Source organism: Pseudochaenichthys georgianus, chromosome 17, assembly GCF_902827115.2.
Source record: "Pseudochaenichthys georgianus chromosome 17, fPseGeo1.2, whole genome shotgun sequence".
Classification (NCBI taxonomy): Eukaryota; Metazoa; Chordata; class Actinopteri; order Perciformes; family Channichthyidae; genus Pseudochaenichthys; species Pseudochaenichthys georgianus.
In genome coordinates this window covers 13953523-14094648 of record NC_047519.1, presented here as the reverse complement: position 1 = coordinate 14094648, position 141126 = coordinate 13953523, and the positions used below count along the sequence as shown (strand labels likewise).

The 141126-nt window shown below is 42.8% G+C and overlaps 9 protein-coding genes across 10 annotated transcripts; 3 read left to right on the top strand and 6 right to left on the bottom strand.

Moving 5' to 3' along the window:
- The first annotated feature begins 10148 nt into the window (after nucleotides 1–10148).
- LOC117462277 (UDP-glucuronosyltransferase 1A1-like) lies at nucleotides 10149–17483 on the top strand. Of its 2 annotated transcripts, XM_034104433.2 has the most exons (10): nucleotides 10512–10591; nucleotides 10692–10834; nucleotides 13730–13793; nucleotides 13865–14013; nucleotides 14965–15092; nucleotides 15765–15858; nucleotides 16190–16318; nucleotides 16402–16489; nucleotides 16593–16812; nucleotides 17195–17483. In XM_034104433.2, exons 2-10 carry the CDS (start codon nucleotides 10697–10699, stop codon nucleotides 17463–17465), a joined length of 1281 nt encoding a protein of 426 aa, XP_033960324.1. In that variant the 5' UTR covers nucleotides 10512–10591; nucleotides 10692–10696; the 3' UTR covers nucleotides 17466–17483. The 2 variants fall into 2 exon arrangements, with proteins under 2 accessions (XP_033960323.1, XP_033960324.1); XM_034104432.2 differs by having other exon boundaries at nucleotides 10149–10834.
- Nucleotides 17484–17566: 83 nt separating this feature from the next.
- Nucleotides 17567–19142, bottom strand: ndufb3 (NADH:ubiquinone oxidoreductase subunit B3). Its single transcript, XM_034104436.2, has 3 exons — nucleotides 19033–19142; nucleotides 17865–17993; nucleotides 17567–17777 (listed from the first exon to the last, which is right to left on the bottom strand). The coding sequence occupies exons 2-3, from the start codon at nucleotides 17990–17992 to the stop codon at nucleotides 17627–17629; spliced, it is 279 nt and encodes a 92-aa protein (XP_033960327.1). The 5' UTR covers nucleotide 17993; nucleotides 19033–19142; the 3' UTR covers nucleotides 17567–17626.
- Nucleotides 19143–19587: 445 nt separating this feature from the next.
- On the bottom strand, nucleotides 19588–24951 carry pecr (peroxisomal trans-2-enoyl-CoA reductase). The gene is made up of 8 exons (XM_034104434.2): nucleotides 24771–24951; nucleotides 23832–23965; nucleotides 23578–23743; nucleotides 23391–23472; nucleotides 21347–21443; nucleotides 21149–21259; nucleotides 20149–20260; nucleotides 19588–20058 (listed from the first exon to the last, which is right to left on the bottom strand). The coding sequence occupies exons 1-8, from the start codon at nucleotides 24949–24951 to the stop codon at nucleotides 19976–19978; spliced, it is 966 nt and encodes a 321-aa protein (XP_033960325.2). The 3' UTR covers nucleotides 19588–19975.
- A 2067-nt stretch (nucleotides 24952–27018) lies between these two features.
- On the bottom strand, nucleotides 27019–29431 carry rpl37a (ribosomal protein L37a). The gene is made up of 4 exons (XM_034104579.2): nucleotides 29330–29431; nucleotides 28480–28608; nucleotides 28222–28304; nucleotides 27019–27160 (listed from the first exon to the last, which is right to left on the bottom strand). Exons 1-4 carry the CDS (start codon nucleotides 29330–29332, stop codon nucleotides 27097–27099), a joined length of 279 nt encoding a protein of 92 aa, XP_033960470.1. The 5' UTR covers nucleotides 29333–29431; the 3' UTR covers nucleotides 27019–27096.
- A 165-nt stretch (nucleotides 29432–29596) lies between these two features.
- Nucleotides 29597–31652, top strand: cfap410 (cilia and flagella associated protein 410). The gene is made up of 7 exons (XM_034104728.2): nucleotides 29597–29824; nucleotides 29971–29989; nucleotides 30141–30187; nucleotides 30334–30563; nucleotides 30717–30867; nucleotides 30963–31062; nucleotides 31145–31652. The coding sequence occupies exons 1-7, from the start codon at nucleotides 29748–29750 to the stop codon at nucleotides 31307–31309; spliced, it is 789 nt and encodes a 262-aa protein (XP_033960619.1). The 5' UTR covers nucleotides 29597–29747; the 3' UTR covers nucleotides 31310–31652.
- A 101-nt stretch (nucleotides 31653–31753) lies between these two features.
- On the bottom strand, nucleotides 31754–38686 carry orc2 (origin recognition complex, subunit 2). The gene is made up of 16 exons (XM_034104513.2): nucleotides 38587–38686; nucleotides 38307–38378; nucleotides 38021–38176; nucleotides 36979–37065; nucleotides 36762–36851; nucleotides 36638–36669; nucleotides 35926–35983; nucleotides 35563–35846; nucleotides 35360–35469; nucleotides 35145–35277; nucleotides 33721–33817; nucleotides 33493–33639; nucleotides 33249–33420; nucleotides 32597–32658; nucleotides 32382–32500; nucleotides 31754–32289 (listed from the first exon to the last, which is right to left on the bottom strand). The coding sequence occupies exons 2-16, from the start codon at nucleotides 38374–38376 to the stop codon at nucleotides 32206–32208; spliced, it is 1701 nt and encodes a 566-aa protein (XP_033960404.1). The 5' UTR covers nucleotides 38377–38378; nucleotides 38587–38686; the 3' UTR covers nucleotides 31754–32205.
- A 22760-nt stretch (nucleotides 38687–61446) lies between these two features.
- Nucleotides 61447–64208, top strand: LOC117462894 (uncharacterized). Its single transcript, XM_034105260.2, has 3 exons — nucleotides 61447–62106; nucleotides 62328–62358; nucleotides 62918–64208. Exon 3 carries the CDS (start codon nucleotides 63105–63107, stop codon nucleotides 64101–64103), a length of 999 nt encoding a protein of 332 aa, XP_033961151.1. The 5' UTR covers nucleotides 61447–62106; nucleotides 62328–62358; nucleotides 62918–63104; the 3' UTR covers nucleotides 64104–64208.
- LOC139435548 (uncharacterized) lies at nucleotides 64205–66747 on the bottom strand. The gene is made up of 2 exons (XM_071206255.1): nucleotides 66692–66747; nucleotides 64205–65810 (listed from the first exon to the last, which is right to left on the bottom strand). Exons 1-2 carry the CDS (start codon nucleotides 66716–66718, stop codon nucleotides 65217–65219), a joined length of 621 nt encoding a protein of 206 aa, XP_071062356.1. The 5' UTR covers nucleotides 66719–66747; the 3' UTR covers nucleotides 64205–65216.
- A 33026-nt stretch (nucleotides 66748–99773) lies between these two features.
- On the bottom strand, nucleotides 99774–116593 carry col6a2 (collagen, type VI, alpha 2). The gene is made up of 32 exons (XM_034104443.2): nucleotides 116383–116593; nucleotides 113505–113596; nucleotides 113254–113354; nucleotides 112999–113142; nucleotides 111834–112199; nucleotides 111733–111753; nucleotides 111298–111363; nucleotides 111112–111210; nucleotides 110973–110999; nucleotides 110387–110413; nucleotides 110230–110274; nucleotides 110032–110085; nucleotides 109878–109940; nucleotides 109728–109790; nucleotides 109551–109604; nucleotides 109396–109431; nucleotides 109253–109315; nucleotides 109061–109123; nucleotides 108897–108959; nucleotides 108001–108063; nucleotides 107738–107788; nucleotides 107552–107650; nucleotides 107413–107475; nucleotides 107165–107200; nucleotides 107037–107082; nucleotides 106793–106945; nucleotides 105086–105180; nucleotides 104214–104395; nucleotides 103950–104128; nucleotides 103499–103537; nucleotides 101608–101942; nucleotides 99774–100767 (listed from the first exon to the last, which is right to left on the bottom strand). Exons 2-32 carry the CDS (start codon nucleotides 113578–113580, stop codon nucleotides 100498–100500), a joined length of 3042 nt encoding a protein of 1013 aa, XP_033960334.1. The 5' UTR covers nucleotides 113581–113596; nucleotides 116383–116593; the 3' UTR covers nucleotides 99774–100497.
- Nucleotides 116594–141126: the final 24533 nt, after the last annotated feature.

Genomic DNA, 141126 nt, shown 5'->3' with positions numbered 1-141126 from the left:
TGTGGTGGAGACGCTGAGCAGTTATTTCATTGTTGCATGTAATTATTATTATACTGCGTGCTTCTTAGTTATTCCATCTTTTGCTGTAACATGGATCTGTATGTAACTCTATTTGTTATCTACCACACTTCCTTCTACATCATACACCATCATTATACATGATGGTGTATATAGGATATATATATTTGTATACATTACATATCTGTAAATTGTATAATTTAATTTTTCGTATTTGGGATTGTTGGAAACGTCTTTGATCTCTCTGTCTATAAACACAAACTGAGTAAGATTGACAATAAAGTTGACTTAAAATATATATATTCTTTATGAAAATAGTTGACTGTTGGAGAAATGAATCCAAATGAAACGTTGGACTGAACTACAACTACGCCTTTAAATCTCTACGGACTGTTTTTCAGTGGGATGGCAAGTTCCTATCTTTAAACATTTATTAGTTTTTTTCTCAGAACAGATTTGATTGAAGTTAATTTAACTTTGCCGACCATGTAAGGTCATTATTAAAAAAGGTACAATCAATTTGTTTAGGGTTGACTAAAATAATGATAAACATTTCATCTGGATAGCAGGGGGACAGAAAAGAAAACAAGGAGGGGAGCACTTAACACATGTCTACACAGACATCCACTCGAAGTCAACAATTTTCTGAAGAATGTGCTGACATGGGGGTTTAAATTGCCATGCCTCTTTTTGGCTTTCGAGCCCGTCTCAGGATTAATGCCAAGGAAGCACCTGAAAACAATAAGCCAAGACAACAATTTCAATTTTACATAGATTTATATGTTGCATAGTTTATTTTAAGGCACATGCAGCGGTGCCCCTTTCAATTTAAGTAAAACCTGCACCAAAGAAATAAATTAGTATTTAAAGCCAAGCAAGAGCGATACAAGCAAGAAAATCACTTAATTTGTTGTGTTATCACCGAGGATGGTCTGAATACAGTATTGTACTGTGAAATAATACAGTAACATGTTGGGAAATCCTGGTAATTATTTATCCAGTACATTCACAGTAATTAACTGAAATTCAAAATTACAGTATTATATTGTGAACATCACAGGTAAAGACTGTAAAGTGGTAAAACAGTAATTTATTGTAAAATATTAGAGCTAAATATTGTGAAATCATGGTAATATTTTAAAGTGTACATATTACAGATCTGCCGTAGTTCTTTATTTATAGAGCCCTGATGAAAAGACCTTTGGAAAAACTGAAGAAATGCCGCCGAAACTGAATACTTGACGTGGATCATAAATATATCAACAATTAAACAACATCTTCAATTTCTCTTCACACAATACGTCTCCTTGCAGTATCAACACTAATTCGGCTGACTTTTACATTTGATATAATTCATAGATAGGTTATATTTACACCATAACGGTGCACAGCTGATAGAAAATGAGATATTACTGATTTTCTTTGAATATAAGAATGTAAATACTGAGTCTGAAATAGAAAAGCAATATGCTGTAAAATTATGTGAAAACATGAATAAAACTACACATCTTCAGATGTTGTACATACATAAGTGTCCTACACTAATAATACAAAGTTATTATGGCTGTGTGTACCTTGTGTGCGCCGCCTAGTGGTTAAAACACGTTTTTTTTTTTAATTATTGTTTTTATGTGTTATATTTGATTAAAAAAATATTAAGAGTACATACTTTCATAGGGGGAAAGTAGAAGGTTTGTGATAGAAATATAGAATATAAAAAATCAAGAAGATACTGTAAGTGATCTCTACAATAAAACAGTTTAGTGCAGGATGTACAAAGATATTAATAGGAGGAGGTGCAAAACAGAAAAACGAATTAACCTTTATTTAAACATTAAATAACAGATTAAGGTCTTCTTTTAAATAAGAAAAAAACGTTGGGGGTATCTATCTACAGATAAATATTAAGCCTGACAAAGTACTTAACGTCTAATATATTGCTTTCCTGCAATGTTAACTATGTTGAAGCACTTATTTTAACTGATATTATGAATTATACTCTTATGTATGTAGATAGAATAAGAAATGTGCAGAATATGACAGTTTAATGGTGGAGGTACACACATATTGATAGATGTCTTGTAATGCACTGTTGAGGAACCTGACCCAAGTTGTTCATCCATTGCATAACTACACTGTAGTTGTGTATATGATATGTCAATAAACCTTTGAAAATCTTGAAATCTTGAAAGGGATGTGCAAAATAGCCATAATATACAGTCTTTAATTAACTATTAGTAGAGAATAACGAGTAATGAATATACTTTATTACTCTTTTCCATTCATGTCAATTGCAGATACATGTTTAGTCTTCTCAAGCACCAACTATCAAATATCTCTCCTGATTGTTGGCACTTGACAATCACCTTACCTGAATTTTACTCAGGTGTAACTAAAGTCTGATTTAAGGGTTGTTTATATTTCACATCATTAATCAGAATCTGCAAAGTAACTCAAATAAGTGTAGTGGAGTACAAACACCAGGTTAACCTTTGAATTGTAGTGGAGTAGAATTACAAAGTAACAATGAGCTGTCATGTGGGTATTAATGCTGCGCATTATGGACACAAGCGATTTTCACCCATTTATTAATTATATGTTTTACATTTGATAACACCAATGTGTTTAATACTGGCAACTTTTAATTGTGAGAAAAACGAAAACGTTCAGTAGAGACGTCCCATAGAACATTTTGCGAAACACAATAGCCAGCATGTAGTTCTGGGGGGGCGTTCGATTCCAGTTTTGGATAGTCTGGCGTGGTTTCGTTCCATTTCAAACAGCTGTTGCGTAACCTTGGCGCACTGCCACTCCAACATCCAATCCCAAAGTTTGAAGATTAATCACGGGGACTGTAGTCCTAAATTATAGCTGGGGATTATGGGTAGTGTAGTGTCTTCGGCCATCCTAAACTCAGAAATGTTGACAATCGCAATGATGCTCGAAATGTCCCTTATAGGCCTACGTCTGTTTCCGGTTATTTTATTTTGAAATTCAGTAAACCAATAAATAAAAGCAAGGATAATTGTGTGTTATTGGTGAGTAAATAACAGTGTGTTATTTTGAAAAGAATAACAAATTAGACCTGAGGTTACGTACTGTAACCCAGCTTCTATGAGTATAGGCGCAGCCCTCTAAGGCTATCGCTATTGGGTAATCCCACTGCACGTGTGCAGCACTGACAGATTTAATCCACGCCCACCTGGGCCCCACCTCCGGCCTCACTTCCGTATAAATAGGAAGATGGCCCGTCCAACTGCTCCCACACAAACAGCTTTTCTTCAGCTATTCGCGGAGCCAGTGGGGCCCGAACCTTAGAGGGCTGCGCCTATACTCATAGAAGCTGGGTTACAGTACGTAACCTCAGTACTATTTCGTATGAGGCTTCGCCCTCTAAGGCTATCGCTATTGGGTTAAGGGCGAAGCAGGATGTAGTCCACGCCTCACTGGTCCGTCCGTAACCAGAAGCACAAAAACCCATCTACTCAATTAATAACCCATGCGAAAAAGAAGGAGCATCACAGTCCCAGGAAATATAGCATTATTCCAAATGAATATTCTCTTTAAGGGAATGAAGGTGAATACCCGTCGTTTAAAAAAAGAGAGATAAACAAATCCCACTTGTTAAACCTATAAAAGAGGGGCAAAAGGGGCAGCTCTCTGAATGCCGATAGGCAGGAGAGAGGGCACACCGTTTAGTCCCTGACATTACTCAATCTGACAGAACAGCAGTACTGAATGTGTAAGAGAGGAATGGGAGACATCCCTCAAATAAAAACGAATAAAAGAACAGAGGGAAGACCAAGATGCAGCATTGCAAATGTCTCCCACTGTCATTCCTCCATGCAACGCCATAGAGGTTGAAATTCCTCTGGTGCTGTGCGCTTTGATGTTTTCTGGGGGATCCACCCCAGAGTAGACATACGCCTGTGATACAGCCTCACACAACCAGTGTGACAGCCGCTGTGCAGACAGAGGCTGCCCTATTGAGCGCTCTCTGTAATGCACAAACAGGCGCTGAGACTTGCGCAACGTCCCTGTGCGTGCAATATAACATGACAGCGCACGTACGGGACAGAGGAGATGAGATGTGGCTTCCTCCTCCGATGTGTGAAGAGGAGGGAAGAAGCCATCCAAAGTGATCCCTCTCGATCTAAAAGAGCTTGTGATCACCTTTGGCATAAAAGCCGGTTTAAGGCGCAAAACAGCTGAGCTGCCATCTCCTTGGATCCGGAGACATGACGGAGCCACAGAGAGAGCAGACATATCACTCACCCTTTAGCTGATGTGAGAGCCAAGAGCAGAGCTACTTTGGCTGACAAGAACTTCAGGGGGACCTGATCTAAAGGTTCAACTGGAGCTTTACTCAGTGCGCGTAACACTAAGCCAAAAACCCATTGAGGCGCTAAAGCGCGTGACACATGTCTGAGTCTCTGTGCTCCCCGTAGAAAACGTTTTTTGTCAGAGGGTGACTACACACCGTGCTGACCCCAAACCTACGTGGTAAGATGAAATGGCAGCAGCATGTTTTTACCGTGCTATAAGTAAATTCCTGTCCAGCAACAGCTGGAGGAACGACAGCACGAGGCAGGGGGGCCAACGGGGTCCAGGCTTCTCCCTGCACACCACACGGAACGCTGTCCATTTGGCTGTGTAGGATGTGTGTTCAGCAGCTGCGCTGATCGAACACCTCCCTGGTGATTTATGTAGGCCGCCGCTGCTTTGTTGTCTGTTTGAATCAACATATGTTGATTGTACAGCAACGGGACGAAGTGCTGGAGCACTTTCCATACGGAGAGTAATTCCAGCACGTTTATATGGAGAGACATGTGACCCGGCCACTGTCCCCCCACTGCCTGCGACATGCACGTTCCTCAGCCTGCGGGAGATCCGTCTGTGAACACTGCGGTGTGTGACGTCACTCTGCTCAGGGGCACCCCCACTGACGTGGAGATTTTTCCAGTGGGTCAAATCCAAAACCACGGAAGGAGGAATGTACACCATGCGTCTCCTCTGACGCACGGGGTCGATGCACAGGCGAATAAACCACCTGGAGTCTCCTCACTATGAAGGAGACCCAGGGGGATCACCACGTGACCAGCTGATATCATGTCTAACAGCTGCATCACGGAGAGGGCTGTCACCGCCCCGCGGGGTGTGACGTGTCCCGGAGGAGAGCTGTCACTTTCTCCCCTCTCCGCTGTGAGAGTCGCGCTCTCATGCGGGCTGAGTTCAATTCCACTCCCAGTTAAAAAGATAACCTGGGAGGGACGAGGACAGCTCTCCTTCCAGTTGATAATGAAACCCAGGTTGACAGATGAGATACTAGCTGTATCGTCTGTAAGCCGCTTCCTCCCTTCCTGGAGCGAGCCAGCCACAGCCGGTCGTCCAGGTAAAATAACACTCATCCCCATTCTGAGTAGCTGCTCCCACCGGCTCCACCCACTTTGAAAAAGTGCATGGAGCCAGGAATGAGAAACACAGGAAATTCTGTGTTTCGGGATGATGGTTACGTGGAGGACTGCATCCTTCAGGACTATGGATGTGCACCTCCCTGGTGCACTCCAGCACCTGTTTGATCATCAGCATGGGAAAAGGCCATTCCCTTGTTGGACACTGACAGATCGAGGATGGGACTCATTCCCCCCACCCCGTCTCCTTCGGGACCAGAAAATACCGGGAGTAAAAACCCTGATTTTCTTCCCCATGAGGAACCCTGGAAAAAAGCTTCCTTTTAACCAGAGTTCCTGCCGCTCTGCACGGAGCGCGAGACACTGTTCCCGGGATGACAGGACTTCCTGTATCCCGTAGAACTGCGGGGGGGAGAGGCGAACTGCAGAGACTACTCTCTGCCCCTCCGCCTGCTCATCCATCTGTCCATCAGACACACGCGCCGCCACCCTGAGTACCATCCAGTACTCTGATAGCGCCAGGTGTACATTCTCTGGATGTGCTGTGGTTGGTGGCAAACCACGCCAGAGCCCTCCACACGCTGCATTTCACACAGGCTCTCATTATGTCGCCGTTTAGGAGAAGACTCGTAAACTGCGCATTCACGCTCAACATCACTAAGGGATGAGCGGAGGTGTGTGCAGTGCTGTCCACCCGAGGTGTAATAATGGCCCTCCGTGGGCTTATTACGACCGTGGGTAGGAGGTACGTCTGAGACAGAGGAAAAATCCGTGCTGCCTAAACCCAAAAAGTTTAAAGGTAGACGGATTGAATAGTACGCCCTGCTGTTTTATTAACCGATAAGTTAAAAAACCCAGCCGGCTTAGGCAGCGAGCCATGCTGCCAAGTAACCAATAGGCTATTGGCAGCCGGCTTAACCGGGGAGCCTTGCTGCATATTATATTCCATCTGTCCATTGAACACACGCGCCGCCACTCAGCGCGCCAACCTGCTCTGGATGTGCTGTGGTTGTCATGGTGACGAGCCACGCCAGAGCCCTCCAGACGCTGCACCTCACACAGGCTGTCATTATGTCCACTGTAACACATTTTCCTGTCAAACAACAGTAAAGCGCCGGCAGTCTCTTCACAGACGCCTGCACTTCACTGCCATACCACAGTACTCATACTGTGAAAGGATTTTACAGCCTCTCATTAACAGTAAAATACCGGCAGCAGTCGCCAGCAATACACTGAAATTATACAGTATTCATACTGTTGAACAATTTCAGCTTATTACTGTAGACAATTTAATAATTCACAGAAACATTCTGGTTAGGGGGCTGCCAGTAGATTAGTGCCGAAAATCAGCTGAAAAATAACAGTAATTGCTTACAGTGTTAAACCGGACACCGAGGTGCGTTCACGCTCAACACCCCTAAGGGGTGAGCGGAGCTGTGTGCAGTGCTGTCCTCACTGTAATAATGGCACTCGTGGGCTCATTACCGTGTGTAGGAGGTAGGTTTGGGACAGAGGAGAAAAACTGAGCTGCCTAAAAACCAATAGGTTTTAAAGACAGCCTATTTATGCAGCGAGCCATGCTGCCTATAACCGACAGGTGAGGGGCAGCCGGCTTACCCGGTGGGCCTTGCTGCTTATTATTATTCATCTGTCCATCGAACACACACGTCGCCATTCTGAGTAATATTCTGAGAGCGCGCGACATGCTCTGGATGTGCTGTGGTTGTCATGTTGACGAGCCACGTCAGAGCCCTCGCCGCCGTTGCCCGTGAAGCAACCCAAGAGGGGGCCGGACCGAAAAGCTGAGAGGGGCCCTCCACACGCTGCATCTCACACCGGCTCTCATCCTGTCTCTGTTTAGGAGAAGGCTCGTAAACTGGACATTGAGGCGCGTTCACGCTCAAACCTGCTGAGGGAATGAGCGGAGGCGTGTGCAGTGCTATTCACACAGTGCGTAATAACAGCCCTGGGCTCATTACGACCGTGTGTAGTAGGCACATCTGGGACAGAGGAAAAAAACCGTGCTGCCTGCTAGCCGACAGGTTAGGAGCATCAGGTTTAAACGTCAAGCCTTGCTGTCTAATAACCGCCCGGTTAAATACAGCTGGCTTGCGCCACGAGCCCTGCTGCCTGCTGACTGACAGGTTACAGCCGGCTCTTGCACCTCCACACACTGTATTGCACAGCGGCTCTCATCATGTCGCCGTTTAGGAGAAGGCTCGTAGACCGGACATTCACGCTCAAACCCGCTTGAGGAATGAAAGGTGTGTGGAGGCATATCTGTGACATAGGAAACAAGTCCGTGCTGTCTAATTAACCGCCAGGTTTTAAAGACAGCCGGTTTGTGCCGCGAGCCCTGTTGCCTAATAACCGACAGGCTATGAGGCAACCGCTTATGTCATCCGGAGGAGAGCTCTCCTGAACCGGGGGAACGGGGAGATCTCCTTAGGCGGCTGCCTTTCCGATGATCTCCGGGAGTTCCTGGAGAATACCGCCTATACGGCAGAGCCTAGATGGCGGATAGTGCCAGCCCGGCAGCCGAACCCACAGGCTCGGCCGCCGGGCTGACACTGGACCCCGCCCGGCAGCCGAACCCACAGGCTCGGCTGCCGGGCTGACGCTGGGCTGACACCGGGCCCCGTCCTGTCTCCCCCGTCCGGAGGAGAGGGAGGATGGGGCCGGGGGAACCACATAGTGATCCGTGAAGGGAGGGGAAGGAGTCGCCTGACTGCTGCCCGCCACTCGGATCCAATAATCAAGGGCTTGGCCAACCATCCCTGGCCGCAGCCGCGAGAGCGTTCGCTCTCTGCTGTCTGTGGGCCAGAGGAAGACGGACACAATAAGTGCGCGACACCTGGGGATTGAGAGCCGCGTTTGCTTGCTCCAATCCCCGGCAGGACTCACCTGTATCGTCTGTGTAAAGCCGCTTCCTCCCTGGAGCGAGCCAGCCACAGCCGGTCGTAATTCATATGTCGGCTAACCCCGAGCCCCGCCCTCTCTCCCCTGTCCGGAGGAGAGGGAGAATGGGGCCAGGGGGAAATGTTTGCTTTCTAGTAAACAGCTCTGAAAAGAGCTTGTGCCTGTACAGTGCTTCTGCAACGGAGTGCTGAAGAAAAATGGGAGCAGTTGGACGGGCCATCTTCCTATTTATACGGAAGTGAGGCCGGAGGTGGGGCCCAGGTGGGCGTGGATTAAATCTGTCAGTGCTGCACACGTGCAGTGGGATTACCCAATAGCGATAGCTTTAGAGGGCGAAGCCTCATACGAAATAGAAGGAAAAAAGATTTAAAAATACAGATTTCAGTATTCTGAGGCTCTGAGCCCCATTTATTTTCCTCACACGGCAACAAAAGTCCGAAATTATACAATTTAAAATAAAAGCAATAATTGTGGCTTGATATTGAGTAAGAACATGTTTTTATGAACCACACAGCTTTCGGTCTTCCACGATCCGACCGGAGAAAAAGACGTGCCCTCAAACTGACAAAAGTTGAAGACTGCAATTGGCTCTCTTGTTAAAGGAATGGTCCACTCATTAGATAATTAATCAAAACTTCAGTATTTAGTGAAACGTTATGTTTAAACCATACCCTGAAGAAATCAGCGATATTCCCCGGTAAATAATGATTTTATAGCTCTTTTTTATCAAGACCTGTATATTCCGTCTGACATTTGCAACATAGGTAGTCCAAATGTTTGGAAATGCATGTGTGTATAATGGGAAGATGATATAAGATACTATATGTATGCATGTAGTACCACCCTTGCTAGCGATTCCCTCTCTAGTTTAGCATACTCAGCTTCGTTGTCCCTGGCCATAGAATCACGATTTTATGGAGCCGGAAAAACTGGGGGGAAATACACACTAGCCAAGCCGGTACTACACTATATGGAAAGGCCACCAAAAACTGTCCTGACCTGGACGCTAAAGGACGTTAAAACGGGGCTAGCCGCTGCAATGGAAATGCGCTATAACATACCTTATTCTTACTCCGAGCACTACTTCTGCTCCTCCGTCGCTTCACACTTGCAGAGGGCGATTTCTCAACTGGCCGAACTGGTGTCCTGGTCGGTGATGACACCAGAAAGACCGATGGTACTGCATCTCCATTAAGTAATGGTTGTTCCATAAATCCCATGTTATGTTTTATCATACTCTCAGAGTAGTCGTCCGGAAATTTGAAATGTTCGCTGCATACATGAGCCTGTGAATCTCTCGGTTCGGGCCGGCCACATTTCGCTAGCCACTGCCTCCGAATGTACTTCTTACGCTTACCTTTTGGCAACAGATGGAACCGAGCATTCCGTGGATTGTTCCTATCAGAATTGTGGCAATATTTCGCGATACAGTGAGGCATATTTGAAGAGAGAAACTACAGTAAATAACATGGAGATCAACGTGTCTTCGAAAACCAAACGCATGGTTTACGTCACGTCCGGAAAATGGCGGCGCCCACAGTATTGATGTTATTTCGGTATATAATCAGTTTAAAATCACTGATAATGTCATCGGATTAAAAAAAAAAAAAAAGAGACTGGCAGAGACTGGTCTGTTTTATCGGATGATAATTATTTAAAAATGAGTGTCATGAGCATACCATTCCTTTAAAGGGAGGACTTTGAACGCACACAACTCGGCTCAGTCACAGAGGAATTTCCACAGGAGCCTGAGGGCGGTGACTGCAATTGGCTCTCTTGTTAAAGGGAGGACTTTGAACGCACACAACTCGGCTCAGTCACAGAGGAATTTCCACAGGAGCCTGAGGGCGGTGAAGGCTTCAAAGAGAAAGTGTTGGGGGGGTTTATGTCCATTGTTTACTTACATTGCCTCACCTTTTCCTTCTTGTTGGATTCAGTGAGCTGCAGACACAGAAGAGAGAACAATGTGGAAATCTGCAGTGTTTTTGTTCCTGCTTCTAAACGTGGATATGCAAGTAAGTGGTGCTGTAGATAAGACCGTGCCAGAAAACTCCATACCAGAGAAGCTCAAGACAGAAAAGGCTGCAGCAACCAGCAACATTCCTGCAAGGGACAATGCTTCTTCCGGTTACTTGGGCAATTTGCTGGTGGTACCCATGGATGGGAGTCACTGGGTGGGTATAAAGGCCATTGCCCAAGAAATGGGTCGCCGTGGACACCGGGTCACCGTGGTGATACCAGAGGTCAGCATTCGGATGGGTCCAGGAAAACACTACGATACCTTGACCTATCCTGTTCCTTATGACCGGGCTCACATTGATTATGTCATGTCTTCACACATAGACGTGATGAAAAAATCAGCACAGCCTTTCACGGAGAAGGTGGCGACGCGATTTTCGCAAATCCAGAGAATTACGGGCTTCATCCACACCACAGCAGAGAGCCTACTGTTCAATGCAAGTGTCATCTCACATCTGGCACGGCAGGTGAGTGGAAGTACAGAGGTTGAAAACAAAAAAATGACAACCAGAATCTGTTTTTAGTGGCGTCATAGGCAAACAAAGTTCATGAACTTCTGGTTTAATGCATCAAATGGAAATATTTCAAAAGGGTTAGGCTTAGGGTTAGACAAATATGACATTTTCTGTAGAAATCATGCATGAGTGTAACAAGCAGGGGCGGACTGGGCCACTTCAGTACCGGCCCATCGGGATTCGTCCCGAACGTCCCGATGGGCCGGTACTGAAGTGGGCCGGTCGGACGATGTGGGCCGCCCGGTAACCGGCAGGGCTCGATATTAAATGGCCCGCTGGCCCGGAAGCACTATTTAGACGCCCCGGGCCAGCATAACGTACTTTCCACTTGCCCGCTCGGGCCACTAAAAATATTGCTTTAAAAATATTGTCCTGTGGTATTGGTATTTTGACTAGCAATTTAGTTAAATTGGTTTGTTTATCAACGCTACAACATAGCGTTCCGTGAGTCGGTTGTCGTTGTTGGGTGAAAAGCAAACTGCTGTTTGCTGCGGAGCGCAGCGCGAGCAGGCTCCCGTGAGCGGCAGCGCGCTCCTTTACTATTTCGCCAAAATGTTTTTAATACCAGCGGTAACCGGCCAAGCGCCGGGCAAAAAACAATCTTCAAATAAAAGAAAGTCACCGGAGGAGTTAAAGGAGAGTGACAGGGATCATGAGAAGAAGAGGGAGAGAAAGTTTCAGCTTGATCGATGGAGTTGGCTTCTAGTGGTGCAGTGACGCGTCCTAAAACCCTTTTATAATCTATCGATTAGATTTATGATTCGAAAATTATAAAAGTAGGGTAGACATGTGGAGATTATCCGGCTGAACAAAACGTGCATTTATCAAACAGGTTTGTTTTCCACAGACCTTATTTCCAGCTATTTTCCAAAACCCTTGTCGAGGGAACCAGCAGCTTACTTCCTGGTTTCAGGACGCGTCACTGCTGCACCTCTCCATATGATGCCCATATAAACAAGGTCTTCTGTCGGCTCTGTACATCAATGCCGACCTATGCTGACCAGTAAGTGAAGAGTAGACAATATAAAGGTATTGGCGAAATGTCCCAGCAGTTTAGGATAATGAAGGATCTAATCTATAGCCATTACATGTCTAACTCCTAATGACAGGAAGGCAGAAAGTGCATTACAAATAATAATCTCATAATAATAGCAGACATTTTTTAACAATGACCACAATATCATTATTTTAATAAACCAAATATGAACAATTGAGGAAAATGAGGAAGAACTGATGATTCAAATGTTGTAGTACAAGTAGTAATGTAGTTAGTGCATAAATTACTATTGCAACAAATGTGTTAATTTTCTTCATTATTAGTCGATTTGTTTTTGGACGAATGCTCCGGGCCAGTGGTTACAATGGTGGGGCCAGTGATAATACAAGTCAATGTTACCCTTAATGTCTACCTCTGCGGTAAGTCACTAGCACCCCCCCCCCCGTCGACAATTTACTAGCGGTATTTACTTGCGGCACCGCGTGGGCCGGCGGTACCGAAGTGGGCCGGTCGAGAGTCCCGGGCTGATTTGTAGTCCCAGTCCGCCCCTGGTAACAAGTATGTACTTTTAACATTTAAGTATGACATTTTGTATTATGTGTGTGAGTGTTTAATAGTGCATATACTGTAGAACAGGGGTGGGGAACCTTTTTCCTCTCAAGGGCCATTTAAATGTTTTCAACATCCTCCGAGGGCCGTACAAATTATTGACCTCTGCTTAAAAAAACTAAAATCACAGCCCATTTATTTCTTCTTTCTTTCATGCTGTGCAAAGAAAAAGCAACCTCTTAATCCAGATATTTTACCATGACTCACGTATGCATGCACGTGCACGGTTGTGGCATGACCACCAAAACAGAAAGATGTGCAAATGTATTTAGTTTCCTATCCATGTGGACATGATTTAAGTGTGGGGGGGGGGGGGGGGACCTAACCTCCTCCCGGGAAGATTTTTTTTTAAATTTTGAAGTTAAAAGCATCAATCTGATGCACTTTGAGAGCAACATTAAGAGATCTATGGATAATCTCTCAACACCCATATGAAACAGAAATGTAAGCATATTTACTTTTTCTTTATGGATATTTTACAAATCACTCCCCTTTCAAACTGTATTCTTGTTTATTAATAACAACTTTTTTTTACTGTCATATAGTATTTTATACCCGTTTACTTTATTCTCTTATTTTTTTATAACTATAATGATCATATAAAGATGTGCCTTTACCTCACTGGTTGTAGAAAAAGCTTCTTATATTCGTTAGCATAGCTAGCTAACCAGATGCTAATAACAACAAAGCTATTGACTGTATGATCAGTATGACAGATGAACAGATCGCCACTGGGCTTTCAACTAAAGACACAGCCACGCAAAAACTGCGGCATGTGAACGGCTCCTTATCTGAAGTGCCGAGCCACGTTCTGGTGCTCTCCGTCAGAACTGCACCCCTGTCAGACGAGACATATACCACGTGATGACACGTTAGGCTCGTGTTGTGTTCATGGACCCTGACCGTGGCCAGGAAAAACAGGCACTCGCTTGTTTAATTTTTTTGCGGTCTAGATTTCTAGATTGTTTTTCTTTTTTGCGTGTGTTTATAAATTACCTCGAGGGCCGTACCAAATTGTCTCGCGGGCCGTATACGGCCCGGGGGCCGGAGGTTCCCCACCCCTGCTGTAGAAGGTGGCCAAATTCCATTTCATTTCTTCTGTCTCAGGGTCCTGCAACGTGTTATTTTACAATCATAAGTCGAAACATCTGCTGAGAAAGCACTAAATAAACACAATTATTAAGGTTTTAGAGATTGCCTTTTACCCTGTAGTCTATTTTTCGGACCGTGTCTCTCTGCAGAACTTCGATGCCGTCCTAACAGACCCCATGGTGCCCACAGGCTCTCTTATAGCTCGGAAATTGGGTGAGTTCTGCAACCCCTATATTATTTGCTCTCAAATGTCTGCACAGTTTCTCACCAGTCATCACTTGCAGGTCTCCCCACAATAAACTTGCTGAGAGGAATTCCATGTTCCATGGATATGAAGTCTGCAGGCTGCCCATCCCCTCCCTCATATGTGCCACGCTTCTTTACAAAAAACACGGATAAAATGAACTTCAAGGAGAGGACTATCAACACCTTAGTGAGCAAATGAATACCTCTTTATAGCTCTCATTTCTTTCCCTTTCTCTATAATTCTACAGAAATATTCAGGTGTATTTGAGATGTTGCCATGGTATAACTTGCCTCTATTATCATGCCACTATACGTCTTCCTGTCTTCCTACCAAGTCATCATGACTTTGGTTTCAGCACTGTTAAAATGTAACTTTCACTACTGTAATTTAATTCTTATGCCAAGCACCTATGCCTTACTCTGTTAACTGGTGTATTAGTGTGAATGCTGTGCTACAGCATGTGCAGTCACCTCAAACACAAACAAAAAGACTGGAGTTTAAAGACTCAGCCTATTCTTTTCTGTTTGATGGAGACTTCATACTGACTTCAACATGTTCCACATATTTTATACATTATTGGTGACGTATGGTTTTAGTTCAAAAGTTTGCAGTTACAATATTCTGATGCTTTACAAAGCATTTTTACTTTCTTTTCTCTTCTTAATACACATTCATTCACTACTACTTACATTTAATATTTAACTCCTTCAGCCTACTTTCAGCTATAAACCATTCAACTATTACATTATTCAGCTATTTCAGGACATTGAGGCTATACATGTTGTTCTTTTTTAAACCTTTTCTTTTAAATATTAAGCTTCTTCACTGTTTTTCCTACTCTTCCAGTTTAACATATCACTTTCAAGTTTTCAACAAAGTCATTGCAATGCATTTGAGCTGTAACAATTTGATTCAAATCATTTCACTTTTCTGCATTTCTCCGCTAAGTTCAGCAACACACTTACTTGGTTTTTGTAGCTAAAAGCAGCTACAGAGACCATTCAACTAATAACATATTCATCTTTTTCTGCATTTTCAGCTAAATTCAGCCACACATTTTAACAGTTTACAGCATTCACACGCATTTTCAGCAGGAAATGCATTTTCTAGTTGCTGTTTGATGTCTCTGAACTACAGGTGGCTTTCCTGGAGCCGCTGCTTTGCAGACTGATGTACTGGCACTTTGACAGTTTAGCCTATCAGTTCCTGGGGGAGGAGGTGGGCGTGGCTGAAATACTGTCAGAATCGGCTATCTGGCTGCTGAGGTAACATGTACAAAGGTTATTTATTGACATTTTGGAAAATAATACTCATCAACTGCAGATGGACTTTACCAGTGGTGGAATGTAACAGAGTTTATTTACCAACATAGTGCCATACACAAGTACTGTTTCGACTAAATTGCACGTGAATGAGTATTTCTAATTTCTGCTTCTTTATACTTCTACTTTTCTACATTTAAAAGACAAATATTCCACATATTCCAAGTTCTTTTACATATAAATACACATTATATGCTGATATGATGGAGTACTGTATTACCAATCTACCCGGTATTTTAAGTAGCTGAAATTGGCTCCATATCAACAAACTACTGTTTTAAAATGCTCTTACATGTATTTGTTAGTAATAAAACTGGATGATATAATATTCTATAATAGGATAATACTGTAAAAAAAGAGCAATTCTGCATACTGAGTACTTTATTTATAGCCGATAGTACTTCTACCTAAATGACATTTCAATTCAGAACTTTTACATGTAATGGGGGATTTGAAGACCATAGTATTTCTACCTTTACTTAAGGAAAGGATCTAAGTAATTTGTTAAATGATTGTTTTAGTGTTTCTTTTGTCCCATGCTACTGAATCAAACTAAACTATAAAACATTTTAGATTTATTATTTACATAAATATGTAAATACTGTGTTTAAACAGGCTTGATTTCACGCTAGAGTTCCCACGGCCACTCATGCCTAATATGGTACTAGTTGGCGGAATTAACTGCCATGTGAGGAATCCTCTGCCTGAGGTAAGGCCTGTGTGTCTGATCCAATAATTAACTGTAGATTTTAAATTGTTTCATATTCTATTGAGACACCTTCTTGAAAATTGATTTGGACTTAAATAAACATTCTGAAAAGAATATAATATAGCAAAAAACTCTCACTGACCCTGGCATCTGTGTGTGTGTGTGTGTGTGTGTGTGTGTGTGTGTGTGTGTGTGTGTGTGTGTGTGTGTGTGTGTGTGTGTGTGTGTGTGTGTGTGTGTGTGTGTGTGTGTGTGTGTGTGTGTGTGTGTGTGTGTGTGTGTGTGTGTGTGTGTGTGTGTGTGTGTGTGTGTGTGTGTGTGTGTGTTGCAGGATTTGGAGTCCTGGTTATTAGACGGAGAACATGGGTTTGTAGTGTTCACTCTGGGCACCATGGTGTCAGATCTGCCTGAGGAGAGAACTTCCGTCTTCCTGGAAGCCTTCAGACAGATTCCACAGAAGGTACAGGAACATATATGTAAACATATACGTAAATGCAATTCAAACCAAACTATCTTCAAAGAGCAATGCATTATTTTTGATAGGTCGTATGGAGATACACTGGGCCGGTTCCTGATAATGTTCCAGAAAACGTGAAGTTCATGAAGTGGGCTCCTCAGAATGACCTGCTAGGTGGGTAAATCCACTGCAACACATCCTGAAATGTGAAGCCCGCAACTGAAAACTTCCCAATGATGTATAACATAACTTAAAAGATCCAACATCTGTGTGTTAGCGCATCCTGGAGTGCGGGCCTTCATCACACACGCAGGCTCACATGGTCTGTTCGAGGGACTGTGTCACGCTGTTCCCATGGTGATGGTGCCACTTGGGGGGGACCAGCCTGACAATGCGCAGAGGTTGGCGAGCAGAGGAGCCGGACTCGTGCTGGATATTTTTGACATAACTACAGAGATCCTTCTGCAAGGACTGAATGAGGTCATCAACGACACCAGGTGAGGGGACGCTTAAGCTCCTTAAAGAGGCCCTAGTATATTTTTCTGGGTTTTCCCTTTCCTGTAGTGTGCTAATAGGTTTGTGCATGTAACGTTTCCTCCAGAGGGAGTTTCTCTTCCAAACACTCCCCCCCTGCCTCAATTGTAGTCCATTATTTACTTCCCTAACAGTGAAATCATTCCGTCACACTCGTGCTTCTATTGGCTGGTGCCAATACAACACCTTTTAAACAATAAAGCATGTAAACATGTCACAATAGATATGACACATGAAACTGAGCCCAATAGGGTCGCTTTAAAAAAATTGGTTTGGAATGTGCTTTGATAACTTTGCCTCCATGTTGTATTCTTCAACTCCTGCCATGAATCTGTTTTTATCCAGGTATAAAGAGAACGTGCAGAAGCTGTCTGATCTCCATAAAGACCGGCTGGTCGACCCACTCGACCTCTCTGTGTACTGGACAGAATATGTGATGCGGAACAAAGGGGCAAAACATCTTAAAGCTGCCGTCCATGGCCTCAACTGGATCCAGTACTACTGCCTGGATGTCATAGCACTACTGGCTACTGTAGTGCTGGTTTTTGTAATCCTGACAGTAACTTTTTTTAAACTAATCTTTTGGAAGCTGAGCAGGAAGAGAAAGCAGGACTAGTCATTCTATATGTGCACGTTCAAATAAAAATGTACTGTATGTTAAATTGGTTTTGGTTTACAGATGGAACAGGGTGAATAGGAAGAATAAGGGAAGCCATGGGTGATCAGAAAACATTTAATGAACAGAAAATACAGATTATTAGACTCTGGGGTTGAGCGTTAGTGTCCGCCCTTCTTTGGTGGGAAGAAGGTGTACTCTACAGCCAGAGCAACAGCGAAGGCCGCAAAGCCCCACTTGAATCCTTTCAGAAGCACTTCAGGCAGAGTGACAGGACGAGCGAAGCCCCCAGTGTATCTCCAAGCCTCATTGCTACAGGGACAGTTAAAGAAAAGATAGTCAGTAATCAGATTCATTAAATGGGAGACAGCTATATTTACTTTTGGTAGAAACACTGACCGTGCCCATGGATCCTTGAGGCCCCTGGATGCCAGCCTCCTCTGTACGATCTCCAGTGGGGTCCCCTCTACCTTCCACTGCCGCCAGTCTGGCAGGACCAGCTTGTTGTGCCCGTGGTCACCTCCCATTCTGAAAACAGATACATGTTAATATGTAATCACCCATAGATAACTTGAACCTCTCATCATATTATTATTTACTTTTATTTTAGAAATGTGTTGTCAGAAACAAGCCTTACAGGACACACAATATGTCAATGATCCACAATATGTGTTTAAAACAGGCTCAAACATGTTTCCGCTCATGTAGAAGTGAAAACTGCTAACTCTTTGGTTTCCATGTCTGTTTACGTCTAGAAATGTAAATGTGGGACCAGGTTTCAACCATGTTTAAATAGCATTAAAATGTTTGTTTGTAAAGACGAACGATTTATGTTATGCTCATTGTATAAGCATATAACTGGTCTCAGGTTATACACTATTTAGTGCCATTCAATATGGAGGTTGATGTGATTGGCTGTTTTCTATTGTCTTATACTTGTCTACATTACACTGGCTCAATACCTGTTTAAGCTTTTCTAAGATTCTCAGGACGCAAATTGGCATATAAATCAAACTTTATAACACTCGGTTTAGGCAATCATTATCATTATGTAATGTTGATGTTTTAAACTTTGAAATAATGGATGTAAACTAGCTGTGGAGCAATCTCTGGCAGTGATTTAAATGTTGTTGAATGTTTACTGTTCGTAAATAATCAATAAACAATCTGGTCGCAGCACCTGCAAACACTGAACCAGTCAAAGCTCAATGATGTTAAGCGTTATTGAACATTTGAAACATGCCCTACTTTATTCATGACTAGCTTTCTTTATACAAAGTGTCATACAAGTTACGTGTCTTACTAAAGCAAAGATGTATACATAATGAATAGGGAAAAAAGCGTTGTTTAATGAAAGTACACAGCGTTTCACCAGCTAGCAATTCGTTAGCTAACGTGCTAACGTCAGCTAACTTGTCTAGCTACATCCATACAATTGCAGCATTTGCTCTATGAGGCATTATCTACAGCTTCATTTATGTTAATATACCGTTGTCAGCCACAGTGAAAGAGCAACAAAAGATGCTTCAGAAATGTAACATATTAATTAAAAAGCATAACACTGTACCTGAGTGGTTTGTTGTGACCTCTGTAGCAGGACTAAGTGTTCTTCTTCTTCAGCATTTTATCGCAGGTAGACACCAGGGATACAGTACATTACCGCCACCTACTGTGTTGGAGAGTGAACCAAAAATATCTATCTATATCTAAGAAAAAAGGAATCCCTCAGAAAATGTTAATAAAATATACACTGACTAAAACGTAATGTCTAATGAACAGCTCCTGGATTAATTGTTACTAATCTAAAGACAAGTGGTTTAACGCCAATATTACAGCAAAGCACGCTGGACCAAAAAACAAAGCGTCTTGCAGAAGTAGAGCAATACCTTTAATTATTGTTGTAATATCTAATAAATTGTAAGACAAGCTGTTTTGTCATTGGAAAAACAAATACTGTATTTCTAATATACATTATTATTTTACTTTCTATCCAATTCAACTATAAAGGGAAATGTTTTGGTCTAAATAAACACTTTATATGATTCAAATATTTTATTTATTTTACAGTACAATGTTTAATTTTCAGTTTTCCCTTAAATATTGGACAAATAAAGGAAACATGTTACATTTACATATAAAGTCTGTATTTCATAACTATATCAAAGACGAGCAGCCTCAGTACATATATTTAAAACATTGTAATTTTCCATCGTTGTTTCTGTCTTTTGTCTCCATTTGCTAATAATGCAATTTTGTGAAATAGCACCGTTAATTACCAACTTACAAAGGCACTGATTTTTTTTTATATGGTGCTCTGTCACAACTCATTACCATAAAAACAATCAGACACTTGTATATCTATTATTAAATACAATTATGTACAGAATTTGTTATAATAAATCACACTATCTTAGTCCCGGGCAACTATGGTGTCTTGTTTCTTCCCATTGCTTGTGGTACCCATCAGCTCTCTGTCCATGGTGGTATGTTTATACATTGGGCTCAGACAATTAGAGCTTGCTTTTGGGGTTGAGCAGTTCCTTCAGAGCCTCCTGGTTCTCCCCCTCTGGAGCTTCAGGCCATGCACTGTGGTCTGGAGAAAGAAACAAAAAAAGACAATAATTTAGAACACAAAATAGTGTGCTGTGTGGTATGAAGTATAAACCGTAGTGTTGATACGTACTCGGTATCTCCCACATGGAGTGGTACAGACTCTGTCCTGCATCAACCCTCAGAGTGTCTCCAGAGATGTAGGAGGCCCCAGGAGAGAGCAGGAAGCAGACTGCTGATGAGATCTGAACAAAGAAACAAGTACAAAAAAACATTAGATATAGCCAAGACTTTTCTTTAATCTGTTAGCATTACATTACATTGCATTTAGCTGACGCTTTTATCCAAAGCGACTTACAATAAGTGCATTCGACCAGGAAGACACAACCTTGAAGAAAACAGAATCATATAAGAACATCAGGTTTCAAAGAGCCAATCAGTTCAAGTGCCACTCAACTGGCTTTAGATAAGCCAGTCCTTTATTAGTATATACGTGCTTTGTTAGTAATTCTTTGTTAGTCATTCTATCGCTCGAAGTGGAGTCGAAAGAGATGAGTTTTCAGTCTGCGCCAGAAGGTGTGTAAGCTTTCTGCTGTCCTGATGTCAATGGGGAGCTCATTCCACCATTTAGGAGCCAGGATAGCAAACCCACGTGTTTCTGCTGATGGGAACTTGGGTCCCCCTCGCAGTGCGGGTGCAGCGAGCTGTTTGGCTGATGCAGAGCGAAGTGCACGTGCTGGGGTGTACAGTTTAACCATGTCCTGGATGTAGGAAGGGCCAGATCCATTCGCAGCATGGTTAGCCTACTTTTATTATTTTTGCTTTCAATATACACTGCCCCTTTGCTGTTGTAACACTTTAAATGTGTCCGCTTTGGAACAAATAAAGGATTTCTGATAGTTTAGTTTGTGGCTCAGTGGGTAGTGTGCTGGACTTGGAATCAGGGGATAGCAAGTTCGAGTCCCACTGCAGTCAGCATGTTGTTGTGTCCCTGGGCAAGACACTTCACCCCAAATTGTTCCTGTGGGGATTGTCCACAGTACTGAATGTATGTAAGTCTCTTTGGATAAAAGCATCTAACAAATGACATGTAATGTTTATTTTAAAGCTGGAAGGCAGAATGATGGTTATACCTCTTCTGGTACCCCTAGCCTTTTTGCGGGGCTAAATGGAACAGACATCTTAAAGAGACTTGGTCCAAGATCCTTGTAGTTTTCCATTGCAGTTTTGGAAAAGATTGTGCCCTGCAAACAGAGAAAAGCACAGCTTTTTAAACTACAAACTAAACACCTTCATCACTTATCCTGTGTTTCCTCGTGATCTGTACTTACCGGTGCGACAGAGTTGACCCTGACTCCTGAAGCTGCCCACTCGATGGCCAGACTCTTTGTCAGGTTGTCCACTGCTGCCCTCGCTGCCCCTGTGTGGCTGTAAGTGAGAGGAGAGATTCAGTAAGTACATCATACAAAGTCTTGCTCCTTGATTATTGGTTGAACCAGAGTGGTTCTGGTAAGAAATCAAGGATTGAGGAGCAAGCAGAGATCTCTGAGTATCCCAGGCACGCAACCTCGGGGTTATATTCGATCCCACCCTCTCCCTTGACTCCCACATCCGCCAAGTTGTCAAAATCTCATTTTTCCATCTCCGCAACATTGCCAAAATCCGTCCCTATCTTACCCGCCCCGCAGCTGAGCGACTCATTCACGCCTTCATCTCCTCCCGCCTCGACTACTGTAACTCCCTCCTATACGGCATCAGCTCCACCTCCCTCAGTAGACTCCAGCGTGTTCAGAACGCAGCCGCCAGACTTCTCACCCACACTAAATCATGGCACCATATCACCCCGGTCCTCAAAGAACTACACTGGCTTCCCGTTACTCACCGCATCAACTACAAACTCCTGGTCCTTACCTATAAAGCCCTCCACCATCTGGCCCCCCCGTACCTCACTGACCTTCTCATCCCCTACCATCCTCCCCGGACCCTCAGATCCACCTCGGCCGGCCTGCTTTCCACCCCCATTGGCAATCTCCGGAGCTTTGGAGACAGAGCCTTCTCTGTGGCCGCCCCAAAGCTCTGGAACTCCCTCCCCCAAGACCTCCGTGAGTCCGAGTCCCTCACTCTGTTCCAGTCCCGCCTCAAAACCCATCTTTTCACCTCTCTCTATCCGTAAAACACCCCCCCACTCATTTTCGACCTCCTCCTGACTGCCACTGTGTTTTGTTTTGTTGTTTTTGTTGTTTTTCTTAGTCTGCTGTCTACCTGCCCCAGTCTATCTACCCTCCCCCCCCTCATATTGTAAAGCGTCTTTGGGTACTATAAAAGCGCTATATAAATCCAATATATTATTATTATTATTATTATTATCGATGCCAAGGATACACAAGAGCAGCCTTCCTCATTGATGGAGTGCTGTAGCTGATCTGACTGATATGATACATTACAGTCAAATGCATCAATCCCATGTAACGGTTTTTTTGTTTCTGATTTACCATATAGTTCAAAATCTGTGTTTATTGTAGATCTGAACAATAACACGAACCAAAATCCTCCTAATTTTCTTATTAAACATTCTCTTTTTCCCTCTCCACGCATGGTTTTCTTGCATCATACAGCCCCAGGGGGAGGGATTAAGACGCAAGGAAAGTACCTAATTGAGGGTATCATGAATTTAATTTAAGACTTGGGATTAAGAACTCACAATACAGAAGAAATAACTAATTAGTTTGACTAACTGTAATTTATTTCAGATATATGAGGAAATTAGTCATTTTGAAATAACATTCAAATGATCACTTAGGAAAAGTTCTCATGCATCTGTTTACAGTTAACTTATATATCGTTACAATATGCAGTATTGTATTCCACTGTACAGTATTTCATTTTACATTGGTTTTTATTCTGTCTTAATCTATTTTACATGCATATAGTTTACTTCTTTCTGCATTTTACTTGCACCTTTGTTTCCCTCGCAGTATTTCATTTTTATTTCTTCTTGCATTATTTTTATTTATTTGTATGTCTTAATTACTCTGTTTTTTGCACTGTAGAAGGAGCCAGAAAATGTAGATTTTCATATCACCTTTTGATAGAGCCTTTTAATCTTCTGAATCAATGTAAAATATATTAAAATGAACATAGTGTGATATTTTAAGAGGATCTTTATCAAACGAGGATTTTTATCATAGCGTTTGAATGCCTGGACTTCTCTGCAGCACCACAATGCTTCATTCAGAATGTTCACATATTTTGTATTTACCAAATATTGCGCTGACTGCAATTTGGAATTGCACTCATTAACATTGATTGATTTTGTGTTTTAACTAAATGGAAACGATTGTGTGAATTAAGTTGGTGTTCGGTGCTGCTGCTTACGCCATCCCCGGAAAGCCTTTCCACATGTCAGCTATGATGTTGACGATCACCCCTCCATGCTGTTTCATCCATGCGGCGTACACTGTGTGGACAGAACCATAAAAGTAACACTGAGCTCTTTATCCAACACACACTGAGGCTGTGTTAGCTTATCAGACACACACTGAGGCTGTGTTAGCATCTTTACCCTGCTGGCAGCAGTGGAAAGTTCCTGTCAGGTTGGTGTCTATCACAGCTTTCCAGCCTTTAGACGACATGTGTTCTGCCGGGCTGCTGAACTGACCTCCTCCATTGTTCACCAGGAAGTCTATCCTACCGTACCGCTTCAGCACTGACGACACAAGATCCTTCACCTGGGCATAAAAGAAAACAGAAAATCAGCTGTTGAAAGCAACAGCATGAAGTAATGTGAGCCTGAGGTTGAGTGCAGGTCCTCCTCACCTCATCTTCGTTTCGGATGTTACACTGCAGAGGAGTGACACGCGCCGGGCTGGAGGCGGGGATCTTCTGTCTCATCTCCTCAGCTGCTGCTTCCAACCTCTCCACCTTTCTACTGGAGATGACCACATTGCAACCTGAAGACAACAGTCATCTTAAAAAACTAGGATTACAGTACTGACTGAGGGCTGGGTTATATATCAATAACATTATATGAGTATTAGATCTTTGACATCTATAAATGGCATTAGTGTATTTTCCTAGAGACTGCATTATAAAGTCATGTCACATTACTGAGATACATATAAATCAAAATTTCATTGTGTGTCTTCATTATTAGAATGTCATTACTACATTGTATTTGAGGGTGTTGGTAAAAAAGTTTATAGTCAGTTCACATGCAATATATTTTATTTAGAATTTATTTTCAAATGAACAAAACACATCCCTTGAGTTTCTGAGTTCTTCATGGTGTGTTAACTTTGAGAGAACTTGGAAATCATTAATGGATTATTTGGAGCTAAACTTTAACCCACACACCCACCACCATTTTACTGAATGCAACTCCAGTAAGTGAGTGGCATTTATTTATAAACTCGTATTTTTTACTGCCTTTATACCCCATCACATTGGAATTAGATGTGGGTATATTGTCCCTGTTTCATTCATGCCAATAAAGCATTTAATTTAATAGAATGTTGATACATTTTTAACATTCAGAATTCCATTTGAAAGCTGTAACCAGTTTGCCTGCACAGTGTTCAAACCTTTATATCTACAGTCTTTAAACTGAGTGACATTTGGAAGAATTCAGTAGCCTACATGGCTTCTTGTATCTGTATCGAAGTTCACTTGGCTCTTGTTGTCAGTCAGTCGCTGTTCACTTCTGAATCTCAGCTCTATGAAAGTAACACTGTTCCCCAAGCACCCCACATCACTCACCGAGCTCCAGCAGCTCTTCAGAGATAGCTTTACCGATCCCGGTCCCGCCGCCCGTTACTATTGCAACTTTGTGGTTGAACAAGCCCGGTCTGAAGACACTGGACGCCGCCATGTTTGTTTCTTGACGCTGCTGCTGGGGAACACGACCCCTGGTGGACAGCAGCTGTGTTCGGTTCAACATTGATGCCCTCTTTAGGAGTGTTACAACACTGACATTGTTCGGCATTGACCTTGTTAATACAACAGAAACGTAGTGGAATATTATAAATTCAACTGTATCTATAATGTATAATATGTAATATTTTCGATGTTACTTACACTGAACAAAAATATAAACGCAACACTTTTGCTCCCATTGTACCATGAGATGAACTGAAAGATCTAAAACATTTTCTATATACACAAAATAACCATTCTCTCAAATATTGTTCACAAATCTGTGATAGTGAGCACTTCTCCTTTGCCGAGATAATCCATCCCACCTCACAGGTCTACGAAAACCAGTCAGTATCTGGTGTGAGGGGGGTAGGGTAACCGTTAGGGTAATGTTGTGAATCGAGTGGCCCATGGTTGTGGTGGGGTTATGCCATGGTATGGGCAGGCGTATGTTATGGACGACGAACACAGGCAACCCGATTCACATTACCCTAACCCCAGTTACTGACTGGTTTTCGGACCACCCCAATAAAGCAAAAATGCACGTTTCAGAGTGGCCTTTTATTGTGGCCAGCCTAAGGCACACCTGTGCAATAATCATGCTGTCTACTCAGCATCTTGATATGCCACACCTGTGAGGTGGGATGCATTATCTCGGCAAAGGAGAAGTGCTCACTATCACAGATTTTTTCAGATTTGTGAACAATATGAGAGAAATGGTTATTTTGTGTATATAGAAAATGTTTTAGACCTTTGAGTTAAAGGTGGGGTAGGTACGTTTGAGAAACCGGCTCGAGATCGCTAGAATTTGAAAATACACAACCGGAGAAAATCTGCCACTTCCTTATAGAGCCCCTCCTCCAACACACACATGACCAATGAGGGCACGAGATAAATTTGTGCCCCGATGGAAGGCTGACAGGCAGGTAGGCCATCCAATCCGTTTAGCCGGGTTGTACTTTTTACAGTATTACGGCTTCTACAGATGAATTTTTTTTTCGTCAAAGCACTTAAGATATTCATCGCTATCGGGATGTTAAGAGCATTCCATGGAATATAACAAAAAGTGTATCTCGAGCCGGTTTCTGAAACTGACCTACCCCACCTTTAATCTCATGAAAAATGGGAGCAAAAACAAAAGTGTTGCGTTCAGTGTATATGTCATGGATATTCAATTTGATTTATTTACTATCAATCTTAACAACCAATATTATTCCAACCGTTTCGTACCAGATCTAAAGCTGTTCAGAATCTTTTTATTTTATGAATTGGTCTACATTAATACTGTAAATTGATGTTTAGATGAGTTTGTAGGCAGACCATTGGGTTGTTCTTTCATTAAAATATGAAAAATGTACATGATACAAAATCCACTGTTATTTAAATGTTACACCCTGATGGATCCTGCACAGCAATTGTTCCCAGTTTTCATCTGAACCCACATGTCCTTGACTCCCCATGTTTTACTTTGAGATTAAAGTGGATGAATTGATCTCAATATTTATAATAGTGTGGTCTACTACTTTGTGTAAAGTTGAATCTTTAAAATTGTAATTACTTTTGGCTTCCAGTTGAACTTCTGTGCCCTCTTGCGAACTGGTTTTGAACATAAGGCTTCATGTAGATTAAGGTTTAAACCTTACCAACTATACATTTGTAATTAAATCAGTATTTTTTTAAAAACAAGTTAGTGGAGCTACGCTAGTCTTCCTACGGACTCCCTGGCAACTTCAGAAGTACCCCTCGATAGGAATTATATATATATATATATATATATATATATATATATATAGTCTATGGTGGGGAATCACTGTAAAGTACCAGTAAGTAATTTTTTCAAGCACTCACAGCAGGAATTATTCCAGTACTCAATATTTCCTTAAAATTGCTGTGGATTAAAACAGGCAAAGGGTAATGTGGCAGAGCGATAGATTAAGTATAAAAGGTTATTAGAGCGCAGGCCAGAAAGACACTATTAAATACACATTTCTTATACCATTGGAACACCTTTTGATGTTGGAACCCTGATCTCTAGTGCGACTTCGACACACGTTTTGATTTTACTGCTAAATTATAAAACCAGACACAATAATTCCGCTCCAGACAGATTTATTTCTTGATGTTGTGGCCATGTCCAGGGTGGGTTAAACAATAGAAAAAGTCCCAAGGTTTACTGGTCTTTCAACTCCTTCAGCCTCCTGATCGCAGACTTGACTGTGACAGCTGAAGTTGTGCTGCAAAGACAAAAAACAACATTAATACTTATTCATTGTGTATGCATTATAATTCAATTTAAACCTTGTCTATCCAATTGCTGTCCCTTGCTTCAACAAGAGCTTACCTCTCTAAAAAAAAGTAAAGAAAAAACTTGTTGCCGCATTCATGAAGGCCTTTTTTAAAATAACTTAAACATAAAAACTCCATTAGGTGATCTTGCCTTTGTTTCATTAGTTTTTCAATATAAAAACTTTTCCTTTGGCAATATAAAAAACAATGCAACCCTTTTTTCTTCGTATAAATCTACCCGTAGCCTTATTTAAGGGTCTGTAGAACAACCTTATTAACAGTATATTGGAAAACATTCCTGAAAACCCCTTACATTACATCAGCACGTAGCTGTCCACAATCCCAAAGATCCTTCATTTGAAAGATTGCTTGCTTTGTGGTTCGGCGACAATGCTCAATGCAACGATGATGATTTAAGGTTTTGATGGTAATTGGCAAAGCAACCCAATAATCTTTCCTATTGTGGTCTGGGAAAGGCTGCTACCAAATTAAGTTAGGAAATGTACCATCACCCTTGACACATCGATTAACATCTCGTTCACAGATTGGCAGTTCCCCGTCCAATTTAAAATTTGAACAGCGGAAGCTTTTCTTTAAAATGTCAAATGTCCCTGAAATATCTTACAATTTACGTTTCTTAAAAAACAGGAGGGGAACAATACAAATCATTGCGATTTTTAAAACATGTTGTAAATGTTCAGTCTGAAAAGTCTGACTCAATTCCTTAGTTATCCATTTCACATGTATGGTAAATCTCATTACGTTTGACAAACTTGCTCTGTACAATACTCAAACATTACGTGACACTCAGCTCCAGGAGAAACCTGTATGGCTGCTTCCTTTTCATACAGTTCTTCTATGTTTTACTCATTTACTGTCAAATATTTGCAGCAAGTAGAACTACATCATCTAAAATAGAATTGTTGATAGGGGAATCAGGCATAGCAACAGCCGAAGATGCCGCCCTAAAACATTAATTCTCAATATGAAATAGTAAAAAGAAACCTACTTGTATGTCCAGGCGCCTCCAGCCACGGTCTTCCTGCAGGACCCACAGTGCCAGATGCCAACGGCCCTCCTCTTCATCTTGGTCTGTCGAAATACATTTAAAAGTGGCATCTTGTCAACAAATACACAATATAAAAATGTTTTACATATGCTGCAGGTTTTAACAGTGTTTCTTTACATTAATATATACACTTTAAATGAACCTGAATAAGATCACAAGTTAGGTGGAGCTGTTTGTGGATTTTATAGTTGACCTTACCTTGCCACAGAAAGAGCAGGTGTATTTTGCGTGCTGGGAGATTTCAATTTTCTTAACCATCTTCCTCAGCGACGCGCCATAACGCGTGCCATATTTACCCACGATCCCCACCTTCTTGGTACGCTTGGCCTGTGAACAACATTAACACATACAATGTTCAAAATGCAACAATAATGTAGCTGTAGAAGCAGAACCCCCTCTGATATATTTAGCCGATACTGTCACTCAACTCTTAGGCAGCAACTGTTACTAAATGGGCAAAGTTTTTGCACAATATTCTAGTTATGCTTATACAAAAAGCCAGTTTAGTTCTAATGATTACATTTTCTTACAGCTGAGTTTACAGAACACATGTCACATCACTGCAGCTTTTTTAAATGAGTTTACACCATTAAGTTGTGAAACTCGTAGAACCAGGCTGCTGTGTTAGCAGTGGTGTAACCAGCTAGCCTAGCTTCCGTTAACCAAGCTATCCAACGAGCTAACCTACACAAAGTCAACAGTGTATACAGGTTTGGGGACTACAACCCTCTAGAAAAAAAGCATTTACGTTTGCTTTAATTTTAAACCTGAGGGTCCTCCACGTAAGCAAGAATTATAGTATTAATGCTAATATGCCTAGCCCACCCGGTACATGGTCTCAGTGAGTAGCAATGGTGGCAGCCATTTCTGTCTCACTAGAACATGAAAACATCGTATTTGCTGGAGAAATAATCCCCAAATCGCCACAAATAACGGGTAGGTATAACAAACAAGAACATTGTGAAGCCTTCAAATATGTGATTAAATCATTATTAGCTCAGGAATTGGTAGATTGACACGGATTAGCAAGGGGACATTTTCGGCTCACCATCGTTTCAGTGGAGACGTAGGTCCAAAGAGGGATTGCTCACCGCGCAGGCGTGATTTACCCACTCGGTTACGTTGCATTGTGGGATTTAGAGTTTCCAAAGAATGCAGAGGCTACGACTTTTTTCAAATAAGTTATTTTATTATTGCATACTTATAATAACAAATAATAATACATTTATCCACCAGCTCGGATATATAGAAATATTATAGAAATATAATGACGGAAATGACTGTAACTATGGACGCGTCGGTGGATATGCGCACGCGCACTCATGGGGTGAAACAACATCCTTGCTCCTTTGCTGCTAAATTGAAATGTTTGTCGACTTAGCCTGTCATAATGCGGCATTTGTTTCTTGTGAACATGTAGTGCATTTAAAATATTCTTTCTTAAAGGCAAAGTCAGTTCTTATGCTATGAAGCTAACACGGAAACAGGTTCTCGCGAAGGCTAAGGCCTCCGACTTGGAGAGCGTGAAGAAACTGAACTGCTGGTGAGTGTCGTCATTTGAAAATAATAGTTAACGTAAGTCGTTTTTGTAGCTTGTTGGTAAACGTTAGAGGCGTATGGTCGACAAGTCCAGCTTATTTTGTATACGTCGCATTTGTATTAACGTCACACTGCATTTTGTTTTTGCAGGGGATGCAACCTGACTGATGTGAGTGTTGATATGATATTCTGGTTTAGCATTGTAATACTATTAATGCTTACATGACTTTGCTAGGTATATTTATTATTAAGTAAGTGTTAAGTTAAAGTTATATGCAAGTATTGCTATAATAGTGTACCCTTATGCTCTATCTTCCCAGATTTCCATCTTCTCTCAAATAGCTAACATTGAGGTGCTGACACTTAGGTTGGTCTTTTTAGTCTTTGCTGTGTCTCTTTCTGACACATTCACACACGTCACTGACACCATATTATTTGTTACATCTGCACAGTATCTTGAGATGATCAGTGAATCCTGTCTGTGACGTCTTCTCTTTTTCTCCCTCTCTGTAGTGTCAACAGCATCTCGTCCCTCTCTCCTCTGGCTGGCTGCCTGTCTCTGTGTGAGCTCTACCTCAGGAGGAACAGCATCCCCTCCCTTTCTGAGCTCTCCCATATGCGCCCACTGACGCGCCTCAGGGTGCTGTGGTTGGCAGAGAACCCCTGTTGTGGAGCTGACTCCAGCCAGTACCGCCTCACAGTGCTGCGCTGCCTGCCTCGCCTCCAGAAGCTCGACAACCAAGGTGTGTGTGTGTGGGCCTGTGTTCGAATTATTTGCACCGACAATAACAAAAAAAACATTAGAGCTATTGACTGGAGCAAAATCTGCAACGCTAAGGTTTGACTTTAGAGGACATGGTGAGGGTTGGATGAATCATCAGTGTGTGTGTTTGCAGTGGTGACAGAGGATGAGATTGCACTTGCTCTCGTGGAGGGTGAAGAAGTCAACACGCCTCCAGGAAGTGTCCAAAACCAGCTTTCAACCAATGGACATCCAGAGGCAGAGACAGAGAATGACCCGCTCAACTATAACATGGAGGAGACCAAGTAAGCCTTTTGGATTGATACCACAGAGAAATAAAATAATAAATCTGTCAAAGTGCTGTCGACATAGAGAAAAACACATTTCTCATATTTTTCAGCAAAATCAGAGAAGAGCTGGGAATGAAACTCCTCTCCAGAGACAAGTTCCCCTCCCTGTCTTCTCCATCCACCAGAGAAAACAAACTGACATTGAAAAGGGTAAACTTCTCACCTGCACAATGCTTTCTAGAATTAAAAAGCGACGAACTATCTCCCTTATAACTTTAGTTTTATTTTTCAGACACACACTCTCGATGCAGTTCTGCTGCTGCTGCAGGATTTGGATGAAGAGGAGCTTCGCTTTGTGCACACAGCTGCCACAAACAGACTGCAGACTTACATGCTGGATTCAGAAACACTGACGTATTCACTGCAGACACAGAAAAGTGCAGAGATCCAACACTGAAACATTTCATCGCATGGAATCGTTTGCAAGACTCTCTCGCCTTCTTTGCATCAACTCTAGCCTCACTGACAAAAGGGATTATAAAAATCACCCTCCCCGTTATTTTTATCTTTTACCTTACAAATGCATGCATGGAATGTTTCACTGACCTCTTTCCTTTTTGTTACAGTTTACACATGTGGAGTAGTACTTAAAGGGGCCCTATTATGCTTTTTGGGATTTTGTAAATGGTCTGCAAAGTTCTCCCACACATCCCCCCCTGCCTGAAACACCCCCATTGGACTCCTTTGTTTACTTCCGTGATATAAAAGCTTTCTCATTTCTCTAATTTCCCCTCCTCGACTCCTATCCTCATGTCTTAATCCCGCCCACAGGAGATGCGAGCAGAGGAGAGACGAGGGGAAGCAGCAGGCATTTGGAGAAATGAGAAATCCTCTCCATCAATTATGGGCCAAAAGTTTTATTCATAAGTATTAAAAGTAAGCATAGGACACCAAACCAACTGAGACCTGTTTGTCCGCCGCATCTACGCACTGTACAACACACAGAGAACAATAGGGCCACTTGAATTGCGTTTTTTTTAACGCAGCATGCCTACCTGCCTTGAACAAACAAAAGAATGTACGTTTTGCAAAATGTCAATCTATTTCTGTAATTAAAGAGATGAAATTGCATAACTCACAAAGTGTTTTAATTAAACAGATGCTGTCTGAAAACATATACATTAAAGCACAAGGTGTAAATGTCACAGTGCAACGATGGGGGCATTATTGACAAGTGAAACTTTACATCAAATATTAGATGTATTCAAGTGGGCATTTATATCAGTGATGGAAGCAACCAAAATATTGATTTGCTGGTAGAGTCAGTAGCAGATGTACACAAGTCCTCTCTTTTCAGTCCCCCTCTTCGTTCTCCAGGAAATCCATCAAAGTGCCCGGATCCACAGCGACGATCAGGTACTCCACTCCGTCTGCACCCTGGTGAGTCATGGGAACAATTGTAAGTGAGTCTGCCGAAAGCAATGGCAGCCAATAAAGGTTGGAAATCCTTAAGTTAAACAGGGCTCTACCTTGCGTGTGCGAATGAGTTTGTGGTCTCTGAACTCGGTCAGCTGAGTCCTGAGCGTGAGGTCGGAGTTCACCAAGAACGACTCTCGACAACGCTGGTAGAAATCTTGGAATGACAATCCTGCACCCAGCGATACAAATACGTTACAATCTTAAATCTACACACAATCATTTTAAGAAGAAGTTGTTACATCATGTTGAAGCTTTGCGTGTGCACCTGTGTATGAAGGGTTGTCTTTGTTCTCCAGCTGGAAATTCACCAACAGTTTGAAAATTCCTCTGCGAAAAGAAAGAGAACAAAGCCATAAAAAACTAAAGCAATTCAAGAGTGAATTATATCAAGGTTTAAATAGCATAGAATTGTAAAGACGAATCAAGAAACCGATTAATTATTCCAGACTTATATTGATATTTGATTAAATATTGGGCCCTGTGATGCTAATGTTAAGGTTTCATAATATCTTGTTCCTCTTCTGTGACATGGGTCCACCTCTTTAAAATGTCCCGCCCCTTAGCCTATCATGTACAATGTGTTGAAGCGCTAGCCAATAGAAGAGAAACTTTGGATTTTAGCCTTTGCAGACCATTTACATGCACAAAAACCTATATAACACACTACGGTTAAACAAAATAAAAAATTGCATAATAGGACCCCTTTATCAGTTAAGTACAAATTTCATGCAAAAAATATGGAGATTTCCTTCCAATCTTGATATGTTAAAGTGAATATATTCTGGTTTTGGAATGACAGAAAAATACATTTAAAGCCACTTTGAGAAACTATGGAAATGTTTCCCAATTTTCTGACACTTCCTATATTTATCGCTTCATAGACTTAACTTTTGAATCTAAAAAAACAATGCTGGTACCTTGCATTGGGTGTCAAGCTGCGTAGCACGTGTGTGAGCGAGGACAGGGCGAGAGCGCCGGTCTGCTGCACCAGGAGCGAGTTTTCATAAGACGTTTCCTCTGTGTAATGCTGGAAGGACACGCACTCCCACCACAGCCAGTTGAACTGGCTCTGCTTAAACTGGTCCCACACTGGAAACAGGAGAAAGTCAGCAACAAATACTGACTTGAGTAGAATAAACATACACACTAGAAAACACCCACCCAATGGAGCGTTAATGTGGTCCAAAGAAGCCACCAAGTGCAGGTTGGGCAGGGATGCCAGCTGCCCCAGTGCACTCTGGGTCTTCTCTCCTCGTAGCGTTGGTCCATCGATGTTATGGATTATCAGGTACAGATGGAGGTCTGGGCCTGTAAGTAGATGCTTCCATTGTAAAACACATCATTTAAACATTGGCTTTATAACGGGAAACAATTGACAGTCACACTTACTGTCTTTTAGGGTCTGAGCGATGAACTGGATCTGGTCTGAGGGGGTCCGGAAACTTCCCTCGTGCTCTAGAGCCTCACATGTCAGAGCATTTAGGATCTGCAATGAAAGCATATTATGATGAGTATAGAAGGGGAAAAACGTTAATAAATATTCAGCACATTGAAGAAAAAACATGTATTTGGTTTCTCAGACAATAATTGGAGTAAAAATAAAACTAGTAGGATACAATACCTATGCACCTGTAGTTCTTAAAAGTCTTCATCAGTTATCAACCTCGTCTTTGTTTTTTATGTTTAGTCGTATCTGTTTTCATCCTGCATTACCCTTTTTATGTTGCTACTTTTGGGTTTTATGGTTTTATTGTACGTAAACATTGTTTTAAAAAACGTCCTTTAAAAAGTGCTATGCAAATAACATGTTTTTATAATTATCTATTGCTGGCTTTTTTCCTTATAGGAAATAAGAAACCTACAGATTGCCAGCCTTATCAGCCCGATCCATGCACATTCCTTTGCAGTTTAATTGTTGTTATAAAACGGACAAGTCAAATCAAGCAATCTGTCGGTTCTTAGCCATGATATAATGAGCGTATATCACGGGTAGAATTGTAGTTACTTTTCACAAGTCCTGTATCCCTCCGCGTCTGAGAAAAGCTACAACCGTTACAACTGTTACATTACGTCCGTTACGAAACTAACTAACTAACAAAGCTTAAAATGGAAACATTTAAGGTTAACTTCGACCTCTGGGCTGGCCTTACTATGGAGGAGTAAAAAAAAAAAAAGAACCTAAACGACAACATGCAGAGCTACGTGAAGAGCAGGTAGACCAACTGGAAAAGTACCACCATACAAAAGCTTTCTGATGCGGGTCTTGAAAGAAAGCAGAGAAATGATGACCGTTAGTGGCCACAGGTGCGAAAGCTCTCTCCAGAGCTACTGGAAGCCGAATCTCGGGGACCGGAGAAAGTGGAGCAATATTCTCGCCACGCCAAGCAACAGCCTAGAACAACCTCAACCTATTCAAGTAACCACGTAAGCCATGCTACTGATGCTGAACAGGTTTTCAGTGGCAGCACAATAAACGGCAACATACAAATTAATGTAAATAAATAGCCAAATAATGTATCATATGTTCGCTAGCTGTTAGTGTTGTTGCATAGCAACCACCTCGCACTATGTTTTGTGCAGAAGGCAACGGAGGGACTATTTTATTTTTGAACATCATCATCATTTACTAATAAAAACTATTTAGAGTGTGTATTTTTCTTTCATATTGCCACACTTGGTAACCGTTTTATAAAAGCAATAGCTCACTTCAGGCCGTGATATATGCTCATTATATCACAGCTAAGGCGTGGTTCGGCCCGAGCTATTGCTTAAATATACACTGCCAATAAAAGCATTTTCCTGTGCACACTGACCGATTTAAGAGTAATGGAGGGGAAGAATCCGTTGACCACGAGGTGGATTTCCTGAGCCAAGTGAGACACACGGAAGTCCTCCAGCAGAGACTTTTTGCTGCCCAAACCGTAGACGATCACACTGAATCCCAACCTACACAAACAAAACACACAGCCACTTGTACCAAATAAAAAAAAAAAAAAAAAAAACATTGAATAAGGAAACCACACTCAACTGTAACTGTAACATCCATTTGCTAAAGTGCTTTCTGTGTTTGCTGTAGAGCTGCTGGATCTCTTTGGCGCAGCAGGACGGCTTCTCCCCTAAAAGCTGCCCCAACATCTCCTGTAGACAAAACAAAGAGGAGGATGCAGCTTTAAAACACGGAAACACAGCAGCTTGTTGAATACATGGAAGTACAGGCTGTTTGTCACTGACCCTGTCCAGTTTGGGGGTGTGTAGCCGCTCCAGGGTCCGGTCTGACGTCAACACCTTAGAGTTGCCATGGGCTTCGAAATACTCCTCCACCATACTGGGCTGGTTGAGGGCTTCGGACTTGCTCTTCTTGGCGGGGGTCTTGTAGAGAGCTGCAGATGATCCTTTTTTTGGAGTCTTTAAGTTCTCCTTGTCCTCTTTCTTTTCTTCCTCCAGCCCGTCTTCATTGTCGTCCTCCCCAGAGTCAGAGGGCGACAGCTCGCTATCGCTGTCTTGCACGCTTGGAGCTGAAAGCATCAAAGAGCTTAGCTGTACTCCAACTTTAAATATCGGAGCAGTAAGAGAATTTATGAATGTTACACTCACTGGTGATTCTCTTCCTGAGCCTGTGGGGGGTTGTGGAGACAAACTGAACCGTTTTGCTCTGATAGAAACAGAACAGGAAATAATGAGAACACATCTGACACTGCAGCAATTTCACCTAATCACATCTGCTCACGAAAACAATGATGCTGGATGTGATGTGTATATAAGAAGATAACAGGTAACTTTGATATTATTCAACCTGTTGTCCACTAAAAGTACTTATTTGTGCCACTGAAAGGTCCAAATTGATAATTCATTTGAAATACATAATCTGAAAAATTATGGAAAACATCCTAGAGAGTAACAAAATGTTTGTTTTACTTTCACTTGATCCCAACTGTTTGTTATAGTGTTGTCTGCGTAAAACAACATTGGAAACGTCAGCGGACAGAGGAGTGCCGGTGTAGTCAGAGTTTGTTGTATGGAGTACAGAAAGCGTAGCTCAGTGTTATCTAAAAAGTCTTTTTTAATGTCCTGGCTGAATATTTTGCCAATTTTCTCAAGGTTGATGCCTCGTGAGATTTCAGAACCAGTCTTCTCAGGGCAAGACTTGGTTTTGACAGAATACCAAAACAGACCTGATCAAAGGAAATCGAAAGAAAAACATGTTATCTCTCCAAGGGGTCTTTCCAAAAATGTATTCATACACAATATCAGCCGAGTCCTTTAAGTGGACATACCTTATTCAGCTAAAAATCCCTTCTAGTCTCACCTTCTGTGGCGTCCTGCTTTCACCTTTGTTGTCTAGTTAGAGAGAGGGAAAGTGGACTTAGCTGAATATTAATAGTCAGAGCAAAGAATGGACACATTAAAATAGTGAAGTGTGCTGAACTCACTGCGGCCTTTCCTGGTAGGAGTCGAGGGCTCAATGTCGGGGGCTGAGCCGAAGGACACACTTTTTCCGGGAGTCCTGGCCAACTCACTTGCTATTTACAAAAACACAAAGTATGTTACATCCTGGAATCTAAAGGAATAATCACATGATACAGGCAGCTGGTGTCATGCAATAAAGAGAGTGTGTGTGTTATGACGGAAGAGGACTGAGGCTCTCACCAGTCAGGGCCATGCTGTGTCCACGCCTGGATTTCTGAAAGGAGAAAATGGACGATCCAGCCACTCTGTGCACTCCCTCATCATCTTCTGTGAAAGCAAGGAAAAGGATGGAACTGAGATGTGTCCGATCAAATAATAATTGACAGCAACAAACTCAATGGACTTGTGCTAGTTCACGCTGTACCAGTAGAGCTGGAGCTAGTCAATTCCAGCGTGGATCAGTTGTGAAAAGTGATCGGACGTTATAGAATTTTATATTAGATGGCGATAAAAAACGCTCATAATAAGTTGATCAGAGCGAATTTCCATTATAACGACCATAATGGCGGAGAAGTGAAAAATAAAGCCTGTTCAAATCAAAACTGGGAAATAATAATATATTTCAGTATATTTTAAGATGATTATCGTGTTATTGTAAATAGTATTTTTGTCCTATTTCATCCACAATAATCCAAACATTACATTTTCATATCATGCCATTGTAGTTTTGAAAATATATTTAGTGGAATAATATACTGTGTGTACATTTGTTATAAATGTGAATAAAAAATGCTTCGAGAAGCATTTAAGTGTTACACAATAGAAGATAACAACAGTAACACACACTCTTCAAAACAGTTTCAACAAAAACAAACACCTTATAACCTAATAATGACTTAAAAAACTGGCAACTTAGTGTATTCTTAGTGTTAGAAGGCTATTGATTTATCTCCGGCATAATTATTTGTTCACAAGTCTTTGCTGCTGGTGGTGTTTTTATTTCTATAAAATGTCTTTACTTTTTTTATGTAATGCTACATGTTTGCACAACTCACTGCATTGTGATACTGTTTCAGACCATCTGTGGGAATTCCCTGTTGAACAAGAAAACTAATACAAATATTTTGAAGAGAAAGAAGGGTATTGATTTGAATTATTTAACAGCAAGCTTTATAAAAAATACCCTATCAAACACATCGAGAGCTGGGGGGGGGGGAACCTGACAAGTAGACTAGTAGCAAGGTTTACTACCCCTAATATGTATTCAATAATTACACAGTACCTTCTGCATTTTCTGTTCCTAGAGCTTCTATATAATGTTGCTCATCAAGGAATACATTTTCATCCCCATCATGTTGTGCATCCTCTTTGGGCCGACGTCCAGCTTGGCTCTTAAACGAGACCATCTTCTGGACAGCCCCACTGCTGCTCGGGACATCTGTAGTTACACGCACACACGGAGAGTAAAACAGAGGAGTTAGCCATCTGCTCATTACCAAAGACTGTGTATATATGATGCTCATAACACAACACATCTAAGCAGGATAGAGGTTAAGTGTTGTACATACCCTCCTGTTTGTCCACGATGTGCTCCAGAGCATCTCCATCACCAATGAACTTCACCTCCAACACACTCATGGCTAAAGAGAAATACAGTATAGAGTTTGACAGGAGCTAGCTAAAAGCTAACTAAGTTACAGTTCACACAAACTATACATTCAAACTGAATACAGACAGTACAGTGTGGTGTAAGTTACGTTAAATTAGTCTCGCTGTGGATTTACATGAATGTCGAGAAGAAAAACGGAACACGTACAGAATAAATATATTCAAACTATGATAACTTACCAGAAAAGAGTCACTGTCGCCCAAGGAAAATGTAAACAAAACTAATATAAACTGAGAGCTACACAGTGCAGTGTGACAACTTTCCGCGCCATCCTCCTGAAGTTTTTTAACCACGTGACAAGTCAAAGGTTATATGGTGGCCAATCAAAATGTAAGCTTTACTAAAAACCACATTTCCCAAGATGCACTTCGTACAGTGGTTCGCAAGCTCCTTGCTGCTGAGACGACCTATGGTTTAATGATTATTTTCAACAAAAATAGCAAACACAACTAGTGAATAATGATACAAAATAATAAGGCGGCAGTTAACCACTGTTATAATACATATTGTTTTTTTTATATTGATTTCCTATTATAATTTTTAGACATATTTGAGATATTATTCAAGAAACTATTCAAACATGTTACTGGTTACATGTTACTTACAAAATAATAATTATAATTACAAAATAATTAGAAGTTGAAACCAAAAGTAAATTACGTAGTCTGGAAAAAAACACCATCAGTAATCAAGGCAAGGCAAGTTTATTTATATAGCCCCTTTCAGCACCAGGCAATTCAAGGTGCTTTACAAAAATGAAAGACATTCAGACAAAGGCATTTAAAAACAGTAAAAGATAATAAAAGAAACATTAAAAGAAAAACGAAAAATGAAAGACATTAAGAAAATGGCATTTAAAATCAGTCATTAAAAAGAAAAGCTAATAAAATAAAATCAATCAAGAGAAACAGTGCACACTTTTTCATAAAAGAATACCATAAAAATGTATGTATTAGTATCCCCAGTTAGATAACTAGATATCGATTACAAACAAAAAATGGTGTAAAAAACTCAATGAGTATGAAAAAAATACATGACACATCTAGGCTACACATATTGGATATACAAATCAAGCTATCACGTATAGGCTTACTGTAGCATCAGTGAAAGCCCAAGTCTTAGTATGTTCACATATACAGTCTATGATAATGACTCATTTATAAACACTGCATTGATAGAATGATTAGGAGACAACATAGTGCTACAGCTTTTATTCATTTAAACATTTAAAAGCATATACATGTGTTTATTTTTCATCAAATTGCTTCACATGCAAAACATTAGGGAGGTCTACATAGTACGCAAAGTGTTATTAAATCAGTGGTTTTGGAAAATCTCTACACTTATATTCTGGGATTAATTACAAATGACATGATTGACAAGTTAGCTATCTGTTCACCACCCGCGTGTCGGGATCCACTTGCCCTGCAGACGGCCCTCAGAGTGCACATGGTGCACAGGATGCATCACTGCAGTTGCACACGACTGTGAAAACAAACAGAGACAGGGTCAACACGAGCGAGCCAAAAACGGATAAGGCATTCAACTCTTCACTCATTGAAGTGTACTGACATGGTAGGGGATCAGTGTGAGCAGAGAGCCCAGGGGGAATTTACTATAGTCCAGCGGCCCTGAGATGGGCTCCACATGACCGTGCTCCTGGGTCATAGACAACAACCTGGAGGAGATATAACATTTTATATGAATAACTCATCACATCTTACATTGAAGAATTACGAAGAACTGAGAAAAATCGTGATTCATTTAAAATATGGGGGTAGCACTTTACAACAGACAAACTATATCAAAACATCCATTTACCAACTTTCACACATATTGTGCAGTTAAATATAAAGTTTAGTGTGTGCAGCACACTGCTCACTATAAACAGATACATTTTCGCTGCTAAAGATTGAATTGAAACAAATGTTTTAATATAGTTTTGCTGCTATTAAACACAGACCCATTTCTTTTTCAATTCATCTAGACTTTTCTCTGTTTTTCACATGTGAGAAAAACAAAAACTTGTTTGCACTACACAAGGTTAACACAATGTGTGCTATTGACAAATACATGGTCATTTTGTGGCATCCTTCGAAATTAGTATTAAGACTACAGAAAAGAGTAGGTAGCTTCACTTGAGGTCTGGGTGTCCTTCAATCACAGCATATCCAGTGGGAAGTTTTCCAGCTCCGTCTAGACTGAGAGCAACAAGCAAAAAAGTGTTTAAAGAATATATGAAAACAATAGATACCCACAACGATGAAATAAAAACAACAGTAATGTAGTAGTGAGATATAAATATGGCAAATGTATCTGCTTAAAGCGTTGAGCTTAACAAAAAAAGTACAAGCGACACTACTAGATTGACATATACAAAAAAGTTCAACAATTATTCTCAATATTTCACCTTTATTCTCAAGATCCGAAGAGAGTATTGCATTATGTAATAGCCATAATGCTCTTCCATACAATTTAGGGGAAATACTTAAAATATATATATTTATTCATCCTTTTCCGAGCAACTTATGTGTGCAGTTTGACATCTTCAAAGTTAAGGTCATCTAAAAATGGAAAACAATATTGATAAAGGTACCTGAGTCCGCACCATCCACAGTCGATCAGGAGTTGGTTCCTGTGAGGACAGTGTGCGATGACTCTCGTCAGAACCTTCACAGCCACTTCCTCCAGAGTACACGAGCCAATCACAGACTGCTGCACGTCTACAATACAGAAAAATGAGAAAAAAAACATCATCATTTTTCTAGATACACTAACTTCAATCAGAAAACAGCATAAACAAACTGGTACACCGACTCAACTACATAAATACACACCGTAAAATCCATAGTTCCCAGGATGCACCTCGCTGAGCTTCCCCATGTCTTTTACTGGGTGACTACAGGAAGGGGTGGAGCCAATGCTGGACTTACAGGTGATCCCAGAAGCCTTCAGTCTGAACAAAAGAAGAGAAGATCACTGGATGATAGCTGTTCTACCAGTCTGTGGTGGCCAGTGGGCTCTTCTTTGCCGTGGTGTGCTGGGGTGGTAACACAAACACTAGGGACACTGGCAGGCTGAACAAGCTCGTGAGGAAGGCTAGCTCTGTAGTGGGAGTACAACTGGACAATCTGGAGGAGGTGGCAGAGGGGAGGACGAGGAGGAACCACAGCATCTGCCTTACCACAGCATCTGGCTCTATATCGGACAGGGCCACTATGCTAAATTGCTTTAATGAGCATTTTGTGTCCTGCGGTTCTATGTTTGATTCTGTGACTAACTCTGCTTCTGTGAACACTACAGTCTGTGACTCTGAACAACGTGGTCTGGAAAACCCTTTCAGTTTTACTCATTTTACTGTCAATGTTGTTCATGAAGCCTTATCTAAGCTAGATCCTAGGAAACCGGCTGGCCCGGACAACTTAGAACCTTTCTTTTTAAAGATAGCTGCAGATTTTATTGCTCCACCTCTTACTTCTCTTTTTAACCTCTCCCTCAGCACAAATACAATTCCAAAAGTATGGAAGTCTGCTTATGTCTTGCCTTTACTGAAAGGGATGACATTACTAGTATTTTAAATAATAAGCAGAGTTGTGCAGCTCTGTTTATTGACCTTTCCAAAGCGTTTGACACCGTTGATCATCGCATTTTAAAGCAGAGGCTACTCAGTATTGGCATATCCAGCCTTGCAGTGGGGTGGTTTGTGAACTACCTCTCTGAAAGGTCCCAATGTGTTCATTTTGATGGACTGTCTTCTGAGTGGTTAAACATTTCTAATGGTGTACCACAAGGTTCTGTTTTAGGACCACTTTTATTCTCCATATATATTAACAGCGTAGGTGATAATGTGGATGAAGCTACTTTACATTTGTATGTGGATGATACTGTGATGTATTGTGCAGGTCCCTCCATTAAAGAGGCTGGTGTTAAATTACAGGCTGTTTTTAACACTATTCAGACTCAGTTCTCTGAATTAAAGCTTCTTTTAAATGTGGATAAAACCAAGGTAATGCTCTTTTCAAAAGCTAAAAAGACACCAGAGCCTGTTTTAGATATTGTAACTACGCAAGGAACAAAACTTGAAGTTGTTGCCTGTTACAAATACCTTGGTATCTGGCTTGATGATTTTAAAGTTCATGTCAATAACCTGCTAAAAAAACTGAGGGTTAGGCTAGGGTTCTTTTTCAGAAACAAGTCCTGTTTCTCGCTTGAGGCCAGGAAAAGGCTAGTCACTGACATTTTTACCTGTGCTGGACTATGGTGATCTGGTCTATATGAATGCATCTGCCAATTGCCTGGTCAAGTTAGATGCTGCGTATCACAGCGCACTGAGATTTGTGACAAACTGTAAAGCATTAACCCATCACTGTACCCTGTATGCAAGGGCTGGTTTGCTTTCACTAACTGTACGGAGGTTCAGTCACTGGTACATTTTAATATACAAAGCCATGTTAGGGAAACTTCCATCTTATATCTGCTCCCTGATCTCACGGAGAATTGTAAGTGGCTACTGCCTGAGATCGAATGCTGTGGTTTTATTAAATGTGCCAACTGCTAGGACTGTCTTAGGGAAGACAGCTTTTAGATGCGCAGCTCCTCTGTCTTGGAATAGTCTGCAAATTAAATGGAAACTGAACAATCTGGTGCCACTAAATGTTTTTAAAGCTCGGTTGGATGCTACTCAATCGGAAGCTATTGGTACCTGTTTATGTGGATAATTTTGTAAATGATGCTGTATGATGTCCTTTTGTTGTTCTATTTATGTTTTTATGTTTCATGTGGAACTACTTGAGCAGGTCTCCCTTGGAAAAGAGATCAATGATCTCAATGGGATTTTATCTGTATAAATAAAGGTTTGAAATGAAAAATGAAATGAAATGAGGAAGCTCGACAGCATCCTAGAGAACCCCTCCCACCCACTCCACGCAGAGCTAGTGAAGATGAGGAGTACGTTCAGCCACAGACTCATCCCTCCACAACAACGCACCGAGCGCCTCGGACAGTCCTTTGTGCCTGTAGCCATCAGGCTGCACAACAAGGGGTTAAATATGAAAAAGAAATAAAATTAAATCACTGGTCATAAATATACACTGTTTCCACAACCCATGTTAACTTGTCACTTTAACCTATTCCGCAGTTTATAACTTAGATGATGACCAAATATGTATATATGCTGACAGTTATTTTACTCTTATTTTTATTCATCTCCTATTTTCATAGTCTTTTATTATTATTATTATCATTATTTCCTTGATTTTATGTTATTTATTATTTATTTTAGATTTTATTGATCTGTGTGAATCTTTGCTGTACTGTTTTTTGTCACGCTTACCCGGTTGCTGCTTTGTACAACTGAATTTCCCCTCGGGGATTAATAAAGGTTCATCTTATCTTGTCTTATCTTATGATACATCTCAGTGAGCATTACCTTTTTCACAATTCATTTACACAGATAAATAATTTTTACAAATATTGATAAGAGCATCTTTAATATATCAATGCTGAATTTTGAAATAGGTTGACGTTTTTTTAAGTAGTAGTATAAACCCAGTTTTTGATTTTTTTGCAGGGAAAGTAAAGAACCTTTCTTGTTATCTAAACTTTATTCTACTTTATTGTACAATCATAAAAAAATAAAATAAACTGTACTTCTTAAAAACTAGTATATGCCAGTGGACAGGTTATATATTGACATGTTTGGCCTTTAATTGCATTTTACCATATTTGTTATGCCATACTTTTCCATGAATTGCAGAGTCAGGTCAGTGGTTTCCTGGGCGACGGCCTGAATCTGCTCCACTCCTCTGCAGTTATAGCTGTTCCCACAGTGAGCGTACACTCCTGTTAGCTCCACACCTTTCGTCCCAACGATAGCCTGAGCCAAGCTGATCGCCTCAGGCTGCGAGTGCAGGACCCCAGCTACGCAGATGACAAACACAAGATCAGCTGACACTGAGGCTCAGGGTCCAATTGAGCTGGGACCTGCTCTAGTTCCCCAAACTGCTCTGGCTCCGGCACTAGGCCTGGTATGACTGGAGTAGACTGAGAGCCCCACCTAGCTACAGGGCCAAAAGGCAACAAGAATACAGGCTGGTTAGGCTGGGAATCAATTTCCTGAGGACACACCTGAGGCTCAGTCCATAATCCTGCTGGGCAGGGACGCAGGTTGTTGCGGTGCATCGTCCGTATCGGTCCTTCTTTCCCCTCGGGCCGGATGCTATACACTGGATGGCCAGGCCGTACCTGTGAGACAACAACATAGGGAGAAGGCACCCAATGTGGTTCCAACTTGCCTCTGGCTCTCCGTCTGAAGTTCCTGATCAGCACCCTCCCTCCGGGCAACAAGGGGATAGCATGGGCCTTCTTATCATACCGTGCCTGGTCCCAGTTATGCCTTTGCTTGGTATGAGCTCGTACCCGGCTATACGCTTCAAGCAGTGTCTGATGGTGTGTTCTCACCCAGCCATTAATTGTTCCCTTTTTCTGTGGGGGGACAACACCTACACACAGATCAACAGGCAGTCTGGCGTGACGGCCAAACAGTACAAAGTAGGGAGTCAGTTTAGTGCTACAATGTACAGTGTTGTTGTAAGCTTGAACTAAAGCTGGCAGCTTTTCCCTCCACCGTACCTGCTCTTCTGCACCTAGTGTGCCCAATAATGACAGCAAAGTTCTGTTGAAACGCTCACAGGCCCCATTTCCCTGGGGATGGTATGGGGTAGTGCGGCTCTTTGTACAGCCATACAGTTCACAGAGCTGCCGCATTACCTCAGACTCAAAGGCACCTCCTTGGTCCGTCAAGAACCGTTCTGGGCACCCGAAAGGCTGGATGAGGGCGGTCCACAAATGTCTCGCCGTCGTCTGGGCTGTCTGGTCCTTGGTGGGCACTGCCACAGCATACTTGGAAAACAGGTCGGTCATAACCAGGATATACTGGTGGGTGTCGGCTGGCCGTCCCAATGATAAATAGTCCAGGGCTACAACCTCCCTTGGGTAACTGGATACAATCGGCTGAAGAGGGGCTCTCACCTTGGGACCAGCCTTCCCTGTCACGCATTGTGAGCATACTACTGTCCAGGACTTTATGTCCTTAGCCATCCCCAGCCAGTAGAATCTGCGCTGCAAGATACTCAAGACCTTTTCGCTGTTGGCATGTCCAGCCGCTTTGTGGTAATCCTCCCACAGCTCCCGGGCATGTTGGGTTGGGACAATCAACTGGAAAGCCTGCTGGCCTGTGTCTGGTTCCTGAATGCAGCGCCCCAAGATTCCGTCACGAAGTTCCAGCCGATCCCATGTCTGCAACCACCCGTGCACTTGGGGGAACTCAGACCGTCGCACCTGAGACACATTTAACCCTTGGTTGATCAATTGTCTCACTTTGTCCAACTCCGGGTCTCCCTGTTGGCGCTCCAGCCAAGACCCTGGATCACAGTCCTGTCCAGCTGGTGGACCCTTCACTCCTAGACCTCCCTGAGCTCCGGGCACGTTGTAGACTGCTTTGATATCTACTTCCCCTGGGAGCCGGGACAAGGCATCTGCATTCCGGTTTTCCACACCGGGTCGATACTTGACTGAAAAGGTGAAGTTTGCCAGCTGGGCTGCCCACCTCTGTTCCACGGCCCCCAGTTTGGCTGTCCCCAGGTGTACCAGGGGATTGTTGTCTGTAAACACTGTGAATTCTGTGCCCCACAAGTAGTGTTTGAACTTCTCTGTGATTGCCCAAAATAGCGCCAGAAACTCTAACTTAAAAGAACTATAGTTCTGGTCATTCTTTTCACCAGGGCTTAGACTACGGCTGGCATATGCAATAACTCGTTCCCTCCCCTGCTGAACCTGTGACAATACTGCACCCAGCCCATCCAAACTGGCATCTGTATACAACAGGAAGGGTAATTTGAAATCTGCATACGCCAACACAGGCGCCTGTAATAGAGCTCGCTTAAGTTCCTCAAATGCACCCTGACACTCTTGAGACCACTTAACTGTTGTTGATTTAACCCCTGCCGTACCCCGAAGCAGAACATTTAGGGGAGCTGCCAGCCGGGAAAAGGCAGGGATGAATCGGCGGTAGTAGCCTGCAAAGCCCAAGAAAGAACGGACTTGAGTGACTGTCTTGGGGACCGGCCATTCCTGCACAGCTGCAGTTTTTTATGGGTCCGTGGCCACCCCTTTCTTGCTGACCACATGTCCCAAGTACTTCACTTCCTTCTTGAACAGGTGACATTTGTGGGGCTGGAGTTTTAGGCCGTCCTGGTGTAGTCTCTCAAACACTTGTTCCAGGTGCCTGAGATGACTATCAAAGCAGGGAGAATACACAATGATATCATCCAGGTATATCAATAGAAAGTCATTTACTTGCCCTCCCAAACAGCGTTGCATGAGCCGCTGGAATGTGGCTGGAGCATTGCAGAGACCAAACGGCATCCTCTCAAACTGAAAGAGGCCCACTGGTGTTGTGAAGGCGGTCTTCTCCTGGTCTCGGGGGTCCACCGCAACCTGCCAGTACCCGCTAGCCAGATCCAGTGTGGAGTACCAAGCTGACTCCTTGAGGTGGGTGAGCGACTCTTCGACTCTGGGCAATGGAAAAGCATCTTTGTGAGTTATGGCATTAAGTTTCCGGTAATCTACACAAAAACGCCACGATCCATCCTTTTTCCTTACCAACACTACAGGTGCTGCCCAGGGGCTGGAACTTTCCTTTACAACCCCATTTTCCAACATACCTTCCAGTAGGGCTCGTAACTCAGCATAGAGTGCTGGTGGAACTGGCCTGTGTCTCTGTCGGATTGGAGGTGCATCACCGGTAGGGATCTGATGCAAGACTGCACTTGTGTGGCCAAAATCATCTTCATTGCCTGCAAAAACCTTGGTCCACCTCTGAAGTAGATCACTTAACCGCTGCTGCTCGTTATGGTTGAGGTCCTCTCCTTGCAATGCCAGGGCCGGATGATCTGGAGGTACAGTAACATTCGGGACTGGAGTGCTGCTTATACTCCTCACCTCTACCTCCACCGCAGATGGCCCTGTGTGGGTCAACACCAACTCCTCCTCGGTCTTCACAGCCTGAGGATCCACCTGGGACACTGTAGCCAGGGCACGACGCTGGGGGATCTCTATGGAGAAGGGATGGGGGTTACACACTCTTATCGGCACTCTTCCACTCCTTACCCAGCTCAGTGTCCTCGCCACCCGCCACTCCTGGTCATCATTCTGGAGATTTTCCACCATAACACAGCAGTCTGGGGTGCCAACTGCTTGGGGCACCTGGGTCCAGATAATCATTTCTGTCTCTGGGGGAACCAACACAGCAGACTGACGTGGCAGCTTGGCAACCCCCTGCAGTTCGGTGGGGGATCCAACCCGGCCCACTCGTCGACAAACAGCAAAAGCCTTTCCCCAGGCTGTTGTGACCGCAGGTGGCAGTGTTGACCTGAAAGCCGCCTCTCCTTGGTGGCCATCCTGGAAGATAGTTTGCCAACAGTCCCCAATCACATTCATCCCCAATAAGGCACATTCCTGTTGCAGGCAGGAATCTTCAACCACCACCACACCCTTCCCCATTACCTTCACCCCATTGATCTCAAAGTCCAAAAGCGCATATCCAATGTATGGGATGTGAAGCCCATTTGCAGCCTTCAGAGTGAGCCAGGGGATGTCTCCTCGGACCAATCTTTCTCCAAACTTCTCCTGAAACAGAGAATAACTGAACAGAGTGACTTGCGAACCAGTGTCCAATATACAAGGAATATTTTCACCACTTATAATTACATCCAACTCTGGGCAGGTACCAATCAACGCAGGCTTTGTTGGGGGTGTGGTCTGGGTCCCCTCCTCGACCGCTTGCCCGGCAGCGACCGAGGAGACTAAAAATCCGAAGGTCCAGAGCGTCGTCTGGAACAGAACCGGCGGGTGTGACCCGCCTGCCCACACTCTAAACAGATTGGCCGACCTTGGGGGTCCCACTGGAACTGAGTCCTGGCTGTGCCCAGGGGTGGTTGACGAGGCCTAGGCTGAAATGCGGGCCCTGCTTGTGGGTTTTGCCTCTGTACAGTTGAGTCAGCAGGCCCCAGAGAGAGGTTAGCAATTTGACCACGCATCTCTTCCATGAGAGACATCTGGTCTTTAAGGTCCTGTTGGAGCTCTGCCCGCAGGGAGTCCCATAATGCCTGGCTGTCCTGGGCAGGTGGGGGTACTAAGGAACATAAAGGAGTGGCAGGTGGTTGGGTTTGTGGAGGCCTGGGGGCATAAGTGCGACAGGCCCATGTCTCAGTGCCATCTTTAGCCTGCTCCCTTTCAAGCGCTTTGGCCTCGGTGCAGATAGCAGGAAAAGTCATTCCCGGCGTGCGACGAAGAAGTCGTTTCAATTCTTGTTTCACCAGGCTTTCTTGTAGGCCCCTGATGAACTGTGTCCTTAGAAGCTCATCTTCAATGTCCTCAGCTGGTGGTTCCCTCGCTTGCCACTTGTGATAGAGCTCACGAAAGCGTAGAATGAAAGTTCCCATTCCCTCCTCTGCGCCCTGCCTGCATTCATAGAACTGAGCCCTCAGTGTTGCCAGTGACTGACTTCCCGCATACAATGAAGTCAGACAATCTAATATTTTTTTCCCAGTGTCACGCTCACTAAGGGGTAATAGTAACATTTCCCGTTTAGCTTCACCTCCCAGAGCACTTAAGATAAAGTCAACTATCTGATCGTTCGAAAGACCCTGAGCCCGTACAAACATTTCAATTTTTGCCCGCCATTCCCCCACCTTCTCTCCGGTTTTCCCTGTAATGGCCCACTTGCTGGCACCCAGTTCTTTTAATCCCCCAATTGACCCACACACACGAGGAGCAGGCAGATATCGGGTAACACAATAATCTTTATTAGCAATTAAATAAATAGTAAGGGACCATATCAGCCAAGCTTCTCACATGGAAATGTATCACAAGGCCAAGTGATGCAGTGCCTATATACCACCCCGTCAATTCAGGCTGCTACTGCTCTACCCACCCCCTGCTGGCCGGAGGGACCATGAATGGTACAACTAAAAGTAAAATGTCACAAAGCATGCAAATAACGCAAACACATGGCACTTCTATTAGAGAATCACTACACACATGACACTTCTATTAGGGAATCACTACACACATGACACTTCTATTAGGGAATCACTACACACATGACACGTGTAGCGCCAGGAAAAGGGAGTCGGAGGCGGTGTATTCAGAACGGAGTTCCAATCTTTATTATCCATTTAGTTATAGAGAGGTCAACACAACGTCTGCTCTGCTTAACGAGCTAGCAGGAATGAGGGCTAACTCTACAGGTGTTCCCACTAAAGGGTCCGTGTGGCAACACAATAAGAGAGGTGAATTATGTCCAATGACGTGTCACCACACAAGCCCCCCCAGAATTCACGTATAAACAAAATCCGTATGGCGGGGAGGAACAATCCGCCTGCCCCCACGAGACCTGCGCACCGGAGTCGGTACAGCGACCTCCGCCCGTGTGGCCCCTGACAGAGGAGGGACCGGAACAAAAGGTCCACACTCCCTGACAGGAATCAAAGCCGGGGGTCGGCCCCGTCTCGGCGGCCGAGCCAGCACCACCGGCCGGTCCACGTCCAAGTGAGTCAACCGAGACGTGCTCAGCCTTACCGCCCATGTCGACCACCAGGTGTTTTTCACCGTGTTCCAAAACCCGGAAAGGTCCGTCGTAAGGGGGCTGCAGGGGGCCTCTGTGTGCGTCGTGACGGATGAAGACGTGCCCAGCCGAGCGTAGCTCCGCGGGAACTTGAGACCCCCACGCACCGTGCTGAGTAGTCGGGACTGGAGCGAAAGCCTCCGCCGCGTCACGCAGAAAAACTCGCTGGGCCGTGGCAGACCAGGGAGCTGACGCATTTGGGAGGAAATCCCCCGGAACTCTCAGCGGCTGACCGTAGACCATCTCCGCTGTAGAACACTGCAGATCTTCTTTAGGTGCGGTCCTCAGGCCCAGCATCACCCAGGGCAGCTTGTCGACCCAGTTACCGTCCGTAAGGCCGGTCTTGAGGGACGCCTTCATGGAGCGATGAAAGCGCTCGCAGAGGCCGTTAGCCTGAGGGTGGTAAGCGGTAGTCCTGTGCAGCTTGACCCCCAAACCGCCTGCCACAGCGTTCCAGAGCTCGGACGTGAACTGAGAGCCCCTGTCTGAGGAAATGTCTGACGGGGTGCCAAAACGACAAACCCACGTTGCAATGAAGGCCCGGGCAACGTCTGCGGCTGATGTCGAAACGAGCGGAACTGCCTCCGGTCAACGGGTCGTTCTGTCCACCATGGTGAGGAGGTAGGAAAACCCCTGAGAGGAAGGCAACGGACCCACCAGGTCAATGTTGACGTGATCAAACCTCCTCTCAGGCACCAGGAAACGCTCCAACGGGGCCTTCGTGTGGCGGTGCACCTTAGCGCGTTGACAAGCCACGCACTCCCTGGCCCAAGTCCTCACATCCTTTTTCAGCCCATGCCAGACGAACTTCGCGGCCACCAAGCGCACCGAAGGTTTAACGCCGGGGTGTGATAGGCCGTGCACCGCCTCGAACACAGAGCGCCTCCAGCTGGCAGGGACGACAGGCCGCGCCAGGCCCGTGGAAACGTCACACAGGAGGGTAATGCCCGCGTCGCCGAACACTACGTCCTCCAAGCGCAGCCCCGCGCCCTCCACCTTCAGAGCCTGGACGCCGGGATCTGTGACCTGGTCCGCCGCCATGCGAGTATAGTCCAGGCCCAACTGGACGGCACCGATGACGACTCTGGAGAGGCAATCAGCGACCAGGTTCGACTTGCCAGCCACGTGCTTAATGTCCGTAGTGAACTCTGATATGTAGGAAAGCTGCCGCTGCTGACGTGCCGACCAAGGCTCCGCCACTTTTGACATGGCGAAGGTGAGCGGCTTGTGGTCGGCAAACGCCGTAAGTTCACGGCCTTCCAGCATGAAACGGAAGTGCCGCACGGCCAAATAAAGTCCAAGGAGCTCTCGGTCAAAGGCGCTGTACCTGCATTCCCTGGGCGTCAGCTGGCGGCTGAAAAAGGCGAGCGGCTGCCAAGCGCCCTCCACCCACTGCTCGTGCACTGCGCCGATCGCGTAGTCCGACGCGTCCGTGATGATGGAGATGGGAGCCGTAGATGATGGGTGTGCCAGCAAAGCCGCCTGAGCCAACGCGGTCTTGACCTCAGCAAAAGCGACGTCCGCCTCTGCTGTCCAGTCGATCGCCTGGACGGGGGTCTTGCCTTTCAAAGCTTCATACAGCGGCCGCATGATGTGTGCGGCCCGGGCGATGAAACGGTGGTAGAAGGTCACCATCCCCAGAAACTCACGGAGCGACCGGGCTGTGAGCGGGCGAGGAAAAGCCGCAACAGCCTCCACCTTCGTTGGCAGAGGTGTCGCACCGCCCTTGGTGACGCGGTGCCCCAGGAAATCAATGTCAGACACCCGGAACTGGCACTTTGCCGGATTGATGATTAATCCGTGTTCGTTGAGCCGTGTGAAAAGGGCTCGGAGGTGGGACAGGTGCTCCTGCACTGAAGCGCTGGCGACGAGTATGTCGTCGAGGTAGACAAACACAAACGGCAGGTCCCGCAGTACCGAATTCATCAGGCGCTGAAACGTCTGAGCGGCATTCTTGAGTCCAAAAGGCATCCGCAGGAACTCAAAAAGTCCAAAAGGTGTTATCACTGCCGTCTTGGGAATGTCCAGGGGGTGCATGGGCACCTGGTGGTATCCACGCACCAGGTCCACCTTGGAAAACACCCCTGTACCGGCCAGATGCGCCGAAAAGTCCTGAATGTGCGGCACTGGATAGCGGTCAGGCGTAGTGGCGTCGTTGAGTCGGCGGTAATCCCCGCACGGGCGGAACCCGCCGTTCGGTTTGGGGACGACGTGCAGGGGTGAAGCCCAAGGACTGTCAGAGCGGCGGACAATGCCCAGGCGCTCCATGGTTGCAAACTCCGCCCTCGCTACAGCCAGCTTAGAAGGGTTCAACCGCCGGGCCCTGGCGTAGACAGGAGGCCCCTCGGTAGTGACGTGGTGCTCCACGCCATGCTTAGTGGTAAGCGCAGAGAAGGTGGGCAGCGACAGGTCTGGAAACTCGGCCAACAGTCTGAGAAAAATGTCTGCCCCTGACAGCGAGCCCGACAGCCCGTCGTACGCTGCGCTGCCAAGTGTGCACACGAGGGAAGAAAATGTCAAGGCATCAATCAAACGCCTATTCTTAACGTCCACTAAGAGTCCATGAGCACACAAAAAATCCGCTCCGAGGAGGGGAAAAGAAATGTCCGCTGTCACAAAATCCCAGCTGAAACGCTGTCCTCCGATGCACAAACACATAGGCCTCACGCCGTACGTGCGAATGGGACCGCCGTTAGCCGTCGTCAATCGCGGTCCGTGCCCTCCCCGGGTGACGTCTTCACTTGACGCGGGAACTACGCTCCGTTGAGCGCCCGTGTCACACAGAAACAGGCTCCCCGAAACGCTGTCGCTGACGAAGAGGAGCCTGCACGTGCCGCCGACGCTCAGGGCCACTACCGAGCGCCGGCCCCTCCGTTTCCCGGGGGTTTGTAGCTGCACGGAGCAATGCACTTCTTCGCCATTGTCCCGAAACGTGCGTGGTAAAAACACTCTCCGGTGTCTCCACGCCGGCTCGCCACAGCCGTGTCCGGCCCCCGCCATGCTTTCTTGACTGCAGATGGGCTGCTGCGCGTCGCGGCTAACGTCTCTGCACCGGGCTGTTGTGTAGCCAGGAAAAAACAATCCGCTTCCTCCGCCAAGGCCCGCGGCTCCGTGGCAGGCGTGTTGGCCAGCGCCGTCTGGACCCGGGGAGGCAAGTGACGCAGGAAAATCTCCATGAACAAAATCCGGGGATCTTCCCCCCCTAGCAGATTTAGCATTTTCTCCATTAGCTGAGATGGCTTGCTGTCTCCCAGGCCTTGAATGTCAAGCAACTGGCGGGCCCTCTCCTTAGCAGATAAGCTAAATGTCTTAAGGAGAAGGGCCTTAATCGCCTCATATTTGCCATGATGTGGGGGGGCTGCGATGAATCCCACCAACCTGGACGACGTAGAGCTGCCCAGCGCTGTTACTACATGGTAGTATTTCAGGTCCCCGTCACGGACCTGTCGGCAGGCGAAGTGCGCCTCCACATGTGCGAACCATGCCTCCGCGGCGTGCTCCCAGAACTCCGGCAGCTTTACGAAAACATCGCGTTCAGCCATGCTCGTTAATTTTCCGGAAACTTTCTCGGAAACGTCAGGGTCACCAGTGTAGCGCCAGGAAAAGGGAGTCGGAGGCGGTGTATTCAGAACGGAGTTCCAATCTTTATTATCCATTTAGTTATAGAGAGGTCAACACAACGTCTGCTCTGCTTAACGAGCTAGCAGGAATGAGGGCTAACTCTACAGGTGTTCCCACTAAAAGGTCCGTGTGGCAACACAATAAGAGAGGTGAATTATGTCCAATGACGTGTCACCACACACGTCTATTTAAAGAAAGCACTACACACATCACACAATGAACATGCTCTCCCACTCACTGGCTGCTAAGGAGTACAATGGAACAGTCACTGGCACTGGTGGGCAAATGACTGCAAGTGGCACTATTTGCACCCCATACTCTCCTTGTTCCAGGGTTTCCGCTAGGATTTTCTCTCGCCAGTCAAATGTCCGGGCAGCATTTATTTTACCGGACTAATTTGAAACTTACCGGTCATATTTCAATAATAATAATAATAGTTGTGTAGCAGAGTTTCCGTTAGCAGGTAATTACCGGACTATGAGCGGATATGCTTCAGTTTAAAACTCAGTTCACGGGGCTCATTTTTATATTGCTTCAGTTTATAATCGTAACAGATCGAAAAATTCAGATTCATTTTTCAATAAATGATTCCACAAACAACAAACAACATAATTATTACATTCAAACAAACTACTTGTAGTAGATAACGTACATTATTCAGAAGTTTACATCAACTTTGAATAATAACACGGGAGAAACGGATCCTCTCTTTCCCTCCCTCTCTCTCCTGACAGCCGTCAGTTTCTCATGCAGCTCCTGCAGCCCGCTAAACAGAGGGCGGGGCTTCAGGTGATCCTGCAGAGCTGCGTGTCTCGGTCAGACTCAGCAGCTGATCTGATCTCTCTCGCGTCCGGTTACACTTCACTCGCGTTTATGTCCATATCGATCAGATCCAGCTCTCCTGATCGGCCTTTATAGAGAGCACCGATCAAACTATTAAGAGGGAATATCGGCCGATAATGACCGGCGGCCGATCGATCGGAGCCTCCCTAATTATTACCAGACATTTTGACCGTCAGGTTTTGAATTTACCGGTTTTTTATAAATGTTACCAGCTAAAAAACGGTAATTACCGGCTAACGGAAACCCTGCCTTGTTCATGTAACCATGCAGTGACAGCCTAGCAAGACATGGCCCGAATTAAAATAGTTATGGGTCCGCTCTCGGTCAAGAACACCTCAGACCGAGAGGAGTTAAAAGTTATCTCTTCTCACCCTTCCTTAAGCGCAGCGTGTTTCTGATCGGAAGAAAGCAGTTGGAGACTTGGCGTGCGTCTCCCAATAGTTCGGAGCGCGTCCGACTCAGATGCGCACTGGCCCTGATAGGAGCAGCTAACATCATCCTGTTAGCTGGCTCAAGCAGGGACAATATCTTGCATATTATCTGGGTGTGGAATTTAAAGCTTGGCTTTAAAATTCTGCTCAGCAAGCCTGCTGCCTCCATCCTCAAGTCAGCTGGAAATGATGCAGAGTTTTCAACGTGTCGTAGTAGTTCCACTATATCCTGAAAAGATTTCAGAATAATCTGAACAGTGGCCAGGTGCCCTGTCCAGCGCTGTTCGAGTAAACGCTTCAGCGTGTTTCCCTGGTAATGTGCAGCAACGGTGGGCTTTCGGGTGAACTTGTCAACAAGTCCTCCAACTCATACGACCAAATGGGTCGATTGTTTTAAGCCCTTATTACGACCAAATATGTCGTTTGTTCAAGCGCTTAATACGACCTATAATTACGTTTTAAAATTGTCGGCCTCGAGTGCTCCCGTTGAATGCAAACGTTACAGAGGGTTGTTTATTCACAAATAACCCTCTCTGTAAAATCCTAAATTGTAGGATAGTTTGGCCATTAAAACGCTTTATGATTAGATTTCTAGCGAGAGGTATATATTGTACTTTTAGAATCCACGTCCAGTCGATATGTAGGATCTATAGTTTGATAGATATTACGAAGATGATTTGAGGTTTCGTCAGGACAACGTGTATATGCGGCAAGCTTCCATGTAAAGTTACGGGTTGATGTTGCGTGAGACATTATATTCAGCAGAAGTCTCCACGTTTGCAGTCAACCAAAGTAGCTTGCAAGTATGCTAACGGACAGAAGAAACACACGACCACATCGCTCAGAGTTTGGCCTGGAGTACTGCCGTTTATTGTAACTGCGCATGCTCATTAGCATCACCACGTTTCAGGCACATTCTGATGATGTCATACACATGAACTCAAACATGACTTTGTTATTATACAAATATGCTAAACACTCCCACTCAAAGACATGTTGATAACTCTCTACAGTGGTACACAGAATCCAAATAAACAAAACAAAAGCTTCTCTAGCAGTGTTCAATTTGTATACCTGCAATTCACATTACTCTCCAAACAAATACCCTTTGAACTTGTCAAATTGTGCCTTTGTCAACGGCTTGGTTAGGACATCAGCTACCATATCTGCAGTAGGACAATATGTAATAGATATCTTCCCCTCAGCATGTGCAGATCGTACAAAATGGTATTTGATGCTTGCTTCTCTGTCTGGATACAGGGTTTTTGGATAGAGCTATTGCTCCCTGGTTGTCCTCATATATCTTTACTGGTACATGTGGGCTATTACGGTCTACCCCTTTTAATAGCTGTACAAGGTACATGGTCTCTTGAGTAGTAGCCGCTAATGCCATGTACTCGGCCTCACAGGTCGATAGCGCCACTGTTGGCTGCTTCCTGCTTTTCCAGGATATAACTGGACCATTTTCAGTTAAGCTGAAACAATATCCAGTTGTGCTTCTCCTATCATTTTGATCGGCTGCCCAATCAGCATCACTGTATCCCTCAAGCTTTAGGCTTTCCTCACTTTTCTTGTAATGTAGCTCTTGGTCTATTGTACCCTTTAGATACCTCAACAGTTGTTTTGCTGCAGCCCAATGTTGTTGTTTTGGTTCTGCTAGGTGTTGTGATAGTTTACTCACAATCCAGCTCAGATCAGGTCTAGTACATGTCATAATGTATATCAAGCTACCTACTATCTCTCTGTATCCTGTTGAATCGATAACTTCACCCTCAGTGTCAAAATGTAACTTTTGCTCGCATGGAGTTGACCTTGGTTTGCATTCTGACATGCCAAACCTCTCTAGCATCTTTTCTCTGTGTCTCTTTTGGCTCATTTTGATCTCCCCCTCACTCTGTGTAAAGTCGATACCTAGGAAGTGTTTAAGTTCACCCAAATCTTTCATTTTAAACTTCCTCTTCAACATCTCTTTGACATCACTGAGTGAGCCGTTGTTATTGGCCGCTATAAGTAGGTCATCTACCCATATCAGCAGAATAACTCTTTCTTTCTCAGACTCTTTTCTGTAGACACAATGATCAGCATCATTTTGCACAAACCCATTCTCTGTAAGATGATCATGCAGTAACGGATTGCTTTAAACCATACAATGACTTGTTAAGTTTGCACACTAAGTGTTCCCCTGTTTTGGATTCTGTCTCAAAACCTTCGGGCTGTTCCATATATAACTCGCAGTCTATTGGTGCATGGAGATAAGCTGTCTTCACATCCATTTGGTGTAGGATAAGATCCTCCTGTATAGCCACCTGCATTAATGTACGTACAGAAGTCATATTTGCTGTCGGTGAAAAAGTTTCCTTGTAATCAATTCCCTCTACTTGACTATAGCCTTTAGCTACATATCTGGCTTTAAAAATCTCAGATCCATCTGGGCTTTCCTTTACTGCATATACCCAACGACCTCCCACTGCTTGCTTGCCCTTTGGCAGTGTGGTCAGACTGAAGGTCTCATTCTCTGTTAAAGCCTGCATGTATGTTTTGGGTATGTCACAAGCAACCCTGTAGAAATAATCTACATTTTCACCTTCATCTTTACAATCAGCCTTACACTGATACTCCATTAAATATTCTGGAGCATTTCTTTGTCTAGTGGGATAGCGTCGTGCACTCTCTCCCTGTTCTCTTTGAGTACCATCTGTCTGGATCTGACTAGCCTCAATATTCTCCTCACTATAGGACTGTACACCCACATTAGGCTCTCTCTGATTCTGGTTCACCATTTTTGTCCCGGCTGGTGTTGTGGGAATAGTTTCTCCATAAGGGTCAAAATCCATATTATGATTTGTCTGAGTCTGACTATCTGCACTACTCTTTGTGATACATTTTACCAGCCTATGTTTCAGGACTTTCCCTGTCTCAGGATAAAATACTTGGAATGCTGGGCTATATTTGTCGTATCCTACAAAAATACCCTTTGCACATCTAGAATCTAGCTTCTTCTTATCCTGTTTATACACGTAGCATTCTGAGCCAAATATTTTCATGTTGGACAAGTTGGGTGTTTTGCCAGTAAAAACACGGTATGGTGTCTGCTCTAGACGCTTACAGTAACACCTGTTACGTATCTGTGCTGCTGTCTGTACAGCATATGTCCATAACTGCTTTGGGAGTTTGCTCTCCAATAGCATGCATCGTGACATCTCAAATAAGGTCCTCCAACCTCTCTCAGCAGTACCGTTCTGGTGAGGTGAGTATGGGGCACTTGTCTCGTGCCTTATCCCTTTCGTCCTAAGTAAAGTTTGAAACTCATGCCCAGTGAATTCAGTACCGTTGTCAGATCTTATGCACTTAATGTGTCCATATGGAGCAGTATCCGCTAGGAATTTTTCAGTAGCTTTTGCTGTATCACTCTTTGCTTTGATAAAGTAGGGAAAAATCATCCCACTATAATCATCAGTAAATGCTATTGCATATCTGTACCCGTCTTTATCTGCTGGTTCTATTGGACCGCATAGGTCTGTATGCACTAGCTCTAGTGCCGTCTTAGCTTTTGCATCTGCCTGCCTGTTTCTGCTTTGAGTAAATTTTCCCTGCGTACATGTTTCACAGTTATGGTTAGAAATGTCACGTTTCCCTTTGATCGACATACCTTTAACCACTTTCTCAAGTTTAGACACATCCTCAAAATTACAATGACCAAGTATTCTATGCCATGTCTGGATGTCATGACAACCATTACAAACATCATCAGTATTTTCATCCTCTACTGTGCTAAGGTAATATAGCCTACCATACACATCCATTTTAAACTTAGTACCATTTTGATGAATCAGCCAATCATCACCGTCTTTGAAGCGGACCTCAGCTCCGCTGGCTGTCGCTGCTTTCACGGAGAAAATGTCTTGTGGAAAAGATGGGATGTAAAGCGCTCGTTTGAGCCTCGTTTTCACTTGCCGTCCCTCGCTGTCGAGCAGAACAACTTCGGCTTCTCCTCTCATCTTCGCCATCCCGGTCGTTTTCGTTCCATCTGCCAGCTCTATCACATGTTCCTCGGGTCTAAAGCTCTTATCGATTGTCTTAAACTTTGCCGGGTCATTAATCATGTGTGTCGTGGCACCACAGTCGACCATAAGACCTCTCTTATTTCCTACTTGATTTTGATAGTCACTTATTTTGAAAAGGAATGATGCACCGGTATCATCCTCCGTGTCTCCGTCTGCCTTCTTCACCTGATCACGGCCCAGCCCTCTGCCTCGGCCCCTTCCTCGGTGTGGCGTGTCCCACCGTCGCTCCTCTCGCCTCGCTTGGATCTCGTTAGGGCATGTCCTAGCCATATGCCCCATCTTTCCGCATGTGTAGCATTCAGTGTCGGCTAAGTCCATCTTCTTCCCTCTTCCACGTCCTCGTGTCCTCGCCCCGCTAGTCCTCATAACGCCGTCCTCGTCCGTTTTCATGTCACTCGTCCTATATTTGTCAGTGCTCTCATAGCTCCGCAGTTTAGTTTTGAACTCACCGAACGTTAGACGGTCGTTGGTTTGAGTGACGTGCACGACAAACGGGTTGAATGAGTCCGGTAACCCCTTCACTACCATGGCAATCTGCAACCCGTCACTGATATTTTCTTCGGCCCTTCTCAAAGACGTGAATATAGTCTCCGCTCGAATAATATAATCAGTAACAGTCTCGTTGCTTGCTTTGTGGAGAGAAGAGAGTTCACAGTACAGGCTCACGACTCGTGGTTTGTCCTTTCCCGCGTAGTGCTCTCGGAGTATTGCCAACGCTTTTCTTCCATCTCGTTTCGCGTCTCTCATTATGAGTGATAAACTCTTATTATCTAGACACTGCACTAATTCAGCATATGCCTCTGCATTCTTTGTTGCGTCTTCTTCAAGTGCTTGTTCGTCGTTGTAGTCTATCGCTGGCTCTTCCAGGATAACTTCACTGAGGCCGCGCAGTTCCATGTGCGCCAAAAACCTTGTCTCCCATAACTCAAAGTTTTTCTCGTCACCGTCGAATAACAACTTAAACCACCTTTGGCCTCCTTGACTGGGCCCATAACCTGTTGCGTGAGACATTATATTCAGCAGAAGTCTCCACGTTTGCAGTCAACCAAAGTAGCTTGCAAGTATGCTAACGGACAGAAGAAACACACGACCACATCGCTTAGAGTTTGGCCTGGAGTACTGCCGTTTATTGTAACTGCGCATGCTCATTAGCATCACCACGTTTCAGGCACATTCTGATGATGTCATACACATGAACTCAAACATGACTTTGTTATTATACAAATATGCTCAACAGTTGAAAACAGTATTTCCGGTCTCGCCGTTTTCATAATAAAACCAATGATCAAATGATTTAACAGTGATATCTACACTACTCATCCATTAAAAAAAACATCAGTTTATCCTAGTTCATTATACGACATTAATTGGTTTAAATTGTGTACAATGCTTTTGTGTTTTTCCCATAGGTTTTTCTCTTTCGATTCTGAGAGACACATTTCTTTTTTCAGAGGTTTTGATAGGCTAAAATCACGCCGCAATGCACGTCGGGATATGGTGTTTATGTGATATGAAATCGGAAAACATTAAAAATAATAATAATAATACTTTATTCCGAGTGTTCTTGCTTTTCTCTTTGAAAGTCATCACATAATGGCATTGTAATACACGGTTCGGCTGCAGATATTACATATCTGCCCTAGATATGTATTTATAGAGCCCTGATCAGAAGACCTTTTGACAAACTGGAAGAGATGCCGCCAAAACTGAATACGTGACGTGAACCATAAATATATCAACAATTAAACAACATCTTCCATTTCTTTTCACACAATACGTTTCCTTGCAGTATCAACACTAATTCGGCTGACTTTTACATTTGATCCAATTAGTAGATAGTCTGTATTTACACCATAACGGTGCACAGCTGAGAGAAAGGGACTTTTTTGTAGTTTTTAAAGATATTACTGATTTTCTGAACTACCTTTCCAACTCCTCATGCAGTTGACTGTTACAGGTCTATACAGGTTCATGGTACAATGCATAAGCTTCACATCGAGAGACTGAAACTGTATTTTCCTTTACCGTTCTGTTTTAAACTCACAATAAAGTGAATAGTCATATAGAGAGGCGAAGTCACGCCCATCTACTTCCGGCCCATGGGACCCCGGAAGCGAAAAATTAACATTGAATTCAATGGAGAGAGAACACGTATCTTTTGATCCCGTTTGAATTGTGCCACGAACTACACATATGATGTTTGTCAATCTTAAACAATAAGTTCCATGTCAAAAAAGTCACATTTTGTCGTAAAACTGTTGAAATATAAGACTATGAAAAATACGCGACTACAAAGACTACAAATCCCATTCTGGCTCGCGTAAGTGATGTCACAGGCGATAATGCTCCAAGTGGTTGCGACTCGTAATTAAAGCGAAGAAGAAGAAGAAGAGATTGCTAAAAATAAATTCACTTTTACAAGATGCCTGTGTGCTTTGTACCAGGTTGTAATCACAAAAGTGATCATACCACTTGCTCTTTCTATCGATTCCCGTCTGATGAAAGGACCAGGAGTCGCTGGATCAGACATATCAGGTAATATCATAGGTAATACACATGTTGTGCATGGAACATATAGTCAAGTTAGCTACCTAGCTAGTAGCAACGAGTAGCGAGCACGTTAGTTAGCATTACATTACTTAGCCTTGTCATTTTTAGTAGCCTTACCATGAAGTTATTATGTTATTACATGAAGTAAGAGTAGATGGTAAGTATTTCGTGAAACATTTGAAGAGTAGCCAACTGCGCCATCCACCGGGTGCTAAGGAAGCAGTCAGGGAGAGTCGAAGGCAGGCAGGGAGCTTTGCATGACATTCTTCTGGACGTGTTTCATTGTGATGACAGTAAGGGTGAGTCAATCTGTTTGTTGGAAAGACAGTAGTTGAGTGATTACTGAGAGAAAATTATTAGAAGAGATAATTATTCAAAGTGTTGTTTTTAAATTGTGGTTACTGACCTTTTTCTCTTTTGTTTCCTTTCCCCTCACCTGTAACTGCTGAGACCCTGAGGAACATGCACACTGGACTGACCTGCTCTGGCAACCTGATTTCCACTGTACGTAATAGTATTTGCTTATGGTATATTATTTATATACATCAAAGGCACAATGCACCCCCCAGAGACACACATGTATTGAGTGTGATATTGTGCATAGGTCAAGTGAAATCATCTTTACACACTAGAAAACTGTAGGAGCGGCAACTTGTTTTGAAAATAGAATTTTTAATATCCGAAAATGAAGTTGATCTGTTTTCTTTATTCTTCTCTCTTCCCAGCTCCATCCATCACCGTGCTCTGTTCCTGCAGGTCCTGCTTGCTAATCAATGCTCATATGTTTTTACACAATTACAAATAAAGTCAATGTATTGTATGACATGAAGTTGTGCTTCATTCGGAGTCAATAATAAATTCATTCTGCCTTCAACTGCACAATGACTGTGGACGGCACCAACATCCATGTAGCTGCCCCCCAGTAAGATGAACCAAGCAAAGTTGACAGTCAACATACAGCTGTGCTCTTAAGTTGACATGAAGAATTTGTGAAATATTAGTAATTATTTGGAAAAAATGACTGAAGATGCAGAAAACCTTTTTTATTTAGTAACAGTGGTCAGGTGAAGCATTTATCCCTACATATGTGTCACACTTAAAAGGCCAAACACACTGTTTGGCCTTAAGAGCTCTGTCTTACTTCCTCACTCTTGGTCCTCTTCTACCTGAAAATAAAGACAACTAAAACACATACAAGCTGAATGTTACAAGTGCTTCACAAGATAAATACAAGAGTGCAGACTGTATAAACTATGGGCTATTTGGCAGGTTTAAATGATTGTTAGTAATGAATTATATAATTTTCTCATTGTAGACGAGCAGACGGGGAGCCAGATGAGAAAAGCAGAATATGCAGCTGCCATTTTCCTCATGGAAAAGAGAAAGGGCCCACTGTATTTGAGTGGACCAAAGAGAAAGGGAGCTCAGCGGTTAATCAGTCCAGCGACCACAGCTACAGCAAAGAGCCAGAGTCTGCAGAAACTGACCCCAAATTCTCCAGCATGCAGTCCGCAGACACCGAACCTGGACCCTCCAGTGTGCAGTCCAGTTGCTCCGCAGACCTGGCAGGGGATACTTGGATGCGAATGGCCAAATATTCAGCAGCAGGCTTACCTGATGATGTCATCCGTATGGAAACAGGGCTTCCTGATCAGGCCATGTTTAAAAGGGTGGCGGGGTTGGTGGAGCGCTTTGAGGGCTCCATTGTTTATTTCGCTGGATGGAAAGTGGAGGGCATCCTGCTGGCAGACCAGGTCTTCATGGCCATGATGAAGATCCGGCAGAATTATCCTCACCTGCACCTTGCACAGCTGTTCCACTGCAGTACCGCAACAGAGCGTAATGTGGTGAACACCATGGTCCATCTGCTCCACAGGTTGCTGTTCAAGAAAATGATGTCCACTGTGCCCAGTAGGCAAAAAAAACAAAACAGCATGCCTGCTGCTTTCCAGTCCTCTGCCTTCAACTGCAGAATGATTGTAGACTGCACCGACATCCACGTGGCCGCCCCAAGTCAGATGGACCAAGCCAAACTGATGTACTCCACCTACAGAGGGATGCACTCCTTCAAAGTGCTCATCTCTGTGGCCCCAAATGGAGTCATCAACTTCTGCAGCCAACTCTTCCCAGGCTCTGTGTCTGATAAGGCCATTATGCAGCATTCAGGCATTCTGGAGCATTTAGTGGCTGGCGACCTTATCCTGGCAGACAAGGGATTCTTAATTTCTGATATTGTGCCAGCGGGTGTGAATGTGAACATTCCCCCTTTCCTGAACAAGGGTAAGTTCACAGAGAGTGAGGTGATAGCTACCAGGGAAATAGCCAAGAACAGGATCCATGTGGAGAGGGCAAATGCCAGAATAAAGGAGTTCAAGATTCTGGACCTGATTCCTTGCCACCTCAGGAACACTGCAAATGTGCTGGTACAGCTTTGCTGTGCCTTGGTAAACCTGCAAACTCCCCTGATAAAGGAAGTAGCCAGCACCCTCACCGTTGACTAAGCCAGCGGTTCCCAAACCTTTCAGCCTGCGATCGCCGGGGGCAACATCCAGCTGGCCTGCTGCATCCGCGGAGAGGGCTTAAACTGCTGAGACCAGCCCAAAGTCACACAACGGCTCTTTTAAGAGCCACCTACATCTTTTTTAAAGAGTTACAATCCTAAGTTATTATAATGATTACACTGGTTCATATTTTACTCAGTTTACTGAACTGTGATGCATGAAACCAGAAGGGGAATTGTTGAGGTTTACTGAAGTTACAAAGATATTAATAGATATGAGTATAACAGGTCAGTGTAAAAACAAGCTTCAGTCAGTCATGAATCATTCAAACTATTTATATAACCATGTAATACAGTTATGTAGTAGTTCAGTAAAAGTCATTCTTTATTTCTATGTCTTAAATATCCTTTATTTTAGAGGGGCCTGAGACTTAACATGTTCATTGCCCAAAACTGCACTGTAGTTATTGTGCATGTGACAATAAGGCCTTAATATTAGGGCTGCACGATATCAGGAACACATAACACGATAACACTTGCTATATTTGAACAAAAACGTATACATGCAGCATTATTACTTTTCCAACAACATGGGATTTATTGTTAAATATTGTTTGTGTGTGTGTGTGTGTGTGTGTGTGTTTATTTAAAGGTCCTCCTCTCTACTGGCCAACACAGGGAGCATATGCTGGGTGTAGAAGTTCTCCAGGAGGAGGAGATTTCCATGCCATGCAGGGTCTCTGGGGATGGGGATGATGATCGCCTCCTTCGTGGTCCACACAACAAAGTAGCAGAGACTCCGGTCTGTGATGTGCAGCTGCCCTTGGACCTGGTGCCAGTATGGGTGATTCTCCTTGAGAACATAAGACCCACCCTCCTCACGGAGACAGAAGGATGGTAACAGGACTGCCTCCGCGATGGTCATGTTCCTCTGGCTGTGTGGACACTTCACCTCCAGCAGGGCAGATGGCTGCACAAGTCCATCGGGGGATGCTCCCAAAACACCCGACTCACTCACAAAGAGACCAGCGTCGAACACTGTCACCTGATAGGCCTGCACAAAAGCCTTCACCCCTTCGGCCTCGTTTACAACTCCCCAGTTGACAGCCATGACTCAGTCCAAGTTGTACCCCCCGAGCACCCTCTTCATGAGGGACGCGCATGGAGTGGATGAAAGTCCCGACCTCAGCACAGCACCAAACTTGCTGGCTGTCAACCTGCCCCGCCTGTGTAACTGCCACTGCGGATTTGTCCGCTGTCCTCCGGTGGCTGTCTGGATGGCAGCTTGCTGGTCTCTGCTCAGTCGCATTGAGGCAAGAATTGCCTCAAGCCACCGACCCCCATGCCCCTTCACCAGCTCCGGCACGGTGACAATGGCCTGATGTTGAGGCTGCGGCTCTGGCTCAGGTGACAAAAGCCATGCCATGCCACACTGTGCGCCCCTCAGTGCAGACCTGAACCAGTATACATCCTGAGTAGCGATGTCTCTGGCCAGTGGGTTGTAGGTCTCCTCTTGCTGTTGATAGAGTTGAGACACCGGCTGGACTACTTTGGAAGTGCCAGGCTTCCTCCACTGGCACTCAACATCTGTGGAGCTGATCTGCCACATGGCACATATTTCCAATGCTGCAGCGTGGCTGCATTTGTACATCCCCCGTGCACAATCCCAGACAGCGCTCTGCATCGCGCCATCGTCTCCCATGCAGATCTGTAAAAATATAGTAAGTACCATGTTTGTTAGCATGCTATAATAGATTGAATGGGCAATACAAGGATGGTCAGGATCTGGGGGTGGGAGGGTTTATTTTTCCATAGTTTTGTCTGATTGTCTGATTGTTGTTATTGTTTGATTTTTCTGTATTACCTATGAGGTTGTTGTGTTTAATATTCATGAGAATATTTGTCATTGTTCAAATGATAATAAACATTTGCATAAAGCATATTTGTCCACTGATATGTTGATAAGAGTATTAAAAACGTGAAAAATATTCCTATAAGCGACATTTAGAACAGATAAAAAATGTACGATTAATTTCCGATTAACTATGGACAATCGTGCGATTAATCGCGATTAAATATTGTAATCGACTGACAGCCCTAATTTTTTTAAATGTGTATGAATACATTTTTGAAAAACATTTGATCAACAAAAAAGAAGGATTTGATCAGGATGATAGACTCAGTGTGTAGTTTATTAATTAATAAACTACACACTGAGTCTAGATCCTGATCAAATCCTTCTCAGTGTACCAGAGGGAGTCACACACAGCTGTGCCTAGATAACCAAACAAATTGACAAGATAACCAAAACCCTTGGATCTACACACAGCAAATAAACTCAAATGACACAACGAGATCACACATACAGTATAGTCGATATAAAACTGGCCGCTTCAATCTGAAGAGCAACTAAAACAACACGGGAGTGTACCTTGTTCTTGTGAACACTAATGTTATCCACAGCATACACAGAGACCACGAAGTTCTTAAGGAGAAAACTAGTTGCTAAAACAAAACACGTTAGTGTACCTTGTTAGCTAATGCTAGCTAGCTGACATTAACGTTACACATTGCACTCATATTACTCACCGAAACCTTGTAAAGCCGGTCCCGCATGCTGGCTCTTACAGAACCGACTAACTCCCCTTTCATATATGTACAGCTCTCAACGTGTCCAGACTTGTAGTGATTTTCACCTCGTTGTATACTTTTATTCTCATTCTGAAAGAATGAGGTGAAATTCATAGATATATATAAACACTAGATGGCTCATGGGAGATTTTCCAGCGTAGCTGACTGGCCGCCATCTTGCTACAGTCAACAGTTACTCTGATTCGCGTTATGGTAGCTGTTGTAAGGTGAGTGATCTGCACAAAAATACTCTTAACTCGCTGAAATCTTGACTGATTTACAAACGGTTTGGTTTATTATAAACATTATTAGCATGGCTATGATACAGGATGCTTGGACATGTTGAAATTGCAGCTTTTCTTTGTGTATGTGGTTGTATTTATTAGCTGGCTAATAACAAGAGGCTGTCAGTGAGACCTAGTATTACAAAGTTCACCCAGCAACTTTACACCAGTGGGTGAGGCAGAACTGCTCTTTCTTTTCAACATAACTTAAGTTACACATGATTTCTTCCAAGTGGTTTGGCTAAAAACATCTTGCGTTATGATACTGGCTTTGTGTTTACAGAAGTACCTGACTATGCCGGACTTTTGTGCAGCCTATGGATGCTCCAATCGCCGCTGTCTGCAAACAAGAACCCGTGGGATCACCACATATGTTTATGTTTGCTCAGTCTAATAAACCCATAATATGGTTGTGAAAGAATACCAAAGCTGAGGCTGGACGATGATTGATTGTTAGTGTGCCATGTGTCACTGTGTGTCTTATTGGTTTTGTGGTATACTGTATTTTATTTTATTGTGTACAAGACACATTTAAAACAAATAACCTTGAACCTTGAAGCCCCATCTCTCCCCACCTGCTCCTGCTTCCTACATCCCCTCCACACCACACCAAGTTGTTCTTCTTAATAATAATAATACATTTATGTTGGGGGGGCCGCCTTTCATAACACCCAAGGACACCTTACAGGGGCATAGGGGCAATATAGGGAACAATTTAAACAGTGGATTTTGTGATATATCAGCCGGGGTGAGTCAAGACAAACCACAAATGGACTACAGAAGGACATATGGTACAGTTTATATTATTCTTGGTCTTTTTTCAATAACATATTTCAAAGGTTCTGGATTTGTTTACAAATCTAGAAACTAAATACAAAACTAGGATGATATGAAGATCTCATGTCAAAAATAATTGTGATAAATTAGACAGAACTGGCCTGTCTGTGAGCACATTTTATGTTGGTTTGGTTCTTCTGATAAAGGTGTGAATATCTAAATAATATACCAACATATGCTATTGTCATTAGTTGTGTCCCTGTTCTTCAAGCTAAGGCATTGCTCAATTAACAACTCTTGGTTTACAGAGTGGTAACATGAGACCGATTTTTATATATAAAATATAAATGTATTTTAATTTTATAATTTATTTATAATTTATTTTAAATATTGACAATATAATAAAATAAATGGAAATATATACACCGGCAAATATTTAATATAAATACCTTGTGTGTGTGTGTGTGTGTATAGCTATTGCTTTATCTGATTAATGTTATTTTCATATGAAAGTCCATGATTATAAGTATGCAGCATCATAACTACATCTTTGATGTTTATAAAAAACCAAACCGTTTGAAAATCGGTTGAAAATTGAGCAAGCTATGGTTATTTAAATAGAACCCATAATGTTATGAATGAGAGCACTGCCTGTAGCGAGATGGCGGCCAAGTGGCAACGTCGGTCTCCATTGGCCAGCAGCGCGTGTGAGCCATCTAGTGTTTATATATATCTATGGTGAAATTTGCCAACGTGACGGCCATCTTTATGTTGGTGACGCGTATTGTGCGAGACGAGATACCTGTAGTTCACTCAGCGGTTTCACACAAAAAAATGTGTAACTTCACAGTTTTACGACACATTTTAATTTTTTTGACTTGCAAAATATTCTTTTAAATTGACAAACATCATATGTGTCATTCGTGGCACAATTCAAACGGGATCAAAAGATAACCTTTCTCTCTCCATTGACTTCAATGTATAATTTTACACTTCCGGGGTCCCATGGAGGCTCCCGGAAAGGGAGGGACTTCGCCTCTCTATTATGTACGATATTATTATGTTTTATTAACTAGACCACTGGTCTAAACCGCACCTCCTAGTGGTTAAAGCACGTTATTGAATGTAGTTGTTGAATAAGTTATATTTATTTAGTTATTGATGAAAACATTTAAATATTAAGAGTAGCCTACATACAAAATAGGGGTCAATGATAGAAATATAGAATGGAAAATATCTAGAAGATACTGTAGTGATCTCTACAGTAAAACAGTTTAGTGCAGGACGTCCAAAGATATTAACAGGAGGATGTGCAAAACAGACAAACTGATAAGGCTGAATTTTACTCAGGTGTAACTAAAGTCTGATTTAAGGGTTGTTTATATTTCACATCATTAATCAGAATCTGCAAAGTAACAAAAATAAATGTAGTAGAGTAAAAATACCAGGTTAACCTCTGAATTGTAGTGGAGTAGAACAAAGTAGTACATGCTGCTGTAACAAAAACATTTCCCAACTTGGGATCAATAAAGTATCTTATCTTAAGATGATCGATGGCTACTGCCATATTTGCTAAATGTGCATCTGAACCTTGACAAGTGCATGTTTCAGGCTTATCAATTAACAACAGGAGGGATCACAGACATAAGTCCAGCTGTCATGTGGTATTAATGCTGCACATTATGGACACAAGCAATTTTCACCCATGTATTAATTATATGTTTTAAATTTGATAACACCAATGTGTTTCGTGTCCCCTAAAGTTTCCTCCAGGGATGTATACAGTTTAATACTGGCAACTTCTAATTGTGGGAAATACGAAAACGTCTTTTAAAACTACATTTCCCAGTAGAGACGTGCCATAGAACATGTTGCGAAACACACAATAGGAAGCATGTGTAATTCTGGGGGGGAGGGCCGGGCTGGACCCGTCCAAGTCCAGTTTTGGATAGTCTGGCGTGGTTCCATTCCATTTCAAAGAGCTTTGACGCTCAGCGTAACCTTGTCACACTGCCACTCCAATATCCAATCACAGAGCTTGAGGGCTAATCACGGGGTTTGTAAAGCAAGGCGGATGTTGTAGTCCCAAACGATAGCTGGGGATTCTGGGTAGTGTAGTGTCTTCGGGAACTCTGTCGTGTCTAAACTCCGAAAAAACAATTTGTTTCTCCGAATCGAAGGTTAAAAACACAAAAGCATTGTACACAATTTAAACCAATCAATATTGTGTAATTAACAAGGATAAACTGATGTTTTTTAGTGGATGAGTAATGGAGATATCACTGCGTAATCATTTGACAGTGTGGGGAATACTTCCGGTTTTATTATGAAAACTTCGAGACCGGAAATACTGTTTTCACCCACGCTAACTTTACATGGAAGTTGCCCCATATACAGTACACGTTCTCCTGGCGAGACCTCAAATCATCTTCGTATATCTATCAAACTGTAGATCCTACACATCCACTGGACGTGGATTATAAAAGTACAATATACACTTCTCGCTAGAAATCTAATAAAAAAGCATTTTAATGGCCAAACTATTCCACAATTTAGGATTTTCCAGAGAGGGTTATTTGTGAATAAACGACCCTCCGGAGCGTTTGCAATCGACAGGAGCATGTTGTTTCTTACACGACCACTAGAGGCGCTACACTTTAAAACGTGTCTCTGGGTCGTATTTAGCTGCTGAACAATCGACCTATATGGTCGTTTTTTGTAGGAGGACAGGCTGGAACTTGTAGAGGACATTACAGATGTTGAATAAATCCTCAATGGCTCTCTCACCGGACATGGCGTGAACAACGACCAAGTGCAGCTGGTGGTTGAAGCAGTGCACATATGGGATTTCTCTGCCCAGTTCATCTTGAAGGAGTCTTTGAACCCCACCGTGTCTCCCCGACATAAGACTTGCCCGATCGTATACCTGGCTGAGAATTTTGTCTGTGCTCAGGCCAGCTTTGCGTATTTCATCAATGAGTGTCTGTGTGAGGGTTTTTGCATCACCTGCAACTGCTGTGGCGATTGTCAAGAGCCTCTCTTTTATGACATAGTTCTCATCAACAAAACGCAGTACAATTGAAATGTTTTCACAGCCTGTTGGGTCTCGGGTTCCATCCATTTTGACAGTGTAAAAGGAGTCGCCTATTTCCTCAACAATATGCTCCGTTACAACTTTGCTCATCAGGTCAATTATTTCGTTTTGTATATCATGGCTTATGTAGGAAGCTTTTTTGGGAATGGTGGGGGCAATTTTCGCGAGTTCTGGGTCCTTTTCGATGGTATACTCAAACAATGACAAAAATAACCCACTGCCAGACTTGGACATGCACTCTAAAGAGTCGTGGTCACCTCGGAAAGGAAGATTGCTGGTAGAGAGAAAAGTTACAATGTCAATAATGGAGCCCACGTAATATTTGTTACGAGCCAGCTGATCTTTGTTGACAAGAGTTGTGATTTCCTGACCTGTCCCGATGCGTATTTGTTTTTCTCTCCACAATTTCTCACACACTAAATGTTCCTTGGAAGAGCTGTGTTTGCTAAGACCCGTGCCCTTTTGTAAGGCATGCTTCCAGTCTTTGAAGCCTTTTATGGTGAACGACGAGTCATGATGATGAGCCTTAAACTTTCTGCATGGGAAACAGTACGCAGCATCGCCTTTTTACGGAGTATTCAAGCCAGGGTCGGTTTTGGTACCATGAGCTGGCAAAACTACGTTTTTTCCCGGAGAAGAGCCGAGAGGGGAAACTATCCAGGACTACCTGTTTTGGTGTATCCACGCCAAGGTCCTCTGGAACTAGAAAACTAAAATCTCCAAGATCACGAGCGTTTAGAATGGGAGCTGGGCCTGGGCTGCTAAAGGATGAACTGCTGCTGCTGCCCGGCTCCGAAGAGGCTTCGTCTGACAACGTTGACTCGGGACCTGGTGGAGGAGAAGGAATAGGTGGCGGGGGACACGTCAAGTTGCCAGCATCTGGTGCTGAGTTGCCACAATCCTTTTGTGAGCTCTTATTGTTCGTGAACCACTTTCTAATATCCATTGTTGCCGATACATATACAAAAGGATAATAGCCTAACCAAACTAACCGCCACAGTAAACTGACAGGCTGCTGTGACGCGTCTCACTTTAAAAAAAAACACACACAACTCAACCCCGCGAAAAAACAGTCTCGCGCTCAGAATTTCATAGCAAAATAAAAAAATTATATTATACTAATGTTTCAAGATAGTTTAATACAAAAATAAATGGTATGACAAAGCCCTACAAATAACAACAATAAACATAATAATACAAACATTTAACAAATATTTTTATATAATAATTTTTTTTAATCAGCCCTGATTTCTCATGGGCGGGCCCAAATCCTGGATGGGCCAGGGGTGCCCAACCTTTTTTGAACCGAGAGCTACTTTTGAAGTTGCAAGTCTGCCGAGATCTACCAGTCCAAATAGAGAGGCGTAGCCATTACTGACAGCCTACTGCCAGGTAAATACACACTTCTACTTGTATAAAACTGACCTTTGTACGATGAATACTTCATAAAATACTGCAGATCCTTTACCTCTTTCTAATCTACACACATATAAGTATTTAACTGAAGTTACATAACAGTGTTGTTGATACAGAGTTGGAGTTTATTCACACGTCACATACTACAGTGGGTAATGTTTTCAAGAAACATTGAACAGTACTGCCACATATGAATACTCTGAACCCTTTCTTTGCCATTATATAAAAATAGTGTTGCTACAAAAGTATAAATTAGGCTTACTAATAAGACAACTCAGATCTGAAGCTACACAGGAATCTGCTGCCAAAGTGCAATAAAAAAGACAACATTAATAGAATCAAACCCTTTTTTTGTTGCATTGTAGTAGATTATAAAAAGAAATGCCTTTAAAATAGGATGCAAGCAACACTAGTTTCTTAACCTGAATTGATAATAGACTATAATCAATTTTGCATTCTTATACCATTTTGTACAATAATTATAATGAATAAGTTCAAACAAACTAAAACACAGCTGATTAATAACGGTATCTAACTTGAGTTTTGATCATATCAAAAACCTGTTGAAATGCTACTGTTATTTTTATTACGCATCGACAGCCTCCAGGAATGCTTCTTTCACAACTTCGCCGTCTTTGAAAGACTTCATGTGTTTCGCAAGAACGTGACTGACACGTTAAGATGCTATGGTAGCAGCCTTGCTCTTGTTGTTGGGTCTGGTGGAAATGGACTGCGGTGCATTTAGCTGTCCTTTCAGGCCCCTCCCCTTTTGGAGCGTAGGGCAGAATTAGGAGGGAATTCCGTCTCGTAGCGTTTGTGCACTGTTTTGAAATGCCGCTCCTAAATTACCCTTCTTCGATAAAGCCACGCTCGCATTGCAGATGAGACAGATGGACTTTGAATTGGAATAGATATAAAAATAATCATCCTCCCACTCGGAGTGAAAATTATATATGTTTTGCTTCTGCCATAATTGCGGTCTTGTGTGTGTGTGCGGACTGTCACTCCTGGGGGGTATACTACGAAGCAGGATTTTCTCTTAGCCGGCTAAATTCAGGGAAAACTCCGGCTTTCCGGTCCTATGAAGCTGGTTCTCTTTTTAGCAGGCTAGATCTCCATGGTAACTTATGCTTAGCGGCTAACCTGGTCGGGACCAGGTTAGGTTGCAGGCTAAGAGCTCAACTCAGTGAAAGCACTGCCTGCTGACCAATCAGAGCTCAGTGTGCGGAGTTTAAAGCGATCAAGTCATATTACAGGAGAAAGGAAATACAGAAAAGCTGCCGTTGCAGGAAAGACGGCCGGCAAAAATCACCGACTGTGTGAACGTGAACATTAATAAAATATCACCTCCCATCTTCAGAGCAATCTGACTATTATAACATTAGCGTTAAGAAAGCTTACTTAAATATCTGCCACGACATAAGTAACCGGATCAGAGTAACATTAAGTACAGTCCGCGGCATATCACTTCATAATGTATCATATATCTCCTTATCTGAGTCAGCTGAGCCGTATCTGGCCGTGCAACACTCACAGTGTCACATACTGTATGCAGAAGTATTATTTTAAGCAACACATTAAGTTGACGAAACACTCTCGAGTCAAATGTAATTAAAGTCAGATCGTGTCTTAGAGACGGGGCAGTGATATCATAAACCTGTTAATGTACGCATTCAAACACTTTTACCAGCTGTATTCACCTTGCAGGTGCAGCTATGTGGCTTTGATCCTGGATAAAGTGTTTAAGTCATGGATATTTAATTTAACTTCTTCATATGTCTAATATTATAGTTGACTTTTCATTCAGGAAGTATGACGCTGCACTGTCAGTACGCTTCTCCATGTTTGTGATTGGTCGAATGCTCCAAATACCACCCCTTTCATGTGAACGCGCACCTAACTAGATAGGACACGGCTGGCTTGAGCGATCCACTTGATAACCCGTGTCGTAGGACCGTTTAGCGAGAGCGCGTATGTTTTGGATTAGGCCAACCGGCTAACTCAAACATATCCAGGTTAGGTTGAACCAGCTTCGTAGTATAGGCCCCTGGTGTTGACATGGTGTTGACACGGACAACGTTAGCGAACTAGTGCACTGCCCACTGCTCACCAGCCACGCTCCGACACATGGGGTCACGCCGGCCAATCACAAAGCTTTGATGCGTTCAAGTGCATTATTCTGGCACAGGAAGATTATGTTACAGGACATTAACGATAAAACAGAATATTGTTGTTCTATTTTTAGACACATCTCGCGATCGACTGGGAATCTCCCGCGATCGACCGGTCGATCGCGATCGACTGGTTGGGCACCCCTGGTGTAGGCTATCTACCATCCAATTGTTTTTCTTTATTAAACACGTAAACGGAAGAGCGTTCGAGAGGCCTTTTTGCTTTTTACCTTACTAAATGGTCAAATGATCCTTGGAGCGAGGGGCGGGGCGAAACTCGATGAAGTGATTTCAAAACAAAAGCGGTGATAATATTATAAACAAAGGGAAACAACTGAGGTTACGTACTGTAACCCAGCTTCTATGAGTACAGGCGCAGCCCTCTAAGGCTATCGCTATTGGGTAATCCCACTGCACGTGTGCAGCACTGACAGATTTAATCCACGCCCACCTATGACGTGGGCCCCACCTCCGGCCTCACTTCCGTATAAATAGGAAGATGGCCCGTCCAACTGCTCCCACACAAACAGCTTTTCTTCAGCTATTCGCGGAGCCAGTGGGGCCCGAACCTTAGAGGGCTGCGCCTATACTCATAGAAGCTGGGTTACAGTACGTAACCTCAGTTCTATTTCGTATGAGGCTTCGCCCTCTAAGGCTATCGCTATTGGGTTAAGGGCGAAGCAGGATGTAGTCCACGCCTCACTGGTCCGTCCGTAACCAGAAGCACAAAAACCAATCTACTCAATTAATAACCCATGCGAAAAAGAAGGAGCATCACAGTCCCTGGAAATATAGCATTATTCCAAATGAATATTCTCTTTAAGGGAATGAAGGTGAATACCCGTCGTTTAAAAAAAGTAGAGATAAACAAATCCCACTTGTTAAACCTATAAAAGAGGGGCAAAAGGGGCAGCTCTCTGAATGCCGATAGGCAGGAGAGAGGGCACACCGTTTAGTCCCTGACATTACTCAATCTGACAGAACAGCAGTACTGAATGTGTAAGAGAGGAATGGGAGACATCCCTCAAATAAAAACGAATAAAAGAACAGGGGGAAGACCAAGATGCAGCATTGCAAATGTCTCCCACTGTCATTCCTCCATGCAACGCCATAGAGGTTGAAATTCCTCTGGTGCTGTGCGCTTTGATGTTTTCTGGGGGATCCACCCCAGAGTAGACATACGCCTGTGATACAGCCTCACACAACCAGTGTGACAGCCGCTGTGCAGACAGAGGCTGCCCTATTGAGCGCTCTCTGTAATGCACAAACAGGCGCTGAGACTTGCGCAACGTGGCTGTGCGTGCAATATAACATGACAGCGCACGTACGGGACAGAGGAGATGAGATGTGGCTTCCTCCTCTGATGTGTGAGGAGGAGGGAAGAAGCCATCCGAAGTGATCCCTCTCGATCTAAAAGAGCTTGTGATCACCTTTGGCATAAAAGCCGGTTTAAGGCGCAAAACAGCTGAGCTGCCATCTCCTTGGATCTGGAGACATGACGGAGCCACAGAGAGAGCAGACACATCACTCACCCTTTAGCTGATGTGAGAGCCAAGAGCAGAGCTACTTTGGCTGACAAGAACTTCAGGGGAACCTGATCTAAAGGTTCAACTGGAGCTTTACTCAGTGCGCGTAACACTAAGCCAAAAACCCATTGAGGCGCTAAAGCGCGTGACACATGTCTGAGTCTCTGTGCTCCCCGTAGAAAATGTTTTGCCAGAGGGTGACTACACACCGTGCTGACACCAAACCTACGTGGTAAGATGAAATGGCAGCAGCATGTTTTTACCGTGCTATAAGCCAATTCCTTTCCAGCAACAGCTGGAGGAACGACAGCACGAGGCAGGGGGGCCAACGGGGTCCAGGCTTCTCCCTGCACACCACACGGAACGCTGTCCATTTGGCTGTGTAGGATGTGTGTTCAGCAGCTGCGCTGATCGAACACCTCCCTGGCGATTTATGTAGGCCGCCGCTGCTTTGTTGTCTGTTTGAATCAACATATGTTGATTGTACAGCAACGGGACGAAGTGCTGGAGCACTTTCCATACGGAGAGTAATTCCAGCACGTTTATATGGAGAGACATGTGACCCGGCCACCGTCCCCCCACTGCCTGCGACATGCACGTTCCTCAGCCTGCGAGAGATGCGTCTGTGAACACTGCGGTGTGTGACGTCACTCTGCTCAGGGGCACCCCCACTGACGTGGAGATTTTTCCAGTGGGTCAAATCCAAACCACGGAAGGAGGAATGTACACCATGCGTCTCCTCTGACGCACGGGGTCGATGCACAGGCGAATAAACCACCTGGAGTCTCCTCACTATGAAGGAGACCCAGGGGGATCACCACGTGACCAGCTGATATCATGTCTAACAGCTGCATCACGGAGAGGGCTGTCACCGCCCCGCGGGGTGTGACGTGCCGGAGGAGAGCTGTCACTTTCTCCCCTCTCCGCTGTGAGAGTCGCGCTCTCATGCGGGCTGAGTTCAATTCCACTCCCAGTTAAAAAGATAACCTGGGAGGGACGAGGACAGCTCTCCTTCCAGTTGATAATGAAACCCAGGTTTGACAGATGAGATACTAGCTGTATCGTCTGTAAGCCGCTTCCTCCCTTCCTGGAGCGAGCCAGCCACAGCCGGTCGTCCAGGTAAAATAAACACTCATCCCCATTCTGAGTAGCTGCTCCCACCGGCTCCACCCACTTTGAAAAAGTGTGTGGAGCCAGGAATGAGAAACACAGGAAATTCTGTGTTTCGGGATGATGGTTACGTGGAGGACTGCATCCTTCAGGACTATGGATGTGCACCTCCCTGGTGAACACTCCAGAACCTGTTTGATCGTCAGCATGGGAAAAGGCCATTCCCTTGTTGGACACTGACAGATCGAGGATGGGTCTCATTCCCCCCACCCCGTCTCCTTCGTGACCAGAAAATACCGGGAGTAAGAAACCCTGATTTTCTTCCCCATGGAGGAACCCTGGAAAAAAGCTTCCTTTTAACCAGAGTTCCTGCCGCTCTGCACGGAGCGCGAGACACTGTTCCCGGGATGACAGGACTTCCTGTATCCCGTAGAACTGCGGGGGGGGAGAGGCGAACTGCAGAGACTACTCTCTGCCCCTCCGCCTGCTCATCCATCTGTCCATCAGACACACGCGCCGCCACCCTGAGTACCATCCAGTACTCTGATAGCGCCAGGTGTACATTCTCTGGATGTGCTGTGGTTGGTGGCAAACCACGCCAGAGCCCTCCACACGCTGCATTTCACACAGGCTCTCATTATGTCGCCGTTTAGGAGAAGACTCGTAAACTGCGCATTCACGCTCAACATCACTAAGGGATGAGCGGAGGTGTGTGCAGTGCTGTCCACCCGAGGTGTAATAATGGCCCTCCGTGGGCTTATTACGACCGTGGGTAGGAGGTACGTCTGAGACAGAGGAAAAATCCGTGCTGCCTAAACCCAAAAAGTTTTAAAGGTAGACGGATTGAATAGTACGCCCTGCTGTTTTATTAACCGATAAGTTAAAAAACCCAGCCGGCTTAGGCAGCGAGCCATGCTGCCAAGTAACCAATAGGCTATTGGCAACCGGCTTAACCGGGGAGCCTTGCTGCATATTATATATTCCATCTGTCCATTGAACACACGCGCCGCCACTCAGCGCGCCAACCTGCTCTGGATGTGCTGTGGTTGTCATGGTGACGAGCCAGGCCAGAGCCCTCCAGACGCTGCACCTCACACAGGCTCTCATTATGTCCACTGTAACACATTTTCCTGTCAAACAACAGTAAAGCGCCGGCAGTCTCTTCACAGACGCCTGCACTTCACTGCCATACCACAGTACTCATACTGTGAAAGGATTTTACAGCCTTTCTCATTAACAGTAAAATACCGGCAGCAGTCGCCAGCAATACACTGAAATTATACAGTATTCATACTGTTGAACAATTTTAGTTTATCACTGTAAAAAATTAAATAATTCACAGAAACATTCTGGTTATAGGGGGCTGCCAGTAGATTAGTGCCGAAAATCGGCTGAAAATAACAGTGATTGCTTAGAGTGTTAAACTGGACACCGAGGTGCGTTCACGCTCATCAACACCCCTAAGGGATGAGCGGAGCTGTGTGTAGTGCTGTCCTCACTGTAATAATGGCACTCGTGGGCTCATTACCGTGTGTAGGAGGTAGGTTTGGGACAGAGGAGAAAAACTGAGCTGCCTAAAAACCAATAGGTTTTAAAGACAGCCTATTTATGCAGCGAGCCATGCTGCCTATAACCGACAGGTGAGGGGCAGCCGGCTTACCCGGTGGGCCTTGCTGCTTATTATTATTCATCTGTCCATCGAACACACACGTCGCCATTCTGAGTAATATTCTGAGAGCGCGCGACATGCTCTGGATGTGCTGTGGTTGTCATGGTGACGAGCCACGTCAGAGCCCTCGCTGCCGTTGCCCGTGAAGCAACCCAAGAGGGGCCCGGACCGAAAAGCTGCGAGGGGCCCTCCACACGCTGCATCTCACACCGGCTCTCATCCTGTCTCTGTTTAGGAGAAGGCTCGTAAACTGGACATTGAGGCGCGTTCACGCTCAAACCTGCTGAGGGAATGAGCGGAGGTGTGTGCAGTGCTATTCACACAGTGCGTAATAACAGCCCTGGGCTCATTACGACCGTGTGTATTAGGCACATCTGGGACAGAGGAAAAAAACCGTGCTGCCTGCTAACCGACAGGTTAGGAGCATCAGGTTTAAACGTTGTGGAAATTGATGTGAGATATTGTACCAAAGAAGTGTGTTTCATGTGAAATGGCAGAAAGTCTTGTTGCAATTTCCAGACACTAAAAGAGGTCCTTTGAGTTTCAATAGTAGCAGTTAAGTGAATACTGTTCAGGCAATACCTGTGTTTGTGTTTTATAGTGATTTCTCTGTTTGATCCTTTCATAAATGTGAGGACTAAAATGGCGAGAGACAAAGGGCTGTAAAATAGGTTTTATTGCAGTGGGGGATGTGGAGGTATGCAACACAGGGTGAGTGGTGTGGGGAGAGGATATTCTGTTTTAGGATCTCAAGCAGGCCAAGTTTCAGAGAAGTCTATATATCTTGAATAAGTATATGTGTGAGTTTATACATTCCTGTGTGTTAATAGTTGAAGGAACAAAAGGTAAATTTTTCCTCGCAAATATAGAGAGGTTTTTTATAGATTTCTGAAACAATGTTCCCTTGTCTTAAAGGAAGATGAGCACAATAGTTTTTTGTTTGACTTTTTACCTGTTTATCAAAAGAGTGTTTTAAGCTATTTGTGAAGAAGAAAGATGCAGAATTAATGGTGATTTCTGTTTGGAGTGTAAAGATTATCCCTGATAATGTTTTCTGGGTTAAACCATCGATAGGCTTTACAAATGGGGAGGGGCATTTCCCCTGATTTTTTATGAGGTACCTCCTGCAGGCCTTCCCAACACCTGTGGCTTTCATAGCTGCCAGGCGCTAATTCCCTGTGAGACAACGTGTTGGTATCTCCCAAATGAAACTCCACCCCTTTGTTGGTTTTGGGACGTGCAACGTGTTGCTTCATTCTCTCTTCACGCGCGGCCCGGAGCGGGAGGTCAGGGCAGCCTGTGAACAAGGCCAGGAGTAGGCATACTCCTGACATTACTCATATGATATGGCTTCGTATGGTAATGTATTATATGGTATTGCATTGTTACCGTTTATGATTAAAACAGATTTTTGTTTAACCCTCGTCCTGGTTGTTTTGAGTGTTTCTTCTTTTAAAGCAAGCTCATTAGGAACGGCGCGGAGGAAAGTAGACCCAAAACTCCTTCAACGTCAAGCCTTGCTGTCTAATAACCGCCTGGTTAAATACAGCTGGCCTGCGCCACGAGCCCTGCTGCCGCTAACCGACAGGTTAGGAGCATCAGGTTTAAACGTCAAGCTCTGCTGTCTAATAACCGCCTAGTTAAATACAGCTGGCTTGCGCCACGAGCCCTGCTGCCTGCTGACTGACAGGTTACAGCCGGCTCTTGCACCTCCACACGCTGTATTGCACAGCGGCTCTCATCATGTCGCCGTTTAGGAGAAGGCTCGTAAACCGGACATTGAGGCGTGTTCACGCTCAAACCCGCTTGAGGAATGAAAGGTGTGTGGAGGCATATCTGTGACATAGGAAACAAGTCCGTGCTGTCTAATCAACCGCCAGGTTTGAAAGACAGCCGGTTTGTGCCGCGAGCCCTGTTGCCTAATAACCGACAGGCTATGAGGCAACCGCTTATGTCATCCGGAGGAGAGCTCTCCTGAACCGGGGGAACGGGGAGATCTCATTAGGCGGCTGCCTTTCCGATGATCTCCGGGAGTTCCTGGAGAATACAGGCGGTATTCTCCAGGAACGGTATTCTAGGCAGAGCCTAGATGGCGGATAGTGTCAGCCCGGCAGCCGAACCTATAGGCTCGGCTGCCGGGCTGACACCGGGCCCCGCCCTGTCTCCCCCGTCCGGAGGAGAGGGAGGATGGGGCCGGGGGAACCACATAGTGATCCGTGAAGGGAGGGGAAGGAGTCGCCTGACTGCTGCCCGCCACTCGGATCCAATAATCAAGGGCTTGGCCAACCATCCCCGGCCGCAGCCGCGAGAGCGTTCGCTCTCTGCTGTCTGTGGGCCAGAGGAAGACGGACACAATGAGTGCGCGACACCTGGGGATTGAGAGCTGCGTTTGCTTGCTCCAATCCCCGGCAGGACTCACCTGTATCGTCTGTGTAAAGCCGCTTCCTCCCTGGAGCGAGCCAGCCACAGCCGGTCGTAATTCATATGTCGGCTAACCCCGAGCCCCGCCATGTCTCCCCTCCCGGAGGAGAGGGAGAATGGGGCCAGGGGGAAAGGTTTGCTTTCTAGTAAACAGCTCTGAAAAGAGCTTGTGCCTGTACAGTGCTTCTGCAACGGAGTGCTGAAGAAAAATGGGAGCAGTTGGACGGGCCATCTTCCTATTTATACGGAAGTGAGGCCGGAGGTGGGGCCCACGTCATAGGTGGGCGTGGATTAAATCTGTCAGTGCTGCACACGTGCAGTGGGATTACCCAATAGCGATAGCCTTAGAGGGCGAAGCCTCATACGAAATAGAAGGTGAATTTAACGATCACAACGAAAACGTTAGGCTACACATATTGAGTCCAGAAAATGAACGTTATTAAGGGCTGTAAATATAATAAGCCTATAGGCTATGGCTAAAATGGACAACATTGTTAGGAGATTTAAACTATAGGATACAGCGATTCTGCACTCAGCTGCCTCTCGAGTTTGTTTTTTCAAATCAGCGGCTCTTCATTTTTTTCCTGCTATATTTGACGAGTGATACAAATATTTGTTACCACAAGTTCTTAAGAAAACTGAAACTGTTCATTCTGTTCATTCCTAGTTCATTCCTTGCAGATTCTTCCATCAGTCCCAGACAGTCATTGCACGTCAGTCAATAGAGCTTCGTAAAATGTGTCCAATTCAACAAAATGTTTTTTTGTGAGTGAAGGCCAGAGCTAAATTATAGATTGTTTGATTGTGTAATTACAAGGTGAGAGAAAATAAATCCACATCCTCCTATGAAACCTATTTTATTTCCTTGTCCATGTTATACTTACTTGTATTAGAACATTTGCATGTTGAACTAGATGCTGATATATCTTCCCTATAGCCTCAAGGAAATACATTAAAAATAAATGGATTCATAATTAAAAAAATTGGTGTATATAAAAATGTATAAATTAATAATGTTGTGTGCAAACATTTCAAATTTAAATGTAAAATGAAAGAAAAGTTTACTTTTGAAATAATTTCTCACAAAAACCTTTTTAAATGATAGTAAAACAATTAAAAAGGGTTTAGTCAATATACGTTTTTCTGCCTAAAATAGTTGAAATTGTACGTAAACTATATCAAACACCACATGCATGGCAATTAACCCATCTTTGGTTAGTTATAATAATGATAATATATATATATATAGCATATAATTGATGCAGTCTATCTGAATTATTTTTTTAAATACTGCAAATGAAGAATATTTGTAAGTTTCTGCACAGATAGTGCCTTAACTTCAATTTAAAAACACGTGGCAACTTTATTAATATAGCAGTTGAAAAGATTTGTGGAAGGATACATTCTTCATGGGCTTCAATGGCTCTCTAGTAAAGGGCGTTTTATGGTTGCTTGTATTATCCTTCCTCAGATAGTGGTTTGTTTAAATAACTAGTGACATTTTAATAAATATTGCAAAATATTGCAAAAAACCTGGCTTAGCCAGTGTGTATTTCTTCAAGCACCACAAGATTCAGAGTTTATAAAGTACAATTCTGTGCCATTTATTGTAATTTCTCCAAACACATACAGTAAAAATGCCTGTTTTGAAGCCTTAAAATGGTGCAGGAAAATGACTTTATATTATACTTAAAGACAGGGCTATTCAGTTAAGAGAAGAGAAAAAAGGAAAGCAAATTGTTATAATGGGTGATGTAACATTAATGACATACATAATATGAGGTCCTTGGCACTCTAGAGGGGTCATTTTGTGATCATGGGGCATTACCATGGATGTATAATAAGAACGGAGGTTACCTACTGTAACCCAGCTTCTATGAGTAAATGGCGCAGCCCTCTAACGGCCCCTACACACGGCGGCGTGCGTTGCCGCTTGGCGGTGTGCGTGTCTTGAGCTTGGGGAGTCAACACGAGCAGCCCGACCAACAACCAACCACATGAATGTCCCGCCCCGGACATACAAAGCAAAGCATTCATGCTACATCCATGCTGGCTAAATATACTGTCTATGCTTGCTAGCTGTCCATTCAAACGAAATACACTGGATATAAACTCCCCAAACAAGCGAAAACCTACCAGTTTCCCCCACTGTCTTTGCCACCTCCCCCCATGCCTGGCTCCTCCGGTTTGTATCCCTGTATGTTCCCTACCGCCACGATCATTTTCTCCTCCTTTTGTTGACATATGGGAAATAACTGCGGTCTGGCTCTCCCAACATACACCCGGTTTGATTGGCTACTGCTTGTACTGTCAGATTTACATACGAGGGATTTGATTGGCTAACGCCTCCGTCGAGGCGGCAAAAGTAGAACATTGCTCTACTTTTGCAGCGAGCACCTCGAGAGAAGCTACGCTTTGCTCCCACAATGCAGTTCGGCGAATCGTGACGTCACCGCAGAAGCGTTGAAGCGGCAACGCACGCCGCCGTGTGGGGCCGTAACCCCTAGTTTCCACCGGGTCCGTCTGCGGCGCGTTACGGGCGCACCGCGGTTTTGGTCCGGCCTCCTCCGGCGTCATACCCTACCGGGCGCGTTTCACGAGCGTTTCAGAAGAATTACGGAAGCGGAGCGTCGTGCATGCCGGCTCGCAGTTTCAGTTGATTTGAGCATATTTCCTGGACAGACTTTGTACAGACAAAGTTAATAATAATTGTAATATCCCAGTTATAAACGACATGAATCATAGATGTGTTGCTGTATTTTAGTGGTAAAATCATCATAATTATTCTATATATAGGCTATAATTGACACAGTGCCTGTAAACCGGAGGAGAACACTGGCATTTCTCCTCCTACTTGAACGACTACGGAGGGATAGGGTCTGCAAAATGAGTTTGCGTGTGTATATATATGCTATATATGCTCTGAACGTTCCACTTCCTGCCTGCCCGACATTACCTTACGGCTGCGTCGCTTCGAAAAATAGACTTCAATCCTATTTCGAGCGGAGCCCAGTGGCGAGACGCTTCTGAGCCGTAACGCGGCGCGTCTGGTGGAATAGCACCCATTGACTATTTACTTGTTATCTACCACACTTCCTTCTACATCATACACCATCATTATACATGATGTCGTATATAGGATATATATATATTTGTATACATATCTGTAAATTGTATAATTTAATTTTTCGTATTTGGGATTGTTGGAAACGTCTTTTTGATCTCTGTCTATAAACACAAACTGAGTAAGATTGACAATAAAGTTGACTTTGAAAAATATATATATTCTTTATGAAAATAGTTGACTGTTGGAGAAATGAATCCAAATGAAACATTGGACTGAACTACAACTACGCCTTTAAATCTACGGACTGATTTTCAGTGGGATGGCAAGTTCCTATATCTTTAAACATTTATTAGTTTTTTCTCAGAACAGATTTGATTTTCTGAAGTTAATTTAACTGTAATGTCATTATTAAAAGGTACAATCAATTTGTTTAGGGTTGACTAAAATAATGAAAAACATTTCATTTGGATAATTTACTGACAGAATAAGAAACTCAATAATGCTCTATTCACCTGTTCCTTTTTTATAAAGTGAAACAGTTGAAACGATAGATTTTAGTAAACTTAAAAATAACCTTCTCCAAAAGCTATCAAGGAATATACCGAATACTTGTTTTAGAACTTTATTACATATTTTTATATAGTTTGAGTGATCCATAATTGACAGAAGCTTGTGTTTACACTGACCTGTTACTCATATATTAATGTCTTTGTAACTTCTGTAAACCACTACCTCACTAATTTCTTTCATTCATCACGGTTCAGTAAACTAAGTGATACATGAACCAGTTTGAAAACAGCTAAGCTCCCTTTCTCTTTTCCATGTGGAAAATGGCAGCTGCATATTCTGCTTTTCTCATCTGGCTCCCTGTCTGCTCGTCTACAATGAGAAAATTATATGATTAATTACTAATAATCATTTAAACCTGTTATTACCAATATTTCACAAATTCTTCATGTAAACTTAAGAACACAGCTGTATGTTGAGTATGTCAACTTTGCTTGGTTCATCTTACTGGGGGGCAGCTTGAAGAAAGAATGAATGAAGGCAGAATGAATTTATTATTGACTCAGAATGAAGCACAACTTCATGTCATACAATACATTGGCTTTATTTGTAATTGTGTAAAAAAATATGAGCATTGATTAGCAAGCAGGACCTGCAGGAACAGAGCATGGTGATGGATGGAGCTGGGAAGAGAGAAGAATAAAGGAAACAGATCAACTTTATTATCGGATATTAAAAATTCAATTTCAAAACAAGTTGCCGCTCCTACAGTTTTCTAGTATGTAAAGATGATTTTACATGACCTATGCAAAATATCACGCTCAATACATGTGTGTCTCTGGGGGGTGCATTGTGCTTTTGATGTATATAAATAATATACCATAACCAAATTACGTACAGTGGAAATCAGGTTGCCAGAGCAGGTCAGTCCAGTGTGCATGTTCCTCAGGGTCTCAGCAGTTACAGGTGAGGGAAAGGAAATAAAAGAGAAAAGGTCAGTAGCAACACTTTAAAGTAAGGCAAGGCAAGGCAAGTTTATTTATAGAGCACTTTTCAACGCAAGGCAATTCAAAGTGCTTTACAAAAAAAAAAAAAAAAATGAAAGACATTAAGCATTAAAAAAGAAAAGCTAATCAAATAAACATTAAGAAAAAAATACATGGATAAAAGTTACAGTGCAGTCTAAAATATAAATAGTTCAATTAAACATTACAAGAAAAAGTACATGGATAAAAGTTACAGTGCAGTTTAGTTCAAATAAAAGCAGCGACAAAAAGAAAAGTCTTCAGCCTGGATTTAAAAGTAGTCAGAGTTGCAGCGGACCTGCAGGTTTCTGGGAGTTTGTTCCAGATATTTGGAGCATAATAACTGAACGCTGCTTTACCATGTTTAGTTCTGACTCTGGGGACAGAAAGCTGACCAGTCCCTGAAGACCTGAGAGATCTGGATGGTTCATAGTTTAGCAGGAGGTCAGTAATGTATTTTGGGCCTAAACCATTCAGTGCTTTATAAACCAGCAGCAGTATTTTGAAATCTATTCTTTGACACACAGGAAGCCAGTGTAAAGACTTCAGAACAGGAGTGATGTGATCCACTTTCTTAGTGTTAGTGAGGACTCGAGCAGCGGCGTTCTGAATCAGCTGCAGCTTTCTAATAGATGTTTTAGTGAGACCTGTGAAGACACCATTGCAGTAGTCGAGTCTACTGAAGATAAAGGCATGGACAAGTTTTTCCAAATCCTGCTGTGACATTAGTCTTTTAATCCTAGATATGTTCTTTAGGTGATAGTAGGCTGATTTAGTAACTGTTTTAATGTGACTGTTGAAACTCAGGTCAGAGTCCATGACTACACCTAGATTTCTGGCTTTATCTGTTGTTTTGAACATTGCACACTGAAGCTCAGCGCTAACTTTTAAACGTTCTGCCTTGGCTCCAAAAACCATTACCTCAGTTTTATCTTTGTTTAATTGGAGAAAGTTCTGACACATCCAGTCATTGATTTGTTCAATGCACTTACTCAGTGTTTGAATTGGAGCATAGTCTCCTGGTGAAATTGTTACGTAAATTTGTGTGTCATCTGCATAGCTATGGTAACTTATTTTGTTGTTCTTCATTATCTGAGCCAGTGGTAGCATGTAGATGTTAAAGAGAAGAGGCCCCAAGATGGAGCCTTGAGGAACCCCACATGTCATATTTGTCAACTCAGATGTGTATTTACCTATAGAAACAAAGTTGTTTCTGTCCTTTAAGTAGGATTTAAACCAATTTATAACTGTTTCCGAAAGTCCCACCCAGTTTTCCAGTCGGTCCAGTAATATGCTGTGGTCAACAGTGTCAGGCTACTGACACTGGGGGGTTAGTTAGTCTGTCGACGGTAGCAAACAAGGCACGTGCGTTGTTTTTGTTTTTGGTAATGATGTCAGAGAAGAATGATTGTCGTGCGTTTTTCAATTCCAAATTATAAAGGCCAAGTCTCTCTTTATAAATTTCAAAGTGAACCTGGAGATTTGTTTTTCGCCACCTGCGTTCAGCTTTTCGACATTCTCTTTTTTCTGTTTTAACGGTCATGGCCTTTCTCCATGGAGATATTTTCTTCCCAGTCACTTCCTTTACCTTAATTGGAGCAATGGCATCTATAACATTTTTAATTTTTGAATTAAAATGATCTACTAGCTCATTTACTGAGGTGTTAGCAGGGGCAAGTGTGGAAGAAATATTCTGAGTAAACATTTCCCTAGTATTTTCAGTTAAACATCGCTTTGTGGTTACCTCTTTTTGAACACTTGAACACTTGAACAGAAATAGAGCTCTCAAAGAAAACACAGGAATGGTCAGACAGTGCAACATCAGTCACCACAACCTTAGAGATATTCAGACCCTTTGAGATAATTAAGTCCAGAGTGTGCCCCTTATTGTGCGTGGGCTCCGTCACATGCTGAGTCAGTCCATAGCTATCAAGAACACAAAACAGATCTTTAGCCCCTCTGTCCTGGGGGTTGTCAACATGGATGTTAAAATCACCAACAATGACTAGACGGTCAAAGTCAATACACACTATAGACAGCAGTTCAGTAAGGTCATCAAAAAAGCTTGCACAGTATTTGGGTGGTCTATAGATATTTAGGAACAGAGCTCGAGAGGAGCATTTCAGCTGAAGGGCCACATATTCAAAAGAATCAAAGTTTCCATACGATGTCTTCCTGCATTGAATGGAATCATTGAACAGAATAGCAACTCCACCCCCTTTCTTATGCATTCTTTCCTGACTCATAAAACTAAAGTTGGGAGGGGTTGATTCGATAAGAACAGCTGCACTGTTATTTTGTTCAATCCAAGTTTCTGTTAAAAACATAAAATCAAGATTGTGCTCAGTGATAAAATCATTGATTAAAAATGTTTTTCCTGCCAGAGACCTGACATTTAATAAAGCTAGTTTAAGTTTGTTAAACACACTATCAGTCATGTTTTTTGTAACAAGCTGTGGCTGACATGGAATCACTGCTAAATTAGATAAACTCACACAAACGTTTGAGTGCTTCCTGTATCTAAGATCATTTACCGCTCTTAATCTATGACCTATCAACACAGATATCGGCAAAGCTACTGGCAGGCAGGGCCCGGGCATGTCCTGGAAAGAGTTGAGAGTGCCATACGCCCTTGAGCCTGGACCCAGCAGATATCAGTTTTCAGATTGTTTTGGTTTGGATGATTGTGGTAGGCATGGTGATGAAGCCGGGGGAGATGGTGCGCGTCTCTGCTTTGGTGATTTTGGTGGGCGTCGTTGAGGAGCGGGGGTAAAGGACATGCTGCCAGCCCTGCGTATCGCCTTAGTCTGGTCTTTGAAATCCAGGAAGGAATCGGTGCCAGCCCTCTGTATCTCCTTCTTGTGTTCCACGATCTCCAGGAGGGTGGGCGAGGGCGAAAGGGTGAACGGAGTATCCTCAAAGGCGTTGACAGGGGGGGGGGTGACGGGCGGTGGGGACTCCTCCGTGTGTTTCATAGGTCTCCCATAATCAGAACATTCCTCAGGCGGGTGCAGTGATACTTCTTCAGGGTTTTCTGCGCGATGTGTTGTGTCTATCTCCTGTTTTGATTCCTCTTGCCGCTTGTCCTTGGCAGAGGGAACAGATTGATGACGCAGGCAGTTGAATATGTTAGAGATAAACAATTTCACTCCTGACTTGTTCAGGCAAACTGCATTTGCCTTGAAAAGATGTCTGCGGTCCCAGAAAAAGTTAAAATTGTCAATAAAATGCACAGAATGGTCAGTACAGACAGTTGAAAGCCAGGTGTTCAGTGCAAACAATCTGCTGAATCTCTCCACTCCTCTTCTGACTGGCGGTAGAGGGCCACTGATGAACACCTCTGCATTTAGAGAGCTGGCAGTTTCCAACAGACATTTAAAGTCTTTTTTCAGCACTTCTGACTGTTGTTTCACAACATCATTTGTTCCAATATGTAGTACCACATTCTTCACAGTCGGATGTTCAGCCCCAATATGCAGGATCTTCTCAGCCAAGTCAGAGACTGTATCCTTGGGAAAACAGAGTACTTTGGTGTTGTTCTTACTACACAGACATTTTACATCTCTTACAGCAGAGTCACCCACAATCAGAGTTTCAGGCCCAGTCGTTAGCTTTCCCTCTAGCCTTTTACTTTTGGAGTAGCTATTGGTCCTTACCCTGCTGTGTGAAGAGGACGGGTTATCCAGGTCATCAGAAAGAGATCTCTGGAAAGTAACAACACTTTCAATAATTATCTCTTTAAATAATTTTCTCTCTGTAATCATTCAACTACTGTATTTCCAACAAACAGATTGACTCACCCTCACTGTCATCACAATGAAACACGTCCAGAAGAATGTCATGCAAAGCTGCCTGCCTGCCTTCCTTCCTTCGACTCTCCTTGAACTGCCTGATCTTTAAATGTCCAATGTTAACCATTTGTGCAGATAGCATTAAGTAGAAAAGATCGCCGATGCTAATGTGGCGTTAGCCTACCTCCCGCCCCCTTAGCACCTGGTGGAGGGGGCGATAGGCTATTCTTCAAATGTTTCACAAAATACTTACCATCATGACTACTCTTACTGTTTAACATGTTGGTTTACTTCATGTTAAGGCTAATACAAATGACAAGGCTAAGTAATGTAATGCTAACTATCGTGCACTGCTCGCTACTAGCTAGGTAGCTAACTTGACTATGTTCCATGCAAAACATGTGTATTACCTGATATGTTTGGTCCAACGACTCCTGGTCCTTTCATCAGACGGGAAGCGATAGAACGAGCAAGTGGTATATGATCACTTTTGTGATTCCAACCTGGTACAAAGCACACAGGCATCTTATAAAAGTGAATTTATTGGAGCAATCTCTGGAGGGAATAAATCAGTTATGAGATCTTCTTCTTCTTCTTTGCTTTAATTGCGAGTCGCAACCAGTCTTTTTCGCCTATGACTTCACTTACGCGACACAAAAAATGGGATTTGGGATTGTCTTTCTAGTTGCGTATTTTTCATAGTCTTATATTTCAACAGTTTTACGACAAACTGTGACTTTTTTTACATGGAAATGATTGTTTAAGATTGACAAACATCATATGTGTCATTCGTGGCACAATTCAAACGGGATCAATGTATAATTTTCCGCTTCCGGGGTCCCATGGACCGGAAGTACCTGGGCGTGACTTCGCCTCTCTATTGGGTTATCCCTCTGCGCAATTGAGAATCATCATGACAACTGCGTCCGTGATTGTCCCTCATGTGGCTCTGGGTTCATAATGAGTTATGACCAGCAGAGATAAAAGCAGTATGCGAATCCTAACTTGGGTCAGAGCACGCGTACGCGGCTCTAAACCAGCAGGTAGCATGCACACACTGCGCTCGTCTCCCCTCGGGCGACAGGAAGCGGAGAGCGGACGCTCTTGCTGCTGTGGCCGAGGAGGACGATTGGCCCGTCCAGGCTTACGAGCCCACGGACGGGGCCTCGTGTCCCTGGGGCCGAGTGCCGGGCAGGAGTCCGAAGAAAAGCAACTCCTGCCCCGCCTCCCTCCACGGTTCACCGTTCGGTTCTCCCCTCCCTCCTCTCCCCCGGACGGGGGAGACAGAGTCGGAGCAGGGTGCCAGCTTGGCGGCCGAACATGCTTTCCCCCTCTCCGTCACCACAGCGCGGCAGCGAATAACATCGCACGGCTCTCCAACTCGGTGGGGACACTGGTAGAGCGGTCCACCACCAAGGCAGAGGAAATCAGCAAGGCGGCCAGCACGGCATCTGTGCGCGTCCGTCGCTGTCTCCCAGGTGAGGATTTCCGCGTGGGTGACACAGATCCAGCGCCACCTCGGGCTACTGGACGCTCCAATCAGCCCGGACGGGATGCTCGGACCCCAGTTCCACGCCACGGTGGAGTCCATGAAGACGGCCGCGGAACAGGCGGACGACATTCGCCAGCATGTACAGCTGGCTCCAGTCGGCTGAGCTGCCACAGCGGCATCAACGCCCACAGCAGCTGCGACGTCAGCGCCCTTCGGCGGCTGCAGGGGCTCCGTCCCACGTCTCCGCTCCCCCACCACCCCAGAGACAGGGTCTCCCGGCGGCGAGTCAAAGAGGAGGGAGGCTCCCCCGCTCCTGGTCTCCCCAGCCTCCGAGGACGCAGAGCCGGTAATTAAGCCGGCTGCCACTAATCTGTTGATTAAGTAGACGGCAGGGCTCCCTGCAGAAGGCTGCTGGTTTTAACCTATCGGTTAATAACCTGCAGAGCTCGCGGCATTCCTCTGTCCGTGATACGCCTCCTACACACGGTCATAATAACCCATGAGCGCTGTTTTAACGCCTCACGGAGCGTCCACACTACAGCTTCACAAAAAGCTTGGAGCTGGGCGTGTCTGTAGCTTGGGGATTTTATTCAAGCAACACGACCAACAACCAATCACATGAATCTCCCGCCCCCGACATACAAAGCAAAAACCCCCGGGGATTTTATGGGAGCAATATATATATAAACTCCCCAAACAGGTGAAAACCTACCAGTTTCACCCACTGTCTCTGCCACCTCCCTCCACGCCTGGTTCCTCCGGTTTGTATCCCGGTAGGTGAAGAGGGTCTGGTCATACAAAACCGGGTGATTTGCTACGGCGATAATTAGTTTCTCCTCCAACTTTTTTTGAAATATAGAAATGAAGGGCGGGATATCTCTCCCAGCTTAGACACGGTTTGATTGGCTACGGCTTGAGCTGTCAGATTTTCCGAAACGGGATTTGATTGGCTGGCGCTGGCTACTCCGGCGTCGCCGGCGTCAGAAGTTGAACATTGTTGGCCTACCTGCCTGTCAGCCTTCCATCGGGGCACAAACTTATCTCGTGCCCTCATTGGTCATGTGCGCGTGCGTGTGTGTTGGAGGAGGGGCTCTATAAGGAAGTGGCAGATTCTCTCCGGTTGTGTATTTTCAAATTCTAGGGATCTCGAGCCGGTTTCTCAAACGTACCTACCCCACCTCTAAGTGAGACATTTTTTGTTGGCATGGTGAACTGTGAAACTGAGCAAAAAGAGGTTAATGCAATCAGAGAAGACAAATGCATAGCTCCACTGATGATTAACGGGACAATAATAACTATGAAACTGGATACTGGTGCAAAAGCAAACCTGATGAGCCTGTCTGACATCAAGGCAATGAAAGATAAGCCACAAATTAAAAAAAGAACACAGGCACTAAAAGATTATAATGGAAAGAAAATCAACAGTTTGGGTGTGTGCATATTAAAGGTAACCTCAAAAGGTAAAGTGCACCACCTACTTTTCTCTATTGTCGCTGATGGACTTGATTCACTGCTGAGTGATAAAGCATGTGAAGATTTGGAACTTGTCAAGAGAGTGTATTGCATCAACACAACTGTGAGTACACCAAATGACTCAATTGATTGTATAGTACAGAGTTATGCAGATGTGTTTAAGGGTTTTGGTGTGTTGCCCTTCACATACAAAATCCAGCTCAAAAAAAATGCACAGCCAGTTGTGCATGCTGCAAGAAGAGTTCCAGCGCCACTCAGAGATCGCTTAAAGAAAGAGCTCGACAGAATGACAATGCTCGGTGATAAAAAAAGTTGAGGAGCCAACAGACTGGGTTAACTCGATGGTCTGTGTAAAGAAGAAAAGTGGTGATTTAAGAGTGTGTATGGACCCAAAAGATCTTAATGAAAACATCAAGCGTGAACATTATCAGATATCCAAGCGTGAGGAAATCACAAGTGAAATGGCAGGTGCCAGCTTCTTCACAAAGCTTGATGCGTCTCAAGGCTTTTGGCAGCTGAAACTGGATGAAAGCATGCACCAAATATTGCACCTTTAATACACCATTCGGCAGATATTGCTTCCTCAGACTGCCCTTTGGGATCATCTCAGCATCCGAAATATTTCACAGAGCGATGGAGCACATCATTGAGGGGCTGGACGGTGTTAGAGCATATGTTGATGACATCATTGTGTGGGGCTCTACACTACAAGAACACAATGAGAGGCTGAAAAAGGTGCTGGAGCGCATACACAAGTATGGACTCAAGCTTAACAAGAGCAAATGCAAGTTTGGAGTTCAAGAAGTTGTCTTTCTCTGAGACAAGCTCTCTGCACAAGGTGTACAAGCTGACCAAGAAAAGATCAGAGCCATACAGGATATGCCAAGGCCCACAGACAAGACAGGTGTACTTTGCATTATGGGGATGGTCAACTTCATAGGTACATTTATTCCAAACCTATCTGCAAAGACATCTTGCATCCGTGAGCTCCTGCACAAAGAAAATGAGTTTAAATGGACAGTCAAACATGAGCAAGAGTGGAAAACACTCACAACTGCACCTGTATTGACATTCTTTGACCCAACAAAGAAGATTAAAGTTTCAACAGATGCTTCAAAGGATGGAATAGGCGCAGTGCTCCTACAAGTTGAAGGCGAGCATTGGAAACCAGTGGCCTATGCATCCAGGTCAATGACACAGACTGAGTGCAGATATGCTCAAATAGAAAAAGAATGTCTGGGACTGGTTTATGGCTTGGAGAAGTTCCACAGCTACGTTTATGGCCTACCTTCATTCACAGTAGAGACAGATCATCGTCCACTTGTATCCATCATTAAAAAGAATTTAAGTGAAATGACACCAAGGATACAGCGTCTCATGATGAAGATGCAGAGATATGACTTTGAGCTGATCTACACACCTGGAAAGCACCTGATACTTGCTGACGCTCTCTCACGAGCACCTACAGTGGATTATGTGAGTACAACTGAAGAGGATGTGAAAAGTCATGTGAACATGGTGTCTGCTGCGCTGCCTGTATCAGACACAAAGTCCAGACAGATAGCTGAAGAAACAGCAAAAGACACAGAGCTGCAGTGTGTCATTGCAAATATGCAAAATGGATGGCCTGTAGGATCCTGTCCGCTCTTCTACCACATCAGAGGTGAACTGAGTGTCGTGGATGGACTATTACTGAAACAACACAGGATTGTCATTCCACGCGCATTGAGACAGGAAGTACTAAAAAAAATACATGAATATATGGTATAGAAAAATGCAAAAGACGGGCGAGAGACAGTGTTTTCTGGCCTGGAGTAAATAAAGACATCGAGAGACTGATTGGTACGTGTGACACATGCCAGACACACAGAAACAAACAGACTAAAGAGCCCATGATAGTGACTGATGTGCCAACAGCACGATGGGATAAAGTTGGAATGGATTTGTTTCATCTCAAAGGTAAAGACTATTTAGTGGTCATTGACTATTACTCAAACTTTCCTGAAATGGCACTACTATCAAACTCATCATCAACATGTGTCATATAACACATTCAAAATCAATTTTTGCAAGACATGGCATACCTAACACAGTAGTGAGTGACAACGGACCGTGTTTCAACAGCAGAGAGTGGCAAGAATTTGCAGAACAGTATGACTTTAAGCATGTGACCTCAAGTCCTCATTATCCACAGTCAAATGGGAAAGCTGAAAAGGGAGTTCACATTCTCAAGCAACTTCTAAAGAAAGCTGATGAGAGTGGCTCAGACCCATACCTCGCTTTACTCAGCTACAGAGCCTCACCTCTGGAGTGTGGACTCACCTGCTGAACTTCTGATGAATCGTAAGTTGCGCACCACACTGCCAAGCTATTCAAAGCAAAAGAGACACCCAAAGCTGCAACACCAACTACAACAACAAAAGATGAAGCAGAAAACATGGTATGACAAAACAGCTAAGCAGCTTCCATTGCTATCAAGTAATGACACAGTCAGGATTGAGGATCCTGATGGAAGGAGAACTAAAGCCACTGTTCTTCAGGAAGTAGCACCGCGATCTTTCACTGTGAGGACAGAGGAAGGACAAATCTTCAGACGCAATCGTCGCAATCTTATGAAAACAAAAGAGGCTGGTCAACAGCTCAGTGAATCCATCATTGAGTCCGAGTTCACACCTTCACTACAGACAGACTGTGATACTAACACTCCATGTGGTCAGAAGATCTACAAGGGAAATCAGAAAACCAGATAGACTGAATCTGTAGTTGAGAGACTGATTTAATGGATGTTAAAATGGTGTAAATGTTTAGACAATTTCCAAGTTTGTGCTAGTTAGCATTCTGAGTACATTTAGACCAGATGTTTATTTGTTATGGCATGGTAGAGAAATCAAAATGTTTGGTTAAAATTGATGTTGCACTATTTGCAGTGGCGAGCCGTCAGGGCCCTCTAGGCCCTCTGTGAGGGCCTAAGATATTCAAAAAAATAATATTTGAAAACATTAAAAAAAAACATTTGTTTTTAAATATTATTTTTTATATATTTTTTTTGTTAAATGATTCATTAGTTTTACCAAAATAACTTGATTTAATTGTATTTAAAATAACATTTCCAAATAAATAAATCCTTCGAATCCGCCTGTTCAGTTTGTGTTGGAATGTGAAGGGTTAAATGCGGTCTCTGCGAGTTACTGTGAAGACGGGAGAGCTCGTTGGTCCCTCTCTACATTCACAGAGGGCCAGCTATAGTAACTCAACGAGAGAGTAATGTCAAATGACAGTGCGATTGACCAATCATATCTTCCCTCTAAATGGGTGGGCTTTATTATTGCGGACTTTATGACAAATTCCGCCCGCTGTGAGGTCTATGCAAGTGGTGCAGTGACGCGTCCTAAAACCCGGAAGTATGCTTCGCTCGGATTCCCTCGACAGAAAGCAACGGGAATTCTCCATAGGATTTTGGAAAATAGCTTGAAATAAGGTCTGTGGAAAACGAACCTGTTAGATAAATGCACGTTTTGTTCAGCCGGATAATATCCACAGTCTACCCTACTTTTATTATTTTCGAATCATAAATCGATAAAGTGCATTTATCAAATAGGTTTGTTTTCCACAGACCTTATTTCCAGCTATTTTCCAAAACCCTGTGGAGAAATCCCATTGCTTTTTGTCGAGGGAACCAGCAGCTACTTCCTGGTTTTAGGACGCGTCACCTCTCAATATGATGCCAATATAAACAAGGTCTTCTGTCGGCTCTGTACATCAATGCCGACCTATGCTGACAAGTAAGTGAAGAGTAGACAATATAAAGGTATTGGCGAAATGTCCCACCAGTTTAGGATAATGAAGGTTCTAATCAAATCAATTACATAGCCATTACATGTCTAACTCCTAATGACAGGAAGGCAGAAAGCGCATTATACAAATAATAATACTCATAAAAATAGCAGACATTTCTTAACAATGACCACAATATCATTATTTTAATAAACCAAATATGAACAGAGGGCCAGTGGCATTTTACCCTTAATGTCTACCTCTGCGGTAGACATTAAGTCCCCCCCCCCGACAATTTACTAGCGGTATTTACTTGCGGTCGAGAGTCCCGGGCTGATTTGTAGTCCCAGTCCGCCCCTGGGTGTAGAGCTATATTTGTTTAAGCACCTGATCGGCAAAACAGGAGAGGAGAGTGTGTGCACCAGTCTGCCTTGATCTATGAATTCCTGTCTGTGACTCTCACGGTATCTGCTGCCCGCAGCTGTTTTATAGAAGGAAAACCTGCTTCACTTCATGACATCTCTGCAGCACCAGGAGGCAGCGGGAGGGTTAACTCAGCCTCTGAGAAGACCAGCTCGCACCGCCTTTCGCACCGCCTTCACTGTGTTTACCTTCAGAAATAATCATTAGTAAGGCTAAAGAGCGACCGCAGGCTGATGTGTTTTAACCACACACACCTCTATATACACACACGCGATTTAAACGCAGACTTTTGTTCCTCCATGTTTCGTTGTTGTTTCAGAGCGAGCAGACCCGCGATTTTTTTTCAAACGCTTTTTTGGCCCATCTGCGGTGGTAATAGGTTTTGTGCGCTGTGATGATTCCGCTGTACCTTTAGCAGTGTTGGGACTAACGCGTTACAAAGTAACGCGTTACTGTATTTTTGGCAGTAACTAGTACTCTAACGCATTACTTTTTAAATGCAGTCAGTTACCGTTACTACATGGTGCGTTACTCCGTTACTGCGTTCGTTTTTTTATATAGTCAACAGCCAGGTGAACAGAGATGAGAACTGTACTTAAGTACAGTACTTGAGTAAATGTACTTGAATACTTCCTGTGTCACATGCGGAGACGCGCTGTGGGCGTGTTTGTGTTGTTTACTAACAAGACTATCATGGCGGCGGAGCTCAAGTCTAGTTTCTCCACCTGGAGATATTCTCACTATTTCACTTTTGTCGAGCACAAAGAAAAGAACGTTTTAGTTAAATGTAAGTTGTGTCCTGGCGGGTCAAAGAGCCTATCTACTGCCCAAACCAGTCATTCAAATATGTTAAAACATGTGCAAAAACAACATGCTGGGACGAAGCTAGTAGCTAAGACCACAGAGACTCAGCCGACGCCACTCCACCTCCACCTGCACCTAAGCAACAGCGGCTGGATTTTAACCAAGGGACTGCTAGCCAGGGAAAAGTCCATAAAGCCATTGCACGGTATGTTGTAGAACACATGCAGGCTATTGCTACAGTGGAGTCACCCGCTTTCAGAGAGCTAGTTAGCATGATAGCATGTCCGGGCGGCACACGGCATATGAAACGGAAAACTTTTTCCAACTACCTGGAGAAAGAATATACAAAAATGTAAAGCCAGCTAATATCGATGCTATCCAGATTGCATATAATGCATGTCAAGTTGATCAACAGATTGTATTATTCTCCAATGCAATAACAGTACTGAAATGAAGGCTATAAGGGCATTAATATAATGGGAGCCCTTTTTTAAGTAACTAAAAAGTTACTTTTCACAGTAACGCATTACTTTTTGGTGTAAGTAATCAGTAAAGTAACTGAGTTACTTTTGAAATGAAGTAACTAGTAATGGTAACTAGTTACTGGTTTTCAGTAACTAGCACAACACTGACCTTTAGTAATGAATATTAAATGTTGTGAGGAAATCCAAAATGTATTCACTTCAGGTTTACGAAAGTAACTGTAATCAGATTACTCGTTTTTCAAATGTAACGCGAGCTGAATACAGTTACTTGATTTTTGTATTCTGATTATTCTGACATGTATTCCGTTACAACCCAACCCTGGTTATTGTTGAGTAAATAACAGTGTGTTATTTAGAAAAGAATAACAAATTAGAAGGAAGATATTTAAAAAAATACAGATTTCAGTATTTTGAGGCTTTAAACCCCATTTCTTTTCCTCAAAGACGACAAAAAAAGTCCGACATTATACGATTTAAAATAAAAACAAATAAATAAAAACATAAAACACTGGCATGTAATTTACGTTAGAATAAATAGAATGGTTTTGAATAATAGATGAGAGTAAAATCTACTTCACTTTACAGCCCCGCCCACTTTTGGGGAAACTCATTTGAACAGCGATCAAGCCTGAAGCCACAGAGCTCTTCTGATACTGTCCTTTCTTCTTAGAGGAAGTACAGAAACACGTAACTCTGGATTTGTTTTAATGTTTGAGGTGCAATAAACGACACAGCAGATTTTTGTCATGTTAAAACTATTATTTTCTGCCTCGCTCATGAGAGTAACAGCTGGCGAAATTACAGCCTCGCCTACTGATTTTAATTTAACCATATATCGAGCCCGATTGTCGATTTCAAAGGTGTGCTCTAAAATGATATTTATAAATGACTATTATCATTATTATAAGCAAGACAATAAATGGCAAAGATATGTAGAAAATAAACGTATTTGAGATACGTTCATAACGAACGTAACGTGGGAGTAAATACGTTTCTAGCTAAACGTAATTCAGAATACAGTTTAGTTCTGTGGGAACGTAATTTTTAGGAGACAGGGTTGGGTGTTGGGGGTGGTTTGGGAATGGGCCTTAGTAAGGTAAAAAGCACGGTCCATGAGTGGGCAAACCTCGGAAGTGGCCATTCATTCACGTTAGCTACACAGTTCATGTTTTAGAAAATAACAATTTCAACGTTTTGGTACAACAAATATTAGCATCAAAATGAACTTGAAAGTACAATAAGTTGAAGTATTGATTATGCAAAATGGTAATACAATATTTGAATACAATTATTATTGCATTAAAATGTAAAAACTTTAATGTGGTTGCAGCTGGTAAAGGTGGGGCAATTACACTGCTGTTTAACTTAACCTTTGATAATGAATTATAATGTATCAGTTGATTTGAATGTATTATATTTTGTAGCCTAAAGCTGCAAAACAGATCACTCCGCTTTGTATCTTTCCGTATAGCAGAGGGAGCCAAATGCACATACACCCGTTTTTTGAAATAACAGACAACATTTGTCTAATTAAAATTATGGATAGAAGATCATTATTACATTCCAACAGATTAAAGTGTAGTATGTAAGTGTGTGACTTATTTTCTTTATTAAAATCATTGCCTCCTCCTTCATGCAGTGTTTGCAGTGATTCAATGACTAATTGCACGTGGATCAAAAACACATGAACACATCACACATGTATGTGTTTAGCAAACACAGAACACAGAGTTGGGGTCACCACATTAGGCTTTATTTGGAATGAATGTTTACAGACTTGGTTATTTTCCGTTTGTCCCTCAATACAGCGTGTACCCGGTGAGGGATTCTCATGTGGCTGAGTGTGGGGTATTTATGTGATATCTGTTTCCCCATGTAGAAGATATGTGTCAATGCATTCATTTCCTGAACATACTACAGTAATTACATCATTTCCACGATGTAAAAAAAAGCTTTCAGAACCAATCAGATGGCTTTGTCCTTTATTTCTATTTTAGCACCATTAATGTAAATACTGACTTTGTGAAGACTGAGGGAGAGAGAGAGTGAGAGATAGAGAGAGAGGGAGAAGGGGTGAGAGAGAAAGAGGGAGAGAGAGACTTCAAAACAAAATAAAAACAAAATAAAGTGTACAATTTGTTTCATACACATTCAATAATCATACACCTCTCCTCCGGTTTCTTGTGAGTGTCTTTGGAAGTGCTGACAATAGATTTAGAATGACAATCAAGTTACAAATGATATTGCAAGCCTATGTGTTTGTGCGAGTGTGATCAGCTGATCCTACAAGGATAGTTTTGTTTTTTGTCAAAATTAATCTGGTTCCACAACAGTGCCTTACATCCAGTATTGAGAATGAGGTTTGTTGAACTCTGTGTGTGTTTACGTGTAGCTGAAGGAGCTTCCTTCACTCTCTGGGTTCTAACTCTATGGTGCAGAGTGTTACAGTTCCTCACTAGCATATCCAGCGGATAAAGCGCTCAAAGAACGAGGGGTTGTTCAGCACGCTGTAGTCAACTCCCCTGAAGATGGCCGACATGTCCCCTAGCGACACCTTCCGCAGCACCTCTTCGTTTGTGTCTGATCCCATGGCGATAACCGTGGGAACGCCTTCCGCTCGCCTCATGGCAGACACGCCCTCGTCCAGCTGCTCGCTGGCTGTGATGCCATCGGTGATGAACACAAACGCCAGCTCAGCGTTACGACGGACCAAGCGGTCTCCCTGCTACAAAAACAAAATGCAATGTTACAATGGAAACACACTTTCATTGTCATGTCAAGAGTTATACAAGAGGATTAATATCATACTCATTTCTGTGTGTTGTTATCTAGCTGGAGCCAAATACATTTAGCTTGGCATAAAGACAAGAAGCAGGCCAAAACTGCTAATAACATGTTTATCTGTTGTTTTTGACATGTTATTATTGGCTTTCTTGCCGAGAGATGAGATAGAGGATGGGTACTACTCTCATGACTGTATAGCAAAACAAAGCTAGAGCTAGGATGTGATTAGCTTATGAAGACTACAAACATGGGGAGAAGCTACACTGTTCCATGTTTGAACATATATTAATTTACCAAAAATAAAGTGTAAAGATGACAAGTAGTGTTTTTTCTGGGAGTTATATGCCTGACTGACTCTTAGTTGTAGGTGGTTACTTCCAGGAGTCTGAAAAATACATTTTCATGAAACCAAAATGCTGCTAATAACTTTCATGCAAAGAAAAAACTGAAAGGGTTGAACTTTTACGTTTTAAATAAGGACAAGCAGGGGTAGCAACGTGTCAATTACAAGGGAGCACTGGCCTAAAGCATACACTGCTATATTGATGTTTATTTTGTTCTAAATGGGACCATGATTTACAAAAAGTATGGTAATTTCCTCATAGACTTCTATGCAATTTGACTTATTTTTGCAACCCTTGCTCCCTGCTGGCCATTAGAAAGAATGCAGGTTTACAACACTGGTTGGTGTTTGCCAATTGGTGCAGAATGAGTGGTATACTTTATTCATACACAATAAATCAAATAAAAAAAGAGGAAATCTGCTTGTGTGTGTTCATACCCGTGGAATCACCAGGTTGTTGACAGCATGGATGATAGCACTGCCCAGAGCAGAAGAGGAGTCCATGTAGTTCACCTTGGACAGCGCATCATAGATCACTGTGAGATTGTGCGTGAGCGCGAACTCCACCCGCTGTTCTGTGGGGCTGCCGTACTGCAGCAGAGCAAAGCGGGCGTTCCTATTGTCTGTCTGGCCGCTAGCCAGGGTGAGTTTGCTAGCCACTTTCTCGATGAACTCTTTGGCCCTGCGGTGGTCCTCCAATCCCATCCTCTCAGAGCCATCCAGCATGAACACCACATCCACTGGTCTCTGAACGCAGCTAGCCACTGCTGGCTCTGGAACAAAGACACACATACAGTTCCAAATCAAAACGTGATGTTCATAGAGCTACAGCTGGTACACAGATGCTCGTAGGCCAAAGCCATGGTGTTTTTCAAGTCTAGCTGCCTACACCCATTTAAACCTTCTTATAGCAGTACTGGCCTTTTTAAGAAATCACTTTTTTTGTTTGCTTTATGATTTTATTCTCTTTAGATTGCATTATAAAAACATGAATACATCTTGTACAAAACAAAATAGTTCATATCAGCAAGTTTGAGTAACAGAGCGAACATTTGGTTAACGTTGCTCTGTGGTCATTTTCCTCTAGTCATCCTACTTTACAAGCCAAGCCACATGCAAAAGAAACATGCACCAATCAAGGGCATACCAGACAATATTTCCTTCATTTTCAGTGCCAAGTCCATTACCCTAACATCAACATACACCTACGTCTGACTCATATGCTCTTATATATACAAAACCAGATATTTTCCAAATGTCATGGCCTTTTCACCAACATGACTCATTCCCAGAGCACAAAAAAGTTAAGGCCGTAACCATGGATATGTGCAAAACAGCGGGAAAAAAGGTAATTGTAGTGATTCAGCGGGCTCGTGATTCACAGTGGAAATGAGGCTTCATCAAAGAGCCTCTGTACACTAAACAGGAGCAACATGAATGGCTCTGCAGACCAATCTGCCTCCAACAAAAGGACGACATCGGCTTTCAATGGGAATGGAGAACGTTCCTCCACTAAGGCTTAGGAAATGATATGCATCATATTTCTAACAGACTTACATTTCTGCGAGAAAGCTCATTGTATGTCGTATGTAGAAATGTTCTATGAGAAGATGGAGCATCACATTTTGAATTTCGACCCATCATCATACTGTATAACTTTACACAATGCTGCTTTGATATGTTAGTACTAGGCCAGTTTCATATCATGCAATCATTTTGCATCAGCCCAGGTGAACATTGCACACATTGAGTTAATAAAAAATGCCCACAGTTTAATAAAAATCTATTCTATGTCCAGTAGTAAGCTTATTAGTTGTTGGCGTCCAGATTGGCGAGGTAGCATGGATAGCATATTAGCATTAGCAGAGTCCTAAGGCTCTTTCTGGGTCTCCCATAATGTCTCCGTAGACATATTTGAAGGAGTCGATGAACAGCTGGGTCCACTGCTGCCTGTCCGCTCCCTGGGTGAGTTTGGCTCTCTGGGCTGTGTACGCCATGGTTGCCACGCCAACCCCATACTGCTGCTCGCTCAGGCCGTTCAGCAGGTTGGTCACACCCTCCAAAGAGGTGGGGACCAATGAGGGGCTGCCTTCCTCGGCCAGAGGTTTCCATGGGGGAGGGGCTTGCCCCTCAGTTACGCCCCCTCCTGAAACAAGCGGGCGATATCTCATTGTGGGCGGGGTCCCACACAAACGACGCATTAACACAGCCAACAGAGAGGGGCGGAGCTATACTGAGTTGCCTTAAGAATGCTGGTTACCCAGGCCTAAACGCTGGAAAATCTTAGAAGCGGAGACATCACGTAATACAGAATATTTTAATATATTACCTGATTTACAAGGGAGATCTGGGCATTTGGTGATGGGATCTAAAGCAAAGATAACGACAGATGTCACACAAAAAGGTCACAATAAACAGATGGACATAATCTATGTAATCAGAATAAGGAAATGTACATTGTTACAGCAAAAGTAAATAGCCATAAATAGCTTAATATTAATAAGAAGCATAAAATATTAAAGATAAAAATTGAAATTACACAAATTACAATTTACAATATTGAAATCCAGTATCAGAGACAGTATTTAAGAAAAACAAGTGTAGCATGTATAAAGTAGTGTGATAGCAGCCAGGTGAGGTTTATTAAATGTGGAAGTATATATTGCACAGTTTTGTACAGTCTCACTACAGATCAGCAGCAAGTAATACAAGTAATATTAATGAAGTGGTGTGTATAGAAATATATATATATATAATTTGTGCTTCAGTATAGATCGTACCTGGGCAGATCACATGTTCTATCTTGTCGATGAACTCCTCGGCCACCAGGTCTGCAAAGCGCCTCATGCCCATCACCCTGCCGTCCTTCTGGCAGGCGATGCTCTTCAGACTCTCATTCTCCTCTATCTGGTCAAACATGTCTCCGATACCGATGGCACTCACATCAACGCTGGGATCGCTGCGCGCACAATACAAGCAATGAGATAAAGCTTTGTTCTTCCAAACAGTTCTAAATCTGGATATGCAGCGTAACGGCCAGGCACCTGCAGAGGTAGGTGAGCAGCGAGTCGTCATCTCTGGGGTCGAAGCGTCCGTCTGTGATGACAACCACGGTGACGTTGGCTTTGGCTCTGCGGCTGTCCCTGATCAGGTTGTCGTAGGCGTACTTCAGGGCGGATGGAGTCCATGTTCCTCCAGCGATCCACTCCAAACGCTTCACTGCGTCCTGAATGGTGGACAAGTCAGACTGTGAGAGGTCTGTAGGTTCATGTTATGAGAGAGAGTGGACACAGAGTCTCATAGTCATAGCTGTAAACTGCACTTAAGTTAAATTACTATGCAGTTGTTTGCACTTACTGTGTTCATAAAACTTAAACTCAGACAACAAAATAGTAGCTACCTTTGAATCAATGCCTAACAATAAATAGACCTCTGGAGTAGTGGGAACAATCTCTTAGTTTGTTATAGGGTAGCTTTTCATTGGTTAAGATGTCAGGTTCAGAAGAAGATTAAGTTTGTTGTATTTTCCATCATCCACAAATGGTGAGGTAGCATGGCTAGCATAGAACCTTTAGCATAAATCTAGCTTCACAGTTAGCTATGGCCCAGTATGACCCGCCCTACTCTGCATTTTTACCCAAAATACAGTGTAAAGGACGATACATATTAATATTAGTCTTTTAATGGGAGAAAACAAAGAAAAAGTTCAGCTTTGGTCTTTAACATGGTTCTACCAGTCATTGCCTATACAGATACTTGGTTAATGTCAGAACTGAAGTGCAGGATATGTGCACATATGTAACCCTGATGTCATTAATTAAGAAACATCTGGACAAAAGAAGACAAAACAACAGTCTGTAAACACCCTAAAAATACACTTCAAAAGCAGTTTGCACATGTCTTTGTGTTTTGAGACCTTGAAAGCAGACAGTGAATCGATCTTGGGGTCGTCGAGCTTGATGGCCTGGAATGTTCCACTGTGACTGTACTGAACAACGCCCACGCGTGTGCCTGGGGACACAAGCAAGCAAAGTCAGCATCCATCTTGTACATTTTTATGACATTGTACAGACTAACGCAGCGTCCACACGGCAGCGTGCGTTGAAGCTTGCCGGCGGGCGTGTCTGAAACTCGACCAACAACCAATCACATGAATCTCCCACCCCGGACACACAAGCACGCGGTTTGATTGGCTAGAGCTTGTACTGGCATATGATTTGATTGGCTGACGCTTCCGTCGAAGCTTCAAAAGTTGAACTTTTCTCAACTTTTGAAGCGAGCAAAGCGAAGCGACGGAACCACAATGCAGTTCGGCAAAGCATGACGTCACCCCATTCAAAGTGAATGGGAAGAAGCGTTGAAGCTTCAACGCACGCCGCCGTGTGGACGGGCCGTAATGCTTCAATCATAAAATCACTTCAATTAATGAGGCAAAAAAACGCACTTTGCATTTTTGAATAGGGAATTGGGCCTTAAAAGTTTGTTATTGAATCTTGTAAAATAAATGTTTTTTTTGTTGACAGAGCCAAGAGCTAAAAGAAGTTCCATTAAGTTACAATCTGATGTGTTCAAGGTCTACAGTTGCAAGAAAAAGTATGTGAACCCTTTGGATTCTCCACACATAGCGTTGTGTGTTCCTTCCAAACAACTCAGCTTTGGTTTCATCTGTCCACAGAACATGTTGCCAGTAGTGCTGTGGAACATCCAGGTGCTCTTTTGCAAACTTCAAACGTGCAGCAATGTTTTTTCTGGACAGCAGTGGCTTCCTCCGTGGTGTCCTCCCATGAACTCCATTCTTGTTCAGTGTTTTACGTATCGTAGATTCGTCAACAGAGATGTTAGCATGTGCCAGAGATTTCTTTAAGTCTCTAGCTGACACTAGGATTCTTCTTCACCTCATTGAGCATTCTGCGCTGTGCTCTTGCAGTCATCTTTACAGGACGGCCACTCCTAGGGAGAGTAGCAACAGTGCTGAACTTTCTCCATGTATAGACAATTTGTCTTACCGTGGACTGATGAACATCAAGGCTTTCAGAGATACTTTTGTAACCCTTTCCAGCTTTATGCAAGTCAACAATTCTTAATCGTAGGTCTTCTGAGAGCTCTTCTGTGTGAGGCATGGTTCACATCTGGCAATGCTTCTTAAGAATAGCAAATTCAAAACTGGTGTGTATTTTTTATAGGGCAGGGCAGCTTTAACCAACACCTCCAATCTCGTCTCATTGATTGGACTCCAGGTTGGCTGACTCCTGACTCCTGACTCCAATTAGCTCTTGAAGAAGTCTTTAGACTAGGGGTTTTTCCACCCTGCACTGTGAATGTTTACGTGGTGTGTTCAATAAAAACATGAAAACATATAATTGTTTGTGTGGTATTAGTTTAAGCAGACTGTGTTTGTCTATTGTTGTGACTTAGATGAAGATCAGAACACATTTTATGACCAACTTATGCAGAAATCCAGGTCATTCCAAAGGGTTCACATACTTTTTATTGCAACTGTATTTAGTCAAATTGAGTGTATGGAAATATTGGAAAAAGGGAAAATATAACTTTAACCGTGATATGTTCAAATGTAATTCTGTTAAAAGTATTTTTTGTAACTTGAACAAATGCATGTTCAAACCTGTTTCTGATTTAGGGTCTTTGGCCATGGACCCCAGTCTGTTGATGGTGTTGATAACAAAGTTCTTCTCCAGGGTGAAGTTGGTCAGACCCACTGACTCTGAGCTGTCAATCACAAACACAATGTCCAGGGGTCCGCAGATTTTCTCACAGTCTGCAGACGACAAAAAAAACACAAACTGTGAGAATCTGCCAGAGCACAATCAGATAACAAACGGAAACCCAAGGGCGATAATAAAACTCACCACAGCACCCACACGTTTCCCTGACGTAGTTCATAACATCACATTCCTGCAGGAAGAACAATTAAATCATTAAATCCATTATTTTAATGTGGCTGTGATAGAAGAGCGCTTAGATGAAATGTTCTTACAGTGAGGCCGGGGTCTCCCTCAGGACCAGGATTTCCCTGCAGAGGAAGAGAAGACACAAAATCACATCCTGCCTCTTAGCTTTGGTTTGGGATTTCTACAAGATCATTTTCATTTAATTTAATCGTTTATTTGAACACAAGACATTAGCTGAGTTCGGCACTAGCTGGATGCCACTCTCTATATCAGTGATCGTGTATGCAGCTGTATCTGTCTCACTTTACTGACAGTGTGCTTTTTATATACTTACATCACGCCCAAGCTCTCCTCTTGTCCCTCTTAGGCCGGGTTCACCCTGAGATCCTGGATCACCCTGTTGTAAGCAGACACATTAGCGTTGTGTAGCTGCACAGTAACAGAATGCATCCAATAACAAGTAATGAACTCACTGCTCCTCCAAAAGTTCCTTTGCTTCCTGGATCACCCTTTTGCCCGCAGTCTCCTCTACCGCCACGAGGTCCATTGTTGCCCTTCCCTCCTCTCTCACCCTGAAACACAGTGGAGGAGAGATTTGTCAGCCACGTGTGTCACTTCGAGTAGTAAATGTGAAAAGACGAAGTGCATGTGTACGTTACCGATGATCCTCTCGGCCCGGGGTAGCTGAAGCCGGGTCTTCCTAGATCTCCCTGAATAGAGACAATGAAACAATCAAGAGCTGAAACCGTCCGAGGAAGATGCACACACACACACACACACACACACACACACACACACACACACACACACACACACACACACACACACACACACACACACACACACACACACACACACACACACACACACACACACACACACACACACACACACACACACACACACACACACACACACACACCTTTGGCCCAAGCAGTCCAGATTCTCCCCGTGGTCCGGCATCACCAGGGTCACCTCTGGTACCCTAAGATACAAACAGTGTTCATGTAGTGTTATGTAACATGAACCCTATTCTGAATCAAAGCACGACAAAAAATTACTTACTTACCTAAAAAACATTAGAAGAAAAATGCAAGACACATACATAGAATAAAAGAAAGCTAAAACATAAATGTCAAAACATACAATCAAATGAAAGAGCTATACCATTTCAAAAGTGTTCACTTACATAACGTTAGTGTTTATTCCACATATTCATATATTATCACAATATACAGTATTTATTCTGCTTAATCTTTCAGTATATAATGTGCTATTCTGTTTTATGTTATGCTATATAATATATATATTTTTTTATCCCTGCATTTTACTTTATGTCTGTGTTACTATTTGTTTGCACTAGATTCATTTCTCTATTTTTCAGTACTGTTTGTTGCATTGTTGGAAGAGCCTGGGACTTAAGATTGGTTCTCCAGTCCAAAACGACGCTGTAGCTATTGTGCAGGTCAAAATAATGCCTTTGAATCTTTAAATCTTAAGAAAGGTGCAAAGGTTCACAGTATTATGTATAATGTATATATTATGTATAAATCCCAAATATGTGACTTTTTATTTTATGTAAAGTATACAGACATACTGTAAGACATTTATGTAAATATAAGGGAAGGATTTTTGTTTTAACTGTCTTTTATTTAGACAAAAGGAAATGTTGTTTACTGTAAAAAAAAAAAAAAAAATGGTACAACATCATCTAGAGAGGTGCTGGTGGCTTCTTATCTATCAAACCATTAGTGTGGACATTTGCATTTAACAATAGTAAGGAATGACATCAGAGTCAGAGCAGACATATAAACTTACATTTCTCCCGGCCTCGCCTGATGACCCTGGTGGTCCCCTGGGGCCTGGAAGTCCGTTGTCTCCCTGTTGAAATGAGAGAGAGATTTCAGGGATAGTGGGTATATTAGAGTGGTGGTCTTCATATTAACGTATGCAGATTAAAAATATGATATAGATCATCTCACCGTTGTTCCTTTGTTTCCTGATTCACCTGCAAGCCCTCTCAAACCCTCCGGCCCCATTTCACCCTGAAACAGAAACATCAGCGTTACGCCCCCTGGTGGTGGAACAATGTATTGTGACGAAACAAATAATCATAATAATTGATAATACATCACAGATTCACACTTGTTTCGATGTTGTGCTTAAACTCGTACCTTGTCTCCCTTTCCTCCATCTGTCCCCTGAGTCCCCTTTGGCCCATAGTCTCCTCTTCTCCCCTAGAACATAAAGACGATTAGAAAAGAAACAGGAAGCCAATACAGGCGCCCGGTGAAGTGTGATATGTGTGATTTCTTACCCCCTCTCCTCTCGGTCCAGCAAGTCCAGGGGTTCCCTGAGAAAAACAACACACAGGTGAGCTACAGGATGCACATCATGAGTGTGTGTTTGAAATATATAAACAACATCATGTTAATAATGTCTTTGACTCTCTCAAATCTGGAGAACACTCACTGGATTTCCTTTCAGTCCAGGGAAGCCAGGCGCTCCAGCACTTCCTCTCTCTCCCTGTGGGAGAAGCACCAGAGATTAGCATTTTAATATATTAACATATAAATAAGAACAAAGTGACCCTTAGTGATGAAACGAAAGACCTGATTAGATAACTGACTACCCCGTGTTTTTGTTTACCTTAGGTCCACCATCTCCGGAGGAGCCAGAAGGACCATCTCTTCCAGGGCGACCGCCATCCCCCTGAAGACAAGACACACACACACAAAGACGGTCAGGCAGAGATCAAACACAGGTTTAATGGAATTTGTTTTAGGTGAACAAACGCACCTTTTCTCCGTCAGTTCCACCTAAACCACGCTCACCAACGTCTCCTGGGTGACCATCAGGACCCTGTAAAGCATCAAACACACCATAAGTACTTCATCACACAACGCATTCTGGATGTACAGATCATTTTGAATCAGGTTTAACGAAGTCATACTATGTTGCCTGGGTCTCCTTTGCAGCCAGGAGAGCCAATTCGTCCGATTTTACCCTGAGGAAGAAGATAAAAGGTAAAAATTAGATGTCGACTATTTAAAACATTTCAGAATAGGATAAGTTAGTTGTTAATGTTTCTCGGAGGCATTTGGAGGCAATGTACTAAACCTGGCCAATTTAATCCTTGTACAGCACATACCTTCTGTCCATCTGTTCCGTTGCGCCCTGCGATGCCACCAACGCCCTGACAACAAAGAAAAAAGGCAATTAGATGGGAAATATCAATATCTTACAAAATGTACAATAATAAGGGATTTATTTTGGCAATAAAATATAAATGGAGAACAAGTTCCTACCTTTTTCCCCTGAGTTCCGATCTCTCCCTGTGGGCAGACAGAAGATCAGCAGTTATTTTACGCACAATTAATTAATGGGTTAATTCATCTAGCTTATAATTTATTATAATTTATCTACAACCCAAACCCAATTGGGCACAGGACCAAGGACCTAATAGGTGATCAGGAGCCTCTATTTAAAGTTACTGCTCATATTTCTCGGGGGAAGTCATACAGAGACACAATATTACCGAAGAGACAGAAAACGACCACAAAGAGACAAAAAGAAAAAAACGAGACGGAAAACGACTACAAAGAGACACAAAACATCAAGATAGAAGAATAGCGTATATTAAGACTAAAAAGAGACAAAATAACCAAAAAGTATGACTACAAAGAAAGGCAAAAACCCAAATAAGACAGAAAGTTACCACGGTGAGATGCAAAATCTCTACAAAGAGACTCAAAATGACCAAAAACGGACAGAAATGTACTAAAAGAGATTCAAAACAACTACAAAAGAAATGTTAAAAAAACGACCAAAAGTCCATGAACCAGGTCAGTTATCAAACACTTAAATTGTGCGTTGATGAACCTGATGCCTCACCTTCTCGCCTATATGACCGTGATCTCCCTACAGACAGGAACAAAAAGAAGAACATTTGTTGTTATAATATAAACACAAAGAAACTCTGAAATACTTCAGTGAATTGTGACGAGAGGCAGGTGGATGTTCAGTGACCTACCTTGGTACCGGGCTGACCGATGGGACCCTCGATACCAGGGTCTCCTTGGCGACCGCCCAATCCTTTAGGACCTGGGTCTCCGTTGTCCCCTTTAGCTCCCTGCAGTCAAAAGGAGAAGACGTGTGTGAGGTTGAAAGTGACTGGTGTGCAAATTCTGCAAAGTGTGTCAGTGTGTGTAGAGCTCACTTTCTGTCCTCTGTGGCCTAGTGGACCGTCAGGCCCTGGGGTCTCCAGACAGGACACTTTGTAACACTGAGGGAAAAAGAACAAGAAAATATTAATCTTTATGATGAAATGTTTTAGAAATAAAAGAACTCAGGTTGCTTAGGAGGGAGGGGGTACGAGTGGGTTATATAATAATTAGGTGAAAAGGAGGATTAAATAAAGGATGGACAAATATTTATAATAAACTACAATTTAAATATATGTGAACGTTTTGGTGAGGCCGCTAGGGCTGTTTCCATGTCATTATGTAAATCTAAATATCATACATGTAAACACAATATTTCAAAGACTTGCTGTAGTATCTCCACTATAACGAAAGGGGGGAAACGGTAAACCTGTAAACAATGGGGCCACAAAGAAATACATCTTTATGATCATTGTTGTTTTCATCCTTACATCGACAAACGCCAGATGTTCCTGTGAAGACAAAAGGAGCAAAGTGTGAGCAGAACAATCGTTGCTGATGTTTCATGTGTGTCTGTGTGTTTGTGTTTTACCATGGTTTGGATGATGCGGTCAATGGTGGCTGTATGTATGGCAACTCTGCCCTGGATAATATCCACAGCCTTGAAGTCCCTCCTGTAGACGTCAGCGGGAGAGTTGGCGATCTCCTTCAGCCCCGTCTCATCCACGTTCTTCGATGCCGCCACGACGAACATGCGGATGCCCACGTCGCGAGCCCTCTCTGACGCCACTTTGATGCCCCCACACGGGCTTCCAGTCACGTGGCCGTCGGTGATGATCACAGCGAATCGGAGGGCTTTTGGGGAAGAGGCCGCCGTGCGCAGTATTTCCTGCGTCATGTTGGTGATGGCGCAGTCGGTGTGGGTGCCCTTACCCAGGTATTTGATTCCTCTGACGCCCTGCACACAAAAACAAGTGACTTGTTATCACTGGGGCCCAAAAGTGTTTATCACATAATCAGCACATACAACTGCTAATTGTTATCTTAACAGTTTGGTTTTTGTTTGTATTAAACAACAAGATTTAGCTTGTTATTTGCTTAGCTTTAAAGTGGACCTATCATGCTATATTTTAATCATATATTGTAGGGCCATACCTATATAAAACATGTCTGTGAAGTTTTTTTTCAAAATAACAAACAGATCATGCATTTTAGCCATGCCTCATTTCGCTCTATTTGCTCTATTCCAGCCCTGTCTTCACAAGGGCTGATTCTGTGGCAAATGAGCTGCAGCTGACCACGCCCCCCTGCAAAGGAGGGGGGCGAGGCACGAGCATCATGTTACCATGCTGTTACCATGCTGTTACCATGCTGTTACTATGCCACGCAACCTCTCATTCCCCTGATAGGTGGAGAGTTGCCCATATAGGCGGAGCTCCTCGACACTGATGTCAGAACAATTTCAAATCTGTATCAGTCTGTATCAGATCCGTTGCAGCCCCGTTTTCCAGTCTTTGTGCTAAGCTAACTGGCTATTTACTTTTATTTTGACAAAAAAATCTGCGTATATGCCAAAAATATCAGACAAAATAAAAATCAAATTTCAATACAATTTTAAGACAAAAAGTATGTGATCACGTACAATACAATACTTGTGATGTTGCGTAGTTTATCTTTAACCAGTATTTACATAATTTGAAGGCTCAATATACGAAATTTGGTGTGTGTGTTGGTGTGTTTGAGTATGTGTTACTCACATTGATGAAATCTTTCATGGATGCCATTCTACTGAACACTTCCTGTTTCTGGGAGAAGTGCAGTCCACCCATGTTCCAGTTGACTTGCACAACACCTTTGAGTTCAGCATCTTTCAGACGCAGTGCAAACTCCTCAGTGAATTGCTACAATAGAAAGAAACACCAAATTATACAACATGGCAATGATGATGACACTATGAAATGGAAATATTTTGTGTTGAGGTTTAGGTGGTGAATTTGCAGCAAAGGAGGAACCTTGATTTTTTCGACCAGCGCGCCAGGGGGCGGCTCCTGCAGGGCGATGGTCTCAGATGTGTCTATGGCGAAGTACACTTCGATGGGACATTCATTCTTCTCTGGAGGGAACACGGAAGAAAAAACATGTGTAAAGCCTCTGTGGAAAATTGCAATTCATTTAAAAGCCAGATTAAATGTTTCATGGCATGTCAATAAAGTAGTGTTACTATGGCTTTAAGGAAACAAAGATTCACTTTGATGGCACTCACTGCTGCACTCTGACTGCTGGCCGTGCGCCAGGGCTCCAAAAAGAAGACAGAGCGCGATGACCTCTAACCCCAACATCTTCTTTGTCTCCTGTCTAACGTGTGAAGGAAGAGGACATACATTTATTTCCAAATGTATCAATCAAAATCAATAAGTGAAAAGAGAACTTGTGGAAAAGACAAGAAAAAATAGAAGAAATAGGGATTGGAAGAAATGGAAAGACATATATGTGACCATCGAAAGCCTGAATAAGTTTAGGAAAAAAGTGGAATTTTCTTATAATTCCTGTAGGATGTCTGTCATGCGATGGTTGATTAGAAAAGACATTTGCGAAATAACTTGGAAAGTAATTTCTTTATCAACTCTGCATCTGGTACTTCTTTGAGAGACAGTCCAGTGACCTTTAGATGGGGAACAAAATGGCTGCCAGAGAGGTATGTAATGGGTTTGAAAGCCTTGCATTTGTTGAACATGGCCCCTCTTTCTTGTGTTTGTCGGAGGAAATGACAGAGGCTGGAAGAAGTGACTGATTTCAATATAGGCATACATTTGCCTTTTTACGAATTATTCATGCAGAAATAAACCTAAATCTTACACCTTTACATTCTGCCACATTTCAATCATAGATCCACTTAATATATACAGGCACATATATTTTAAAGATTCACTCTTTCACCAAATGAAAACTGTCAGTCCAAAGCTAACACATGGAATAAATGACGTTATATAAACATAGCACCTCATCATCAAGTTAAAAAAGTATACAAATATGATTTTAGGTGATGACACAAAATAAACTGATGATGCATTAGGGCCTAACGAGGAGCCTGCTGCTGACTGAATAAAGTACTTCATACGTAATGGATTTTTACCAGCAGATTTCAAAAGACCCTCCAGAGGCTTTTTCTTTCCCTGCACCCAATATTTTACTTTTATATGGGCCTTTACCAAATGGTTAAGACCTCACTTCATGGTGAAGGTATCAAAATACATTTGGAAACCAATACATTTTCTTTAAATACTTTTTTAAGGAATTAACCATACTTGCTCATCTGTTTAGTGAGGTAAATGGTTCATTTGTGGGTGTCTTCAGGATTTTCTAATATAAGAACATTATATATTATTTGTAAAATGTCAGAAATAATGAAAGATCATACTAATATACTATTTACATTAAATGTATGATGGAATAACATTGAATAGATGTTATGACAACAGTGAATATTTTTTCAAGTTATTTTATAAATGTTGTTCATTTATTATTTTTGTGTAACTAGCCTACCTTTATTGGTAAAAGACAATTTAACCATTTAGTGGAGCATATTTTGAGACAGTAAAATCTCAAACTTGTGGAGTTATTTCACTATGGATAATGCAATTATATATAACAAAAATTCATGACCAGAAGTTGTTTTTATTCTGTATAGTCCATTTAAATGTTGTTAGCTTAGCTTTTATACCTTTAGCATTATTTGCCAAATAAGTCGTTTGTAATTTATTTATTTAAGTTTGATTGATTCACATAATAGTTTTTTGAATAAAGTTACATAATTCTGTTCAGTTAGAACTCTCAAACTAAAAAATGCTTACCTTTATAAATGAAAGCTAACAGAGTCCTAATGGTGGTAGCGAGTTTTTGTTGCTAACTTCCTGTAGGAGGCAATTCATTTAAAGGGACAGCGACATCTAGTGGAGTATTTTAGCATATTAAACGAGTGGTAAAGATTGCAGTTCAACCCAATTTTATATCATTTTTATTGACTCAAAATGTATTCTGAAAAAATATTGATGAGAACATTAATTATTTAAACCATTATATTTTACAAGGCCTCATACTGCTGAACTCCAGAGGCTCTCACGGCTAATCCCTGTTCACTGGCCATAAAGCAGGTTATCATGCAGGACCTTCATTATGACCCTGATTATCTCAGGTGTGCATATTCCTGATCAAAGCATTAATTCAATTAACACAAACCAACCAGCTGACACACTCATGGTATGAGGCCTTCAGGGAATCCTGGGAGGTGAACACTGTACATGATTAATAATTCAGCCTAAACTCAACTCAACTCTCACATCAAGTTTGAACCCAACACATTAGTAGACACATGTCAATAAAGACAGTGCAACCTCTAATAGCACAACCAGTGAGTGTATACCACTGGGCCATCTGCCAACTAATGTTCACTGCAGTATAATGTACTCTTAAGACTACAGAAACGTGCATCCTCACAAGGGGGAACAACATAAGACTTCTCTAATATAAGTAATACAAATAAAATATAATTTTCAATGCAAACAAAAGCCCCACAAGTAGAGCAAAAATAGGCATTAACTTATCTAAAAATAGTTATCAATAGATATAAATTATTTATATCAAAAATAATGTCAGACCCCGCAATTTGCACTTAGGAAAAACTAATTTTTCAGACAAATAATTTAAGGCCATTACTTTAACACTATTAAGTCAGCCACGCGCTTTCTGTGGCTCCCTCTGGCGGACTGGCAGCTGCGGAGGAGTCGCTCCTGCAGATGTTCCCACTCCTCTCCCTCTGCCCAGGACAGGGGAGCGAGTGGGAGACCCTATAGCCGTCACCACCACTGAACAGGTAAATATCATGCAAGAAAAACATGCAAATATAAGAGTACGACTAACAGACCCCATGTTCTCCATGCTTAGGTTTTTTTTTCTTTCTTTGGCGATTCGTTTTTTGGTGTTTATACGAATCAATAAGTTAGACCGACTGAGAAAAATCCTTTATTTCTGTAGAAGAGACTTTTAAGACATGCAATTAGACAGCAAAAAAGAGGCAGACAAGAGGAGAGGAAGCAGAGAAAGTGAGAGATTGGCACACTGTTGTGCGTAAAAGTGCTGCTTACCCGAACTCTTTCCAACAACTTGAAAACTTTGCGAGCGTCTGATCCTCTGTTGATTAACTCCTCATCTCAGCCGGATGGAAAACCGAGAAAGAAAAGCGAGATACAGTAGGTAGAAAATGGGGAAAATAAAGCCCTTGATGCGCGTTTACTTCCCGCAGAAGAGCCGTCCGTTCGCTCTCCTGTCCCGATCCAGCCCCAGTCACCAGATCTGATCCCTCCTCCTGTACGCGCGCGATGCAACCAAGTGCCCATTTCTGTCCGCGTGGAGGCGCTATGGATCCGCAAGAACCGGAGTGATGTCGCCCGCGTGAACAACCGCCCCTCCCCTCCTAACTACCATGAGACAGAATGCCTAGCACAGCTGGAGTTTTGAGAAGATCCCCCCTCGAAGAAGCGTTACACTTTTCAAAGTGATTGTTATGCAGTTGTAGTAGGCTATCATAAGATATGAATGTGTTATGGATGTGGCCCTCAGCGGAACACATGTGGACACCGAGCTTTAATGTCCCTGAGATAGAGCATTTTAGGTTTTCACAGTTAATCTCACACATGTGGTGCTCAGTCCGTTTGAAATAGAACAGGATAAAGAGTAGACTTAACCCTCCCATACTCATAAACACACACACACACACACACACACACACACACACACACACACACACACACACACACACACACACACACACACACACACACACACACACACACACACACACACACACACACACACACACACACACACACACACACACACACACACACACACACACACACACACACACACACACACACACACACACACATACACAAAAAATGGACCCTGCTTGTGTCTGGTGGTCTGGTTAGAATTAGTAGGCCGAGGAGTTTATACTCGATATAAACACTAACAGACTGTCCATGAGTCTGCTCTCCATGTTTAGACGCTTTTAGGTGCTCCAACCGATTGCCGATTTGTATGAGTGCTGGTTGACATGGTGGGAGGTCTCCCTGTTGCAGGATTTACTGTGTATGTACACATCTGCAAAGACACTTACATCAACACTCTGAATGTAAAGCATATTTACATGTGCAGAAACAAATCATTGTTCAATTTGCTTGTATTCTCTGATGTGGCCCCGAAGAGCTGCCAATGCATTAATGAGCAACAGTGCCACTAATGTCTTACCCAGGACAGGACATGGGAGGCCATGTCATGAACATGCTGTTACATCCAAGTCCACATCTGTTACATGAGTAGTTATCAGTGGGGAGAGGGAGATGAAGAACAACAACAGAGTACGACAGGTGCTGATGTTAATGACCAGAAACTGGAATCAAATTCTTCAACAACACAACATCAAAGTGGAATTTCATGAAAGTTTGATCTGATCTCACTAGGAATTATCAGCTGCACTTGCAGAGATGTAGGTATACACACAAGAGTTAAACCCAATGTTTTTTTGTTTCCTCTTATCTTAAGGTATCGTGTTCGGTATTTCCTACCTTTCAGGTGTTGACTGAAGTAACCCAGGACCAAATAGAATCAACATTTAGTTCAGTCCGTTTTGTACAGCCTGTATAGGTATATAGTACCATGATTTAGAAAGTTAAAAAGTATATTTGAATGGTTTTGCTGGCAGCCAGTCACAGCAATGGTTCGATTTAAAGGGAAATGGAAACACTTTTCAAACTGCTTTCCATGCGACAATATTACCATTAGGAAATGTATTTATCTAGTCTATTTCCAATGTAAACGATCGAGATACGCAAATTTACTTTTTGAAATACGTGCCTAATGACCATGGGCGCTTCCATTGCTCCGGGACTTTTCCAGTGACGTCACTGATTGGGTACGGCTTCCTGGGCCAAAGCTCAATAACAAACAACATGGCGTGCAATGCACCAGTAGTTTACATTACAAGAAAACGGTCGTCGTCAGGAGTTTATTGTATTGCCCCAGGCTGCACAAATGGATTTTATACAAAGAAGGAAGAAGTACATTTCCATAGGCTGCCACTAAAGGATGAGAAGCTGCTCAAAGTCCAGTCTGGATGCCTGGTTCAATACAAAACATTGGATTTGAAGCCAGGATCTGTTCCCACAATATTCGATTTCTCAACGTATGCAGTCGGGAACACCGACCGTCCCAGCACGTCGGCCGCGCAAGACAATGACAGTGTCAACAAACGTGAAGTTCGAGCCACCAAACGAGTTGCTTCAGCTGCCGAGAGAGAGGTAAATATTGCAGCACTACCAGATTACTAGCTCACACATGTATTTACTGACACAGTGTGACCTTATTAATTAACGCAATCGCGTCCAAACTAAATGGTAGCTATTATTATCACGCACAATAGAGAATTGGGGGTGTTCTATAGCTCAACTAATTAAACTGGCATACACACGCTCATCTGTCGAAAACAAGGCTAGTATTGCTATTGATGGATGGTATTGCAGGACCCAGAGCGCACGGAGCACAGAGCGGACAGCAGATAACGGAATTGCAGTTGTATTGCTTATAGATTATCAGAACATTTCAAAGGGGACACAGCCCCATTGGATATTAACCTATGGATTAACTACATCATCGTTTTTATCGTTGTAATGCCATTGAAGACCAGTTTAGACCAGACAATGAGGAAGGTAAGCCGTTAGCCTGGCGTATGTTAGTACCTACTTGTTTTGATGTACGTTTTTGTGGATAACGTACAGTTATCCAGTTTGTATCTTCCAGTGTTGAGGTGGGCACCGTTAGATTATGTGTCTCCTTGCGATCATAAACGATGTGTTGGATGTGCGGCCAGGATAAGTAATAAGGGAGCTATCGGTGCCGTAATAGGTTAGCATTTTCGCTCGGGGCTAATTCAGAGGCTCACTGTTAGCATTGTGTTTTTTTATTTTTTTTATTCCGGATCGTATGCCACTCTATTCGACCGAATCGGTTCATAAGCATAGGCCATGGGATGCCTGGTAACTGTAGATGCTTCCACATCAATGTCATCTCCCGACGAATAGTCAAATTCATCGTTCAAAACGTCGATCTCATTGCAAAATTTCTCCATCGCTGCCATATCTGCTACGTTGTGTTGACTTTCGGTGGAGCGAAAACACAGCCAGTGACGTCACCATTTGGGACTCCCCTAATGGCGGCGGCCTGGTCCCGGAATTCCCCACCCGGCCGGCGGATAATTAATTTTCTTTTGGCGAGTAATATCATATACAATAAATATTACGATCAATATCCATTGTAAAATGAATAAACTACCGGAATATTATAACTGTAATTGGTGTTTCCTTTCCCCTTTAATACCACAATTTGCCATGATTTAGGGCAGGGCCCTACAATTTTTTTTTTGGACCAAAATACCCCAATATCAACAATGAGACAATAATGCAGGGTGAACTATAGGAGCTGCCAACAAATATTAACTCAATATGAATTTTAAACTACTCATCAGCAATGTGAATATGTAAGGTATTATGTGCAGCAAGGCGGTCATTCATGAAAAAAATAACACAGATAAGGTGATCAGGATCTCGATAAGTGCACATAGTCCCTTGATCCTCCTTAGCAACGGTCTTTCATTCCGAGCAGCGGTCTGTTAACAATAACTAGAGAATGCAATTCCTGAAGAAATTGCTAGTGGGAATGCTTTATGCTGAAAAGCTGATGCTAAACTGCTATGCTGAAATGTAATGTGTAAGAAGAAAGTGAATAATTTAGATTGAAATGATACATGAACATTGGGGGCTTGAATGTGTGATGAGAGAAGAAAAGAAAGTAAAAAGGCTTGGAAAAGCATCAGAATATTTGAACTGCAAACTTTTGAACTAACTTGATGGTGAATGATCTGTCGCCAATGCCAACGGCATTTGATGACATCCCATAATACGCTTTGATGCGTTGATGCGTTGATGGCTGCATCGTTACCAAACCTGTGAAGTTTTGGGCCATTTTGAGCATTTTCACTGAAGTTATGAGAAAACCGTGTTTCATGGCGAGCATTGTGTTGCCATGGCAACAGCATTTGAAGAAATCTCAAACTGTCCCGTTGATGTCTTTACGGCTGGACTGTTAGCACACGTGAAGTTTGAGCACTTTTTGAACATTTTCATAGGAGTTATAGCGACATCGTCTTTTATGACGAGGGATGCGTTTCCATGAAAATGGCATATGATGAAACCCCATAATTGACGTAGAGCTGTTGAGGGCTGGACCGTTAACCATTATCTGAAGTGTGGTGCTGTTTTCACCCTTTTCATAAGCATTATGACAACATCGTGTTTTATGGCGAGGGATGCGTTTCCATGGCAACACCCTATGGTGAGATCTCAGATTTGGCGTAAAGCTGTTGAGGCATGGACCGGTGATATACAAGCAAAGTTTGGGGGGCGATCGGACCGTGTCCATTGGAGTTACAGCGACATCGTGTTTTATGGCGAGGGATACGCATGCCGTTTTCCATGGAAACGGCATACATGTTTATAGTTTGGATTCTATAGCTCTACCCCATAATTGATGTAGAGCTGTTGAGGGCAGGATCATTAACCATTATCTGAAGTCTGCTGCTCTGAGCATGTTAGTTGGAGTTATGACATCCTCGTCTTCCATGACACAGGTGTTTATATTTGAGCTAACGACGTGTCCAGAGATCAAAGGTTTCCATGGTGATCAAATAAATGTGGCAAAGGCTCAAATTTGTTGAACAACTCATTTGTAACAGGTTTGTTAATTGAGCAAAAAATATGAACATTTGGAAGATTGAAATTGGGATTATTATTAGGATTATTTGTAGGTCATTGAAAAGTAGAATCATTTAGAAAGATGTGAACATTGAAGTTTCTATTTTAGAAAAGCTGACACTGTAGTGCATCGCTGGTTTTCAAAGTGATTTATAAGAGTCATGTTTAAAGATGTGCAATACTTAAAACGTTTATAAAGATCCTCTGAGTGTGTGTCATTAGTTAGCTGATCAAATGTTAGGGATAAATACCTTGACATATTGACTACAAGAGCTTGAATCAAACAAGCAACCTTGTATTTGAATGATTAACTGACATAGCAACAGTCGCATGTGGTATATAAGTGGTGTGGCTGAGTACTTTAAAGGGTTCATGAATAGAGGGGACTTGAATGTGAAATAAGAACAAGAAAATAAAAGTCTAAATGCATGAAAAAGCAGCAGAATATTTGAACTGAAAACTTTAGAACTAAAAGCATACGTCACCAATAATGTCTAAAATATGTGGAACATGTTGAAGTCAGTATGAAGTCTCCATCAGATGGAAAATAATAGGCTGAGACAGTCTGTTAAGCTCCGGTGACCACATCATTAGTCTGCTGCTCTAATTATGTCAATTGGAGTTATGACATCATCGTGTTCTATGACACAGGTGTTTATATTTGAGCTAACGATGTGTCCAGAGATCAAAGGTTTCCATGGTGATTAGTGAGAGGAGAGCATTTTCATTGTTCTGAATGAGAGATAAACCTCTTACATGTGAACGTTTTGTTGAAGAACCGTAACAGATATCGGTGAAATTTCAAAGCGTGAAGCATGTCAAGGAACTTGAGCATCTGAATGTACTTTTTGTGTACTTTCGGGTTAATAATGTGGCCCTTTTGGAAGATTAACTAAAGGTGTGCGGCTGCTGTGGTGGGGAAAGGTGAGGCTGAATTTACGATGGGTTTTAATGGAGACATGTTGAAAGTTTTTGTCACTTCATGCCCTCAAGAGGCATTTTGTTTAATTATTTTGCTTAATTTTTTTTGTATCTTTCAAGCTACGAGATGTTTTCCTACATTTGCCATGAACAATTATGTCTCAGGAATGTAGGGTTTGGGAATTATGGCAGGTTTAAAAGAAAATATGAAGGCAAAATTAAATCTGTCCTCCACTCTAGCTGTGACATCACGCACTCTAAAATCTGAAGAAGGCCTCTTTACCAAGGTCTGAACAATGTTTAATATCTCTAAAAGTAAGAATCAGATTTAAAAGTTATGTTACACGAATAATGTCAGAAAGATGTGTGACATTTTAAAGTTGGAATGAGGTTTCTGAGTGAAAGTATGAAGGAGCAGTTCGCAGTTGAAGAAAGAGCAGTTAGCAGTTGAAGTTGCATGAAGGTTGTTGAAGTCTGAAGAGTTTCTCCATTAACTTCCATGTTAAAAATGGGATGTATTATGGGATGTATCTCTGGAATTATGAAAGTTATGAATGATAAAAGTAATAGCCATCCATTCCCGACCGAGCTGAATGTTTTTTGATGTTTGAATGGAGTTTCTGCGATGTTCAATGTGGGAGGAGAAGTGGTGCAAAATAACCCGGCGGAGTAATAAAGAATTTCGTGCGTAGTATAACAGATAGTGGGAATGCTGTATCAGCATTCCCACTAAATTATCAACCTCTGGAATGTCCAAGTTGACATCTAATGAAATGGCTTGATGGGTATAAAGTAGTGCAAATAAATGTTTTTGTTTTAATCAAATGCAGTCTTTCAAACAAAAAAAAGACAACACCATATGCCACCAGCAGTGTTGGGAAAGTTCACTTTCTACATGAACTAGTTCAGTTCAAAGTTCACACATTTTAAAATGAACTAGTTCAGTTCATAGTTCATAATTCAAAATGTTGAACTAAAGTTCATGGTTTCAAAAATGAACTAATTTATAGTTCATAGTTATTTTTTCAATACGTTGCTGCGAGCTATTATTTGTCTCCTGTACGATGTTAATGGGCCATTTCAATATTTACAATATCCTCAGAGGGCCGTACAAGTTATTGACCTCTGCTTAAAAAAACTAAAATCACAGCTCATTCATTTCATTCTGTGCAAAGAAAAAGCAACCTCTTAATCCAGATATCTCACCATGACTCGCGTATGCATGCACGTGCACGGTGTGGCATGACCACCAAAACAGAAAGATATGGACACAAGATGTGTGCAAATGTATTTAGTATCCTATCCATGTGAACATGATTTAAGTGGGGGGGACCTAACCTCCTCTAGGGGGGTCCGGGGGGTATGCTCCCCTGGCAAGATTGTTTGCACTATGAGAGCAACATTAGGAGATCTATGGACACATCTCTCAACACCCAAACACAACTGTAAGCAGATTTTCTTTTAATTTATGGATATTTGACAAATCACTCCCCTTTGAAACTGTATTCTTCTTTATTAATAACTGTCATATAGTATTTTATACCTGTTTACTTTATTCTCTTGTTTTTTTTATAACTATAATGATCATATAAAGATGTGCCTTTACCTCACTGGTTGTAGACAAAGCTTCTTATATTCGTTAGCATAGCTAGCTAACCAGATGCTAATGATAACAACACAGTTATTGACTGTCTGATCAGTATGACAGATGAGCAGATCCCCACTGGGCTTTCAACTAAAGACACAGACACACAGAAACTGCGGCATGTGTATGGACTTATCGGTACTGCAATTTCTGAAGTGCTGGAGTGGCGTTCTGGTGCTCTCCGTCAGAACTGCACCCCTGTCAGTCGAGACATATACCACGTGATGACACGTTAGGCTCGTGTTGTGTTCAAGGACCCTGACCTTGGCCAGGAAAAACAGGTACTCGCTTGTTTAATTTTTTTGCGGTCTAGATTTCTTTAATTTTTTTATTTTTTGCGTGTGTTTATAAATTACCTCGAGGGCCGTACCAAATTGTCTCGCGGGCCGTATACGGCCCGCAGGCCGGAGGTTCCCCACCCCTGCCGTAGAGTCTCACTCTGAGCGAGTGCTGCTGCAGCTGCTCTCGGCTTCGTCCATACTAATGAATTCATTCATTCATTCAATGCTCGCCGGTTCCGCGGTTCCACATTGTTTGTTGTGAGGAGTCTGATATATTTAGTATATTTATATTTTAGTGCGACAGCCAGGGGTGACAGGCGCGTACGCGTCACAGGCAGCTTGCTGTTGCCAGATTGGGTGGTTTTCCGCATTATTTTGAAGCCTGTTTACGGTGTGTTTTAACTGGGTTTTCGGCTGAAAGGCATATGAAATCTGGCACACTTTTGAACGCCGTTATAATACAGTGCTGAGAATGAACGCACTTTTGAACGCCGTTATACAGCGCTGAGAATGAACGCGTTCTCAATTACGTTCATCTAGCAAATACAGTACGTTCAGTTCACGTTCGCCCAAAATATGAACGCGTTCATGAACGATCGTTCATTGAACGCGTTCAGGTACATCACTGGCCACCAGAGTTGGGTGTAACGCGTTACAAAGTAACTGTAATAATATTACTTTTGTCGGTAACGGAGTAGTGTAACGCGCTACTTTTATAATTCAGTAATCACACTACAGTTATTAACATTGCTTTACTTCGTTACTTACTAAAATCAGTCATAATCAAACCTCAACAAACACCTGCAAAGAACACATGCTAAGGTGAAGCTAACGCACAGCTATTTGTTGTTTGTTTATATCACGTAGTCTGTTCTTCTTCTCTGTTTTCCGATTGTTGCCTGTTTTGAATGACAAATACACACTACCGCCGCCTGCTGGTAAGGAGAGTTTTTGCCACTCACGCATGCGCAGTTCGTACGTGCTCGGCTGAAGTCTTTGCGGTGTCTGGTTCCAGTGCAACACATGGCCAACACGCAGGAGAACACGCCGACGCAACAGCGTGAGCAGAGATAGACTGCGCAAAATATACAGATAGCAGGAGACAGAGGACAGCCATGGTCAGATAGGAAAACATTCAGGATCTGGATCAGTTTTATGCGACAATGGAAACTGAACTAAAGAGAACATTGGAAACTTTAGCAGTCTGCGTGATCTGCCTGCAGGGAGGGGCGGGCCGGCCCTGCGAGTAAAGTAACGAGTAAAGTAACGAGTAAAGTAACGAGTTACTTTATGTAGAGAGTAACGAAGTAGTGTAATATATTACTTTTTTTAAAGTAATATGTAATATGTAATATATTGCTTTTTTTTTAGTAACGACCCCATCTCTGTATGCCACCATATGACAATATATAAAATCTCAAACGATATCTAGTCCAACATAAAAATATTGATGGACGTATTGACCAGCCCAAGTGTGATTGCCCCACTACCACAGCAGCAACAAGCCATGCAGTCTGTGGTGAAGGCTTCCATTCCCAGAAAAGGTATCATATTAAGTAGTGGAAAAAAGGTATCAAATTAAGTACTTTATGGGATTTAGTATCACATGTAGGGTTATTGTATTGGTACTGGTTTCGTTATATATTTTTAATGTTACTCAGCCCTAGTGATGAGTCTGGAGGTGAGACTGGAGTCAGCAAGAAAGGGAGAGTAGGAGGAGAAGGAAGAGAAGGAGGACAGCTGCTGGCCAGAGTTATTACCCCTCTGAAGCTGTTCTCTCTGTCTTGGCCTGGAAAAATTTTTCCTTAACAAGAGAAGAAGAAGAAGTGAGGAGTGGAGCAGTACGTGTGTGTGTGTGTGTGTGTGTGTGTGTGTGTGTGTGTGTGTGTGTGTGTGTGTGTGTGCGTGTGTGTGTGTGTGTGTGTGTGTGTGTGTGTGTGTGTGTGTGTGTGTGTGTGTGTGTGTGTGTGTGTGTGTGTGAGTGCATGTGATGGAGAGGGGGGGGGTTCTGGTCTCTCTTAACAGTGTGACTCATAGAATAGGAATGACCTCCCTCCCAAGTAAGAGTAAACCAGTCTATTTCTCTCTGTTCTCCCTCTTTCTCTCTCTCACACACACACTCTCTCTTACTCTTTAATTATTTTTTTCCTTATTACTTTCACATGGACTGAAAGAGCGTTTCAGTCTGGGGGGATTTCCCCCAGATCAGTTCCAGAAACAGCCCGACTCTCACAACATCTCTGCAACTTTTCTCTCCCGCGCCACAGCAAACGCACAAAGAAAGTCCAGTCAAAGACAAGACGACAATAAAAAAAAATATATAAAAGTAAAGCACACATATGCATGCAATTGCATAAATCCACTGTTAAGCAAAATATACAAATGCATGCTATCTGCTGAACGCACACAGATATGGCTGCCTGCATATAAATATGAAAGTGATACAGTTCCTCCAGATGCTTTCCAGTGCAGCTCCTGGATCTCAACGCTATACTGAAGAATAAACAAACAGGATATTACATTAAAACTATGATAAGCGAACATTTACTGCTCTTTTCCTTTGCTTCTTTCTGAAATCTTTCCCCTCTCTTTCCTCCAGATGTGCTTTCTGCTCAGACAAGGCAGCTGGGAGTTGTTACCCCAATGCATCATGAACTCACACACAAGGTTGTGCACACACCATGAACACGTACGGTGAAGACCATGTGCAAAACTTATGTCACTGCAAGTGCATTTCGGTGGAAAAAGGTTGTGTTAAAGCCAGATAGTATTAAGATGGCAGTGAGAGGTCAGCTCGGCCTTCAAAAAACAGGATGTTGGGACTCATAAAAACTATAGTGGAGCCAAGACACATTTCTGAGGAACAGTCCTCCATAGACACACACACACACACACACACACACACACACACACACACACACACACACACACACACACACACACACACACACACACACACACACACACACACACACACACACACACACACACACACACACCACACACACACACACACACACACACACACACACACACACACACACACACACACACACACAGCCACACACAGCCACATACACACAGACATAAATGCACGCATGCTGAAAATCATATATTCATCCAAATGCTATAGCACATAAACAAGAACATTGTTAGGGGCTCTATGGAATACTTTGGTAAATGAGGTTTTGACTCCTTATCTTCAAATATTACACAGGAAGAGATGTATCAGACAGTGCAAACACACACACAGCCCGCATGTACTTGCACAAACACAGACACACCACAGGAAAAATGCACCAAAGTAACTCAAACAGACAGTTCTACTGAAATTCGGCTGAAGTCTCAGTGTGAAGGCTTCATAATAATGTGTCTCATTGAGCCATAGAGAATAAGATGATTAAACATTTGAATGTACTGTATATTTTCCGCATATTGGATACAACACAAAGATGTTTGTAGTTATACACCAATGACCTGTAGTCAGGAAGTCTGTCTCCTGTTGCCCGTCTTCAAACAGGGAGGTCAAACTCAGCAGCCCTCGAGCTGGTAGAGATGTGTTGCTCAAACGCATCTTAGCAGGTAACTACTTGCTAACACACAGATTTTTGTTTCGGGCAGTATCCAGTTTTTAAAGAACACATTAGCTTATCTTTCACTATCTGGGTCTTTATTGGGAGTCATTATATAATTTTACTTACCAAGTTAATTTCTGAGATCAAAAGACCTGGTGCTTTAGCGAGAGTGCAAACGTCAGTATACTATAATTTGATCAGATTTCTTAAATTAAATCAGTATAAAGGTTATTGTCAATGAGATAAAAAAAAGGTGGACCATTCTGATTTCATGTGTTTTAGCCATGGTAACTATTGAGGCAGGTTTGCATCAGCTTTGCAAGTGCAGCGTGTTTCTCCTAAAGGGAATGTTTTAGGCTGTTGTAGCGCGTTTGCACCTCTCGGCCACTGTCAGATCAGTCTCAAAAATAAATAAATGCACACAGAAGGAGACACAAATGTTATTCCGGATTTATATATAAATGTCTCCATCAACATACATTTTTTTCAATGCACACACAAAAACGTATCATTTTATAAATGTAAAAAAGATAGTTAGGCCTACAGTGTTGTTACATTTGTTACATTTATATAAAAAACGCTTTCTGTGTGTGAATCTCTCAGCATTTGAGTGTGAATCTCTCTGCACTTGTGTTTGGATTTTTGAGACTCCCCTGACGCCGCTAGATTCACAAATAAATGTTTTGTATTCGGCCAATCACATGTGTGTGTCCCCACAAGGGTGTGCCCAGAGCTATTTAATAGAAGAGTTACGCCACCGGAAGTCCAAAAACGGTTATCGTCACGTGGTTCATGTAGACGAGGGATCGTTCCCCGGAAGTTCATGGCGGGCAATGTGAATGCATTGATAACAGGAGATAGAACTACGATTTTTGGTAATTATTAGTGAATAAAGGTTTTGATTTGCAATATTTATACAACAAATCGATATGAGTATGTATTTACATCAATATGTTTTAAAAGATAAAATAGAATTTGCTAATATTAAGTGATAATATTAGGAAAGTGTGAACAACTAGTTTACATGTTACTAACAGTGCCTTGGTTAAAGAGCCTGTTGCTGTTTATTTATAGCTTTGAATTCTTTCAAACCAATATTATCTTCTTAAACTTGTATGGTAGTCAGGAGCATCACTTTCTAATGTTTATTGATACATTTAGAGGGAGGGGATCTAAAGTAATGCTTTAAAATTCAGATTGGATTCATTTCTACCATTTTCTTAAATTCATGGTAGTTTCAGTAATCCCATGGTAATTGAGGACACAAGTTATCTAAATGACTAATGTCGTCTTTATGGCTTTCAGAAAGGACAGGAGACCGACAGGATATGATGATGATGATGTTAAATGTGTTGCTTTAGGAACATCCATTGCAAATACATGGAATTCAATAAACATAGAAGAGCATATCATGCAGTTTGTCGGTGCCTTTTCCTCCGTGTTGTCCTGGTTTGCTGTGCTGCCTCCTAGTCGCCACCATGGTTTGCTGTGCTGCCTCCTAGTCGCCACCATGGTTTGCTGTGCTGCCTGGGGATGCTCAAATCGCTCCGAGAAAGGAGTACGAATGTACGGCTTCCCCACTGACACAGAGCGGAGGAAAAAATGGCTGGCTCAAGTCAGCAGGAGCAATTTCACGACCAACAGCAACAAAATATGTGATTTATATACAAACACTGCATTTGCACTTTTTCACAAAACGAAAACCACACCATTGGGAAAGCTTAATGTTTTGTTTAATACAAAAAAACAGGGAAAGGCTTGAAAAACACTGAGAGTTGAGACTCAGGGTGCAGGGTGAGGGTCTCAGTGCAGGTATTCAGGCTCCATTGAACCCCCCTCTGGTTCTTGTGCTGAGAGAGGGAGCAACAGACAGGAGAAAGGGTTATACACACCTATATAGCACACCTATTGCCTTGGGGAGATAAGGTGTTTACTTATATAAAACAGTAGTATTAAACGTACCTTGTGTTTTCACTCTCACTTAAGTCCCTCTCCCTTTGCCATCAATCCAGAATCAGCTGGGCTGCAACATTATACAGACAGGTAATAATCAACAGAATCACAAGGACACAATATGGCTCTGCTAAAAACACTCACTCTTACACGCACCAAAGTTATATTTATCTAATATTTAACTCCCTCCACCCCCGCATACAATCCCGTTTAGAAGCCCCTCTTCTCTAATTCAACATGTTGGACGAAATGACATTAAGAGAACGGAATTTACAATTAAAAGGCTGTTCAACGTGTGTTGCTAACTTGCTTCGGTATGCTAGCTTAATCTGTTATCTGTAAACGTTCCCTAAATCTACTAATTTAGGGATAATCCACTGACATCCTTTAATACACATGTTCATTAGAATCAGATGTACTGATAATATCCGCAATATACATCTTTAAACTTCTTCTTACCTTTAAAAGTCCGTCACGAACGGTCTATTATGCTGCAACTCTACAGCTCTGCCAGCCTTGGCGCTAACTTCCGGGGAACGATTGAGAGGCTCCACGATCCGCCATTGCTGTAAAAAAGTGGTCCATTGGAGTGAACGGAGATGTCGTCAGTGATGTACCTGAACGCGTTCAATGAACGATCGTTCATGAACGCGTTCATATTTTGGGCGACCGTGAACTGAACGTACTGTATTTCCGCTAGATGAACGTAATTGAGAACGCGTTCATTCTCAGCGCTGTATAACGGCGTTCAAAAGTGCGTTCATTCTCAGCACTGTATTATAACGGCGTTCAAAAGTGTACCAGATTTCATATGCCTTTCAGCCGAAAACCCAGTTAAAACACACCGTAAACAGGCTTCAAAATAATGCGGAAAACCACCCAATCTGGCAACAGCAAGCTGCCTGTGACGCGTACGCGCCTGTCACCCCTGGCTGTCGCACTAAAATATAAATATACTAAACCGCGGAACCGGCGAGCATTGAATGAATGAATGAATTCATTAGTATGGACGAAGCCAGAGCAGCTGCAGCAGCACTCGCTCAGAGTGAGACTCTACGGCAGGGGTGGGGAACCTCCGGCCTGCGGGCCGTATACGATATACAAGGTCAGGGTCCTTGAACACAACACGAGCCTAACGTGTCATCACGTGGTATATGTCTCGACTGACAGGGGTGCAGTTCTGACGGAGAGCACCAGAACGCCACTCCAGCACTTCAGAAATTGCAGTACCGATAAGTCCATACACATGCCGCAGTTTCTGCGTGTCTGTGTCTTTAGTTGAAAGCCCAGTGGCGATCTGCTCATCTGTCATACTGATCAGACAGTCAATAACTGTGTTGTTATCATTAGCATCTGGTTAGCTAGCTATGCTAACGAATATAAGAAGCTTTGTCTACAACCAGTGAGGTAAAGGCACATCTTTATATGATCATTATAGTTATAAAAAAAACAAGAGAATAAAGTAAACAGGTATAAAATACTATATGACAGTTATTAATAAAGAAGAATACAGTTTCAAAGGGGAGTGATTTGTCAAATATCCATAAATTAAAAGAAAATCTGCTTACAGTTGTGTTTGGGTGTTGAGAGATGTGTCCATAGATCTCCTAATGTTGCTCTCATAGTGCAAACAATCTTGCCAGGGGAGCATGCCCCCCGGACCCCCCTAGAGGAGGTTAGGTCCCCCCCACTTAAATCATGTTCACATGGATAGGAAACTAAATACATTTGCACACATCTTGTGTCCATCTCTTTCTGTTTTGGTGGTCATGCCACACCCTGCACGTGCATGCATACGCGAGTCATGGTGAGATATCTGGATTAAGAGGTTGCTTTTTCTTTGCACAGAATGAAATGAATGAGCTGTGATTTTAGTTTTTTTAAGCAGAGGTCAATAACTTGTACGGCCCTCTGAGGATATTGTAAATATTGAAATGGCCCATTAACATCGTACAGGAGACAAATAATAGCTCGCAGCAACGTATTGAAAAAATAACTATGAACTATAAATTAGTTCATTTTTGAAACCATGAACTTTAGTTCAACATTTTGAATTATGAACTATGAACTGAACTAGTTCATTTTAAAATGTGTGAACTTTGAACTGAACTAGTTCATGTAGAAAGTGAACTTTCCCAACACTGGATGTCGTAACTCTTCTATTAAATGGCTCTGGGTGTGCCTAATGTGTTTGCAACGTAACGTAACATCTACGCGGTTTGCGACGTCTGGGGGTGTGACAGCCCCTTTTCCCGTCAAACCGGTTCCAAGGCCGGTTCAGGGCTAGATGCTGATTTAGCTCTGGTTCTTCCTGTTTCCACGGTTCCACCGCAGCGGAGCCGGCTCTAAGCACCGAAAACCGGTTCTTAGCTGGCCCTTCTTGGCAAGAACCAATAACCAATACTTCACGCTTACGTAGGAGGGGGGAGAGATTAACCTGAGCAATAACAGTTAATGGCGAGTATGGCAAATACAAGTTGTAACAAGCAGTAGTGCTGGGCAAAATTACTAGAACGCGACCACACAAAAAAAAACACACTTTATAAAGTCAGGCAACACTAACCAGGCTTAGTGTTATTCTGTTTATTTGTACCTTATTTGCAGTGGCGTTTCTATATGTACAAAAGTGGTGGGGCACAACAAACTTAGATGTCTATAATATATAAGCTTCTGTAGTGAGGTTCATGGCTGGTGAGGCACTGGCACTGACTCTTCAGGTTTACAAATATTATATTTTGACCTAAATCAAAATATAATATTATTTTCAAAAGCTTTTTTTGTCTGATGCTTCAATTAATTTTAAACAGACAGTTCAACAGAAGGATACCCAAAAAATGTAATTTTATCATTTAAATATTGAATTGTTCTCTCTTAGTAAGATCCCATTTTCAATAAAATTGCGGTCTTACCTTGACTTGAAGATTACGTCAATTTGCCTATCTTTCTGGACAAAAATCGCTATTACTTTTTTGTAAAAGTCCTCCTTATTTTCTTGTAGTTTCAAAAGTCTATCATAAATCTAATCTAATCAAAAGATTTATGATTCGAAAATTATAAAAGTAGGGTAGACATGTGGATATTATCTGGCTGAACAAAACGTTCATTTATCTAACAGGTTTGTTTCCCACAGACCTTATTTGGAACTATTTTCTAAAATCCTATGGAGAAATATCATTGCTTTTTTGTCGAGGGAAGCCATGCGCAGCTTACTTCCGGGTTTTAGGACGCCTCACTGCAGCTCTCTCGTCTCCTCTTCACACACCACACTTTTCGCGGCACACGTACTTACAGCCAATCAGCTCAGAATGATGTGAGATGACGTATGGTGGGGATGGCAGCACTATGCCCCTAGGGTCATTATTTTTTTGCCACACACATTAAATAGGAAAATATTCTGAGCATGCGCAGTGTAGTTTTTACAGTCACCATTGACTTAGACAGTAAGAGGGAGGGGCAGGATCGGGTTTTGTCCCACATGGCTCTAAACAGCTCAATAGGCACACACTGTAGACACTAATTAGAAGAACACAGACTAAAACAGCAATGTACAGACGACTTAGATGATTAAACTTAAAATATATTTAATATATTTTTTAATGAGTTTTTTGCATTTTTTTGTAATCATTATTTTTAATACTTTCTGCTGACACTAGGTGGGGCTGTGCCCCACCTGCCCCTAATGACCAGTCGCCACTGCTTATTTGACCATCCGTTCTCATTGTGGAGAGCAGGCAGACGTGTTCCTGTTGATTTGTATTATAACAGCTATCGGATGGAATCAATATGGATGGACTACACAGGATGCCATGACTATCACAAGTAGAATCATAATGAAAAATACGCCGTAAAATGTGCCTGTAGAAAACTGCTTATGCCACAATAGGATAGCAACAAGTAGTCAAGATAGTCAGATTAGCTTCGGTTGCAATGCTAATGTAAGGTAACAGCCTTGACAGGCCACTAGGTGTTGCTGTTGCGCAGCAAATTGTTGTTTTTTGTCCATTGTGGGACACCGTATTTCTCTTTTTGTTCTGGGTGCGGCCGCCATCTTGGCGCTAATGTTTATATTCACTCCGCAAAAGGTGAGCAGTGTTAATGGCGGCAAATAATTGTACACATTATTATGTTAAAAACGTCCAAACATTCCATTTGGGATCAGGACAGACCCAGAGAAGATCAGCCGGGTCAGGGACTGAGGCCCACAAACAGGAAGGAAGTGTTGCAGTTCTTAGGGTTTGCTGGATATTACAGGCGGTACGTTGGTGGCTACTCGAGCATTGCTGCTCCTTTATACCATAGATATATATAAACACTAGATGGCTCACACGCGCTGCTGGCCAATGGAGACCGACGTTGCCACTTGGCCGCCATCTCGCTACAGGCAGTGCTCTCATTCATAACATTATGGTTTACTATTTAAATAACCATAGCTTGCTCAATTTTCAACCGATTTTCAAACGGTTTGGTTTTTTATAAACATCACAGATGTAGTTATGATACTGCATACTTATAATCATGGACTTTCATATGAAAATAACATTAATCAGATAAAGCAATAGCTATACACACACACAAGGTATTTATATTAAATATTTGCCGGTGTATATATTTACATTTATTTTTATTATATTGTCAATATTTAAAATAAATTATAAATAAATTATAAAATTAAAATACATTTATATTTTATATATAAAAATCGGTCTCATGTTACCACTCTGTAAACCAAGAGTTGTTAATTGAGCAATGCCTTAGCTTGAAGAACAGGGACACAACTAACGACAATAGCATATGTTGGTATATTATTTAGATATTCACACCTTTATCAGAAGAACCAAACCAACATAAAATGTGCTCACAGACAGGCCAGTTCCGTCTAATTTATCACAATTATTTTTGACATCCTAGTTTTGTATTTAGTTTCTAGATTTGTAAACAAATCCAGAACCTTTGAAATATGTTATTGAAAAAAGACCAAGAATAATATAAACTGTACCATATGTCCTTCTGTAGTCCATTTGTGGTTTGTCTTGACTCACCCCGGCTGATATATCACAAAATCCACTGTTTAAATTGTTCCCTATATTGCCCCTATGCCCCTGTAAGGTGTCCTTGGGTGTTATGAAAGGCGGCCCCCCAACATAAATGTATTATTATTATTATTATTAAGAAGAACAACTTGGTGTGGTGTGGAGGGGATGTAGGAAGCAGGAGCAGGTGGGGAGAGATGGGGCTTCAAGGTTCAAGGTTATTTGTTTTAAATGTGTCTTGCACACAATAAAATAAAATACAGTATACCACAAAACCAATAAGACACACAGTGACACATGGCACACTAACAATCAATCATCGTCCAGCCTCAGCTTTGGTATTCTTTCACAACCATGTTATGGGTTTATTAGACTGAGCAAACAAAAACATATGTGGTGATCCCACGGGTTCTTGTTTGCAGACAGCGGCGATTGGAGCATCCGTAGGCTGCACAAAAGTCCGGCATAGTCAGGTACTTCTGTAAACACAAAGCCAGCAAATTCCTGTATCATAATGCAAGATGTTTTTAACAAGCCAAACCACTTGGAAGAAATCATGTGTAACTTAAGTTGTGTTGAAAGAAAGAGCAGTTCTGCCTCTCCCACTGGTGTAAAGTTGCTGGGTGAACTTTGTAATACTAGGTCTCACTGACAGCCTCTTGTTATTAGCCAGCTAATAAATACAACCACATACACAAAGAAAAGCTGCAATTTCAACATGTCCAAGCATCCTGTATCATAGCCATGCTAATAATGTTTATAATAAACCAAACCGTTTGTAAATCAGTCAAGATTTCAGCGAGTTAAGAGTATTTCTGTGCAGATCACTCACCTTACAACAGCTACCATAACGCGAATCAGAGTAACTGTTGACTGTAGCAAGATGGCGGCCAGTCAGCTACGCTGGAAAATCTCCCATGAGCCATCTAGTGTTTATATATATCTATGCTTTATACCGCCTGACAACTGGTGACCCCAGGAAGTAAATAAGAGGAAGGAAGACAAGTTTGGGTCCTGAGCTGCCCTTTTTGTGGACTACAGAGTGTGAAGAAGCCTTTCAGTCCCTGAAGCAAAAGTTGACGACTGCTCCAGTACTGGGTTACCCGGATTACAGCTATACCTTTTGTGCTTCAGACCGATGCGTCGGGACAGGGGCTTGGTGCTGTCTTGGTTCAAGTCCAGGATGGAGCTGAGAGAGTCATAGCCTATGCGAGCAGAGGCTTGAGCCCGGCCGAGTCGAGGTATCCTGCACACAAACTGGAGTTCCTTGCTCTGAAGTGGGCAGTGACAGATACGTTTTACGACCATCTCTATGGGCGTCCATTCTCTGTCCAGACGGATAACAACCCCCTCAAATATGTGATGTCCTCTGCAAAGCTGGATGCTACCGGTCAGCGATGGGTGTCTCCGCTGTCTACATTCCACTTTGACATCCAGTATCGGAGGGGACAATGTAATGCAAATGCAGATGCCCTCTCCCGTATGTCAAACCAGGAGGTCACACAGGTCCTACAAACCTGTCCTCAGCGGGTGGGGATCAATGTGAGAGTGCATGGGGAGACACAGCCCACACTAGAACCAGGAGGGCCCCCTGATGAGAACACTGCCGCAGAGAACCCTGACTCACAAGACCTTGGGCCGGGCATGTCAAGTGAGCCTTACAAGGAGGTGGGGACGGAATCCCTGCCTGCCATGACAAAACAGGAGATCCGTGTGGGGCAGAAAGAGGACTCTGTCATTGGCCCCGTCTTGCACTACAAAAGTTTGAACCGGAAACCAAGCCGCAGCGAGAGGGTCAGTGGTGGTGGGAAGGTGTGCCTTCTTTTAAAAGAGTGGAGGAGGTTAATGGTGAGGGATGGTATCATGTACCGCCACATCCAGGACGGCCAAAGGGGAGTAGTGGAGCAGCTAGTATTGCCAGAGAAACTGCATACAGCAGTAAAGACTGCTCTCCATGATGATTCAGGGCATTTAGGATTTGAGAGGACGTTGCAAATGATAAGGGAGAGATTCTACTGGCCAAGAATGTTTCAAGAAATCAAGGCTTGGTGTGAGCAGTGTGAAAGGTGCTGTCTCCGGAAGACCCCTACTGCAGGCTCCAGGGCTTTCTCTTTAACTGTTTAAATTGCATGGCCTTTGTTGTATTTTGTTTGGCCTGATGGCTGGGACGCCATCAATTAAGATTAGATGTTAGATGGAAGGTAACAGCCTTGACAGGCCACTAGGTGTTGCTGTTGTGCAGCAAATTGTTGTTTTTTGTCCATTGTGGGACACCGTATTTCTCTTGTTGTTCTGGGTGCGGCCGCCATCTTGGCGCTAATGTTTATATTCCAACCTGATCTCACCAGAATGCGTGACTCCACCACGACTCCTTAACACCGCATTGCGTGGTGGACTCACAAACTTTGTTACATTTACGTGTCTGCACCACGCAAACAACCCCAATGTAACGTGAATGAGGCTCCTTTGTCGTGGTGCACACACGCATTTCTACAACGTCCTGCAGGGAGCTTTTATTCTATAAAACGTTTTTTAAAATATACTTTATAGCTTGTAGTAACTCACGGGAGGCTTCTTTTATTTTATTTGTATTCATAATAATTTTTATTTTTCGTCAGAATGTATTATGGTGCATTATTTACGATTTTTTTGTTCTCAAAAAACAGTGCATTGTGTGTAATACAACTGTGATTTTTATTAAATTAGTTAGTTTTTAAGGAAGGCCAGAGCTTCAGCTGTGTCCAATAGATTGTTCCCTTTAGTTAACATTTTTTAAAAGAACATTATATTCCGATTTGATCATGTCCCCTTTATTGTATTACGGAGAGCAATGTGAGCATCCATTCCCATTGGATAACGGAGGATTTTACACCCGGAAGTAAGTATTCTCTTTACTGTCGATTAATTTTACAGTGCTATCTGCACTACTCATCAACTAAAAAACACCAGATTATCCTTGTTGATTACACAACATTGATTGGTTTAAATTGTGTACAATGCTTTTGTATTTTTCCCCTTCGATTCGGAGAAACAAATATGTGTTCAGTTTAGGATGGCCGAAGACACTACACTACCCAGAATCCTCAGCTATCGTTTGGGACTCCACCATGTGCTTTGCTTGACAAACCCCGTGATTTGTCCTCAACCTCTGTGATTGGATGTTGGAGTGGCAGTGCGCGAAGTGTAGCTGAGCGACAAACAGCATTTTGAAATGGAATGAAACCCATCGACGGTACATTATTCAAAACAGGAATCGAACGTCTCCTACCCCCCCCCCCTTAGGTCACAGGCTCCTCCAACAGTGCAACACAATAAAACAGATACACAGAAAAAATAGTGCAAGTCAATACAAAAAGAAAATTAGTAAAATAGTAAAAAGTGAAATAGTGCAATAAGAGTCTATACAAGGGATTGGAATATATATTAGACAAATCATTTCTAAGTAGCAGCCAGATGAATGTTATGGATGTTATTTCAAAGTTCAGGTGTTTAATAGTTTTATGGCCTGTGGGATGAAACTGTCCCTGAGTCTGGTGGTTTTAGTCCGGATGTAAGATAAAATAAGATAAGATACTTACTTAGGTACTTTATTAGGTACTTTATTGATCCCAATTTGGGACATTGTTTTTGTTGCAGCAGCATAAAAGACAAGGCATTTTACAATAAAACAAAACCACAAATAAACAAGAATAGAAAAAAAAGAAAATATAAAATATAGGCTACGTGTTGAAATAAAAAATATACATGTAGATATTATATATGCAAATATACATATTCAAAAATATATGACAATGGAATATGGAATATCAAATATTGAACAGATTATATATGTGTACAATGTACAGCGATGTTGTATTAGAGAAACTATGGAGCAGAGAGTTCTCTTCCAGCCAGAGGTGATTTATTGTACAGAGTTATGGCAGTGGGCAGGAATGTGTTCCTGTATCGGTCCTTGTGACAGCGGAGCTGCAGCAGTCTGTTGGAGAAGGAGCTCCGTTGACTGTCCAGCTGCAGGTGGAGAGGATGGGTGGGGTTATCCATGATGGACAACAGCCTGTTCAGTGTCCTCCTCTCCACCACAGCTTCAAAGGGGTCCAGCTTGATGCCGATGACAGACCCAGCTTTCCTGATCAGTTTATTGATCCTGCTGGTGTCACCGGCTCTGATGCTGCCCCCCCAGCAGACCGCAGCAAAGAAGAGTGCACTGGCCACAACAGACTAGAAGATCTCCAGCATCTTGCTGCACACGTGGAAGGATCTCAGCTTCCTCAGAAAATAGAGTCTGTTCATCCCCTTCTTGTACACAGCGTCAGTATGAGGGCTTTCTTTAAGGTTAACCTGGTATTTTTACTCCACTACATTTATTTTAGTTACTTTACAGATTCTGATTAATGATGTGAAATATAAACAACCCTTAAAGCAGACTTTAGTTACACCTGAGTAAAATTCATGGAAGGTGATTGTCAAGTGCCAACAATCAGGAGAGATATTTGATTGGAGGACTGGCTTATCTAAAGCCAGTTGAGTAGCACTTGAAATGTTTGGCTCTATGAAACCTGATGTACTTATATGATTCTGTTTTCTTCAAGCTTGTATTTTGTTGGTCGAACGCACTTATTGTAAGTCGCTTTCGATAAAAGCGTCAGCTAAATGCAATGTAATGTAATGATTGTTGGTGCTTGAGAAGACTAAATATTTATCTGCAGATCCCTATAAAGTATATACATTACTCGTTATTCTCTACAAATTAATTAGTTAATTAAAAACTGTATATAATTGCTATTTTGGACATCCCTTTTCAAGATTTCAATATTACGGCCCGTCCACACAGCGGCGTGCGTTGACGCTTGCCGGCGGGCGTGTCTGAAACTCGACCAACAACCAATCACATGAATCTCCCGCCCCTGACACACAAGCAGCGGTTTGATTGGCTAGAGCTTGTACTGGCATATGATTCGATTGGCTGACGCCTCACCGAGGCGTCAAAAGTTGAACATTGCTCAACTTTTTCAGCGAGCCACGCCAGCTACGCTCCACTTCGCTTCCCACAATGCATTTCGGCTAAAAGTGACGTCACCCCATTCAAAGTGAATGGGGAAGCGTCAACGCACGCCGCTGTGTGGACGGGCCGTTACTCTAAACGTGTAATAACGTGCTTTAACCAGTAGGTGGTTTGGGTTAAAAAGCTGTCAAGTTTACAGTGTTAACAAAATAAAATATACTGCTGTTTCTGGTTTAGTTTACGACGGAAATATTTAGTTATTGTTTTGATATTTGTAACACAAAAGCGATGGAAAAACCCCACAGCAACACAGAAAAGATAGTCTTAACATGAGTAGTTAATAAAAAAACAATAATATCAAACAAATTATTACTACTAACTTTATTGTGAAATGAAAACAGAACGGTAAAAGAATAGTTTCCGGTCTATGTTGAGGCCAGATCTCTGTAGATAAAGAAATAACTACGACAGATGTGTACTATTTACAATGCATTCATGTGATGACTTTCAAAGAGTAAAGCAAGCACTGCTGAATAAAGTATGATTTATCTTTTACGAAACGTTTTTTTTCATATGGAATGCAGTTGGAGGTCAACCAATCACAGAGCTTGAGGCAACGCGGAACAATAGCTGAGGATTCTGGGTAGTGTAGTGTCTTCGGCCATCCTAAACTGAACAAATCTTTGTTTCTCCGAATCGAAGGGGAAAATTACAAAAGTATTGTACACAATTTAAACCAATCAATGTTGTGTAATCAACAAGGATAATCTGGTGTTTTTGAGTTGATGAGTAGTGCAGATATCACTGTAAAATCAATCGACAGTAAGGATAATACTTACTTCCGGGGTAAAATTCTCCGTTATCCAATGGGAATGGATGCTCACATTGCTCTCTGTAATACAATAAAGGGGACATGATCAAATTGGAATATAATGTTCTTTTAAAAAACGTTAACTAAAAGGGAACAATCTATTTGACACAGCTGAAGCTCTGGCCTTCCTTAAAAACTAACTAATGTAATAAAAATCACAGTTGCATTACACACAATGCACTGTTTTTTGAGAACAAAAAATCGTAAGTAATGCAACATAATACATTCTGACGGAAAATAAAAATTATTATGAATACAAATAAAATAAAAGAAGCCTCCCGTGAGTTACTACAAGCTATAAAGTAGATTTTAAAAACGTTTTATAGAATAAAAGCTCACTGCGGGACGTTGTAGAAATGCGTGTGTGCACCACGACAAAGGAGCCTCATTCACTTTACATTGGGCTTGTTTGCGTGGTGCAGACACGCAAATGTAACAAAGTTCGTGAGTCCACCACGCATTGTGGTGTTAAGGAGTCGTGGTGGAGTCACGCATTCTGGTGAGATCAGGTTGTTATATTCACTCCGCAAAAGGTGAGCAGTGTTAATGGCGGCAAATAATTGTACACATTATTACGTTAAAAACGTCAAAACATTCTAGTTATTTAATTAATGGGTTAGTTTAAATGTTTATTTACCCGTTTGTGTATGTTTGGGAGTGAGATGTTTATGTTTTGTCTGTTCATTTGGTTATTGTATTGGTTAGCATGTAGCTAATGGGCTAATGTTTATATTCACTCCGCAA

Coding starts and splice junctions, on each gene's coding strand:
- rpl37a (XM_034104579.2), bottom strand. Junction 28,305..28,479: donor CCTGCTCTTTCTGTGGCAAG/GTAAGGTCAACT, acceptor GTATTTCGACAG/ACCAAGATGAAGAGGAGGGC. Junction 27,161..28,221: donor GGAGGCGCCTGGACATACAA/GTAGGTTTCTTT, acceptor TTGTCTTTGCAG/CACAACTTCAGCTGTCACAG.
- col6a2 (XM_034104443.2), bottom strand. CDS start 113,580: ATGTTGGGGTTAGAGGTCATCGCGCTCTGTCTTCTTTTTGGAGCCCTG. Junction 112,200..112,998: donor CCATGAAAGATTTCATCAAT/GTGAGTAACACA, acceptor TTTTGTGTGCAG/GGCGTCAGAGGAATCAAATA. Junction 107,789..108,000: donor CTGGACTGCTTGGGCCAAAG/GTGTGTGTGTGT, acceptor GTCTCTATTCAG/GGAGATCTAGGAAGACCCGG.
- ndufb3 (XM_034104436.2), bottom strand. CDS start 17,992: ATGGGAGGTGACCACGGGCACAACAAGCTGGTCCTGCCAGACTGGCGG. Junction 17,778..17,864: donor CTCAAGGATCCATGGGCACG/GTCAGTGTTTCT, acceptor CTGTCCCTGTAG/CAATGAGGCTTGGAGATACA.
- LOC139435548 (XM_071206255.1), bottom strand. CDS start 66,718: ATGCGGGACCGGCTTTACAAGGTTTCG. Junction 65,811..66,691: donor ACCGGCTTTACAAGGTTTCG/GTGAGTAATATG, acceptor ATATTTTTACAG/ATCTGCATGGGAGACGATGG.
- pecr (XM_034104434.2), bottom strand. CDS start 24,951: ATGTTGAACCGAACACAGCTGCTGTCCACCAGGGGTCGTGTTCCCCAG. Junction 23,966..24,770: donor TGAAGAGCTGCTGGAGCTCG/GTGAGTGATGTG, acceptor TGTTGTCTTCAG/GTTGCAATGTGGTCATCTCC. Junction 20,261..21,148: donor GGCTAGGGGTACCAGAAGAG/GTATAACCATCA, acceptor TTCTTTGTTCAG/ATCTCATCAGCAGTCTGCTT.
- cfap410 (XM_034104728.2), top strand. CDS start 29,748: ATGAAGCTAACACGGAAACAGGTTCTCGCGAAGGCTAAGGCCTCCGAC. Junction 30,188..30,333: donor ATTGAGGTGCTGACACTTAG/GTTGGTCTTTTT, acceptor CCCTCTCTGTAG/TGTCAACAGCATCTCGTCCC. Junction 30,868..30,962: donor TATAACATGGAGGAGACCAA/GTAAGCCTTTTG, acceptor CATATTTTTCAG/CAAAATCAGAGAAGAGCTGG.
- LOC117462277 (XM_034104432.2), top strand. CDS start 10,313: ATGTGGAAATCTGCAGTGTTTTTGTTCCTGCTTCTAAACGTGGATATG. Junction 14,014..14,964: donor AGAGGACTATCAACACCTTA/GTGAGCAAATGA, acceptor TCTGAACTACAG/GTGGCTTTCCTGGAGCCGCT. Junction 15,093..15,764: donor TCGGCTATCTGGCTGCTGAG/GTAACATGTACA, acceptor GTGTTTAAACAG/GCTTGATTTCACGCTAGAGT.
- LOC117462894 (XM_034105260.2), top strand. CDS start 63,105: ATGCAGTCCGCAGACACCGAACCTGGACCCTCCAGTGTGCAGTCCAGT.
- orc2 (XM_034104513.2), bottom strand. CDS start 38,376: ATGAGTGTGTTGGAGGTGAAGTTCATTGGTGATGGAGATGCTCTGGAG. Junction 37,066..38,020: donor AGGAACAGAAAATGCAGAAG/GTACTGTGTAAT, acceptor TTGCTTTCACAG/AAGATGATGAGGGAGTGCAC. Junction 35,984..36,637: donor AAAGCAGGACGCCACAGAAG/GTGAGACTAGAA, acceptor TGTTTCTATCAG/AGCAAAACGGTTCAGTTTGT.